Here is a 144,179-nt window from a genome sequence, read left to right as displayed (position 1 = left end):
GACTGGGAGACTGTGACAGAGAAAAACACACACACCAAACATTGGTCACTGCAAATGGACAAACTGTTTCAAAACATCCTGTTCAAAACATCTGGGGCTTTATCTTCCCTGCCCTGTAACTTTAAATCCGTCGGCCTGGCGTACAGCACACATTCACGAAGGAGGTCGTAACGAGTGAAAAAACAAAAAACAACAGTCTGTCGGAGTTTGCTTATTGGTTAACCTGCACAGCTCACATGACTGAACAAGTGTGCAAACAGCTCCGTTTGTGTATTATGGTACACAATACGCGTCTCTATGGGCGACTCAGTCACCTTTACCCCCTATGCTTGTACGCCAGCAGTTCTGTTTTTGCATTTAATGCATACAACAGCACGTCATTGTGCACAGCAATAAGTCTTAAGTACAGTTACACAACCTGATTTAAAAAGCCCTGTAAAAAAATGCAAATGAGACATTGTAAATGCTGAATGTGAAGAAGACATGATTAAGCTGATGGCAGTGGGTCTAAAATTGAGTGTACATGTGCACGAACATTAGCATGACATCAAGGGTTGCAGTAAAATCAAATAAAACAAAAATTACATTAAAAAAAAACATCCTCTTTACTGTGAAATAAATGTTTGCATGATCCCAAGGTTTGCACAGTCCCAAAATAAAGGAACGGCATTTTTCAACAAAACAAAACAAAACAAAACAAAAAAACCAATAGAATGTCCTCTTTATTGTAAAATAATTCACATAAGGTTTGCATGATTCCAAAATACGGGACAAACAAAACAAAGCAACTAAAAATTGGGCTGGGCGATGTCAACAAATTTGGCATCAGACGATGTCTACAGTGAAACATCGCGATGGATGTTGACATCGGTTGGGGGGGGGGTGTAATAGTATTGTAATTGGAGTTAGAAGCGTGAATCCTTATAAGGGAACTAATGATTCCTACAGCGTGACAAAATACTATAGAACCACTGATCTATAATAGAAATTCATTGTAAATTGATAAGTTATCGTCTATCGACCCAACCCTAACTAAAAAATCTAAACAGCCTTTCCTTTTAAAGTAACCCATCTGCCCCTCTCACAATAACATTCTGGTTGTGTATACATATGTGCATGATATTTTGCCCAGTAACTAAACAACTAAACAAACAGTACCCAGGAACTAAACAAACAGTACTATGACATCACTTGGTCACAGAAAAACTGAACGAGTTGATCTAATGAGGCATGCAGGCCAGGTATTGGTATTGGAAGAACAGGTTGCTCCTGACAGCAGCAGATGTTTGGCAAAATAGAAGGGGCAAGTAAAACATGTGTAAAATGTGTATTTTATAAAAAAAAAAAAAAACTGTTTTTGATAAACTGAGTCACAATAGGCTCAATGATTGATGACTGAGATGTCGGTGTAGATGTGTCTTTCTAGTCATACTACTATATTGTGACTTGCTGCATGTTAAAGTGGCACAGTACAGATAGGGTTTCATGCTATCCAGGTCAGTCGTGAGGGCCAAGTGCTCTCATTGTTGCAGTAACGCCTAGTGTTGTCAAAAGACCCGGTTCTTTCGGTACCAAGTCGGTACAAAGTTTTTTTAAATGTCACGGTACCAGGTTTCTTTAGGTACAGAGTACCCAGTCAACCCGGTTCTTGACGCAAACAGTGCTATGATTTCCGTGAAGCAGAAAACGAGGACGGAATCTCAAAATCCAGACATGAAAATTAAACGTACATTTTAATACTCTAATTAATTTGTCAAAGTTGGCATAAATTAATCAAATCTCCATATGGACCAGTATCTGTAAATGTTAAGCCGCAAAAGTTGGTTGAAATATGAATCCTGCATGTTCTGCGCGTCTCTGTGTGAATGAATGAATGAATGAATGGCAGAGAGGTGCGGGTTTGTTAACTACCTAGACTGAAGCGTGGGACGCTTGCAGTAATGAGGACATAAATACATAAACAACATCACTTCACTTCACAAGCAATTTACCGTTTCATTTGAGTAAAACCAGTGTCAATTTAAAGGTATTCACAGCAACCCGTCAAAATAAGTTCATTTTTACATAAAGGCTTTGTGCTAGAAATATCACTATTATTTAGTAGAATGTATGTGATACTGCTACTACAGCTAAAAAAATCAATAAAACTTAATTTTTTAAAGAAATAAATCACAAAATATTTCTTCCATGTTTTAATTTTAATAGCAAATCCCCTTTATTTACCAAAAAATAAAATGTCTTTACATTTTATTTATTAAAAGACAAATTAAATTTGGGTGAAACTTGTTTACTGTTTTTCATAATTATATTACTTGTAGAAAAACTTTAAACACAATGTTAAATACTTATAAAGAATGACATTGGTTTTACTTTTAGTGATAAAAAGTGTTTTTTTTTTTTTTAGCATATATTGGTGTTTTGATTGGTACCGAAATTGGTACAGAGGGCTGTGTATTTTCACTGGTATCGGTACCGAATACTGAAATTTTGGTACCATGACAACACTAGTAACGTTTATCGTTACTGCACCTTGAAGTGCTAACAATCAACCAATTATATACACTTTCATTAAATCAAGAACTAGTACAGTGCAGTAAACAAAAAAATAGCAGGAAAACATGGCTTGTGATTTTTAACAAGTTCAGCCTATTATTGTATTTATATAATTATTCAGGTAATCAGATTTTTTTTGTCCATGTATGTTAACTTTGAGGTCTCCTATTGATATGCTTATTGTAAAAGATACAAATATATTTATTGAAATATAAGCATGGATGGTGAAAGAAATTACAATTAAAATAACATCAATAAAATTTCCTTGTACAACACAATCTTCCTGCTTATTTGAATTACATCAACAAGAGAAAAAAAGTACTTATACTCATGCTCTTGTGACCTGAGCCATGTAATAGTTGATGTCAAGACATATTATATAGACGTCCTCCATATTTATCAGATTTTATGATTATAAAATGAGTGTAGGCTAAATTAGTTTACTTGAATGTGTATTTTATCTAATTATGTGAGGTCTAAAACTTTTTGTGCTATTTATTGTCTTGGCCAGGTACAGGTATCTCTGGTCTAAAAGCTTTTAAATCTCAGCACGTCTAACCTCCTTAAATAAAGGTTAAATAAAAATAAAACCTCTGAGCCAAACAGGTCTCAGTCTCATAATGAAAGAAGCATTAGGATAATAGCTTACAGCATCTGTCTGATTACTGCTATTGGAAAACACATAAGGTCATATCAGACCATGAGGAAATACACTTCCTGTGGCCCAGTACAGCTTGATGAGGTAGACAAGAACTCAGTCCAGCCCAAGTACACTGGTCCTTACGATCATCTCAGAACAACCATCTTTGGCTAGTACCATTATTAACCATGTGCATGACTGTATAACAGGTCACTTGCTTCTGTGAGATGTGAGATATTGTTGGGGCTGAACAGGCGACACATTTGAAATTATTGCTGACCCCTTTATTATAAAGGAACAGTCACACGAGGGGTCTACAACAGAATTTAGGAAAAAACTTCATAAATGGAATTAAATTATATTTATAATTTAATTTATAAATTATAATTAAATAATAAAAATGGATGAATAGATTCTATTCTGGTATTTTGTAAAAAAAAAAAAAATAATAAATAAAAAAAAAACATTCACTCAAGGAGAAAGTGTCTATAAACACACTGTGAGATACTTGTGTGAAACTAATTTGAGGGGCGTCTCCAAAGAAAGAGAGACAGGCACTAGACCCTCTGATTTTCTATCTGACTATAATTACCTGTCAGGTGACAAGCTGAGCTCTGAGGCGTAACGAGATGTAAACGAGCCAAACGATCTTCTACACAGAAACATTACAGAGCGTAATTTAAAACATATTTATATAGTATTTTAAAACATAATTGCACTGTTCTCTGACATATTATGAGTAACTAAGTCTACTGAGGATAACACACGGTACGATCCAATCTCTACGTTCACATTCCCAAAACACCGTTCCTGTGTGATCCCCCCTCCTGGGCCTCCATTTTGAGACTGTTAGTATTTTCCCACCTTGATCATCTGCCTTGCACAGCAGTCTAATAATATGCAGGTGAGAAGGACGCTAGAGGGAGGGGGGCAAACAGGAGGTGGGCAGTACAGTATAATGAAGCCTGTGCCCTGTACCAGCCCCCTGAACAACCATCCGTCCAACCAGTGTTGCCAACTTAGCGACTTTTCAGACCCCCATAGCGACTTTTTTCCAAAAAAGCGGCTAGCGACAAATCTAGCGACTTTTTTTGACAGACCTTATTTAGTCTCTGAGACTCTCCGGTACTGCCGCACGAGCTCTCTCTCTCTCTATTTCTCCCAGCGTGCGCACACGCCTCACTCTCTCTGCATCTGCTATGTTCAACGAGCAGAGAGGAGCAGCACTTTCAGTTAAAAAAATATATTCTGTTGCTTCTAACTCTATTTTACATACAAGTATAGCCGAAATCACAGTACAATCATTATCTTAATCTTATGTGTATGTGATTTCATTAGACAATGTCGTGAATAGGATTTTAGTGCAGAGATTAACATCTTTGAGAGCTGGTTATGTATTCTTAATAGGCGCGTTTCAGTCATTATAATATTAATTCCATTGTCGGACAACAGAAACATTCAAATATAATAATAAAAAACTTTTATTGAGAATTTTGGCTGCCTTAAAATGCAGTACATGAGCACAGAAAGGGCAAGATAATATGACGCACTTACGTCATGAATATGCTAATTAGCATATGACGCCATCTATCGACATTTAGCGACTTTTCAGGCAGGGTTTAGCTATTTCCATTGAAAGAAGTTGGCAACACTGCGTCCAACACAAACAGGGATTTGTCCACATGCACACATACAAACATACCCATCTAAAAACATATACTCTGGCTGACCGCAGGAATGTGGCCGGAATCAGTTTGCATGGCGATGCCGTCCCCGCTACAGTGTGAAGAAGAAGTGTTGTGTATTCTATTCAAATTCAACTTCACTCTACAAACTGTGGTTAACAGATGTCTGTATTCATGAATGTCTGACAAAGCAGAGATTAGTGTTGCACGATTAATCAACATAAAACTGAAATCACACTAAGGCTTAGTGTGATTTTCAAATTACAAAACATTCTGTACTAGAATAAAATAATATATTATTTATATATATATATATATATATATATATATATATATATATATATATATATATATATATATATATATATATATATATATATTTGTGTGTGTGTGTGTGTGTGTGTGTGTGTTAATATTTTGTGTGATATTGTTCATTAATAATCATAATCATAAAAAATATTATATGATTATTTTTATTGGCCACAAACATGGAGCATTTTTATTTTACGTTTACAAATAAGTATGCTTTTTTGTGCTTTCTTGTTTCCGAAAGCTGATTTTAAAAACTAAATAAAAGAAAGATTAATTTTATACCTCCTCTACATTGTACAATCTAAGCTGTCTCAGAAAAGCATATTTACCCTAACCCTTTGGTTCTATGTAATATTACTTATTTTATTTTATATTATTTATATAATAATCATTATTTTTATAGTAATTTGGATTTTTAAATCACAAAACGTTTGTCCACTAAAGTGGTGCTTCAACAAAAAAAACAAAAAAACAAATTGGATTAGTTAGATTTTCTTTTTTTTAGTGCAGCCCTAGATTGTGTAGAGACACCAAAGGAGACAGAGTCGGAGAGAAAAACTCAGAATCCTGCAGACAACAAATGACAGAAAACTAAGTCTACAAGGGCCTGACGTTCCAAAGATACTGACGTTTGATTGACAGCTGTCTTTTTGGGAAATCACAGTGCAGAAAACAGAAATGCACAAGGAAAAATCTCAATACACAAAACAAGAGCTGCAAAGACACATTCTAGCAATTCCCCTTTCCCTGTCTGCAGCTTCCAGCTTTGCTAAAATGGAACTTCAACTGAAGCTTTGTTTCCATCTTATGCAGACCATTCCCACAGTCAGCAAGTGAATTAAACCTGATGCAGAGCGGTCACATGGGTGGGCACGGTCTCTTTGCTCTCACAGCCGGAAGAGGAATGCACAGGAAATTCCTTACATTCCTGACAGGAAGAGATAATAACCCTCTGACCCACAGTGTGGAAAAAAACCCATCTGCAAAGAAGCTTTATTACAGGGGACAGAATTAACTGTGGTCTGTGTGTCTGTGAGGGGAGAGTGACAAGAAGGAAATTGGGGAAAAGTTAAAGAAGAGAGGGATACAGAAACAGACAGAGGGAAGGGCCGGGTAAAGCGTCAAACGCCCGCTCAGTTGTTGCTTTAATAATTAAGTTGGTCAGTTCGATGTGAGCAAACAAAGGAACTGAGAGTGATAAACAACAAGTTCACAAATCTGTTTTGCGGTTTTGTTCCGAAGGCTGATTCGAAAGAGGAAAAATGAGAAAGTGGTTTTAACTGTATTCACCCTTTTACACCGTATCATTTTACTCTAACATTCCATGTTGTCGTAGTGAAGCCAATTGCTTAAGTCTTCCTTCCGGCTAGTTCCTTCCCTAATCAGCCAGATGAGAGGTGAAGATCCGTGTCTTACATCATGGGTTTTTAAATGTTTGCATATTCAGTGTTCAGCTCACGTTTCTGTCTCAGGTCTGTTAGTATGATGTAAACCAGAAGACATCGGAGAGCCAAGCCAGTCGACTGATGAAGACATAAATGACTGTTGATTGTCTAGTGAACTATTCCTGTCATCTGTAGAAACACATTTTTCATCTCTGCACCTGCTAATCCATAAAGCAATACTATGCATACTTTAATATAAATATTGTGACGAGTCAGCTGCCACCTAGAAGAAGCGGCTAGAAGAAGCCGCTGCCCCTCGTGCCCCGGACCAGAGAGGGGAGCGTGTGCAGCAGCCGGACTCCACCCCTTACCTGGACCCTTACTCCATGAACACTGCCCGACCCACATGAACCCCACAGCACGACGAGGACACCAGAGCCCCTGTTTGTTTTGGACACCCTCCCCCTTTGGACATATTTGTCCTGTTTACTTTATTTTCTGTTAATAAAAGCCACGCCCACTGTGTCTGTCATTGGCTCCTCCCGCCACACTATAAATATATAAAACTCAGGTCAAACATATTTATTTTACTATGGCTGAATAGAAGTGCAGAAGTCTATCAGTAACAGTCTGTTGTTTTTGATAACGAAACAAATGCCGCCTTTTACTGTGATGTCAAGTAAGCATATGTTTGAAGCCTTACCAATAATTAGGATCAAAGTACTTGTCATTTTGCTTTGGAGATAACTAGCATTTACATTTGATAGCTTTGTGAGGGCAAAGAGAATTGCAGTGTGCAAGCACACACATGATGTACTGACTCGAAGCATCACCTTGAGGCAGGGAGTTCCTTATACTCAATCTCAGAATGGACTAGGTGTGTATGAAAATAAAAAATATATGAAGTAAGCAGAACTACATTTCAGTGTTTCACTCCACTGCCTTAAACAATGTCTTAACAAGAGCACCAAGTGAGAGGACTAAAAGTAGAAGGATCTGTCAGGAAAGTATTCATTACAATGCATTAAGCGAGACAAGGGAAGAGAGAAATGCTAGCGTTTGAAGTCTGACACATTTAAACACTCCAATGGTTTTGTAAGCAATGTGACAATATTTAAAACAAACAAAAAATCTGCTGACAGATAAATGTTTACAATGGAAGTCAATGGCAGTGGTTTTTAAACCTTGGGTTCTGAAACGTAAAAAAATCTAATGTCAAAAATCAAATCTTTGTACCTTAGGGTTCCTTTGGCTCAGTGGTAGAGCATTGTGTTAGCAGTGCAAAGGTTGTAGGTTCAGTTCCCAGGGAACACACACAAAAAAAATGTATATCCTGAATGCACTTTAAGTCCCTTTGGATAAAAATGTCTGCTAAATGCATAAATGTAGTCAATTAAATAAAGGTTATGAACAAATCACATATTCTTGATTTTACTGCATTTCATGAAATGTCCCAACTTTTCTGGATTTGGGGTTTTATATATATAGGGGTCGCATCAATATAAAATAATAATAAAAATAGGGTCGCTCTTAAAAAAGTTTGGAAACTACCGGTCTATGGGAACATTCAGTATCATCTCACAGACTTCCATTGCAAGTGGTTTTGTGTCAACATTTGACCTAATATGGTTTTAAAAACTAATGGAAAAGTCCACAGTTTTCTGTTCTACATTTTTTCAGTCTACATTTTTCTCATCAAAAGCATGTACACAAAGTCAGCTATACATAAAGGTTATGAGAATTAATGCAGACAAAAAGGCAGTCTATAAGATGCAGCTTCTTTTCAGAAGACGATAATCTATCAAACATTGCACATTTACAGTCATCTCAATGTTGGTGATGTGAATTCATCATAACAAACAACAATCACAGCCTTCTGCCTCTTTCAGGTAAGACAACATTCCTTGGTGTGTATTTCACCAATAATACAGTGTTACATAACACGTGTGCAGCAAAAAACAATATCACAGTTTAGTGGTGCAAGCTTCATATAAAGAGCATTAAAAATACACCCCACCAAAGGTACATACTGTACAGCATTGTTCCAACAATATAGTGACTTTTGAAGCCTGTTTAACTTAAAAACAATGCAGTAGTGCTGCAACAACGCGTCGACGTTATCGATTACGTCGACTACAAAAATACATCGACGTGCGTGAAATGCGTCGACGCGTCACACTGTTTGTTTACATCTCGCGTAATGGCATACTGGGAATGGAGAAAGTTGCATTCTATTACAAAAACAGAGACCATTGTTATCAAAAGTATGTGAATACTTTAAACAGAGGACAAATGAAATGGCCCTTTGTTCCCTTTGTAAAACCGATATGGTGAACCACGGCAGCACAACTGCGATGCGCGAGCACCTCCGAGGAAAACATCTTGGCGCTCTCTGGTGTTACGGTTTAACTGGATACCGTGTGATCTGGTGACCAACTTCCTGGTTCAGGTCTGATATTCTTGCGCTTGCGGCATTCTGAAAAGTTGAGATTTTTTTTAACTCGATGCGGTGCGGACGCGCCTGGAAAAAACGAAAAAACGGCCCCTTAAAAGACAGCGCGCCGCGAGACAACAGTCACAGACCACCGAGCTACCCCGAATCAGCTCCAGATCTCTGGAAACCATGCTAAACCATAGCAGAACCACCCTGACTACATTTTATGGTTTGTGATGCTAAAGAACATTTCATGACGTCTCAGACAACTGTAAATATATGGCTACTGTGGTTTAATTATAAATGCTATCATATTTACCATAGTAAAATAATTTTATTTGCCTCATTTATTTTATACTGTAAAAACTTCAACCACATAAGTTGAAAATGAATAAAGGCTGAAATTATAAATGAAGATATTAGAAGTTGTACTTATATTTTTTTTGGTAAAGTTATCCAAAGGATTCATTAGTTAATTTAAAAAAAGAACATTAGATTAATTATTTATTGTAATAAAAATAATCGTTAGATTAGTCGACTAATCGAAAAAATTATCGTTAGATTAGTCGACATAAAAAAATAGTCGTTAGTTGCAGCTCTACAATGCAGCTGTTGTGATGTATAGCAGAATTTAAGAATTATAAAATAAGATCTCATCAATCACAGACACTTAATTATAACTTGATTATTTACACAAAGGCGAAATAAATTAACAGAAAAAAATCCACTTATGCCAATTTAAAATACTAAAGATAAATCAATATTGATTTAAAATGTTGTGATTGACAATTAATAAATAACATTTTATATTAATCAAATAAATTAAAAACTAAATGCTACAAATAAATGTAGATTTTTTTTTGTCAATTTAACAGTTTTATTACATTTTTAGGGTTTTCAAAGCTTTAAATAAGCATTAAATGACGTCACTGGTAATCTAAATGTAAAAATAGCATTAATAAATGAGCTTGCATTATGTTATTCATATTATATGTACAAAATGTTATTCAATGTAAATAGAAACTGATATATGATATTTTAAATAAAAATCTGAAATAAGGTACTTATATATTGTGCATTCCTAGAAATTAGCTTTAAAATCATTTATTGTGCTTATTAAAAATAACCCCTATGTGCACCAGCGTTACTTTATTATATATTTTGAGTTCGATTTTTCTATTTTCATTGTAATTTTAGGTAAAGTTTTAGGCTTTTTTTGTTGTGTGTTCGTCATTTTCATTGTTTTTTGTTTTTAAATGTTTATATAGTTTAGTGTGTTTAGTTTATATTAGTACTTCAACCTAAACTAAACGAGGAATACTGCCTTTGCAAAAAGCTGAAAAACCATTTTAGATTTTATTTCAGTTAACGTTTGTATTATTTAAAATGATGTATTTATATGGTTTTAATTTTAATTGACAATCATAAATGTGCGCTGCATTGACATACTGTAATAAAATAGAAAGTTCACGTTAATGCAGCTGAAGAAACCAAAGATGTGACAGGCCACATGGAATTATCTGCTGAAAATAACAAGAGAGATGTGACTATTCAACCCTGTTACACAACATGTCCCACATTGATTTGCAAAAGCGGAGGCAGAGCAGATGAGGTGGGAGGGAGAAAAAGACTGGAGATAGCAGATGTAGGACTACTGCACACAGTATGTTTCACGCTCTGTCTCTGTGTCATACTGATTCTGACATTAGCATCCGATCCAGGCAAAGTCTCCCGGGACTGTTGCAAAAAGGGCACATTGGTGAAAAATGACAGTCTGACAAAGCGACGTGTGCCTGTAAGCTGATTTTTATGCAAATAAAAGTGCCTGGATTGACAGGTGGATTCCCCATGACTGGAATACAGAATGCCGTTTCTAAGTTTGGCTGGGGCATCCCTGTTATTGAAGTCGGAGAAAATCAGTGGTCATATGCAGGTTAGTGGTGTGGTTCCCATCTGCTGAAAGCAGGCAATCATGCCATTTCCATACGCAAACATTCCCCTACAGCACTACTGCTCCACTTCATACATCTCTCAGGAGACAAGCTCACTGTTAAACGCAGTTCACCCTTCACTTTGAAGACTCAACAGACACTCTCTCAGATTTCATTCATGCTCTGGCATTATTTTACTGAACTAGGCTTGAAATATTCTATTCAGAAGTGACTTTTCACAAAGAAAATGGGAATTTCCTTTGTGAAAATGAAATTAAGGAGCATGATAATTATGACATTATATTTAGGTAAAACATTTTAAAAATGGGTATATTAGTGAGAGATGTGGCTAAGCAGGTAATGCACATGTTGGTATTTAACAGCAGGTGATCTGGATTTTAAATGTTCAATCCCACCCACCCATCATGTTGTTTTCATGTTTCAAAGTTGCTGTCAATGAAAACCTCCCAAATCCTCGATTTTACGAAAATATGAGTGGGCTTGACCGTACAAAACCTGCTGCCGCATTGTTAGAGTGTTATGGATGGTTGCCAGGGTTTTGCTATGCAGTTGCTAAGGCATTGCTGAGATTTCTAGGGTGCTCTGGGAAGTTTACAGGCCCAAATCAAAGCAAAACCTGTTGCCATGTTGCTAGTCTATAATAAATGGTTGTCAGGGCATTGCTACTGTATGCATTTTCTAAGACATTCTGGGCTGTTTAAAGAGTTGCTAATGGGTTGCCAGGGTGTTCTGAAAGGTTGGTTACTGGCCCAGATAAAAAGAAGAAAATGTGAGTAGGACTGACCATACAAACCCTCCCACCACGTTTCTAAGCTGTTGTGGATGGTTGTCAGGGTGTTGCTCTGCCGTTACTAAGGTATTCTGAGTGTTTTAGGGTGTTCTGGGTGGTTACTTAGAGGTCTAGATCAAAAAATGGGAATTTGAGTTGGATTGACCAAACAAAGCCTACCTACTTGTATCTAGAGAGTTGTCAATGGTTGCCAGGCCATTCTTATGTGGTCGTCAAGTTATTTTGAGGGTTTTTAGCATGCTTTCATGTGGTCACTCTCTAGTCTGGATCAAAAGAAGAAAATGTGATTGGGATTGACTATACATAAGAAACTGGCATGTTGTTACTGGGTTCTGGATTGCTGCGAAGGCATTGCTATGCAGCTGCTAGGGTAAAAACAAGTGTTTTATGTTTGTTGCTATGTGGTGCTAGGGTGCTTGCTTACTGGTTAAGATTAAAAGAATAAAACGTAAGTAGATTTGACCTTAGAAAACATGTTACTAGTGGTGTGGATGGTTGCCAGGGCATGGCTATGCAGTTGCTAAGGTGTTTTGAGTGGGTTTTAACAAGTCGTTATGTGGTAGTTAATGGGTTTTTGGTAGCAGGTTAATAGACCAAATAAAAAGAGCCTACTCCCAACTCCCAAGTCTGTATGATATTTTGGTTTTAAATATGAATTGACTCTCTTCTGCAATGTATGTTTATATAATTTTCTAGGCCAATTCTTCAAGCAAGGAAAATCATCTGAGGTATTATTCACATCTGTAGCACAAATGTGTGGGAAGGATCATGCTGCAAAGTTCAAAGCTCAAACTTTTAGAAATATGAGCTATAACAATATTGATGCTTGCCTTAGCAAGTCGATTGGAGTGTAGGAGCCTCTGTGTCTGTGAGTACAATATCCATTCACCACAGACCCACCAGCTTAAAGTGATCGGATTCAAAAGGCAGCAGTGCCTGAAACTGTTTCAGCATTATCACAGCATTTTTGGTCATGTCTCAGCCTGCTTCAATGTTGTTCGCGTTTGACAATCTTCCGTTCCAAGCCACTATTAACTCTCAGCGAATGGAGTGAGCTTGAGCCATTATACCCAGTTTAAGAGACATTCACAGAGAGAAGCACTCTGAGCCCAGGGGACTTCTGACTGCCCACAGAGCAAATGTCGGTAAAGTCTGATACTGAGACTCTCTCAGCTGGAGGAAACGGCTGTCACGTATAGTGTAATGTAATTATAATGGAAGTTCAAACTGTTATAATGGGCTTGAATGCATCAACAAATACTTGTACATAAAAGAAAACTTGAGACCCTATTTTCTTTTCTGTTTTATTTTTCCCTTAATTAATATCTTTTTTTCCGAAAAGCATGTCAATTTAATTGAAATCATAAAATACATAAAATTTTATTTAAAAAATGTTTTTTGTTTTGTTTTTGGGACCATTGAAATCTTTTATTTGTATTTTTTCTGGATCCATATTAAATTCATTCTTTTTTTATCTGTGAAAATTTAAAAATTATTTAAATTGTTAATGTTTTATTTTATTAACTTTATTAATATTTAAAAAATTTAATCAAATGAAAACTGCAGCACAACAGAAATTACTGGAAAAAATTGCAAGAAAAAGGTCAGAAATTACTTTTTTTTATATACTTTTATTCTATGGCTTCCACAGACCGCTACTTTAAAACTCCGCCTCCAGATAGACTCCGCCCACAAAAACGGCTTCACTGTTTGCAAAAACCAAATTAAACCATCAATAAAAAATAACAGGATTAAAAAATCAAAATTTTAAGTAAACACATTTTTTTTACGTATGTATGTATGTTTTAATTAAAACATTAATTAAATTATTAATAAATAGTTTTGTGACAGAAAAATAAATGTTAAAGAAAATACAGTATTATTTCTGGCACTGAATGCCTTCTCTGCACTATTGCTGGAATGTGGATGAACATTCAGTCCAAAACAAACCAGAAGCAAAGCTCTAACAACACACAAGAGATCTGCTGCTTAAATAACACAGCGAGCACAAACATACACATTTATTACTGCTACTCTCAAAGTCTAATGAGGTGCTAAATACTGAAAGACTGAGGGAGACATAGTATTTCACACATTCACACTAACATAACATACACCAACACATAAACACACACTCAGGAGGGTGCCAGTGGGTATCATTACACAAGCGGAAGAGAAGCCCACCCACTCTATCTGACCCTGATTGGCTTCTGGCTGGCCAGGCCACCAAGAGTATTCATGCTCTTTCCAGAAGCCTCAAATTCACTGAGCATTCAGTGAGGAAGTCTTCTGAGATGATCTTACCAATTACAGAGAGAAAGAGTGTCTTTAAAAGAGAACTAAAGACCCTTGAGGCCTTTGACAGAGGGCCTGATCTTTAATAAGGACTGTTTCTTACAAGTGCCTCAAGCTCCCGATTTTCACCAGTCTCAACCTTCTCCAAGCCACCAAGATCTTCCAGTTACAGTATAGAGTCCTTTTTTTTAATAACACTGAGAACTAATTGAGCCAATTTCTAAACTGTCACTTTAGGAAGTGAAGCAAAAAAAAAAATATCTGTATGTTCTTTTACTATTGAGCAAGGTGACAATTCCCCATTGCATATGGAGCACAGTGTTGGTGGCTCTTCTTTTTTAGGATTTTAGGAGGTGCCAGGCTGCTTTTATTGACAGGTGGTGTGAGCTGTGTGGGGATAAACATCCATGCTCAGACGCTTCCTAATCTGATTAAGGAAAACGGCTTATCCAATGATACCTTACAAAGTAAAGACTTATTAGAGCAAAGCTGGCCAGTCCGGGTGCAATGCAACACCAAAGCATCAAGTACTGCAGTGCATTTGATTCAATTCGATCCCATCCTATGAGGGCATGCCGGAGCCTCAGGATAGCCTTCAAGTGGCGGAGAAAAATCTTCCCTCTGAACTCTAGTAGCACATCGTGTACCAAAAGGCTATTTATAGATAGCAGAGCATGATGGGAGAACCCAGAGATGTCCTTATAGAATGTCTCCTCAATGAAGTGAGCACCTTACTGTTAAATATGTCACTCACCTAAATTAATCATAGAGATCCGTATGAATGTCTAAGACTTAGCACTGTTGCTTTATAGAAGAGGAATTAAAGACGCAACATTTCTGAGAGAGTGTATATAACATATAATTAAATACAATTATTCCATTTATATAACTTTATATATAAGTTGTTTTACTTTTATTCACAAATGATTGATTAAATCAATTAAAAGTGAGAGTAAAAGAGTTCATAAAAGAGTTCATAAAAAAATGTTCATAAAAAAATGCTGTTCTTTTATATTTTCTATTTATCAAAATATTCTGAAATTAAAAAAAAGTTTCGCGGTTTACACCAACAGAACAATTTTTTTTAACATTGATAAGAAGAAGAAATGTTTCTTGAGCTCCAAATAAGCATAATAATAATAATATTTCACAATATTAGCGTTTTTACTGTAGCATAAGAGATTTATAAGAGTAGGGATGTGCAATTGTGATCATGGGCCAATATTAGAGTTTTATTTCATTTGTTAGTATCGTTTGATGTGTTATAATTTCCCATATTTTTAGATTTCACTTATATTCGCCGTCATCTAAAGTTCACTTAAAGTTAATCTTTAAACACAATAAATTTAACAATACGCTAAATGTAAACTATTTAGTTTTTCATACTGTACATTATCATTTGTAAAATTCTATACTTTTTTTGTATTACCAAAATAGTACAGAACTTTGATATTGGCACTGTGGCATATCCCTATATGGTAGGAAAAAAATCTAAATAAACAATGAAAAATTTGCTAATAAACCATAACAATGATCCAGTAAAAGACTTGATGCCAAGCAGAGATGGATGATACAGGGACTTCCTGACTTTAGCTGGCCAATTCAATAACGCTTATGCTACATTAATTTTTTGTGGACAGACAAAACAAAGCCTGTTTGTAATGTGTACTCTAATCAACTGGAATTTTGAGCACATATTTGTAATTTGCTGTTCACTCAGAGACCAAAAAAGGCCTGCAGACTGTACACCTGAGCGCATTCGTTGTGCAAGGCTAAGACTGCACCAAGAATGCAAAATGAGAGAGTATTCCCAAATAAAGTGGCAAGGAGACGACTTAACCTTGACTGGCCATTTTTTCTTAGAGACTTAAGGGTAAAAAGCTTTTAACAAGCCCTAAAAGTCTCAATGACCTCATCCATCATCTGTGTCTCCAACCAGATTCACTTTATCACCTGTGACGGCATTTGTCCTGAAACCCTCAGCAATGAGATTCCAATGCCAACTTCATTAAACTCTATCCATTATGCATAAAGGTGCAATCTATAAGCACCAGCACCAACACCGTACTCCAAACACGACATGCATTTGTCAGACGCTTCTGTGCTTACAATGAAACCAATAGGTTTCTGTAAAAAGCCCCATCTGGCTTTAAAATATTCAGCAAGTGTGGCCAACATCCAAGGCCACTGGGTTAGGGAAGATTTGCATCATATGAGTGGACGGGTGTGCAAAGATTCATTTTTGAAAGGGGAGGTTGCGCTTCTGCATGACAAACCTCAAAAGCTACGCTTCATTATCCCTTTGAGTCATAGCTAGGAGACAGAGGCGTCTGTTCATGAGATTCTTTAAGTGTTATCCCACAGAAAGCTCTAAATATCAAAAGCCGCAAAGGCGATGGGAATTCTTAGCCATGTTCTTGTTGCATCAAGCAAAGTTGTTTTAAGTGTCATTAAATGTATCTTTATTATATGAAAGGTCACAGTGCGTAAACCATCTAGACTTCTCATTTAAAAAACATCTTTTCAAGTTGAAGGAAACTTCCAGATAGTGAAGTGAAGTTTCGTGGACAGCATTTGTGGTGCAATTTTGATTATCTCAAAAAAAATTTTTTTAATTCCTCCTTGTTTGAAAAGTACAAAAAGTCTCAATTAAATGCTTTTAATTTTATAAATAAATGCACTTATATTAGTTCTTCAGTTAAAACTTGTGGATTATTTGAGTTGTGAAGATGTTTTTAAATCATCCATTTCTGTAGTTTGTTTTAGGGTTTTAAGTGCAATTTTGGTCACAATTTGGCTTTCCGAAAATTTTTTAGCAAATCCTAAAAGATTCTGATCCTAGGCCAAAATCTGTAGTCTTTGATCTCTAGTTTGACATGTTCACCAACAGTCAGATAATGACCACTGCAATCAAATTTTACCCCAAATAAAAGTTTTAAAGCACAGTCCATATTTGCGACAATAACAAACCACCACTTTTTCCACACACGTTATCATCTTTTTTCTGTCACGGATCGATGATGTAAAACTCTGGACAAGTCTTCTTGCGTATGTTTGTTTAGAACAATTCTTAATGACAATGACAACTTAGATTCCTTCTTATAGCTTGGATCATGTTCAAACAGACAAGCAACTAGGGCTGTCAAAATGGCTGAAAACTCAAATAAATAAATAAATATTATCAAAATTCGAATTATATTAAAATTGAATATGCATAATTTCAGTTAGCATTTATCTTCTCTCCTATTTATTAGTGTTCCTGTAGCTCAATTGGTAGAGGATTGCGATATCAAGCGCAAGATTGGAGGTTCGAGTCCCTGGGAATACATGATAGGTAAAAATTGATTATAGAAATCTATTTGTGGTGGTCAGTTTTGATATTGTAGCAGATTGGAAAAAAAACCTCCATTAAGTCTCTGAAGATATGTTTTTTTCAGAGTTTACTTGCATTCATTTTGCATAGCTTTTGTATTGTGCGAGACGCGAGTGCAACGGTGATAGATGTCCCTCTAGAAAATGTACGAAAAATGCGAAACAGCTTGGTTTCAGTTTTGACGTGAACAAGATCTTCTCCGCGATGATGTTCTCCTTTCCCACAATATTTGAAATTAACAGTGCAGCAGCGGCGCATCTAGTGGCTTCAACTGGATGGACTAACAAAAATATTAAAATGCAATGACGCTTACATCATCATCGCATCTCATGCGCTACTGATAAGGCTGCCTCCTGAACGCACATTTAAAACGTTGCATTCGAATTTGGATTTTTATTTAAAATTTGATGAATATTTTTGACAGCCCTACAAGCAACAATTGTAAAGGATTATTATAAGTTGTACCATTTGCACCCAGATTTAGGCAATGTAAGGCCTGGTTCACACGGGACGATTTTAAAATTGTCGGCCGATTTTCCAAACCTGAGAGACCCCACACACGGCGATAAAAAATCACTGGTCTAACAGTTTTGGTCGTTCAGTGTGTGGTGTGCAGCCACACGGCAATATCAACACCTCACACACAAACCGATTTGACTCCCGAGCATTCCCAGGTCAGACGGGAAATCTCGCAAAATCCCTCGAGATCAAACGTGACTTCAGAGTAAACAATCATGGCGGACGAAGAGGATGCAGTGGCATATAGTTTGTGATTTGTTTGTAACGGAAAAAAACAAGAAAAGGCGATGGTCAAAGAGGTGGAGACAACGCGAGCATGGACTATACTTGCTACATCATGATATGGAGTTAGTTGTTGTTTTATCTCATAGAAATGTTAATACGTACTACACAGATTAATATCCGTTGAAATAAATGTTCATATATTCGTTTCCATGTACTCTGGTGGACTGCAGTTGTGGATGTAGTTATGCCCATCAACTTTATTTGTATTTATTATATTTGTTATATTATATACGCCGGCTGTTTTGATTTTGTTTCCCGGTACTTCCTCACCGCCTCGTCACCTCGCTTTCTGATTGGCTACAGGCCACATTCCACAGTCTGCGTGATTGTTTGTCCTCGGGGGACACCACACACGAGAAGAAATCGGGCCAAATAAATCCAACATGTTGGATATCCCCGATTTGAGATCGGAGCGGTCCCGACATTCTTCCGAGCAGAGGAGAGCAGTCTTAACACACCACACACGGCAGGAATATTTGATCAGATTATTTTACGATAATCCGAGCATCCTAAAATTGTCGGAAGGGGTGAATCGGGGCTAAAATCGGCCTAATTATCCTGCCGTGTGAACCAGCCTTAAGGTTGTATAACTTAGATAAAACTGTACACAGGAAATGTTTTAACATTCTTTATTTTCAATCATCAATCACCTTAAATCTCTTCATATAATCCCAAATCAAGCTACGGCTTGATTTGCGAGTGTGTGCTTTCCTGCTCTTGAAACATGGACGTGCATAAATTAAGATTAATTTAAGACCCCTGCTTTACAACTTCATTACAAAAACAAAATACGCCTGGCTGACCAACAGAGCAATGCACTTAATCTCTTGAGCCAAGCATAGAAAAACTATATTTTACTGCAAGATACATCATCTCTGAATATGATGTGCATCTTGCCTCATCTTAAATCAAAGAGTATGCTAATGTCTCGTGAAGATACTGATATCAAGACATGAGGGATTCCTTGTGTGTGTGTGTGGATCCTTTCTGGCAGACCTCTCATAGAGGAGGCATCTTCAGCCAACTGATCCAACTCCATTGCAGGGAAGCAGTGAGAGATTGCTTTATGTCCCAAAACCTGACACTGTCCTTCTGCTCCTCTCTCTTCTAGTTAGACCCCCAACATGTGGATTAACATCTGTTTGTGCACTAAGTAACTGTAAAATGTTTATATTGTGTCGTTATCCTCAGAAAAGCAGCGGAAAGCCACATGAAAATAATTTGCAAGATTTATTTCCTCACATTAATTTTTTTGGGGGGGGCTAATCTCATAACTTCATCTCACATTAGTGTGTGTTGTGTTGACTTAAGCAGGCACAAGACCTCAATGGGGCTAAACGCTCTCTTGAGAACAAGTTAAACGGAGAAGCAATTATAAAAAGCCACTGATAACTGAAGAAGGAAGGAGTTTGTTTTCCGCGTGATCCTTGGAAGTGGTCTGGAATTTAATTAGAATTTAATACCACATTGTTTTCAATCAACCAACACAACAGAAAAATCAGGGATTTAACAGCATTAGGTTTCAGATGGTGACCACAACAACTCGAAACGTGACAAGAGCACTTGGGAAAAGTGCCAGCTCTGCAAATCTAAAGGGAAAATCAACTGAGACAAATAACACAAAAAAGGAACATAAAAAGGAACATGCAGCACTGGTAATCTGAGTTTGATCTGAGTTTTATCTGAACAGATTTGGAGAAATTTTGCATTACATCAGTTGCTAACCACTGGATTCTCTGCAGTGAATAGTTGCTGCCAGAATGCATTAAGACAGCTGCTAAAAATATCACAAATAATACACAAGTATTCATGACTCCAGTCCATCAATTAACATCTTGTGAAGTTAAAGATTTGTCAAGAAGATGTTTATAACTTCAAACTGTTGTTTCAGGCTAAAATGTGTTGTCTATTCATAATGTTGCTTTCTCCAGTGAAAACACTGTCTTGTCTGAATCAGGAGCGAAATATGCCCAGATCAGTTTACAAGCGGAAACAGTCCAAAACAGAATATGTCAGTTTTGGACTGTTTCTAAACACATTCTAAAATACATATTAAACGAATATTTCAGTGGATTTTGATTTGAGAGGACAACAGGGGATGGTTTTTTAACTGGAGGAAGCAGACTGGTATTTAGGCCAGAAGAGATGGTTTAAAATGAAAATGCTTTGATGATGGATTACAGTAAAACACGCCATCAACACTTCTGACCAGTACAATAATGCTTGGATTTGTCATGCAGAAATTGATACACAAACCATACATTTATTTTTATAAAAACCTTTAAAAAAAAAACTTCATTACTACACAGTATGTATCTGGACAGAAAACATGTCGGATACCAAACCACCACAACACCAAGAATGGCAAAGCCAGTGCCCAATGTTTTGATTTCAGGTTCAGTGGACTTAAATTATTTGATCCGCTTAACGGGGCTCTAGCACAGGCATTAAGATTGTTTGCTCTGATGCTTAGGAAAATAACTGTGATCAAGTACAGTGCATTCATGTCAAACACGTTGTTGCTTAAAACCGTGAACAGAAGGCAGCAGGCTGGAAACACTTGTTTTGAGATTCAGTCAGAAGCTGGCAAACATCTTTTTCAATATTTTTGTGTTGATTTCCAATAAAAACATGAAGAAAAATTGTACACACAACAACAACAAAAACAAGAACAACGATTCAATTAATACTTCAACAACAAAACATTAGCAATAGTAAGAAGAAGACGAAATTATTGTTGTCAAATTCACGTCTTTAATATTATAGAAAAGTCTTTGAAATCGTATAGATTAATAAAGTCTTACGAGATCAGCAGCAAAGCCGCAGTGATTCCGCTGTCAGAACAAAAACATCCAACATTAAGTCAAAAAACCCCTGCAAAACAGCCGTCACTCGCCTTACCTTTTTCTTGAGACGAAGAAATGATCTCTTCCTCCTTTGGATTTGCTACCTGGGTAATGATGGACGTGTTGTCCATGGAAACGGGATTTTATTCCTCCTCAGTCACTTATGTTTTGATAATTTTCAGCTAGCCTGATGCTAGCGAGCTAGCGGTGTGTGTCCAGATGGCAGACGCACCATACAGCGCAGTCGATCTTTCACCAGCGCATCCGAGTAAACATGCAACACACACTTCACGATCACACAGCGAGCGGTGCGAGGCGAGGCACTTCTGTCAAAAGGCGGGGGTCGGCGCCATCTCAGCTCTAGTGTGATTTGAGGTCTGTGGAGACTGGAGATCAGTGCGTAAAATAACAAAGAGTCTGATCTGCATCTGCATCTGCAGCCGCGCTTTCTCTCCCCTTGCGCGCGTGTCTGTGTGTGCACCATAGACTGACCATAGACGCGCACACACATATACACACACTCGATATGACCGTGTGAAACTACCCTTTACAAAAATAAACCATGCTAACCACAGGTACAACAGTTACTTTTACTTGATATCAGTCACACTGCATTAAAAAGTGAAATGAAAATTGAAAAAAGTATTAATTCATATGAATTTATTTATTTATTATGGTAATTTGGCAAAAATGTAGCGTAGCCTAGGTACTTTACAGAAATGTAGCGTTATATATATATTTTAAATAAATAAATTCATTATTTAATACAATTTTATTTGAACGATTCATTTATTATTCCTTAATTATATATATATATATATATATATATATATATATATATATATATATATATATATATATATATATATATATATTATTTTTTAAACGTAATATATGCAATGTGCCCTACAGAAAAAATCTTTTAAATATATGTATTTTTTGTTTTAAAAAAAAACGCTAATTAAATTATTTCTAGCAAAAATATACAGTAAAAATACATAAGCTATAAAGACTTAAGACTTGTTGTACATTTGAAACAAGAAAAAGACAACGAATCTAATGTTTGTTGAATCTAAAATTTTACTTTGTTGTTTTCCGACTTGTTTTTGTTAAAGTTCAAATAACAGATTGAATATAGTTTGAATATACGTACCTGTTAGCTCTCACTTAGAACAGCATAACTCACATAAAGTAATTTCAAACCTGTTTCAAATCTAATTACCAGAAAAACTATAACACCCCCCCCCCCCCCCCAAAAAAAAGACAAAAAACAAACAAACATCAGATTTATAGAATCTAGAAATGTGGACTGATGCTTAAAATGATAAAAATCAATGGCACATCAAAAATAGGCATATGGTTTAAAAGGGAAATGATTTTGCTAAGATACTAGGAGAAACTGCAGTGATTTCAGAAATGTTTGACACAGAGAGGTGGGAGGGTTACTAAATATTTTATGAAGGTGGGTGTTTGATCTTAACGTTTAATAAGTCAGCCTGTGTAATGCAACTACAGCAATACTTTATAACATTTTCGTACTTTCTCTACTCACTTTTTAAAATGATAATACATATTAAAAGTATAAATTATGTAAATATAAATACTGGCAACAGATATAGCTAATATCTTGTTCTTGTCCTCGTTGCTGTTGAATTTTTTAATTAATTACTAGATTTAAAAAAAAACTTTTATTCTATTTTAAGTCAAAAGATAACATTAAAAAAATTATGAATTTTATTCTGACTACATATGGAATAGAAATAGGTTATTAATGGTATATAACTAATAGATTACGTTTATGTAAATATATTTAATGAAAAGAAATGTTAGCGTTTGTGGCGAATGGCTTTAGAATAAATAAATTGATAGATTCACTGTTTATTGTTATTCCACAGTTGATCAATTTGAGGCACTATTTAAATGTAAGCTTATAGTGACATCTTGTGGTCGAACCGTAAATTGAGTAATTATTTATACGTTTACACGATGGACAAAAGCACCATTTAGCAGATGTTTTTAACAGAGCTTCGAAATTAAGCAAATGAAGAATGCTACAAAGCGAAAACAATGTGCTTTTCTTCACCTCACAGTACAAACTGAAAACAAAAGTAAATTATAATCACATATTTGTTCTAATTTTAACAACTGCCTTTGATCCAGTATACCTTTACTTTGTTTTAGTCTTGGGCAGGGTACATCATCAATAATTATTTCATTATTACAATTTGTCTGCTTGTCCATTGAAGCTTTAACAGCTAGTGTCCCACATATATAATGACTTTGATTGATATCTAGATTCATAACCCTATTAATAGTAATATCCTGAACTACTCATGTCTCTAAAGTGTTCACTACTGTGTGTGTGCACTTTGGATGGGTTAAATGCAGAGCATGAATTCTGAGTATAGGTCACCATTTTTGGCTGAATGTCATGTCACTTTAATGTTTTAGAAGTAGAAAAATGTTATATTATAATGTATACTATGTTTTTTTTAGTGTGTTATATTTATTGTAATGTATGATGTATTATACAGTGTTAATTCTTTTTTTTCTTTCTTATTATTAATTGTTGCCTTTAAAAGCATTAGTACTTATTTTTTTTATTTATCATTCATTCATTCATTAATGTGGTGTGGAATTCAGTCATTATAAAAATTCTTATTGGGGTTTTACAAAAATAATACAATAGGCAAGGCAAGGCAAGGCAAGGCAAGTTTATTTATACAACACATTTCGTACACAATGGTAATTCAAAGTGCTTTAAATAAAAGAAAGTAAAATAATCATGAAGAAAAATAATAACAAAAATAAAACAAGCAATTAAAAAACTTTGAAAATGATTAAAACATTTACTTAAATAAAATGAATTTAAAAACAGTTAGAAAATGATTTTACATTAAAAAAAAAACAGTGAAAATATAGTTAAATCAGTTCGGACATTGCACAGTGCTCATTCAATAAATGCACAGCTAAACAGATGAGTTTTAAGTCTAGATTTAAATGTGACTAGTGTTTTAGCACATCTGATCTCTTCTGGAAGCTGATTCCAACTGCGGGCAGCATAGTAACTAAAGGCGGGCTCCCCTTGTTTTGTGTGAACACTTGGTATTTCTAACTGACTCAATCCTAATGATCTGAGTGCTCTGTTAGGTTTTTATTCAGTGAGCACATCTGCAATATATTTCAGTTCTAGGTCATTTTATTGACTTATATACGAGTAAAAGTACTTTAAAATCAATCCTAAATGTAACTGAAAGCCAGTATAAGGACCTGAGGACTGGTGTGGTATGCTGCAGCTGTCTAATGGTCTTTTTGTGAAGGCCGGTAAGGAGCCCATTACAATAGTCCACCCTGCTGGTGATAAAGGCATGAACAAGTTTCTCCAAGTCTTGGCTGGAAACAAAACATCTAATTCTTGCGATGTTTTTGAGATGATAGTATGCTGATTTAGTTACTGATTTGACATGACTGCTGAAACTATGGTCTGTCTCCAGAATCACACCAAGATTCCTGACTTGATTTTTAGTTGTTTGACCCCTAGAGTCAAGGTATGCATTCATCTTGAAAACTTCATCTTTGTTTCCAAATGCAATGACTTCAGTTTTTCCTTGTTTAACTGAAGAAAGTTCTGGCACATCCAACTATTAATATCACTAAGCACAATATTTATTTTTCTTCGTTCTTTTATTATTATTTTGTACCTTTAATTTCGACTATATCTATATCTAGTAATGACAATCGTGGTAAACAGATACATTATGACGAATATGCAGTTTAAAAAAAAAAAAAAAAAAATGGCGAAAGTACTGAACTGAATCCCCGTCGACACTTACTCATTCCTGGGGATTTCATCATTCAGTTCCGCTGTGTGGTTGCTCCTCCTCTCGGTCCATGCTGTCTCTGCGGGGCGCAACATCAGCACTCCTCAGGACCGGTACACAGATCGTCACCGTCCGCGCGGTTCCGAGGGTCGGATCCGGTCTCATTCACCTGTGTGCTTCCCCTCCGATCAGAGCGCTCTCGCTGTCGGCTTGTTTGTGGAAGAAGAGGAAAAGAAGCGCGTGGCTGGAGATGACGGGAGGACAGAATATGGACAGCAGTATTGAAGAGGTTCTGGCTCCTTTGAGGCTGGCAGTGAAGGAGCAGGTAACACGATTATGAAAGACAATAACAAGCGTATGTAATGTGCTGCGTTATTAATTCACATTAGTTGCACATTGCATTAAACACCTAATGTTATTTGCTTTTTATTCGAGGTAGAGTCATGATTAAGGAATCAAATGAGTCCCTTTAAAGTATGCAAAATGGTTCTTTTGTAATTTTTATTATTAAAAAAAAATTTAAGTGATGGTTTTAGGAAATATGAAAAGATGGTGGCTTTATTTTGGGTTTATACTGCTGGATGTTTCAGTCTGTCAGTGCCACGTCTGTTATGAGCAGTTCTGATATACAGCACAGAAACCAATGGAGGGACTGAGGGTGGAGGAAATCACACAGTTAATACGAAACTTGAAGAGGTTGATGGATGCATTCTTATTCTAATGTATAGCAGGCTTAGTAATTAACGTTGCGTTTTCTGTTTATTTATTTTCCTCATAGGGTGATCTTGTGCGCAATCTGAAGGCAGAAAACGCTCCTGAAGTAGATGTCAATAAGGCCGTGGCCGAACTGAAAGCTCGCAAGAGAATCCTGGAGGCCAAGGTGAGAAATCTTAGGATGTCCCTTAAGATTACGTGGAGATGCCTTTCTAGACGAGGTGTGTCTTTTATATGTTAAATACTTTCTATTATCTCAGTTTAATGAACAACCATAGAATGCAACAGAGCCCACCGTTTCCAGCAGTGTTGGAGTATTTCCGTTTGTATTCCTTCTAGGGGTTTTTAGTTTTTGTTAAAGCTTCAATCTGCTAAGAGAGAAATCACAACATTACAAACTTTGACAATCAGGCAAAATGAAAATCAATCTTTAAAGTTGTGGATCATATAGAAACAATATATATGACATTTATTGTATGAATATATTTATATAGAGTATATAAACAGAATAAACGTTTTATTTTTATTTATTTGTTTATTTTATCATTTAGTTTGGTTGGTGTATAAGAAAAAATGGAGAAAAAACATTTTTGAAAAAAAAAAAAATTATTCATATTTTATTCTGTCTTTTGTAGAGGATGCCAGGACTAATCTAAACAATTAAGACACTAATTTGTATTTATGTTATTTAACTAATGACAATAAGAGTTTAAATGAATGTCATTACTTATGTTGACTCATTCCTTTTCTCCAAACTTGTTTTAAGGCTAAAATGTGAAGTTTTATCATTTATAAAACCTTTTTTTTTTTTTTTTGTGAAAACCTGTAATTGTAAATCATGCATTTTACAGCCATTTTACGGTTTAATATGTCACCATAGACATTGCCCTACCTCGTTGGTTTTGTGCAGGACTTAAAAAGTATAAACTTTGATTGAAAAAATCCTCCAGACACACATGGTACCATTTGGAATTATTATTTTTGAATACGCACTTTTTGACTGTCTCTTAGGTTGTGTTGAGAATGTTATGTAGACTACTTATCAAACATAGTGCATTTGTTTATTGCAAATTTACAGAACAATTTACAGAGATGTTTACACATCCCTGTTAGGGAAATATTGCTTGTTAACTGACTGACAAAGTTTCCCATTTGAAATCGCAAGACTGCACAAGTTTTATAGTTAATAAAATCTTAAGAAGCAAATGAATTATACTCTGATTTTCTTCAAAAAAAATTAAAAAGAGTACGATGGTGTATACAGTGTGCATTAGTAATCCGGCCCCCTTTTTTTTATTTTGTAGGAGCTATCCTTACAGCCCAAAGATGACATTGTGGACCGAACCAAGATGGAAGACACTCTAAAAAGACGTTTCTTTTATGATCAGGCATTTGCTATCTATGGCGGTGTGTGTTTTAAGTTTTAGTTTTTCCTCATATAAATATTTGAATAGCTTTGCTTTACCTTTATTCAGACTTTGAAAGGGTAATTTTCACAAAATTGCATTGAGGAATTACTAGTGAAAGTAGTTAAGATCGCTTGTTATTGTCAGCTAATAGTTTGCTTCTGTTTGTGTGTGTGAAAGGTGTGAGTGGGCTGTACGACTTTGGGCCCGTCGGCTGTGCTCTGAAGAACAACATTCTCCAGGTCTGGAGGCAGCACTTCATCCAGGAGGAGCAGATTCTGGAGATTGACTGCACCATGCTTACACCAGAACCTGTTCTCAAGTGAGCATTCATCTGGCTGTTCTCTAATAATCTCTGAAACTCTCACTCAGTGCTTTTGCTGTGTTTCAGGACATCAGGGCATGTCGATAAGTTTGCCGACTACATGGTCAAGGATGTCAAGAACGGAGAGTGTTTCCGGGCTGACCACCTCCTTAAAGGTTTGTCATTGTATCTCATAATAACAGCAGCTCCAGTAATGCTGTATCTGACTGCTTTGAGACCTCCCCGTCCTCTGACTCCACGGATGCTTTAGATGTTCAGGAGGAAAAGAAAACAATGGGATCTGTAAGAATCACAGAGGCTTTATTAGGCCTCCAACCAGCCTCCGTGATTTGTAGACCACCAACCTGATTGAAATGAATAAGTGATTTATTTAACCTGAATCTGGACTCCTTAAAGTTGCCAAATTGCCCTTTTCCCTTTCTCATTTTGAACGTTTTAATGACTGTATTTTTCTGTTTGCTTGGAATTTATTTTATGTTCATCTAACTCTTGTAACTAATGCAAGTCAGTTTTTGCCATGAAGATAGCCTTAGATGCTGACATAGCAATAAAAATAAATAATAACTAATTCTACTTTTTTGTTTTTAAACTGACTGAAAATATTCTCATCTTGCACTTGGAGGCTTTAAAAAAAAATCCAATAAATACCCTTCCTTCAAATATCATCCAGTTCAGGGTGGTTTAAATAAAATCTATAAGCTCAAGAAGAAATTTTAATGGATTTTAATTGAATTAAATTTTAATACAGTATAAGCAGTATATAACCAATATATAGTACTCGTAGTACTTCTTTTTCTTATATTTTATATGTAAAATGTACTTTTTATATTTTCATTATTAAAATTCAATGAAATAAAAAATACTACTACTAATAAAAATGTTTTCAATGTCATTTGTTTATTTAGCTCATCTTCAGAAATTAATGAGTGACAAAAAATGTACTGCGGAAAAGAAAACTGAGATGGAGGGTGTCATCACTCAGGTATGGCTCACTGATGAAATGTTACATTTATAACTAGCTGTTATAAACTAAACTTGATGTGCAAAAGGAGTTATTAATGCTGTAAGGACCATACACACCAAGAACGATATCCATAAAACGAAATGTTTTTATATTCATTGTAATTCTATGCGGATAGTGAAGTCCACGTTCATTGATCTGGACACTAAAATAATTCTAGTTCTAGTTCTTGGTGGGAATGGGCATTTACTGTTTAGTAAAATTACTGATTAGTAAAAGGAATATGCTTTTTTTTTCTTTTTCAGATGGATAACTACACTCAGCAGGAGTTGGCAGATTTCTTTGTGCAATACAATGTCAAGTCTCCCAGTACAGGAAATGACCTCACACCTCCCATCTCATTCAACCTGATGTTCCAGACCTCCATTGGGCCTGGGGGCAACATGCAAGGGTAAGTAAAGCATCTGCTAAATCACCAAATGTAAATGTAATCTGGAGACCAGCAGACTACATGCTATCATTTGAAAACGGATGCATTAGACTTGGGGCTACATTATTTCCATAGTTATTTGAGGCCAGAAACTGCTCAGGGAATCTTCCTCAACTTCAAACGTCTTTTGGAGTTCAACCAGGGAAAGCTGCCATTTGCTGCTGCCCAGATCGGAAACTCCTTCAGGAACGAAATCTCTCCTCGCTCCGGCTTGATTCGTGTCAGGTGCGGAATATGATTTGGTTATTTGGGTGTCATATATACAATGGTTTCCACGGTACTGAAGTGAACATTTCTTTCCATAGAGAGTTTACAATGGCTGAGATCGAGCACTTTGTAGATCCGAATGAGAAGGTTCATTCCAAGTTCTCCAATGTTGCTGATCTGGAGATCATGCTTTACTCGTCCAAAGCACAGACTAGTGGGCAGTCTGCCCAGATAATGAAGCTGGGTGATGCAGTGGAGCAGGTCAGTGAAGATCTCATTCATGATTTATTGATTATAATTAACACTTTGGTTATAGTAACAAACTTTTGTTTTGTGTAGGGCATCATCAACAACTCCGTCTTGGGCTACTTCATTGGAAGGATCTACCTTTATCTGACCAAAGTGGGTGTGGCGAAAGACAAGCTTCGTTTCCGTCAGCACATGGACAATGAGATGGCCCACTACGCCTGTGACTGCTGGGACGCTGAGACCAAAACCTCTTATGTATGTTTAGTTTTTGCTTGAGGACTTTCAGACTTTACCTGCTTGATAAAATTGCTATTTATTTGTGTGTATCTACATCCTTTTGTTAGGGGTGGATTGAGATCGTGGGGTGTGCTGATCGCTCATGTTATGATCTTTTGTGCCATGCACGGGCCACCAAAGTCCCTCTGGTTGCTGAGAAACCTTTAAAGGAACCCATATCCTTCAACTTCCTGCAGATCTTAATAACTACAATAATCAAAGCTTTTGAGTGGGATCTGAATTCCCTCATTAGAGGGTTGGTTCTGTTTGTCCTCAGTTACCTTCCTTAACTAATTCACACAAAGTTGTAAATGTTGTCCAGTTCGAGCCAAACAAGGGAGCCATTGGCAAAGCATACAAGAAGGATGCCAAGTTCGCCATGGAATACCTGGCCATCTGTGATGAATGCTTCATCACAGATCAAGAGAAACTCCTTAACGAGAATGGGTGAGTATCATCGATGATGAGAGCATTTTATATTTTTAATTCCAATGACCCCCAAATATGAAGATTCACAATATATTCAGAAACACTATCGTTTAGAAGTTTGAGGTTTGGGGTAAGGACAGTGAAAACAGCCGGTCAGCATAGTGATGTTCATTTTAACTGGTTAACCATAAGCATTAAGAATTTTGACTGTTTATAGGTATGCACCGGTTGACCAGCCATAAATTGGAACCGGCCGGTTTTTGCTTAAAATATGCGATCGGTTTTTGGCCAATTTTCCCGGAAGTGCGCTCGCGTGCACAGACTACATTGTAATCATTCGCTATCATGTCATTTGCATGGAAGTGTTTTGAAATCTGTGCGCAGGACACTGGAAGCCATTCAGCACTGCAAGTGCAGAGCTACATGTCTGAGGCACAGATAGCAGGAAGCGATCAGCCGACTGCACAAAATAAGAGTCCCTTTCCTGCTCTCAATGAAGCTGCACCAGCGTACTATTGGATGAGAAATGAAATGGATTAAACTGTGACAAAACTGAAATGTTTTTTTTTTTGTAAAGTAGAACTTGCATACACATTTGAAAAGACAGAAGTAAACGTCAGTTCTGTATAGGATGATCATTTTTATTTTACCTTAAAATTACATTGACTTAATTTGATTTTAAAATCACCTGCTGTAGCACAGTGGAAAAAAAAAGTTTCATTCATCCAATTAAAAAAATTGAGGCTAATGATTCACATCTATATTTTTTTTACTTGAGACCATTGATGTGAACCATTACCCTATTTTTAATTTTTAATTGGATGAATGAAACATTTTGCATCTTTGTTTTATTCGCACCAACATGAATTGTTTTTAACATTTTGGAATAATGTATTTATACAGCATACTTTTATTTAGTCTCAATGGTAAAGAACTTTTTTTAGGTATCCAAATCGGCCAGTTTGCTTGTAAAATAATTGGTATCGGAATCAGCAATGAAAAATCATGATCATGCATCCCTACTGATTTATACAATCAGTCAAATGGTTTAAAAGTCATTTATTTATTTGTTTTCAGTAATTTATCAAAATATTTGAAAAGTTTTGCTGCATGGTTAACGCTACGCATATAAACGCGTGTTTTTTAGAGTGAGGAAAAAAATACATTAGTTGCGTAGAATTTTTTATTTATTTTTTTTAATCAGAAATGGGTCTAATGCCGACACAAAATGTTTACAAACATTACAATAAACGCCTTAAACATAGCTAGGCCATTTTAGTTCACCTCACTCCACAACAAATCTTTTCACTTCATAGTATTTAGAAAAGAACAAGAATTTAAAATATAAGAAGCTATAAACCACAAGCCAAAACAAATTAATTTAGGCTAAAACAAAACTGAAACAATGTTCTCTCATTTGACACAAAATCTAATGTTCCTGTATTCGTGATGTATTTGAATGCTAAATTATTATTTATTATAGCCTACTTCACTCGCGATACAATATCCAGGTAAAACAAAATGTTTTGCTTAACATCATGGTGGTACGAACACTTAACAGCACAGATTTTATTACATCTTTAAACTGAGCAGTGTGTTTTTTTTTCCCCCACCTATGTTTGACTGACTGTATTTTATTATGTCTGTTTCCTTTCGGCAGGACAAAAATAAACCGAAGCACTGTGATTTTTGTTCATTTTTGTAATTTATAATCCAAGTAAAAATATATTTCTTGTATAGGCCTATTTATATATATAGCTTAGCTTTATTCAGTTTTTCTCCGCTCGCAGAAATGCTGCAGGTGCGTGATGTTATATGAAGACGATGTGAATCCTCATGTTCTGTTGTGTGCTGCTTTTTGCACATGTAAAATTAATCCCTGGGAAACAAATGTTAGTATGTTTAACGGGTCACAGACACTTTCTAATTTAATTCAATTTTAATTTCAAATTATCTTGTCGGTTAATGGTTAATAATCGATTAACAAGCATCGGTTGTCAATTTGGAAAAATAATCGAAATGAACATCCCTAATTCAGCATCATTGCTCCAGTCTTCAGTGTTACACGATCCCTCAGAGATCATTTTAATATATTGATATCTTTTTATAAAAGTTAAAAACATTTGCTTAAAGGGGGGGTGAAATGCTCGTTTTCACTCAATATCCTGTTAATCTTGAGTACCTATAGAGTAGTACTGCATCCTTCATAACTCCAAAAAGTCTTTAGTTTTATTATATTTATAAGAGAAAGATAGTCTGTACCGATTTTTCCCGGAAAAACACTACCGGCTGGAGGCGTGACGTGTGGGCGGAGCTAAAGAATCACGAGCACCAGTAGGCTTTTGCGTTGAAAGCATTGGAAGCTGTGACATTACCGTGAGGGAAAATCCATCATCCAAAACAAACCATGGCTTACAGTCAGATTCAGCCGTTTATTTATGATCCAGAATCAGATCCCGAGGCTGAAACTGAAAGAGAGCAGCAGCAGCAACGACTCGCTCTGAGCGGGGCTCGAACCCGGGTCTCCGGCATGGGAGGGGACGCACTAACAAGGAGGCAGAGATATTTTAAGCAGTCTTACTCACCGCCTGCGGTTCCAACACACGATCGTGACCCTTTTTCGTTGGGATTGCATCATCCTTAAGAAATCAACGATACTCAAATCCGGCGTCAAACTGGGCCTTGTTTGTAAAACAAGCATCTTCGAAATGCAGGGAACAAACAAAAACACTTGCACAACTCCGTTGATGCTCTGTAAAAATAAACTCCATCCACTGGTCCCTTAATGCTGTTTTTTTAATCTGTGCAGGGTTGTCTTGCCCTGGCAACCAAAAACACATTTCTTTTGTGACTTTTCGCGACGCTCTCGCTCTGATCAGTGAAATGTCTGTGCTGCTCAGCCTCGCTATACAGGAGCGCGCGCTCTTCCGGCAGAAGTGCCTTAGGACCCATATAAGGAAATTCCGCTCCATCTAACGTCACACAGAGCCATACTTGAAAAAAAACTTTCAGAAACTTTGTTCCCAAAATACTCCTTCAAATGTACAACTTAATTTTTGAAACTTTGTCCATGTTTAGCATGGGAATCCAACTCTTTAACAGTGTAAAAAACTCAGTATGCATGAAATAGCATTTCACCCCCCCTTTAATATTTTGCAGAAGGATCTATTCAAGCAGCAATGTCATAGGGTTAGACAATAGTCAGAACTAAAATAGTCTGTAGTGCTCACCGATGTTATTCTGTTTATTCAGTGGTTTCTTCTGTCATTTCAGTGAGTTCACCATTGAGACTGAGGGCAAGACTTTCAAACTCACCAAGGACATGGTTAACATCAAGAGGTTCCAGAAGACCCTGCACGGTAAGAGGCAGAAGCTACTTCAATAATGTCAGCACAAGAATATGTCAGATTATAACTGAGTTCTCTTGCTCCACAGTTGAGGAGGTTGTTCCTAATGTGATCGAACCCTCCTTCGGCATCGGGAGAATCATGTACTCCATCTTTGAGCACACATTCCGTATCAGGGAGGGGGATGAGCAAAGGACGGTAAATGCAGTAGCTTTAATATTCCATAATTAATAATTGCATATGTTTGTCTTGCTTTACATATGAACTTTGCAACTGTCTCTTCAGTATTTCAGCTTCCCTGCCACTGTTGCACCATACAAATGCTCCGTCCTTCCATTGAGCCAAAATCAGGAATTTATGCCGTTTGTTCGAGAATTATGTGCGTAATAACATCTCTACTCCCATTTACAAAAGCGTATCTAAATGCTAATTCTGTAATAAACAATGTTTTGCTTCACTCTACAGCTGAAGCCCTGACCAGGAATGGCGTCTCCCACAAGGTGGATGATTCTTCAGGATCTATTGGCAGACGCTATGCCAGAACAGATGAGATTGGCGTGGCATTCGGCATCACCATCGATTTTGACACGGTTAATAAGACGCCCCACACTGCCACTCTGAGAGACCGTGACTCCATGAGGCAGATCAGGGCTGAGGTAAAGCAGTCGGTCACGTTTATGTGTCTGCATTTCATTCACTGAGGCAGCGCGTGTTGACTGTTTTACTTAGTTACATATGTTTATTTACAGGTTAGCGAATTGCCCGAAATGGTTCGTGACCTGGCCAATGGTGCCATCACATGGACAGAGGTGGAAAGCAAGTACCCAATCTTTGAAGGCCAGGAGACCAGCAAAAAGGAAGCGGTGGAAGAGTAGACTGTCTATACATCAATATAATCTGCTTTTTCGCTGGAGGCAGTCACAGACATTTTTACTTTTGCATTCATAGGATCAAATGTATGGCAAATATAATATACAACCGATTAATGTGCACCAGATGTTCACACAACTGGAACCACTATAATCAAGTATTCCTTTAAAACTCAAGAAAGCTTGTGTAAGGACCTAAAGATGACTGTGATTAGGTTACTGTACCTGTAAAAGGAAGGCATGAATCACATGTATGGTCAAATAAATCAAACCAGCACTTTCTGGACCTACAACGATGTGTTCAGTCAATTTGTTTGATCAAGTGTGTGTTCAGTGAAACATGCACTGAGTATTTTGGATGTTACATCTGCTAGTTTTTATGTAGGACATTCAGAATATGCAAACGATGGCGGTCCAAGTCTGTTTCTATTGATACAACATGGCACAATGGATCCGCCCCCTATGGGCAGCTTCAGATGAATATAAATACATCTCTCATTCACCTTTAACTGTCCGCAACTGCCCGACAGGCAGTTTGTGCACCCAACCGACACTTTGTAGAAACGGGATGCATTATATTATTATTTAGCTGGTCTTTTCTTCACATTATTGCGATCAATTTAAGTTCAGGTGGATTTCTCAGTATTTGGGTTACGGTGGCATTGCTGTGCTCAAGGTTAGTACAACAGGTGTTTCTAAAAATCTGCTTGGCACCTCTGTCCAGCGCATGACCTGCTAACATTTATGTCAAATATCAGAGAAAAGAGTTGAACTAATAAGCCTCTAACTTACCTGCATGGTTCCTCTCACAGTAACAAACGTCACAATGAAGCAGACTAGGATGGTGTTTGATGTCATACCCTCAAATTAGCTGAGAAGGTGGTTAAAAAAGATAAAAAGATTTGGCTGTAATGTAAAAATGAGATTTCAGTGTGATGCTTCAGTCAATACAATGAGAGCAGAAAATAGCCCAGCTAAAAATAGCAAGAGCTCAGATAGTGTAGATGCTTCCTGCTCACACAATTCAGATCACTGGAAACTTCTGCCCTGCTCACAAAGATCAAATTGGTTTCAGTTTTATTCATTTTTTATTTTCTTTTTTGTTGATCAATTTAACTTTATCTAAAGATATGTTCACAGAATACATCTTGTCAGTTAATTTGCTCCTTGGGAAGTGAACCTATGACCTTGTTGCTCGCGTCATGTTCTACAAGTTGAGCTACAGTAACACTACAATAATGCTTTCATCCCATAGTAGTTTACCAATTAACAAGTTGTATTTTTAGCAGGATCCTAATCGCTCATTGGCTGTCTTGATTGGGAAATATTGCAATGACCGAATTTGACACCAGATTTGTTTTTACATGTGCAAATACTCTTAGGTTGTCCTGCACACAATGGGGGTCAAAGCAGCTCTTCCGAGGTACGAGCTCTACTTTTATAATGTGGTGCTGTGTATGGCAATGCTCTGGGCTGCCAGATGGATATTTGATGTATCCAGCTGTAAGTATAAATGACCACATGCACACTGTGCTGATGTGACCCTAAAATGATGTCACACTACAAATAAAGATTGTGGAGTGGTTTCTGTGTGGCTCTTGCCATTTTACTGTAACATGCACTTGGGATCTTTTTCTCACTCATAAACACAGACATGGCCATTAGAGCACAAGAATAGTACTACTGTATATTGCATGAGGAAAAAGACAGCGAAGTGATCCGCTAACCTCAGAAAGCTATGCAAAGTACGCAGCAGGGATCGTATGTCAGTATTTATATACCAAAGAATGAGAGACTAAAACAGAGTGGCAGAGAAGAGAAAGAGGTATTATTATTATTATGGGTTTGTGACAAATGCTGCCAAATTTGCATTGAATATACAGGTTTTTTTTTGTATATATATTTTTCCCCCCATATATTATGCATATCTATTAATTAACATATTTACTTGAAAGATCCTCTGAGAGTTTAAGTTTAAATAATTTAACAACACGTTGGAATGTTCACAGGTCTCTGTTTTCGAATATTAGTTACATGACATGCAGGTAAACAAATCAAATATTGAATCTTTTTTTAATGTATTTTTAGTAAATGCTTTATTTTGGTTTTACATTTTTATGATTTAATTATTCGTTTTCAATCAACTCATTTCCTCATGAACCCCAGTTTGGGAAACCCTGCTTTAAATTCATATTTGAATATTTAGAAATGAATAGGGCATTAATTGTCTCATGATTATCTATATCCAGCAAATTCCAACAGAAAAACCTTCAAGACCAGCGTTCAGTCAGGATGGCATTACTCCGGTAGAAAAATGGTGAGATTTTGTTTTTATTTCACATTATGGGTCTATATAAAATTGTAGTAATTGATTCTGATTTATCCATGTCACACTGTAGGACACAGCTGATGTTGAGTGGATGATGTGGTTCTCTACGTTTCGAGAACATATCATCTTTGCACTCTCAGGTCATGTGATCTTTGCCAAGATCTGCACCTTGCTGGCTCCACAGGTGCCTCTTGAAAGTCCAAACAAATCTATGTTATATGAATAGACGTGACTCCATAAAGTCTTCCTGAGATGTTCATTGTCTCATCTTCTCTCATCCCACAGCTCAGATCTCTGGTGTTCATGGTGTATGGTCTGCTGGCGGTTTTCACCAGTATGGGCTGGGCCTACGTCACGCTCATCCTCTCTCACTGTGTGCTGCTCTACAGCATCTCTCTGGTCAAGCTCAGGTGGCTCTGCTTTGTAGCTGGACTCACTACACTGGCTACTTTCAAAATGGAGCCCTTCATTTCCTGGCAGGTACATCACAGATTTTCCGGAAAAAAAAAACAATGATATATATATATATATATATATATATATATATATATATATATATATATATATATATAATTTAAAATAAAATAAGTGATGAAGACGATCATGATCATTTTGAAAATACAACACTGAAATAAAATGAAAACAAGCATTATTTTTATGAATTATAATAATAATAATGTATTTTATTTATTCATTCTATATCAAAAATTATGTTAATAAGATGCCTTATTTATCAAATATATAATCATTATTATTATTAAAATGACAATAAATGAAATTCTGACAATAACATAATACATATTATTAATAAAAGTGAAATAAAACTATAAAATACAATTATTATTATTATTATTATTATTATTATAAAAAATGAAATGACATATTAATAAGTATTGATAAAGTAAATCATAAATTATGATGATGATTATTAGAAATGAAATGATCATAATAATAATTGTTCAAATAAAATAAAATCTTATCAAAATTTTACTTCTACGTCTATGATTATGTTCATTTGAGATGGCTTGTTTTTCAGGCAGGGTTTGTGACTGGCAGTTTTGAGCTGCGTCCTCTTCTGTTCTACAGCGGCTGTGGGTTCACTATCCTGCGCTGTTTGAGTTTTGCTCTTGAGAACTGTGAGAGGAAAGACGGAAACTACAGCATCCTGGAGCTACTCAAGTACAACTTCTACCTTCCTTTCTTTTACTTTGGACCCATCATGACCTTCGACAAGTTTTACACTCAGGTCTGTAACTAAATGAACCGAATGAAAAAAAAAATCATGGTTTGGTTATGTTCCAAAGAATTAATTAGAATGTGATTTTATTGCATTGGCCTTTGACCCCTTCAACCCCAGCAGGCCAACAATCCATCCCTCACAAGAAAGGATGGAGAGATGTGGAACATTTCCATTCAGGCCCTGCTAAACCTGGGGGTTATTATAATAGTGGCAGTCATCCTTCACTTCATGTACATTCTGACCATACCTAGTGACATGAAGCTCCTTAAACACATCTCTGACTGGGCCCTTGGTGAGTGAGTATGTGTGTGTGCTTGTTTTCACATGCTTTATAGTTCATCAGTGTCCAAAAGACCACAACAGTCTTTCTTTTCTTTTACTACGCAGTTGGATTGGCTTATTTAAATCTGGTGTATGACTGGGTGAAAGCAGCGGTGATGTTCGGAGTGATAAACACCGTATCAAGACTGGATCACCTGGACCCTCCCAAACCACCGAAATGCATTACAATGCTTTATGTGTTCTCTGAGACGTGAGTGAGCTAATTTGTCATTAATTAAATAGCATTAATAATTCTAAAAAAAATCATGTTTTTTTGTTGTTGTTTTTTTTACAGACACTTTGATCGAGGAATAAATGACTTTCTCTGCAAGTATGACTCACTTTTTTTTTTTTATTACTCAATGCTGTTTCAAGTATTCCAGTATTTTACTAAAGCATGCTGTCATCTTTACAGTTATGTTTATAACTATCTCGGTGGGAAGCATGACAATGTTTTAGATGAGCTGATAGCCTCTCTGTGCACGTTTGGCATCACAGCCCTCTGGCTGGGACCAAGCTGGGTGGTTTTCATCTGGGCTTTCTTAAACTGCTTTGGCCTTAATTTTGAATTGTGGACCACCAAGTTCTTTACCATGGAACCTTTTATTTCTATCGAGGTAAGATGACCAGTATTAATTTGCTTGATTTTCTAGTCGTGTACTGTAACATGGGTGCTCCAGTGCTCTCTCTAGTGGTTGGATGTTAAATTACTTCTGCTAAAAATGTACTCTAGAGCTCTTTCTATTGGTTAAATGTTAAATTGCTGGTAATATAAGCAATGATCTAATCTAGAAATCTTTTCTATCCACCCACAGATGGCGATATCAGAATCTATGTCACGCAGGATCAGGGCTGTGTTCAATGCCTTCAACTTCTGGACAATTGTCCTTTGCAATGTCCTGGCCCTGAACAGTCTTGAATTTGCCAATTTGGTTGCCAAGAGATTGTTTCTGAAAGGTGAAGTACTAGTGGTATTTGAGCAATTCACATGCATTTCAAATATAACTTATAGTAATGTTGTAAGAAGTTCATTTGTATATTGTATTTTTACTTTATATTTTATTATTTTATTTTACAATTTATATTTACTTTTTATTTTATGGATTTTTTTTTTCATTTGTATCTTTTGCCATTTTCAATAAAACCCTTTTGGAGCAAGTAAAAAAATAAATAAATGTTTTTTGCTTTTGTTTTTTATTGATTGGTCTGTTTCCTGTTATTTCAAATGTACATTATCTTTAAATCAAACTGTATATTATTTGTTAGGCTTCCCTTTCACCACCATCACGGTGATGTTCGTTACCTACTGCTTGATTCAGCTGATTAAAGAAAGGGAAAGAAGACAGGCTTTGATTGATGATCCAGACCCAATCCCCCCTCCACCCCCTCCCACAGATCCCAGCTCCGCCCGGACAGACCCCCAGCCTGTGGACCCAAACAAGCAGAAGGCAGAGTAGAGGTTACATTTAGATGAATCCTCAACAGTTTACTTCTGGTGAATTCTGCAGAAAATGATAATCTTAAAATATGGAGAAAATTGTTTTAATGACAGCACTGTAAGAAAAGATTTGAAAGAGATATTTAAGTTTTTACAGATTATTTTCAACATTAAAGACTTTAGTCTCATTTGCTGCTTTTTAAATTAGTGACAGTTTTACAAGTTTATGGAGTTTCATTATGTGATTTGTAGGATGGATTTTATTACTACAAATTTTATTACATAGTTTTAACTAAAAAGAAATACAAATATTCAGTGTTCATCACAAGTGATTACTAATATAATGCATAATAAATATTACTAACATGTACTTAAAAACTTAAACTAACAATCAAAAAGACTGTTTTACAAATTTGTGATATGCATTAAAGTCATCTTCATTAGTGACTATGTGTCTTTTTATTAGTTTTTATGTTTTAAATTTCTACAAATAAGGAAATGGCAAAGTTGTAACTGACAGAGATCGATCATCTGGGACACTCATCCTGCATGACAACACGGTCGCTTAAATTAAACCGTGACTCTTAACAAAAGCATAAATGTCACTGAGAACATTCAGGATCTTTGATGTCATTAAACATTTTCAGTCTAGGATATTTATATGAACTGGCATAAGCTTTCTTCTGTTTGTTCAACAATTAAGGCAATCCGTGACCGTGAATTAACTATTGATATTATCAGTGACTTAATAATAACTTCAATAACTGAATAACTTAATATTGTTTTAGGAATAAAACAGAAAAACAGATGTTGGCCCTAGATTTTGATGTCACTTTTTATATATATATAATTTGCTATGCTAAAAAATAGGTAAAAAAGGTTAACCTGAATGCACTGTAAGTTGCTTTGGATAAAAGCGTTTTCCAAATGCATAAACAAACTTAGAAAAATGCAGTTCAGCCAATATATTAAAATATAAGCTTAACTTATAATACAAGAACTAGCACACAAGAGTTTATTTAAAGGTGATATTGTTGTAGTGTTATTACATAAAGATGAACTAAGTAATATCAATTATCTACAATACACGCACTTACTACAGGGTTACGGTTAGGGTTTGTTTTAGGCTTAGTTGCTTGTAAGTATGCATAATTTACTGCTGTTTTGTTTTGTATAACTTCGGGCCATTTTCAGAATGTATGGAATTAAGTATTTTAAGCTATTACTAGATGAGAATCTCTGTAATGAAATGCCTCTTTAATAATATAGTCTATAAAAATAATAAATCAAGAGGGTGATTCATAGTCCTATAATGGTACCATGTAGTGGCCTGTGATCTCACCCAGAAGGCCAGCGTTTCCTCCGACTGCTGTCTTGCACGAGGAAGTGTGTCAGCTGTTGCACAGGGCAGGGGGTTGTGTTTCACATGTACAAGTATGGATTCCACATCTTTGTGAAGGATCTATAAATAGCCCCCAGTTGGAGTTTGGTTGAAGTATTGGGACAGCTGATGAAGCCTGAAGTCCCGACAGCCATGCAGAACTGATTCGGCCCCTTCCTCTTCTTTTCAGACAGTAAGAGGAGTGTGGCAGAGAGACCACTGGACTAGCCATTGACTTCACTGTGACCGACAGGGATACAACACGATCAGTATGGCTCTACCCATCGATCCCATGGAGGAGCCGCGCATGTACCAGCAAACCCTACTGCAGGATGGTCTATACGATCTTCTAGAGAGCGATATGATGGTTGACTGTGTGTTGAAGATCAAAGACAAGGAGTTTCCCTGTCACCGGCTGGTCCTGGCCGCTTGCAGCTCGTACTTCAGAAGTTTCTTTAAGTCAGGTGTGGAGGAGAGTAAACAGAAGGAGATTGTGTTGGAGGATGTGGAGCCTGGCGTCATGGGGATGATCTTGAAGTACCTCTACACCTCGAACATCAATGTAACAGAACAAAACGTACAAGACATCTTCGCTCTGGCCAACATGCTTCAGATCCCCTCGATTTTCACTGTGTGTGTGTCCTTCCTGCAAAAGAGACTGAGTTTGAGCAACTGTTTGGCAATTTTTCGACTAGGCCTGATGCTGGATTGTCCTCGTCTGGCCATATCGGCGAGAAACTTCGCGTGTGAACGCTTCCAGTTGATTGCCCGGGATGAAGAATTCCTGCAACTGACTCCAAGTGAATTGGCAGCCATTATCGCATCGGACTCTTTGAATGTAGAAACGGAGCAAGACGTTTTCGAAGCTTTGCTCAAGTGGGTTGGACATGACCAAGAGAAGAGATTGGAGGAACTACCAGGTCTGCTGGATTGCGTCAGATTACGTCTGGTTCCTGAGGAATACTTCACCAAAAGCGTGGAGAAACATGAATGGTTGAGCTCAAACCCAGAGATCACCAAGAAACTGCAACTGGTCAAAGACGCCCATGCTGGGAAGCTTCCTGAAGTCAAGAAGACCAAAAGCAAAAAGAGCGTTGGTGAGGAAGGAGAGAAGGAGGGAGAAGAAGAGGAGGAGGAAGAGCAGGGGGAGCTGCTTCCAGGAATCTTGAATGACAATCTGCGGTTCGGGATGTTCCTGAGAGACTTGATCTTCTTGATCAATAGCACTGCATCAGTGGCGTATGACCCAACGGGAAATGATTGTTATGTGGCGTCAATCTCCAACCAAATTCCTAAAAACCACTGCAGTCTGGTCACAAAAGAAAATCAGATATTTGTGGCAGGTGGACTCTTTTTTGACGAGCAGAGCAAAGACGAACAGATCTATTTATACTTTTTGCAGGTAAAGGACTACTTTCCTTCATTTACTGCTTTCATTCATTTATTTCTCAGATTCATGAATTCTACACATTGTGCAGTTTATGTAGTGACTGCTGCTTATTAGGCTCGTAATGATGATTGACAGAACCAAATAAATCATAGACAACATTAGTAAAGATATCTTTTTTACTTTTTTTGGTCTATTCCCAGCTATATTTACCTATATATTTAGATATTAGTGAAAGTAAAAACGCCATGGAATCATTGGTATTCTATGAAACTAGACGGGCTCATCTAGATGCTTAGCTAGGTTTTAACAGTGTTTCTATAATGTATGTAATTGGAATTAGGGGAAGGGATGTTCTTATTCTAGATAGCTTTTTTGATTGAGCAAAAATGTGTGTTGTTCGGAATGGGTCATCCATATTTTTACAATTTGTTTTCCCATTATTCATAGAGTTTTTTATTTATTTTTTAATGTAATGCTTCATTTTAAGTATTTTTAAAAGGTAATGTAGTTAAATGCTAATGTAGATGTTGGAAGAATTGTTGCTGGGATGGCGCAATGGCTGCTGCTTATTAGACTCGTAATGATGATTGACGGAACCGAATGATTAGGTTCCTCTCTAACCTGTTTGAACTTCATATAATATATAGACAATAACATCTCAGACTATTCTAGGAAGGTTAATTTATGGTTCTAAAATAATAAAACTTAAAAGTAACATTGTCTATAAGTTCTTAGCTGCACCAGAAAACCTCCCTCCTTGCAATGTTTCTTGAATGTTAGTAATTGGTTCCTCAGGTTTAATCAGGAACCATACCCTAACGTTACAGGAATGTTTTCTAATACTACTACAGGCACAAAACTCCCGTTTTGATATCACAAGGTCTGTGAATGATCAGTAAATGCTCATGTAGACTGTCCCGTATAACACAGTGGATGATATATTGCCATTACATCTGACAGTTTGACCCTGCAGCATCAGACTGGATGGGCATGCCTCCCATCCCCTCCCCCCGCTTCCTATTTGGCATGGGAGAGGCAGAAAACTTCATCTTTGTTATTGGAGGGAAAGAAATGAAGGAAGGAGAATGCATTCTGGACACAGTTATGGCTTATGACAGACAGTGAGTATGTTTACTGATTCCACATGCATTACTTGCTATTTCTTCTGTTATTATTTGTGAAATCTAGGTGTTGACTACAGAAAAATGTTTCCACACCATTTTTTTCAGTGTAGGCTACTGCAAATAATCCTTTTTTTTTTTTTTTAAGGTATCTTAAATGGGCAGAGTCAGATCCTCTTCCCTACCCAGTATATGGCCATGGAGTAGTATCTCATAACGAAATGATCTATGTAATTGGAGGAAAGGGAGAGAACAAGTAAGCTAATTCTACACTTTGTGTTGGAATACACATCTAATATTATAGCTAGTAGTAAGGTGAACTCTGTATCCCACATTTATAAACAAAGTTGTCTTATTTTCTAGAGGGTGTTTGAACAAAGTGTGTGCATACGACACTAAAAAGCATCAGTGGAAGGATTTGGCTCCATTAAATTCTGCACGTTCACTCTTTGGGGTCACAATTCACAAAAACAAGATCTACGTGGTAGCTGGTGTGACTGACACTGGCCTCACCGGCAGCGCTGAAGTCTATGACATCAAAACCAACAAGTAAGTGTGTCCACATACAATGCTAAACAACCTGCAGTATAATCTGAGGTTTATGGTATTGACTAGTTGTGGGACAAACCCATCATAATTAGCTTGCAATAAATATTTAACCACAGCACTCTCTAACCTCTAGGTGGTCAGAGTTTGTCGAGTTTCCCCAGGAACGTAGTTCACTTAGCCTGGTCACTGTGGGTGGTGTCCTCTATGCTGTGGGTGGATTTGCCATGTTCCCCAAAGAGGACAGCGATGATCTCTTGCCACAGGAGATGAATGACATCTGGAGGTGAGAAGGCCATTCACTACACCAATCAGCCTTTAAGTTGAACTATGCAAATGGCAGCATCCACTTATGATAGTTCACCCAAAGATGTTTATTTTCAGAAAATTTACTTACCCTCAGGCCATCCGAGATGTAGTTTGTTTATTCTTTGGAACAGATTTGGACAAATTTAGACAAATTTAGCATCACATCACTTACATCATCCTCTGCAGTGAATAGGTGCCGTCAGAATGAGAGCCCAAAAGCTGATCTTCTAGTCATAATATTAAGATTTCAGTCTGGTCTTCATTAGAAGAGAAATATGTACAGATCAAGCACCCTTAACAAGCAAAAACAGTCTGAAACAGGTATACAAAAATGTCTGTGGATTTTTGATGTAAGATGGATTTTTTGGCCAGAAGTGACATTGTGTGGATCATTGTGATGTTTTTATCATATGTTTGAAGACCCATTCTCTACAAAGTATCCTTTGGTGATCAAAATAAATAAATAAATAAATGCTATATTTCAGATGGCATGAGGGTGAGTAAATCAGTAAATAGACATATTGTGATTCTGACCACATATACATGATTACAACAATCGAAATGTTCAAATAAAAAGTTTTGTGATTGTTCACAGGTATGATGAGGGTGAGAGGAAATGGATTGGCATACTGAGAGAGATTCAATATGCATCTGGTGCAACGGTTCTGGGAGTTCGTCTTAACACTCTTCGGCTCACTAAAATGCGAGACTAATGCGATCCAATGATTCAGTGTACCAAAATGAAAAAAAAGTAGGTACAAACTCTCTGTGCTGATATTAAATCAGTTATTATAGGGTGGGACAAAGTGAAACAAGCATGAAATATTAGAGGACAGAACTGTTCTCAAACTCATTCCATTAAGTGATCAATTTGATATTCAATATTCAAACATGCTTTATCATTTGAAACAGAGAACAAGCAGAGAAATTTGGAAAAAGGGTGTGGAAATTTTGTTTTTGAACAGTTTTAACATGGACAGAGCTTCTTGTGTCATGTTATGTCGTTTTTTTAAGCTTTATTGTTAATGTGACATTTCTGTTGTGTTCTGAATGAGAAAAACTCCCAAAGTAAAATAAAAACAAACACAAAAATTGCTTGGTATGATGTTGCATTTGGTTCACTACTGAAATAAGCATTTTATTTAGTTTTATTACAGACAATAAATACTACCCCATACAATAAATGACATAAAAGACAGCCTCATTTTAATAGCACCGCTAGACTCTAGTCTTTGCATTGTTTAGTATTCTGTTGGCAGAACCAGCGTGACTACCAACAGCATGTACACAAAGTTAACCAAGACATACTAGTGAATAGAATTAAAACTTAGGAACAGTTATACTCATGATTGGTTTAATACATCGAAAGCATGGGTAAGTTTGAGTATTACATGTTTGGTACTAGTTTAGGTGGAAAAAATGATTGAATTTGGTTTCAAAATGTCTTTCCAAGATAAATGCACGGTGGGTGGTTTCTTTAAAAATTAAACAGGCAAAAAGAAAAAACCCATTTCTGAAGTGCAAATCATCATTTGCTATCACTTATTATTTATTACAAAGGATAGCATACACCAGGACAAACTAAAATAGCAGACAAATCTTTCTTAATATAAATCTTTCTTTCTTTCCAGGATACCTTAAATATTTAAAAAATACGAAGGCCACAAACATCCAAAATCTTTCTCAATAAGCAGCAAACCAGGAAAACACAGTAGTGAAGTAGGCAAAATATAAAAATGATGTAACCTGTAAACAACGTGTAATAGAATTGTGTTCTTTCAGATGCACTAAATCAAATCATTGAGATCTTCAATGGCCTTTTACCTATTACAATATCTTCAGAGATGGAGGTGTATTTCCCTCCGTGCAATTTCACTTCAAATAAAATATATTAAGACTTTAGTTTAACAGAGAGAGAAAGAGAAATCAAATAAAATCAAAGATGGGCATAATGAAAACCTTCAGCAGTTTCTTTTTTAACAAAACTTGTATTATCCAAAACTTGTACCGCAATTCGAATATTCAAATAAAGTGCACAAAAAATCAAGTGAAAAGGGAATTTGATGGTAATTCAAAGTGTGATAAGACCATAATGCTAGTGATATGTGCATCTTTCTGGGGAAAACTTTCTGGGGATGTTTTTAATATTTGAATAAATGTCGTAAAGAAAATGAGATTAAATATGTTTAAATATGTTAACACGGGTTTAAAAAAACCAAGCATCCGCAATGCTTTGAGGACACTGTTGTGTATTAATGAGAAATATGTAAAACATGTAAAGAACACCAACAACGCGGTTCAGTCCCAGGCAAAACCATAAAAAGGCTCGAACAATCGTCCTCTGGCATAACATTATTGCAGGATTTCTATCAAAAAAAAAAAAGAAGTAATTTTTAAAGTCCTCCTGGTGATGGTCTCTGCTCAGATTATCATTAACTTTAACCACGCTACCGTAATTTCAATCTACACATTCATGATCATGGCATTTCATACTTAACGCAGGTTTGTTGTAGTGCCTCCACAATGAGCTGGTCATGATCCCAAACTGACTTTTAGTTACAGAGATATATATACTGAACAATGCAGATTATTGACAGTTATTTCACTCTAATTGTTTAAATCAGCATAATTTTTTTAAATCGATTCTAGAACATCTAAAACTACATTTTAACTTTAAAGGGATGTTCTAGCCAAAAATTAAAATGCTGTCATTATTTACTCATGCAGCAGCTTGAGCTTTCTGCTATTAAGGAAGCCCATTTCTGCCACATGATTAAAGAAAAGAAAAGAAAAGAAAAGGTTATTGCACATCTTGCAGTTGCATTTATTTTTTCTGTCACTGAATACAATTTAAAAGGTAATTATGACATTTTTTAATTCCATAATTCCATAATTAATAGCACCAGTAAATCTTTCTTTATTTTGACTAAGTAAATAAACAGAATCTAAAATAAACAGGTGTGTAAACAATAACAGAATCTACATTTTGGTGAACTATCCCTTTAACTGACCATCCTGCCAGGACTTTCAAAAACGTATTAAAGAAACACATAGGCTACCATTTAAATACACTTGCCAATACCTGCATTAAGCTGGGTTTTCTTAACCCAGGAACATGACTGATATTAAACATGTAAGACTAAAGTAAATGCAAGATCCAATTTAGAGCTAATTAGTAAGATTTAGAGCTCAATCCTCACATTTAAGATCATTTCCATCTTGCAAGTTCTTTCATGAGAGCTGATCTCCACATCTCCTCACATTTAATTGACTCTATAAAGACTGTAAACAAATAAACTGATTTAACAAAAACTAACAGGAAACACACAATTTATTCACAGCCTATGTATATAATTTGTCTGGGTATGACATATATATAAATGCATTTAGCAGATATATATAGGATAATATATATAATAGTAACTACATTTTACTAGTCAAAGAGTTTTTAGAATGTTTTCTTGAACTACATTTTGCATATATAAATCCTCTCTGACACTGGGTAAGGATTTTTTTTTTTTCTATAAACTCTTTTCAGATTCTATGTGGCCTCTTAACAGGACCATCTTACAGTGTACATGAGTCCCAGAAGTCTAATAGTTTGCTACATAAGTACATTTTCAGGGCACAAAACATGATTTCCATCATTTGGCTAATCAACCCTTTCCACTTTCCACAGGTTATTCAAAACCATCAAGAAATAGTGGAAAGTGGGGAAAAAAGGTGAAAGAAAAAAAAGCTGATAAACCTGCTTGATGTACCATAAAGCATTTCAAACATTCCACACAAAAATATTTTTGAACCAAACACATACTGGTGTTCATCCAGGTTTGATATTGCTTCTGTGCAAATAAAACACACTCCTTTTCACACTCATTTCTTCACAAGTGGTTTAGGCATTTAAGATTGTGCCATTACACATATGGCCAACACTGAGAGTAAAGTGCTCTGGAAGTTTTCAAATAATGTAGACAGAACATAGCAAAAACATCCTTCTTTGGGATTCCTTAAAGGAATAAAAAAATAAAATAAAGAAAAAGAAAATGCTGAAAATTTATTCACATTTAGGACATCCAGGATGTTGATGAGTTTGTCTCTTCATCGAAACAGAGAAGTTTACATTACATCACTTGCACACTAATGGATCCTCTGCAGTGAATGGGTGCCGTCAGAATGAGAGTCCAAACAGCTGATAAAAACATCACAATAATCCACAAGTGATCAACACAAATCAAGACCATCAGTTCACATCTTGTAAAGTGAACAGCTGCATGTTTCTAAGAAACAGATTTATCAAGAGATTTTAATAATCAAATCATTATTTCTGGCTAAAATATAAGTCGTCTATCAATAATATTATTTTCTCCAGTGAAAAAAGTAATCGTCTGAATCAGGAGAGAAATATGCAAAGATCAAGTGAAAACGTGTTTTCTTTTTTTCCCCACGTAAGCTTATTTTATGAGACGGCACCCATTCACTGCAGAGGATCCACTGGTGAGCAAGTGAGGTAATGCTACATCTGTTGAGAAGAAGAAACAAACTTGTCTAAATCTTGTATGAACTTTTTTTTTTTTTGCAAATTTTTATTTTTGGGTGAATCATTCATCTAAGTGACAAATATCAATTATTCTCAAGTGCCTCTGCTACATATAACCTTTAACACAATCCACCGGTCGCACCTGTGGCCTGCACAGACGCCTCTAAAAACAAACCTCTGCAAATACGCAGAGAAGCCCATTGTGACAAAACTTGAAACTTTCAGGATACAAAGACAGTACAATATAAATCTACAATTAAAAATAAGGTGCTGGAGTGATTATACATTTCATATTCAGTAATAACATATAAGCCAACAGAATTTGGTTACTGGAATACATCTGGATTTGGTTATGGCAGTGGGACTACTACATGTTTATTGGCTGAAGAGCTGTTCCAAAACTTTGCAATGCTCATGTCCCACAGCAAGTTCAGTCTGTGTCTATATCTCGTATGGCAGCTTATGGGAATCTCAACTGGTTTGACTGAACCAACAAAGTGTTAAAGTCCATGGCAAGAGTGTGTGAAATGCAGAAATGCGATGCTAAATGCTAATCCTGCAGCTCGCAAAAATGCAGTAAACAAAAATAATGAGAACATTTGTTTTCTTTCTTAAATTCGAGAAGCTTATTTGAACAGTATATAAAATATCTCTATGAGAACAGGATAAGTGAAAATGTGCACAGTTTTAAAGAATTAATCAGTGTCACACACTGTTCAAACACCCGCTGGAAGTCTTAGACCTCACTCGGCATGTTTGGAAACCCCCATGAGAGGGATTCACATTGGATGTGAATCAAAAAGCTCGTGAGGAGCTAATGCAAGCTTTTGGGTTCCAGACAATAAACAATCAAAGGAACTTCAACCTTGTATTCAAAACTAGTTGTTACCAGAGTTAACCCTTTCAGTGGAAAACAGATCCGGGGGAGATGGAAGACCTACGATGGAGTGAACGAAGGGTAGTGCGAGCGATTTGACCTGGTGGAGACCGGACGCCTCACTGGGAGGGGTATTGGGGTGGCTGGGGAACTGGTTTGCTGGTGTGTCCATATCAGTTGACTTGGGCTCCAGGGCCACAAGGTTGGTGGCATCAGATACCACGGGGTTGCTGACCTGGAAGCACTTCTCCTTGTGGGCTTTGAGCATGTTGGAGAAGCGGAAACGCTGTCCGCAGATGTCACAGGGATACGGTTTCTCACCAGTGTGAGTGCGGCGGTGCCGTTTCATATTGGGCCGGCTCGTGAAGCTCTTTCCACAGATTTCACAGATATATGGTTTCTCTCCTGGAGCAGACAAACAGATTGAAGAACTTGAAACGTGTTGGATGAGAAACGAACTGGACTAAAAAGTAAAGTGTAAAGTAAAACTTGCATACACATTTGAAAAGACAGAAGAAAACATCAGTTCTGTATTACCTTAAAATTACATCTACTTAATTTGATTTAAAAATCACCTTCTGTAGCACACTGAAAAAAAAAGTGTTTCATTCATAAAATGTAAATATTTTAGGAAAAGGATTCACATCTATATATATATCATTTTTTTTAATTGGACGAATAAAACACTTTGCATCTTTGTTTTATTCGCACCAACATTATTTGATTTTAACATTTTGGAATAATTTATTTATATAGCATACTTTTATTTAGTCTCACTGGTAACAACCTTTTTTTTAAATTAAAACCAAATTTAAAAACTAAAACAAATACTGAATGCTGATTAAGAAACATCTTATTGAATGTGTGTTGATTGTGTTGTTTGTACTGTAGAACTATGCAGTTATTGCCTTTAATTTCACATGGTTACAGTTAATCTTTTAATTTAAGGCCAGTTCTATATAGTTTCAACCCAATTCAAAAACAACAGCTAAATGCTGATATCTGTCCCATTTACTTACTGTGCAGTTACTGCCATTAATTTCAGATTGGTAGTGGTTATTGTTTTCAATAGCCAAAAGACAGTTTGGCCTATTAAATACCAAATAAACATCTTGTTTATGCATACTTTCCTTCTTTCTTGTTTTGAATCGGTATCGGAATCGGAATCGGCCATGAAAAATCTGGATCCCTAATGAGAATATATTCATTCTTTTTCTTTTTTTAACCATTTAAATTTTTTTAATGATACAAGATTAGCAAAAACCAAAATCACCAAAGTGGTGGTTCTCACCAGTGTGTGTCTTCATGTGTTCATCGAAGTACTGCTTCATGTTGAAGTCTTTCCCACACCACTGACACATGAACTGCTTATGTCCGATATGGATGCTCATATGCGACCTCAGCTGGTATTTGTACTGGAATCTTTCACTGCAGTTCTACAACATGAGCAGCAGCATCAGATACAGTAGATTATACTTTACATCTGTGCTCCTCTGCTTATAGTATTTGGACTAAATCTAAATGGATTTGGAATAACAACAACATTTCACAAAGTTAGAAATGATCAAATATTGGACACTGGTTAAAAGACTGGTTCTAATCTATTCATCAAAAAAAAATAGTGACAAATAAATGTTTCCTGTCTTCCATTAAAAACAAATGTAATCAGTACAACTGTTATCAACATTAATAATAAGTAATGTTTCTTGAGAAACAAATCAGCATATGGGAATGATTTCTGGAGGATCATGTGACATTGAAAACTGGAATAATGATACAGAAAATTCAGTTTTGCCATCACAAGAATGAATTACATTTTTATGGATATAAATTGTTTACCGTATTTTTCGGACTATAAGTCACACCTGAGTATAAGTCACATCAGTCCAAAAATACGTCATGATGAGGAAAAAAACATATATAAGTGGCACTGGACTATAAGTCGTATTTATTTAGAACCAAGAACCAAGAGAAAACATTACCGTCTCCAGCCGCGAGAGGGCGCTCTATGTTTTCAATGTAGACTACAGGAGCACTGAGCAGCATAGAGCGCCCTCTCGTGGCTGGAGACGGCAATGTTTTCTCTTGGTTCATGTCAAATTACTTTTGATAAATAAGTCGCAGGACCAGCCAAACTATGAAAAAAGTGTAACTTATAGTCCGGAAAATACGGTAAATGGGATTTGAGAATATTAGATTTTTGATCAAATAAATGCAGCCTTTGAAAACATATAACCTATAAGTAGCATGCATGTATGTGCACATGATTACTCTAATAAGATTTTAATGTGAACTGAAAGGAAACGTGACTTTTTCTGAGAAAAAGACACAAAATGCAACACCTGAATCTCTCGGGTCTACGACTGATAATCCGCATGACTGAACTCACCTCACACTTGAAGGGCTTTTCTCCAGAATGCTGCAGAGAGTGCACTTTAAGAGACATGCTGCGTTTGAAGGACTTCCCACACGTTTCGCAAGTGAATGGCATGTCCTTTGTGTGAGCTGCAACAACAACAAAAAAAACAGACAAAATTCATATATTACAAATGACGTCTGCCTCTTGTTTGCCTCAGAATGCTCATAGTAACAATTAACTGATAATGTATTAAAATCTTAAATTAACATCTTAATCACATGCCTCATTGCTCATTTTAAGGATAACAAGAGCGTTAGCTAGTGACATGGTTTAGTGTATAATAAGAAACTGCATTATAACTGCACATACTCGGCTGTCAGTGTGAGATGAGCTAGTGTAACTTGTTGCCCTAAAGACAACTGAGTGGTTCTGGTCAAAGGAAGCACTTCTAGATAAGATATTTCCTCTTTGCTCTTAGGGCAGATTAAACAATACAGCCTCTGTCCTCGGCTTAGTCTGTTCTGCATGGTAAAGCAAGGTCACAGCGGTTCTTTTCCCCTGCTCAAAACAGAGCTGGGTATTCCACGATTTTTCTGGGAAGAAAAGCTCTGGGAAGATCAAACTTCAGGAAATTAAAGTACCATACGTTATGAAGGCCCTGGGTGTGCTTATTACATCTGCCTGAAGGTAAATTGATAAATTGATTCATTGTAAAGATCCGATTCAAATGAGTGTTTCATTCACAAATCAGACACTAATAAATCTTTCTGAAGTGCATGTGGAACGATTTTCTGTGAACAATTAATTAAATTTCATTCTGTTGCTTGCACAAATCTAGCATATGATCTTGTGGTCTTATTGTAGTCAAAAGCCATTTATTTTCAATTTGGAATCTTAAATGAATAGTTCACCCAAAAATAAAAAATAAACCCTGAAGCCATCCAAGATGTCAATGAGTTTATTTAATCACACAGATTTGGAGAAATTTAGCATTGCATCACTAGCTCATTAATGGATCTTCTGTAGTGAATGGGTGCCGTCAGAATGAGAGTCCAAACCACTGATAAAAACATCATAATAATCCAAAGTACATTTTCAGATTTAGGTGAACTTTCCTTCAACAGCTTCAGTCCTTAATTGCTAACATGACACAGAATATTCTTTTATAAAACAACTTTTTGTGTTACTGCGAGAACTAAGAATTCATACGGGTTTGGAATAACATAAAATTGAGTAAATGATGACAGAATAACCCAGTACTCACCAACCATGTGCTTCCGGACATGTGCCATGGTGTAGAACTTCTTTTCGCAGATTTCACAAGAGAACTTTTTCTCAGCATATCCGTGGACAATCTTGTTGTGTTCGTGTAAAGACCACAGCTTTTTAAAAGCTTTTCCACAAGTCACGCACTACAAAGATCAGAGAAGCTGAATGAATGGCATTAGACTAAACAGCTCTCCCTTAGGGGTCCATGGAAAACACAACAGTATTTTATCATTCTGAGAGAGTACAAAGAACTGCAGAAGACTGAATAATTGCAAAGGGCACCTCTAACTTAAAATGCATTTATATCAAATGAAGCACAACAGCACAATTTCCTTAATTACACCGAATTCCCCATACGTGCTCCATAGAGCAGAGACAAATGAGTGCTGGGTGGTTTGGAGTTGGAGGTGGAAATGGCCTGGCAGACCTGCTTTTGTGGCAGAAAACAGCTGTTCTCCACACCATAATACAGTCTGAAACTATATATCATCCCAAATCTCTGTTCTCCAGTATCATTCTGCTCTGAAATATGCATTCATAGTAGATTACTAGAAGAGAATACACATAATCCACCTTTGAAAAGGGGAAATGTGCTATAAGAAGACTATATAAGATTACATAAGACTATTAAAGACTACTAAAACTAGTGCACTGACAAGTTAATAATTGTTTTCATGTTCTGACCACTAAGTGAAAATATACTATTTTGTCTAAATATAATAAAAATAAACAAAACTACATCATTTTAAACACTATTAAAAATGTTAAACACACACACACACACACACACACACACATATATATATATATATATATATATATATATATATATATATATATATATATATATATATATAGAATTAAAAGTGTTTTTAAATATTATTTTGAAGCAAGTGTACTGTTAAGTAAATAAGAATAAAACAAAAAAGATTCAATAATAACCAATACTGTAATGCAATGCAATTAAAATTTTGGGATCGGAGAGATTTTTTTATGTTTTTAAAAGTCTCTTATTCTCACTAAAGTTGACTTTATTTGATAAGAAATACAATAAAACAGTTAAATATTGTTACAATTTAACATTTATTTTCTATTGGAATATATAAAAAAATTTAATTTTTTTTTGAGAAAGCAAAGCTATCAGTTAACCTTTATTTTAAGTAACAACATTTTATTTATTTGTTTTTTTATATATAAATAGTTTTTATAGTAGCTCCGGTTAGTTTTTTTTTAAATCTAATAACCCTGACGGACATCCAAGTTCCAATTTATAGTTAAATTAACCAATTTGATTATATATATATATATATATATATATATGAAACTATAATATTACACTATAACTATGAAATTAGAACTTTGTAAAGAATGTCCCAGTTTTGTGGGCACAAATTTTGTGTGGGTCTACTCATGGGTTTTGTGTCTAAATGATTGTGTTTTTTAGTTTTTGTGTTTTGATGGCTGGGTCCAGCTTAACTGTTGTTCCCTTCTGCTATTCCTGCATGTCTCTCTTTTTATTGTATTATTTGGAAACAATCACTAAACTCTGACTTTGCACCAAATGCTTGTGTAAAATCAGCCATATAGTTTGACCTTATTAACATGTACAGACAAGTGTGTGTACCTGTATGTTTTTCTCACAGTTTGTCTGATGGTGTAGCAGCAACTCGCTCTCAAGTAAAAAGCGCTTGCCGCATTTATTGCAGATCTGCATGCGGTTGTGGGTGACGTTCATGTGCTTCTCCAAGTACCAGCGGTTGTTGAAAACACGAGGGCACTTCTTGCAGGAAAAGTGCTGCTTTTCTTCGAGCTTCACCTTCTGTCCCAGACTCTCCTGGTCTTTACTCCTCTTCCCCCCCTCCCGTAGTGCCGTGTCATTTAGCGTCTGTCTGGCGATGGTGTCCACGGCATTCCGTCTTTCCACGCTGGTGCATCCTGTTTCTGGAATGTCATGATTATTCTCTTCTTCATCCTCATCGTCTTCGTCATCGCTGCAATTTTCAATCCCTTGCTTTCTGTGTTCATACTCTTCTTCTTCGTGCTCACCAACAACTTCATTATCATCCTGTTCCTTACCCTCCACCACACTGGCGAGGAGGGATGAGGTACTTGAGATGACGCCCTTGGCGTCAGACCCTTTAGAAACATTCAAAGTCTGGTTATTGAGATTGACCTCCACGATAATCTGCTGTCTGTTAAAGGAGACTGAACTATCCTGGGAGCACGCTTCATTTAGACCAGCTCCTCCCTCTATTGGGCATAAGCTCCGCCCTCCTCCACTAGCCACTCCCCCTCCACTGTCATCTTTTTTGTAGAAGTGTTTGGTTTGTGGGCTGGTGTAGACGCTAGATGAGTGTGTTTGCGTAACTTCCCTACTGACCCCACTGCCCTCTACAAGCAATGAGAATGTTCCATTTCCTTGTTGTGTGTACATCTTCTCAAGCTCCTTCATCTTGTACATCTGACTGGAGGCATTGCCTCGCCTGTCTGTGTCTGCCATCTCATTGGACCCAAGCAGCTCGTGGCAGGAACTCATTTGGAGCACAATGGCCACCTGTAGGATTTCAAAGATGGAAATATAGATGAAGTTAAGGATTTGGATACTCAGCACCTGGAAGACCAGGTTTATGCGGTGCGGTGGTTGACTCTGGAAGAGGAGGGCCTGGATGTAGGGGGTATGGTCACCCAGCACGTCCTTCTGGGAGGAAAAGGTACGGTGGGACACCAGCACGAGGTCCACGGCGTTCAGGCTGGTAGAGATGCCTGTCCATTAAACAAGTGAAGTGCAGCGCTGCATCCTCCAGCAGAAAGAACTCAGCAGCAGTCCTCTCCTCTATGAGATAAGACAGGAGAAAAGATATATTAAACTTACAATTCATTGGCAAATATAACAGAACAATTACATATAGCCACATGGAAAACAGAACAAGAATATATATTTAGCTAGCAACTAGATTTGCATTTCTTGAATGAAATGTTTGCAGGGCGGTTTTAATGTGTTTTTATTTTTGGCTATTAACAATCTGATTTATAACATTCAATTCATATCTCTGATTCAATGATAAATTTGTGTCACCATTGCAAAACATTTATATACCGTTTTAATCTTTAATAATATTTTGAAATAGTTTTATTTTTATATTTTCAGTTTTCATTTCAAAATTTAGTTTTAGTAATTTTGTTATGTGCTTTTGCCATTTTTTTGTTTAATTTTCATTTTTAGCAATTTTAGTACTTGAGCTTTTCATTTCTGAGTTTGTCAATATTTAGATTTTGTTTCAGTTTTATTTCAATTAACATTTATTCAAACTTTTCATGGAAATAACAGCACTGGCTAATGTTCAATAAATCTTTAGAAATCTCCATGTAAGTAAAAAATAAAGGAAAATATTGCTGTTTATTTTATATTGGTAAATATAAGTACAAATTATTAAATTCCTTTTCTTCATTATTCCAAAACTGTGGATAATATGATTGATTATTGTTAACTCACAAACATTTTGTTTGTACTTGGTTTAGTATTTGGTATCTACTTGTCAAAAAAGGTGGTCTGGTTAAAATTGTTTCCTCCAATTTGAAATGATTTTTTAAAGCCATTTCAGAGCAAAATATTACTGTATATATAAAGTTTATAGTTTAAAAACAGAGGGAAAAAATATTTTAATCATAACCCCACCCCTAGAAATATCTAATATTAAAGTAACACTCTATAAAGTTTGATAAAAACCATCACAACACATAATAATACATTTCTGCACAGAAGTTTATTTCATTCACAGCAGCCTTGAAGAAAATATCAAACAATGCGCATCTAAAAGTGAGAAAGGAGGAAGCTAGTGGAGCATGCCGCTATGCCCTCCCCTTCTGCAACCAAGGTTGGCTTATTTTAGATCAGGAAGGACGAGGTTTCAATCTGTACAGCATCTCTTTAAAAACTCCACGGTGGAAAAGGAAAGTAGGAGGGAGAGGCATCAAGTGAAAAGAGAAAAAGACAAACCAAGTGAGAGGACTGAAAAAGAATCATGCAAAAAGCACATTGATATTCAGAGCCGTGCGCTAACCATTAGCTTCCTCGTCCTGCGTCCTGTCTCTCTGAGTTATCATTATGCACGAGACAAAACACTGGCCAGTAAACAATTAAAGAGAGCAAGGACCGTAAATATCAGACTCTCCAAACAATTATACGGATTGGTTATGCCGACTTTTATGTGACTAACAACAAGCAGAATTAACAGTCTTACTTTTTATCTCTGTAAACAAGTTTGTTTTCAGAAGCCATTATAAGTCCAACTGATCTGTTGAAATGTCACCCAAAATTAAACAGAATCGACAGAATAAACTATTATTTAAAATACAGTCAAATCCATCCACATATGTACTCACTGTGACCAAACCAATACACGAAAAGATGGATGCACCAAAATGACAAACTGAGGTATGACTGACTGACTAAAGAGTGCAAATGTAATTCAATATGCACTTAATTTGTGACATTTTGTCTATTTGGAGGTGGATTATTATTGGGGTAGGGTAAAACCCTGCAGCTAAACACAAAATAAAAGTCGCCAAACCTAGTTCAGAAGCTTTCGTGCAGCTCATTTGGATAAATAAAATCCCTTAGTGCCGTTAGGAATAATTGAAAAGAGATAAGGGGTTGTTTTTCCAAAACAATACCTAGTCAGCTGTATCAAATTCAAAACTGGCATCATAAAATATTTCTGAAAGACAATAAACTGGTTTGAGCTGTCGTGAGTGTGCGCTTATTGCATGCCGTCCTCGCACTCCTCAAGAATTTCTTGTCACTCTCTACTACACTACATCTGTGGAATAAAAAGAGACTAAAACTGACATGAATGTATATAAATGACTGCAATGTTGTATTCAGTAGTTTCCAAGCAATTTGGGCAAACTTGCAAATTGGGAAGCATATTCACTTGCTCTTTCTGTTCGAAAATTGAGACTAAATGTCAGAATGAAATCATGTTCACTGGCATCATTAAAATTAAACAAAAGAGTGCAAACAAATCTCTTGACTGAGGTAAGTATTAAAATCAATCATTGCATTTGTTTGATCAAATGCAATAGAAAATGCAATATTGTGAAACATTCTATTGTTTTCTATTTTAATGTATTTTAAAATGCAATTTATTCCTTTTATGCAAAGCTGATGGATATTCATTTTGAAATTTGCCATTAATTTATCAGTATTATAACATTTTTATTTAAAGATGAACTTTGTTAGCGTTAGATGATGGCATTTGTATTCTAAATGCAAATATTGGGGAAAGGAGCATAGACATTAAATCTCCAATATTGATAGCTAGTGATAAATATGGCACAGTTATATAAAGTGTGTCCGAACTTACTACTGAACAAAGACCATCCCCTTATCACACTCACAAATCTGAACTTTGGGTCAACTATGTTACTCACCCCACACAGTAGTTTGCTGCTCACTAACACTCCTACACCAAGACCTTTGCCAAACCTTGTTAAACATACTTGTTGTTACCAGCAACATGGGTAGTGTAATGCTCCTCATTCTGATTCATAAAGCTGAACTCAATGCACAGAGACCCATACTGCTTTCATGTAATAAGAGGTGACTCAGGGCTGCTGGCCAGGCCCGCTGGTATGCACTTGGCTGAGGACGTTCACCACAGTGCCAGGCAGCAGAGAGCAGAGCAGTGGGGGAAAGAGATCTATCCTCAGTTGGCTTTGACTTCAGCAGTCTCCGCACCTCCCAAATCGACCCACTGTTTCTGCTGATATGTCTTCAGAGAGATTTGAAATGCCCACATTTCAGATTAGTTACTTTTTCTCTTTCTTTTTCTGAAAGACATTAATACATTTATTCAGTAAGGATGTGTTAAGTTTATCAAAATTATCAGTGATTAGTAATGTTACAAAGATTAATATTTCAAATTAACGCTGTTCCTTTCTATTCTTCATAGAATCTTGAGAAGAAAAAAAAGTGTCACGGTTTCCACAAAAATATTAATCACCACAAGGTTTTTATTTTTTATGGATGCTGAAAAGTCAGCTTTGCTATCAAAGGAATAAATTACATTTTAAAGTATATTAAAATAGAAAATGGTTATTTTCAATTGCCGTAATTTTTCACAATAGTGCTGTTTTTACTGTATTTTTTTTATTCAAATCAATGTAGCTGTTGAGAGCATAATATATTACTTTCAAAAACATTTTCAAATCGTACTGAACTCAAACTTTTGAACAGTATTCCATAATTTAGTTAACCTTCTAGTTTCTGAACTGCCGTGATTCAAACAACAACCAATTAGTATAAGTCAGAATCACATCCAACTGTTTTAATAAAATTGAACACAATTTTAGTGCCACACAAAGAAAATTTTACTTTGAAAGTTCTACGAAAAATTCAGAAATGTCACCACAAAAACATTTTTCCAATGAGCCTGGATTGAATAAAAACTACAGAAACTATATTTTAAAACATCTCATCTCAATAAGTTAAGGTGATTTTGGATGTCTTCGGTGAGAATCATGGGAGCAGACAGTGATCTCACACTGAGTTCTGAAACAATGCAGTAACTGTGAAGAACACTGACCAACCTCTCAACAACTTCTGATGAACTGCTCACATTTTCAGCAACCCACCAAGATGTCAATCCACAATACAAACTCAACAAACCACAGTAACAAGCCACGGGAATTTCATCAACTTTTGAATGATACAGAATCAACTGGCATTATTATTATTAATAATACAGAATAATTGGTATAAAGGGATGTGAATTTGGGATCCTATCTGAAATAGGTGGAATTTGATTTACTTACTGATTTAAGGGTGATTTACTCACCCTTATATACAGAACACAACAAAAAAAATCAACATAAAAGTGGTTGATATATGACTTAGTTACGCAGTCTCCTGAAATCATACCATAACCTAATGTGAGGAACAGACCTACATTTAAGTCATTAAATTATTCACTGATAACAAATTTCATTCATACTTCCGCATATTCAAACTTAGCACATTGTGATAAATTATAAGGCACTTACCTTAATGTGCCAGATTTATATATGTGCAAATTTGAATGAGAATAGTGCAACCTTCCGGAGCCTTTGGTAACTTTGTTTTATTGAAAAGCGCAATGCCAAAATCTTTCAAAACATCTCCTTTTGTAAAATACACAATAATAACTGACAACATAATTTTATTTTTCAGATCACATCTTTAGCAACAGTACATCCATGGCACAGAATAGTGACACTTTTGACCTTCAACTAAACTGTTGGGCACTCTGTATTGATGAAAAACAAGCATTATCATGGGAATCTAATCAGGCCGCTATTAAAGAGACGAGAGACTAATCGCGGTCCTCCTGCACTCTGGATTCTTCCACTTCCTGTGCTGCCAGCTTGAAGGGAAGTTTCATAGCACTGTAAAATGCAGAGGCGCTGCTGTCTGGCGCCGTTTCCTCATCAATCATACACAGATGCCAAGCAATGACTCGGCATCTGGTGTCCCTCGACCCAAGACAAGATGCACAATTAGAAATGACCTGCAATTCAACAGAGCACTAAAGAAAGCCTGGACCTGGTATTGGAAAGAAGGTAACAAAAAATGAATAACAGAAGATCCTTAAGCTTAAAACAACATAATTTTTAAATATTTCAAAGATTTTCAATATGGATGTTATTGCTGCCATCAAGATTGAATAGAAAAAGATGAAATAAACACTGACTAAAATTATCACCTTTTTAAAATCCATTATGGTTTTAGTTATTGTTTTGCTTATATATATATATATATATACAAACACACTTAGATTATGCATACAAAAAGACTTTAAATTATAAAATATTATTTTATATGATATTAGATATGTCTTTATATAGAATATATATAGAGCAAAATTTAGAGCATATTTTATAGAGAATTTATTATTCCAACTTTTTTACTATTATTTTTTTACTGTACAAATATTTTTTACACACACATATATATATATATATATATATATATATATATATATATATATATATATATATATATATATTGTAGACAGAGAGATGGATTAAGATTCTTTATGAAAAGATATATAATTTAACTTTCATTAAGCTGAGGACAAAGAAACTTTGGGTATGAGGTGGAAAAGCCATAAAAGATTCAGTTTTTCCTTTCCGCTCATGAGCAGATTTTTTTTTACTTTTGAACCCCTGTGTACCAGTCAACCTCTCAGAAGTGCCACTTTCCAAGGTGACGGAACTGTCCTCAGAGGACCAAAAAAATGAGACGGAGAAACAGAAGCCCTGGGTGTCTGTGGATGTGTGTGGTATTGCTCGATGCCTATGCCCTTCCCGATCCAATCAGGACACACGTTCAGTCCTGACCTTGAGCTAGACAGACAAACACTTACAGCCCTCACGGAGAAACCCAAATGACTTACGGCCTCTGTATGTGTAGTAAATTAGCAAGACATTTTCAGTCATGAGCAGGTCTGTGTGTGAGAAATTAGAAAGACAGAGAAAGAGTTTTTCATCATGATAAAAGGCTACAACAGTGATTCTTCATTGTCGGTACTAAAGTAAAAATTTCGCCCAAATAAGAAATAAATAAAATACATTTACTTATTTACCTGTATAATTTGCTTTTGTCTGTGAAACACAAAAGGCATGGATGTCCGAGCTGCTCTTTTCCATAAAGACGAAAGTGAAAGCAAGACAATAGCACAAGTCTGGAACAACATGTGGCTGAACGATCTCTTTAAGGTCTCTTAGATGAAGATACAGTCTTCTTACCAATTCAGACTCGCCAGCGCGGTTGATAATTACACACTGTCAGAGAGCTGTCACAAACCACAGCATCACGTTCACTGAGAAAACCTCCTGAACCATAACACCTGCCAGTTCACAGAACAGGGCGGTTTGGATCAGCTGTCTGACTTGTGCTGAATAATGTGAGCTTTAAATACAGGCAAAGCACTGGCAGAACAGAGGGTGCAGTACGACTCCATAAGAGAAACATATAATTCACTTCTGTTTGCATTTGTCACACTGGTCTTTAGGGTTTCCTCCTGAATTCACAAATGCCAGGCATTTCAAATCAAAACGTGAGATGTATTCAAAACTAAACTTAACTGTAGAAATATGCTACAGAAAATATTTTTTGTCTAGGCTTTACTAAATTATACGTTTTATTGCATAGACAATTCTGTTTAAATGTTTGAGGCCAAAAATGTTCAAAACTGTTGCATTAAGTGGAAAACTTACTCTAACACAAATTATTTAGACAAAGATAAACATTTCCCATAGGTAAGAAAATATTGTGGATAGAGGGTGTCATCCATCCCTTCATCTAATTACCAAGTTCAATCAGAATAAGTGATTAGGGATGGAGCTCCCCTGTCAGTTGTTCTTCAGGTTCAGGAGCTAATTAACAGCAGAATGGAACAGAAGCCAGTGAAAGCTCTTTTCTGAGGAGGAAAGGAAGCCAGAATCACTTACCTTTCCTATGATTTTAGTAAAACAAAGGAGGATGGCAGGTGTTTATGTCCAGCAAATGCTGCTCAGGGAAGTCATCATTGGCATTGACTGAGACTAAAAAATTCACAAGAAATCCATCGAAAAATCTGAAAACTGGAAGTCTGCGCTGAGACCGTGTTATCATTTTTACGGCAACATTAATGCATTAAGTATCTCTCATAACCTTTGAATACTGCAAGCGTCTTACAACATTTATTTTATTACAAACCACATGAGAATGTCTACGACTCACTGCACTTTTCCCGTGCCGACTGAGGCAGATATATTTCGAAGACTTCCCATTTCCGTCTATATGTTAATGCAACCAAGAGCAACAGGATCGCAGTTTGAAAAATGATGTGCCAAGCAGGGCATGAAATTGAGCTAGACAAACAAACAAAAGGATTTTACCTCTAATGTGTCTGCTGCGTCTAATAATAAAGGATGTGCTTGACAAGGTGAGAGAAATCAGGTTCTCATAATAGAGACCGTATATCCACAGCCAGAACCATTTGGCGCCATAAACAAAGCCGTGTGAGATCACTGTGACAGCGCTGGGAGAGAACCGAACATTTATATTCGCAATGAAAAGGAACAGCAAACAACTTTGCAAAATACTAAAATCTCAGGGGCCGAATCTTTCTCGAAAGAGAGCAAGAGAGAGAGAGAGAGAGAGAGAGAGAGAGAAATCTACTTGCAAAAGTAATAACTGTACAAAAGTCATATTTTACCCTGAATATATATTTATAAAAACAATATATATTTTCTAATTACAAACATAAATGAATATAAAAATAGTAAAGTATCTATACACCGTGGTAATATTTGTTGCACTGCCTTTAATTTGACTTCATTTTAGATTTTTATAAAATGATACACTATCATTCAAAAGTTTGGGATCAGTCTGATTAAAAATAAATAAATAAATAATAATAATAATAAAATAATAATAATAAAATAATAATAATAATAAAATAATATATATATATATATATATATATATATATATATATATATATATATATATATATATATATATATATATTTTTTTTTTTTTTTTTTTTTTTTTTTTTGTGAGGAGGATGGACATTAAAAAATATATATATATTTTAAAAAAGAATGCTGTTTTATTTTATTCATTAATTTACTGCAATCTTCTTTTCATTAAAGAAGCCTGATAATAAGAATTGTTTCATACCATATCAGCATATTAAAATGATTTCTGAAGGGTCATGTGACACTGAGTCTGTAATTATTTTAAATTGTAATACTTTCACAGTATTACTGTTTTTGCTGTATTTTTTATTTGAGACTACAATAAAGGTTCCAATCCAATTTTTTTGAAAAAGTATTTTACAGCAATTAACTATTTTGTAGTACAAAAACACTGTATTTCAATAATGAGAGTTAAAAAAGAGAACAATATGAATGAAAAAGAAAAAATGATTAAATGTCTTAAAGATAAGAATTTTAGGGGAAGAAATATGGTTTTATCCAAATATTTTATACTCTTCCTTTCGATGTAGCTCTGAGGTATGATAATGACAAGTTCTTGACAGATTTCCTGAGATACGCCCATTTCTCTCATAAAGCTAAGCAAGAACAAAATGTGGCTGGAACAGAACTTAAGCTTATCCAATGCATGAACTGAATTATCAAGGTTGTAGACTGTGATCTGCTATGTCACCATGTCCAGAGCAGGACTGCCAGGAGAATTCAGTCTGAGCTATGTGAAAAGCAGCTGAGTCAGGACTTCTGGCCAAGAGAAGAGCCTGTGGAGTTGGCATGTCTCTGCCACATAAAGCACAAACACAAACTGCCACAGATCTGCAACTCCTCTCCATGTACAGACTCTGGACTTAGCATGCAGCAATGTGAGGAACTGAACCTGACAACACAGAGACTGAGTAAGACAACTGTGAAATAGGCAAATAAATGTCTTCTCTTTCCCATAACCAGAAAGGAGAAGGAAATTATGTGTGTTGATAATGAGTGAAATTCTAAAGATTCAGCAAAAATAAATAAAATGACACCGAACAGTTGCTGATAGCCTTTTACTTCCATTATATATTTTTTCCCATACTATGGAAGTCAATGGCTACTGTCAACAGTTTGGAACAACTTAAAGGTGAGTAAATGATTACAGAATTGTAATGTTTGGGTGAACTGTCTGCCTCTTTAAGAAGCACAACTATTTAGTATTTTCAATGTTGGTTATAATAAGATCATAGCTTGAGTTGAATGCTGGGAGCCTTTTGAGGAGCACTTGTCACATGAATTAAAGTGACTCCAACAGCAGAGTACTGAGAGACAACGAAGCCTCAAAGTCAAGGGTGGCCAGGAATGTCCAGAATTACATAAGAACCCTCTGCTTTTTTTCCAGGCCACAGCACTAAAGGACAAGACTGCAGAGTTTAGCAGGAGTCGTTCTATTTCAGTTCTTCCTAAAGTACACATTTTCACAATGCTTTCATGAGGAACAGTTAACAAAGGTCAGATTCATGCGCATTCACATTAGGAAATCATCATGCAACAATTCATTCTAGAGTGCATTCGATGCATTTATTCATTTATCTTAGGCTTTTTCAGTAATCAGTATGCATCTAAAAACCCATGTTGACCTTGGTGCCTTTACCACCAATGCTTAACTGTCAATAGTCACCAAGTGCAATAGATGCAGCTTAAAAAGTACTGCTCCTTTTCTGTTATTACAGAGTGTTTGGGAAATTAAACATTAAAGGTCAATGTTATCATCAAGTGATATTCTGGTGGTGATTGTCTAAAATTTATTATATTCTCATAAAAGATGCATTAAGGCATTAAAGGGGTTCTTAGGGTTCAGACTCCTTTCACATGCCAACCATCAATAGACAATGCATATTAAACTTAAGGTTTTGTCTACTACAGTCAAAGAGTCAAACGAGCTACTGGAAGTCAAAAAGACTGTGTGGTGGCACTAAAGTACTGACCTGACCCAAATATCAACCCAACTTCCAGATGTGACGAGGCCTCTGGATTACAGCACCACTGTACTACAATAAACATGCTGTATTTTTAACTAGTATTCCTAAAATCAACAGTGCTTTCTTCCCCGCAACCGCTCTGATGCTTTTCATCGGTTTACTAAGAATAAAAAATATTAAAATACCAAATTCTACTAAAATACTCAAAAAAATAAATAAATAAATAATTAAAATATATGGCATTTATCATTCTTTTCTTATTGTACCATTTTAGTCCTTTATGTATGATTGTTATGTTTTAATGAGTTTAGTCTGTGAGTTTAAATTAAAATAAAGATTAATAAAATAAAAAAATTTAACTTTAATGAGTTTAATCTGTTTTACAGATGTTACAAAAAGTGCAATTGGTAGTCAAGGAAATACTAAAGAAAAATTATGCATTATTATTCATAAATTATTATTCATAAATCAGCTTTGACAATATTTAATCATTACACTTCAACATTAGTAACAATTATTATTAAATATTATTACTAATAATTATTGGCTAACTTATGTTTGTTCTGGGCAATGTCTAATTGTATTTAGGAGTAGCAACATTCGGATTTTTAAACTAATTTAAATGGTATTTAAAGTATATTGTTTCTGCTTCTCTTAAAAAAAGTGTAGCGCCTTCAGCATTTATTTGGAGACTCACAGTTATTGCACAACTGAAATATGAACTCTATGGATGGGGGATCCACAATTTTTTGAGGTCATGTAAAGTTAACATAGCTGTGAAATGAATCCGGTCTCATCTCATGCAACGAAGTATCTAATTTCAAAAGTACATTTGGAATAAAAACAATAAATACATTTGATTTTATATACATCAATGTCCACAAAATGCACCAGTCACGTCGTGATCCTCCACACTGATATGAGAGAATTTAACTCTTTAAATGCAACAATGTAGCTATTGTGGCCGTTGCATTCTTGTAAATCTTCCAATTTCAGTGGCTGTCGGCGTTCTGTGCAAGTTGCAAACTTCATTTCGCGGTTAAATTTATTGGCGATATTACATTATCTAACACATTCAAAACTCAGACACATCCCGGGACAAACTAATGCAAGTTTTAAATCGTTTAAAATGACAAGAAATAAAATATGGATCTAAAATGATCAAAATGTCGTTGTCTACTGTACCATTTTGATCCGGGGTCTCTAGCATAGCACTCCGTGATTAACTCCATTTGCGCAGGACTTCCGCTCTCCATGTAACAGTACATTGGATTTTCACATTTCTTCAGTTTTCCTTCCCCTCACTGTTTTTTCCGCCGTGCTAGCAGCATTCAGACAGACAAAAATGCAGAGGCTGCTTTTGCAGTAGGAATTTGGTGATTGGAGCTCGGGGATCATATGGGCTTTTGTCAGAAGTTTTAAAGGGCCATTGCACTGTATAATTTTTTCATGCCTGAGCTGTAGTCTACATCTACTGCTAAAAATGTGTAAATCAATAGGAGCTGCCCTTATGGGGACATGGAGAATTTGTCTCCCAGGTTCTCATGACCTTGCATGTTTGACATCATCTCACTGTGTGCATGAGATCATGCTGAATTCTGAAACAGCAGGCAACTAGAGTAATAATATCCCTTTGAATATGCATACTTTTTTTTTAAAAAAAGTAGGATGTCTGAATATACAGTATTTGTGAAACATATGCAAACTAAACCATGATGACACTGCACCTGCTGAGACTGTGAGCAAGCAGTAACCACTATTCCATGAGGCACAGGAATGAAGGAACTGTTAGGTGTGAAATGTTAAATAAAAAAATAAAAAAAAAAACTTCTAGTTAAAATAAATGGAGAAATGTGATCCGAGCACTTATGTTTCAGTACGTTAGGTACAAATAAAATTGCTCTTTGTGGTTAAACTGTACTTTTATGATTGTCAGTATGTGTGTACCTCTATAAAAAATGTATACAGTTATACATTTACTAAAGAACAATTTAAAACAACAGCCAAAAGTGAATTCTTCATCAGAAAATTCAGTTCATACTTTAGATGCAGGCAGTGCAGTGGTTGTCAATTTTGATCCTGCTGTACATCCAGCAATTTTGGATGGACGGTATCCCCACTTATAGCACAGGGCCAAATAAAAAAGCAGACATTCTTGTAGTGGACAAACATGCTTGAGATTGTCCTACAAAACTTTTATACACATTTTAATGCATCTCACTCAACTGCACATTTGGATGAGTCACTGAAACGTGAATTAGGTGTTGCTACAAGAACACATTTCACAGAATACACATTATACAGAACACTTATAGGATTTCACAAACAAATGTACATTTATTTACAGTTGGCGAGATCTTTTTAGTTATATTTAAATGGTGTATCAATAAGCATAAAAAGCACTGAGGGCAACCTTTTAAACACATTCATTTGAACAAAACTAAACATTTCCCATCCATGTCTACTATTGATTTGTTTAATACAACTGAAATCTTCAAAAGACTGAGGTAAATGGCTGTTGATATATAACCTGGGCTTTACAGTTGGAGGGTTTCTATGCTCTTTTTCTTAGGAATACTACAAATAAAAGTGTATTAGCACTTGTGACACAGTGACTAATTTAGTTTCAAATGTACATTCATACATAGACATTTTGAAAAATACAGTAGAATGTATGTGAATTACAAATGAAATGATTATACAGTGTACATCAAAGAACATACTTCACCAAACTTAGAACGAGCCATTATTTAAAAAAACAAAAACAAATGAAGAGTCTCCTGCTACGACTCCGGCTGCGGCTAGAATAACTATCATAAGAGTCAGACCTGTATTTCCAGGATTAAAAGACATAATTAAAAATAATAAAGCGACACTAGTTTGCAACCAAAATGCATGAATAATTTTGGCTCCATGCTCACCTTGTTCTGTGGCGACCTCTATACCGACTTCTAGAACGACTTCTACTGGTTGTGTGGCTAAAACAAGATCACCATGTAATTTTACTTAAAAACATTTTATTCCCCATTGCGCACATATCAAAGATAAATCTCTTTCAACACTTACCTACGGTAACTTCGGTACTACTTCGAGAACAGGAGTGTCCTCTGCTGTAACTATTCCTGCTTCTGCTGTAGCTCCTGTGTGAACAATTTAAACATACCAAAATTAACTTGACATTAAATATTGGACATAGGAAGACATAAAACATTGTCTGTTGTAACCAACCTGGAAGAGTAGGTGTAGCTCCTTAACCTGCTCCTGGAACGGCTATATGAATGGGACTTACTTCTGTGGCGTCTCCTGTGGCTGGACACAGACCTTGACTTATTCCGAGAGTGATTATGGGATCCAGCCCTTTCTCCTGGAAGAGAGTCTTCTTCACTTGAGCTGTCTTGATTTCTGGGTCTCTGATTTAACCGAGCTGTCTTTTGTACCTCATCAAATAAGGATCCTGGACAGACTCTGCTCTTGATCTCAATCTTGAGACCCTGGGGGTTTCCCTTCAGTTGATCTTGCTGTTTTACTTATTTTTATATTGAAAGGTTTTGTATTAATGGCCTGCGCAACAGTCATGCCTGCCAAAGGTTTCCATTTATTTTCTACTGCTGAGAAAGAACGGTCACCAGGTACAGATTCCTCTGGCTGACTGCCTTGAGGTAAAACAGATTCAGTAGTTATGGAGTTTCCTTCTATTTGAGGTTGAACAAGTGCCCTACCATTATTCCGAATACTTTTTAGAGGGGAAAAGCCTATAGTTTTTGGACCTTGTTGCTTAGCTTCTGGAATGCGGTCTGGAGGACGTACATCAACTTTATTTTGGTCCATTGGTTTGTTACGTTCCTAGTTAATGTCTAAAAGATTGGTATGGATCTCTAGATGGCTTTGAGCTGGACATCTCTCGGTATTGCCATTTAGCTTTGATTTTTGGCTTTCAGTCACCTTCCCATTCTTATCAATACCTATAGAAGACTATTGAAAACGTATTTTGTGATGATTCAAGAAATCCTTGATCGCCTCCTTATTTTCTGAGACTTGGTGCTTGATCTTTTCAGCTTTTATATGCCTTTTTGCTCCATCATTTACAGCATCCGAATTTTCTATGTGAAATTGTTTTGCTTGTGTGACCTAATCATTCTCCTCACCTTCATCACCAAACTCCAGTGGAGGCTGCCAGTGAAACGTCTCTTTCAGCTTTTGGTGCTTTTTTGATTTCTTAGCTTTGGATCCGCGAGATCCTGATCTGGAAGAGTTCCTCCTCTTATGCTTGTGCTTCCTCTTGGCTTTCTTCTTCTTGTGCTTTGAGGTTATGTCTGCAGACAGTTCCTCATTGGAAATACCACCCTCTGTAGGGTTTGACTTTCGAGAGGATCTCAACTTATTTCTTTTCCTGGAACGTGGTGGGGTTTCTGAAATATACCTAGAGTTTGATCTGGTTCTTGACCTTATCCTGTATCTGTATTGAGAACGAGACCTAGAATGTGTAACAGACCGGCCTGATCAACTATGACTTGACCTCATGGATGATCGAACCCGCTTATCAGACCTTGAGCGACTTCTGGAATAAGACCTGCTCCTGGACCTCGAATAAGATTCTCGAGAAGGATCTGGAGAAGAACTTAATAAGTACTGTGTCCTTTCTGATTCCGATCGATACAATCTGTGTGAGTGATGCGAAGATGAGCGAGTGAAAGAACGAGAGCGTGATTGAGAATGTCTCATTTCAGCACGGATTGAGTGTTTCGACCTCTTGCCTGAGTACCCAGACATCTCATCCTCAGAATGGGAGATCTCCTTGGTCTTGTTCTTTTTATGCTTCTTTGAATGTTTTCGTTTCTTAGTTTTCTTCTTGCGTTTGGTTTTCTTTTCTTTTCTAGATCGATGATGGCTGGAATATACAGAAGCCTCTGAACGTGTTCTGATCTTGACCTAGACCTTGGGGTGTCACTTCTGTCATCCCATCTATTGAACAATATTTGAAACCACAAAATCAAACTCTATGTCCCAACAATGTTTTTTTTTTTTTTTTTACAACTTTAAACAATTTCTGAAAGCAAATCAAAATAACATAAACTTAAATATAAACCTTTTAATATAAACCAAGACTAAACTACAAATATTGGTTTGGCAATATTGATAGGCTTAAATGTTTCCCGGCTTGACTGTTAAAAGCAGATGATTGGCTTCCCAGCGGGAGGGGCGGGACATGTGCACACAACCGCCATCTTTGCCGTTACGGGTTTTCCTTATATAGTTGTATTGAGGATTGAGGAAGTGACATGTCTCTTATAAACTGTCTCTGGTTTTAAGACTTTAACTCTTTTTGGTTTACAATACACTATCAATGCTGAGCCATGGATTTCAGGGATCAATTGTTAAGCAAGGACAAATGTTACTAAAATATAAATAGCTTTGGTTCTATAGTAACACTTTACATTTTGACCCTAGAAAATGTCAGTTTATCTAATAACTGGCGATGCAGAGGAAAGACTCTTGTGATGTTTAAGTAAAAAAGGAGCATCTATTTGTTGAATTGTACAAAAGATACAAACGTTTTTAATGTCTCCTCCTGGGGGCATGTCTCTGCGGAGCAGGAAACAGTTCTCTGGCACGGGTGGTATCTCTTCTGGTCGAACCACAGGCTTCTCTCTTTTCACATACTGCTCAGCCTCACCATAATTTTCCTCTGCCATCTCTTTCACAGCATGACTATGAATCAGGCAAAGTGGAGGCAGTATATTTTTATTATACAGCTAAAAACAAAACTAATTCATAATTTCTAAACTATTCCTTGGTGACTCCTACGGATTTGAAAAGGTTATCAGTATACTATTTTTACTGTGACTGTGATAGAACTTGTACAGGCTAATAGCAAAATTGTTATTGCTTTAGATCATTGGCTGAATAACACAAATGCAAATAGATGCTTTCACTCTGTATAATAGGAAATGGATCTGGCTACAATCATTTACCATTCATGTCCTGCTGTTTTAACTCTCTCTCTGTCCTTCTTTGGCTCTCTTCTTTTTCTCTGAGTTTCTTTTCCTCTTTCGAGATGGATAATTTTTTTTCAGACTCCCGATTAGAGGAGTACTGAGATGAAGAGTAAAAGACATCCTCAGAATGAAAAGCTTTCCTCTTTTTTCCTTGAAGAACTATATATATGCATCAAACTTCAATCAGTGTGAAAATGCTCTGAACATAACCACATAATGTAATTTACTAATTTTCTTTATTTCTGACTACATTATCAATGAGCAGACCATGTACATTTATTTTCAACTGGATCTTTCTGTACACTGCCCAAAATAAACAACATATAGTGAACAAAACTAGTTGTCTCAAATTAATAAGTTGCACTATATACAGGTGCATCTTAATAAATAAGAATGTCGTAGAAAAGTATATTTATTTCAGTAATTCAACTCAAATTGTGAAACATGTGTATTAAATAAATTCAATGCAAACAGACTGAAGTAGTTTAGGTCTTTGGTTATTTTAATCATCATGATTTAGGCTCACATTTAACAAAAACCCACCAATTCACTATCTCAGCAAATTAGAACATGGTGACATGCCAATCAGCTAATCAACTCAAAACACCTGCAAAAGTTTCCTGAGCATTCAAAAGGGTCTTTCAGTTTGTTTCACTAGACTACACAATCATGGGGAAGACTGCTTATCTGACAGTGGTCCAGAAGACAATCATTGATACCCTTCACAAGGAGCGTAAGCCACAAACATTCATTGCCAAAGCATTTGGCTGTTCACAGAGTGCTGTATCCAAGCATGTTAACAGAAGGTTGAGTGGAAGGAAAAAGTGTGGAGGAAAAAGATGCACCTGTATTATCTAGTGTAATTATATAAACTCAGTCTGCCATTATAGTGCATGAAGTATCCAACATTCCAAACATAATTATTTTTTTTTGATTAAGTGCATTATCCTGGCATTTGAAGTGCACTTTTTGTCTTTGCAATTTTCAGTGTGAACACACTTATCACACTATTTATACTAAAAACGCAAGTTTTACAAGTACGCAAACTGGGATGCACATACTCCAAACCAATCATATTGCAAGTAAAAAGTGAAAAGTACATTGTAACATATTTGAGATACATCTATAAGAATCAGGATTTTGAACCAGCTTAATTTTACTTTGGGCAGCACTGCCCAGAATGACATGATAAAAATACAAATCAAGTGTCAGGCAAAATGTCTTTTTGCACATAACTTGTTGTGGGTGCATAGGACAAAAACTCAATGTGGAGGAGAAGTGACTGTTACTTGATGCTTCGTAGCATCATGCCTTGTTAGGACACAGTGCAAGTGTGCATATTAAAATTGGAGTCTGCAGTATTTCAAAGCACTTGCCATTTTATTTTATGATGTTTCACAGATCAATTCTTAAACATAACTTTTCACTCCATAATGTAGTTAATGTGGAGATTTAAAAAAATATTCTTCATTAGGTAAAGACAAGTTCAAATAGCATAGTGACAGGCCGAAAGTGTGCTACCAAAATTCCTAATTTATCTCATGCACTCAGGAACAAGCTTACCATCGTTAGCAGACTTTGTAATCAGCTGTCCACAGTCAATCACTCTGACATCAGCATAGGGTCTGCTGGCTGAGTCAGTCTTCAGCCCTTCAATTTTCTTTATAACCTCAAAGCCAGAGATGACCAGCCCGAAGACCACATGCACTCTATATTAAACAAAAAATCCTAACGGTTACAAGAAATTGTGGGTTTGAAGGATACAGCTTGCATCCAAATTATCCAATAATAAATAAACTTTTTTTTTCAAAATGATTTGCTCCTGTGGTATGGTCTGATGAGGCGCTGTCTTAGTTCTATTGTCAGGTAAATTACATAAATGGAGTCCAGGTCAACCAACAGGGACATGTAGGGGGGAAAGATAAAGGGAAATACATTCAGTCAAAAAAAAAAAAAAAAAAAAACCCATTCAGGGTGTCTTCAAGATTAAATTTGTATGCATCAGTTTAAACACGGAGGAATTTAAAACCAGCAGTGCTTGCACAATAACATTGGCTGGATGAATAAATTATAATGAGCAGGGAACAGGTCCAACATCTGTCAGCATTACAAAACCAATTCAACCTGTTTGAAAATATTATAGGGATAACTTCAATTATAAATCAGTGTGTCAATTGCAGGAAAATACATCCTGCAATTCTAAACTTGAAATACATCAATAAATGAAAGACTTAAAGTTTCTCTGTGATGGGAGAACTGATTTCTTTAAGAGGTGAAAATTAATTAAAGATAAATAAGAAGCCAGCGCTAGCTAAAGGCAACCAGAAATACACAGCCAGGAGAGAGAAGCATAGCCTTGGAGAGACACTTTAACTTGGTAGAGCAGGATGCTAGATTTTCTGCAAATTTTACACAAAAACGACAAGAGAAAAATTGTTATACATTTGTAGGCAAAAAGGAATTCTTTTGGATTATAAAATATTTCTAAATGCACATAAACAAGGGAAAAGGAGAATGAAAATGCACCTACATCCCACACGAACATGTAGACTATGTAGAGTCTCCAAAATAAATACAAATGTGTTTTTTTGGTCACATTTACTTATTTACTTTCACATTATTTTGAACTTCCTTTTTTTGTTCTACTAAAGTAAGTAAGGCATGTATGTTTGGAATGACATGAGAGATGAAAAAAATACCTTTTTGGTTGAACTAAACCTTTTAAAGGTTGAATGATGTTCAAGAGACTGACAACCCATCATGGAAAAAATAATAAAAGAATCAAATTAAAAAATCAAACATCAGAGATGTCAGTTAACCAAATCAATTTCATAGTCCACATATCCATGAGCACACTGTTTTTGTCATTGTTCACAAGGGTTTGGGGAATGTTTAGCCTGCATTGTGTTACTGCACTGTGTACATCTCTTAACTTCTCATTTTGCAATAGACCACAATCTCTATAAATAAAAGAATGTTGAAAATTTAAGGCAAGACTACTGGACCTTTAAATAAATAAATAGCCCTTAAGATAAGATCACAGGAATAAAACAGAATCAAGATTCGCAGCTAAGGCGTGATAAAAAAAAAATTACTAGTAATTCATGCACAGAACTGAGATGCCCATTCAAAAGTCATGCAAAAGTTGTTTAAACGCTCAAATTAAAGTTACTGAGTGCTTGATAAAGAACAAAATGTATCCAAGATGGCTTACCTTAAAAAAAAACACCATATATAGACTCACCTCCTCTTCCATTGCCTAACCAAACAAAAGCACATTCACTCACCAGAACAGGCAACTGAAGATAACCAGTAAAGGCACCAAAGATATTTCCATCTCCATATATCTGGATCAATGAGTATAACTGCACATACCCTCAGTGAAATCACCCCCCTTTACCACTCGATGGAAAGTTGAGCCTTTATAACATAATTTTTTTTCCTGTAGTTCTGCCAATGCCTTTCCCGCCTGCACGCAAACCAAAGAAACACACCGTTTTTGATTACTTGAATATAATGGATCTAGTATGTAACTAACAACCCCCCCCCCCCCCCAAAAATGAATTGAACTACTTGGCTACAGTTACACAGACAGCAAAAGGTTAATCATATCTGATCAGCATGGAAGAGATGCCAATACAACTGAAATGAATATGGGTGGGTGAGGCTGTGGGTGACATTGGGGATTGGTATATAAATGTGATATAACAGTCAGCTGAAGGCATGTGTATCTCATTTCAATCTCAGCAGGTGAGAAAAAAAACATCCCTGTATTGACCACAAGCCTTACTAACTGTAATTTAGGACCAAACCTTCTCAATGCATACTATGACAGCTTCTGTCTTCTAGGAACAGGCTGTAAATACAGCTTTGGCTCATTCTTCAGTGCTGTCAGCAAAACACCTGAACTTGTCGTTACACAGCCAGGATTTAGTCACCTTCAGATTGTGCTATTGCCCTATAAGCTTATGCTTGTATAAGAGGCCACAAATGGATATTATATAAAGGTTAGTTGGTTGGTGTTTTAACACCATGCCAGCTTCCTTGGCTATTTTCCTTGTGATTAACCAGTTGAAATATTATAAAAGATCCATTTATAACCAACATTAGGTTTTTATTGTTTATTTTAGATAAAACCTCTAAAATTGGTTAAAGGTCGATCCTGTAAAAAATTTCTGATTGTGTTTGTGAAGTACCTAATTTAATTTCCTAAGAGAATATTGGTTAAATAAGTTCTTTACAGGTTTAAGTCAAAGTCTAGCATGAGAAAATATACATACCAGTGCACAGGCAAATACAGTTTTTGCTTGTCTTGGGACAAACATCGGAGAACAATTGAAAAACAATTCATCCAACTGGAAGAAAGCAAGATAAATCATTATACTCTGAACCCCTTTAAGAGGCTTCTTTTGACACACTGGTGTTGAGAACTAAACATGATTTCTGTAGTTGGAAAAGTGATTTTAAAAACCATAGAATGCCAAACATACACTGACCTAAAGGATTATTAGGAACACCATAATAATACTGTGATTGACCCCCTTTCGCCTTCAGAACTGCCTTAATTCTACGTGGCATTGATTCAACAAGGTGCTGAAAGCATTCTTTAGAAATGTTGGCCCATATTGATAGGATAGCATCTTGCAGTTGATGGAGATTTGTGGGATGCACATCCAGGGCACAAAGCTCCCCTTCCACCACATCCCAAAGATGCTCTATTGGGTTGAGATCTGGTGACTGTGGGGGCCATTTTAGTACAGTGAACTCATTGTCATGTTCAAGAAACCAATTTGAAATGATTCGGGCTTTGTGACATGGTGCTTTATCCTGCTGGATGTAGCCATCAGAGGATGGGTACATGGTGTCATAAAGGGATGGACATGGTCAAAAACAATGCTCAGGTAGGCCGTGGCATTTAAACGATGCCCAATTGGCACTAAGGGGCCTAAAGTATCCCCCACACCATTACACCACCCCCAGCAGCCTACACATTGGTAACAAAGCATGATGGATCCATGTTCTTATTCGGTTTACGTCAAATTCTGACTCTACCATCTGAATATCGAAACTCATCAGACCAGGCAACATTTTCCCAGTCTGTATCTGTACAATTTTGGTGAGCTCGGCAAATTGTAGCCTCTTTTTCCTATTTGTAGTGGAGATTAGTGGTACCCGGTGAGGTCTTCTGCTGTTGTAAGCCATCCGCCTCAAGGTTGTGCGTGTTGTGGCTTCACAAATGCTTTGCTGCATACCTCGGTTGTAACGAGTGGTTATTTCAGTCAAAGTTGCTTTTCTATCAGCTTGAATCAGTCGGCCCATTCTCCTCTGACCTCTAGCATCAACAACGCATTTTCACACCATTCTTTGTAAAATCCTAGAAATGGTTGTGCGTGAAAATCCCAGTAACTGAGCAGATTGTGAAATACTCAGAATGGCCCGTCTGGCACCAACAACCATGCCACGCTCAAAATTGCTTAAATCACCTTTCTTTCCCATTCTGACATTCAGTTTGGAGTTCAGGAGATTGTCTTGACCAGGACCACACCCCTAAATGCATTGAAGCAACTGCCATGTGATTGGTTGATTAGATAATTGCATTAATAAGAAATTGAAAAGGTGTTCCTAATCCTTTAGGTGAGTGTATATAAATGGTAATCTAAAAGCAAACATTTTAAGCATTTCTCTATGAAAACATACTTTTAACTGTTTGACCTTCATACAAGACTATTACAGAACAATCTTATAAAAATTACTGTCACATCCTACCTGGTTCTCTGTTGATTTCCACATTAAAATAGCACTGAGGGCGATCTTTCACCCCCATTTTGTAAAGAGTGGGTTTCCTGTAGTGTAAAATCACAGAAAAACACTATTAAATCTTGTATTCCCAAATCACCTACACCAGAAAGAAATACACTCCATTTCAGATATCTTCCAAGATACTGTTTCTCTCCAGGTGACATGAACAGAAAGTCAGAAGCAGACATTGGAGAAGTGTATCTTTTAAGGACATCTCCATGCATGCCCCTCCAACCTCAACTTCCACCCCCTTTTTTCGAGCACTGCCTTGTCTGTCAGCGGTTCTGCTGTTAGACATCACTCATATGTGATGAATGAGACATTGTTGCTTTGATGTGTGCTGTCATTCCAAACTAGGAACCCTGGTTAAACCAGATGTGGGCTATCTTTGGTCTGTGTTTAGAGACAGTCGTGCTTTTGATTGGCGGAGGAGCTCCAAACATAGTTTAGTATGGGCCCAAATAAACTAAACAAGAACTAAGTATGTACGTTAAAAATATGAAAACAGTAACATTGGTAGCACTTTATTTTACAGTCCTGTTCCCCATGTACATACTATGTACTTATTATAGTAATTACATTAACTATGTAATAACTAGGTACTAATCCTGAACTTACCCCTAAACCTAACCCTATCCCATGTAGTTACCTTGTGTTACCAGAACTTTCTTAGATAAATACACTGTAAGTACACTATAAGTACATGTCAGTACACGTACTGTCCAATAAAGTGCAACCGTAACATCTTTAATGTTGTGCCAAAACAGAAGTAGCGACAATATATTCTATATTCGCATCATATTCACATCAGACTTTAATGGATCACTGTGGGAAAAAAAAATTAGATGGGACTTGGTTCTATGCATCAGTTGTTGATTGGATTTTGAGATGTAGGCGTTCAAACATGGCACTCAAACATGGAGGCAGATGTACACGACTAAATGAGTGGAGAAGTCCTGTATATGTCACAAGAGAGAAATCTGTAGGAAGATCCAGCTATGATATTTTCATATGCATTTGACAAATCATATATGCAAAAATTAATCATTCATAATAAAACCAATAACATGCATTTAAAAAGGCATGTTTTTATTTAATTTCATTTCAACTTCAGCCAACTTCAGCCAAAAACGTATTCATCCTCAGGCCATCTAAGATGTTGATGAGTTTGTCTCTTCATCAGAACAGATTTGGATAAATTTAGCATTACATGACTTGCTCACCAATGGATCCTCTGAAGTGAATGGGTGCCATCAAAATGAGATACCATACAGCTTATAAAATTTTTGCAATAATCCACAAGCAATTAATCAGAAAAACTGCATTTCTATTAAACAATAATCCATCATGAAGGTGTTTTCACTTTAAAATGTCACTTCCTGCCAACATAATAATAATAATAATTCCTTACATTTATATAGCACTTTTCTAAGCACTCAAAGCGCTTTACATGAAAGCGGGTATCTCCTAATCCAACATACCAGTCCGTAATCCATAATTGTGCATCCTCCAGTGAAAATCAATCCCCTGTTGTTCTCTTACATTGAAACTCACAGATATATTTGATTAGAACTGTTTTTCACTTTCTGACAGCACCCCGTAAATACAGAGGATCCATTGGTGAGCAAGTGAAATATGGCCAAATTTCACCAAATTTGCTCCGATGAGGACACAAACTCATCTATATCTTGGATGGCCTGAGGTTGAGAAAATTTTCACACCATGTCAAACAGCTAAAAATCTTTAAATTGAGGAGAGGAATGACTGCCATCAGATTAACACATCTCAAAAGTAGTGCACATATTGTGTTACAACTACGGAAAATGTTGTGCCAGCTGCGTTCCCATATCAAAATAACTTTGTTTATCAGTCCACTGATTGCTAATACAGCTGTCTACTTTGGGAAATGGCAAATATTAGAGTGAATCTCACAGGAGAAGAAAGACGAACAATTTTTAAATATAAAAGTTCCACCTGTATGATATCATTACCAAAAATAAAAATAAAAAAATAAATACTTGATCACTTTGAAATAAATTTAGACTGACCTAGAATAGCTTCCTTTACTATTCCATGTTATATGTTCAGAAAAAAGCATCTGCTAATCCATTCATGGATATTAAAAAGCATTTAATTATGCGACTGCAGATTTAAATCCATGGGTTGCATTATTATTGTCAATAAGCATGGACTTACAAAAGGGTTAGAGCACTCATTACAACACCTGCAGACAATATCTGCAGTTATAATTAATTCCAAGACAGTTTACACAATGTAACGTGGATCAGGCAAACTGCCATCTCTGATTGTACTACATAACACAAACATAATAACACATTCATGTACTACAATATGACGGCAGTAGTCATGTAACGTTAGGGGTATAAATAAATGTGCTGAGCATAGAATCAAAAACACGCCTGATAATAAATAAATAAATAAAATATCACATTAAGTATGGATGTGATTTCAATTAATGAACTTAAATTGAGCTTTAAAAAGTAACTATAAAGTTAAATGACTATTATCCAGACAGAAAAAAATCTAGTTAAAATGATTATATATATATATATATATATATATATATATATATATATATATATATATATATTATATATATGTATTGAATATAAAACAGATTCAGATATAGTCATATTGGTCTACTGCATAACAGTGTAGTAATGTGTAGATAAAGGGCAATACGTATTTAACTAACAAAACCTGCTCTGTCTGCTGTCCTATGTAGCGCCTACTGTGTTGTTGCCAGATCTCTCATGAGAATAGAGCATTCAATTTGTGTTTGGGGGATGATTACATTTGAATTATAGAAAACGGATTAATTTTCATAACTACCACCACCTATCTTCCCTCTCTAACGTGACTGTATTATGTAAATAATCCCAAAAATCACAACATACGAAATTTGATTTTAATTTTATAAGAGGTTTATAAAAGGAGTACTTGGCAACGCTGTTTCCGGACTTTTAATTTGCCTAACCTTAAGCTGTACCGCTGCTGTCGGAAACCCGAGAATAACGAAAATGATTTACATAAATAAATATTATCCATTCTATATTTTATTAAACATAAACAAAAATTGTACAATTTCTTTGAAATGATTTAATAATTATTATTCATTTTTATTTATATACTGTCTGTAAATAGAACAAATAAGAATAAATCGGCATTTGACATTTTGAAACTGATCTTCAAGGATCTTTTATTTTGAAGTAACCCTTGTCTCTCTTGTTTCCCATAATTCCCAAATAAAAGAGGCAAACAAAAAGCCTCTGATTGCGTCTTAATATCATTAAGTCATAAATAACTCTGCAATAATTATTTTGAGAGACTTTTGAAACATAACGTTAGTTGTTATATTCCTGCGCATTTCAAATTCACTGTTTCACACGCTAACCGTAAATGTATTGAGCTGTTGTAAGGTAAGGGATGGTAAAGCGCATCTGCACCTGCTAGCAGAAAGACTGTATTTGAACTACTGAAATAACAGGCAAATAAAATCCAGTCCACATTTAATGATACATTATAGCCAATCTTTGCAAATGTGATCAGTACCAAACAAGTGGTACTTTTCCTCTTATAAAACTCTTTAAAATGAATGTAACTTAGTTTTTGTAAATAGTTTGTCATCGTCAACATTTGATTTGCTAATCAAATAGATTTTCAATGAAAACCGCATTGTAATATGTTGTATATATTTGTAATATGCATATATTGTAAAAATGGAAGGTAGTAATGTCGGTCTTTAGATTGCATAAATCTATTTTTTTTTTTAGACATAAACAATTTGCCCATTTTTAAATGTATTTAATAGAGCAGATCTTCCCTTTGCTTTTTGTTCAGGATGTGTTCTCCTAGAGAGCCACGAGGAGGATGTCACTGATCCTGTTTGCCTTCGTTGTCCGGGTCAGGGATGGACTCCCTCTCTCCGCCTCCACTGATTTCCTGCATAATAAGGAACTTCAGGAGAGAAAGCAACAGCTGAAAGTGATCTCAAAATCCCTAAGTTCATTACCAGAGAGAGGGACAGTCAAGGGCCATGAGCTCAACATTCAGTGAGTGCACTATTGTGGACAATAATGTCATAGTCCATAAATATTTTTTTCCTGGCCTTGAAACTGCAAAAACGGGCAGTTGTTTCTTCTGCAACAAGTAAACATATTTAATAAACAAAAATTATCTGTAGCCATTTTAAATGAAAGTCACGTGGCACTTGATAAGGTGGGATCTATAGATCTGTCAAGGTCTAGAAAAGTATGAAAAGCATCAGCAGAATACTTCATCTGCCATCAGTGGTTCAACCGTAATGTTATGAAGCGACGAGAATACTGTTTGTACACGTAGAAAACAAAATAACGACTTCATTCAACAGTTCCTTCCCTCTGTGTCTCTCCAAATCAGTGTCGCTATTTTTGTTTTCTTGTGTACAAAAACTATTATCTTCACTTCATAACTTTAAGTGGAATCACTGATGGCAGATTAACTATTCTGATGATGCTTTTCATACTTTTCTAGACCTTGACAGTGTAATTTACTTGGCAGTCTATGGAACAGTCACAAGCCTCCCGGATTTCATCCAAAATATCTTAAATTGTGTTCCAAAGACAATCAAACCTTTTATGGGTTTGGAACGACATGGGGTAAGTGATTTAATAAAAATGGAACCGTCATCCACTCTTAGTTCACAACTTTTGAAATCATGAGATGCATGAAAATAAAGGGGGATATACGTGGATCAAGTGTTCCCATGTCCGATACAGGAATGATAAGAATCCTGTTTACCTGCATTCCAGAGTCCAAGATAAGCCAAGGAAATTAGTGGCCGCTCTGTGAAATGACTTGTTAGCTAATTGGTCTCTGTGTTGTAGCTTCCTCTCATCTGAGGGTGTGTCCTACATGACCGTATGTGCATGCGGTCTCCCTGCTGCCACGGCCTTCTGCTTCTTGGAAGACTTGCGCTGGGAATTCACAGCATGCTTTGACGACTCTGCAGTGGCCCTGGCAAGCAGGCCATACCCATTTCTGGAGTTTGGTAGGATGACAAATAAAAGTGATTGGATTAGGCATTAGATGAGTTATGGATTTCATTGATGCTGCATTTAAATATGCAAATTAAGATGAGTCATAAGCTAATCATGAGTTTGTCTGATGGTTTCATTTCAGATAGTGCCATTCAAAAACTTCAGCAGCATTATAACCAGAAAGGGGGTCCATCTCTGGAGGTCACCCTGGCTGAGGTACAGGAAGACCTCAGAACCAGCCCCCCTCAGGTTCTCACCATAGAGCACATGACACTCACCAATGGAGCAGCCAATGGGCATGTAGAACAAACAGCTGCATCAGGTTAGCTGTAGTGATGAGTGAGATGAATCCGTAAGGGGTGCGTCTTATGCTGGACGTATATTTTGACTGATTATTTATCTTTTTTTATTTAAAAGGTCAAAGTCAGAGATTGGAACCAGTTTCTGCACCAGGGATCCTGTCACTGGTTCTTAACATCATGTGTGCTGCCCTCAACCTTATACGTGGTTTCCATCTTATTGAATACACCTTCCAGGTAACACTGTGGTTCAAGATGTTCATTTGGGGCAGAACTATCTTAAATAGAGACCAAAAAGTAAATAAAAACTAAAATCAACTTGTTAAATGCTGCAAGTGAATTTAGCTACATGTATCACAACGTAATGTACATTATGAATTTATTTCCTTTTTTTCCCAAAGATTATGTTAAACAGTCCTTAAAATATAACTGATTTTAAAGATCAGCTTAAGTGAGCGTTAGATGACAAAGGTTAACTAAATGCAAAATGATGGCATGCATGATTAAATATCCAATATCGACCGAAATATACTTACATGTGTGTGTATGTATTTTTCTGGATATGCAAATATTTAGTTTTTTAATGATCACTTATTTGATTAATTTATCACCGTCTGCATGTGTCTGCATGACTGAAAAGATTTTGTGATTGAGGACATTCATATCTTGAAGGGCTTCAGAATCACCACAAAATGTTCCATTTCTTCACCTGCAAAACTTTGTTGTTTTTGCTAACTGAAGTCACTTTCTTTAAGTGAAAAATAGATTAAATTATTACTAATTGAACTAACTGAAATAAAGTAATCTGAAGTTGAAGTACTAAAATAAAAAAAATTAAAGCTAAACAGACATATTTAAACATTTAAAATATAAAACATTATACATATGATAAAAGCAAATAACTAACTTGCCGAAGCTTCAACTAAAATTAAATGAAATCCAAAATGTAAAATAAAAATATTATTATTATATTATAATAGTATATCAATAATAATAAAAAAACTGCTGCAAAATCCCAATAATAACTCCTGAGACAGATTTGTATATAGGGATAATTAAGTTTATTATAATTAAGTAATTTTTTTAATGATAATTACAAGTATTTTACAGAATGATTATGATAGTTTGTGGAATGTGGTGTAATTAATTTTATTGTAATTAATTCATTGATTAAATGTCTTATTTATGATACAATTCTTTTTTACAGGATGATTATGATGGTTTGTGGAATGTGGTGGCATTTCTTTTGGCATTTCTTTGCTGTGTTTGCCAGGTAAATTGTATTATTACTCTGCATGCAAGTTGATGCACTTGTGATATTTAGTGTTTCCATTTCTAACACCATCAAATGCATATCATGTCCATTTAAGCCATCTAACTCCACTCTTTATCTCCTTCCCACACAGTGTCATCTGTACTTGTTCCATACCTGCCAGAAGAAGCTGAAGTCCTTTACTCTCCTGACTCTCATCATCTTATGCAATGCTTTTCTCTTTGGCCTGAGGAACATCTGGCAGCTGGGCTTCCACATGTCCGTGGCCTGCCTCTCCACGCTGCTCACCCTCCACCGCAAACCGCTGGACAGGAACATGGACTGTGGGGTCTGAGGAGGATTTCAGCTGGCCGTGGATAGCAGTAGGGTGAGAGACCAAAAGAATGGACGGGACTTTACATGTGATCTGGTGACTGGTCGCTTTGGTTTCAATCTAATGTTATGATCAAATGTTGATTTTGTTTCACATGGCTTTTCTACAGGGGTCTTCAATTCCATTGATGCATATCAGAAATCAAGTTTTTAATGACATATAAATGTAAAATGGTGAAGTTGATGAGCATACATAAAGTAAGCGTTTTGTTGGTTATGAAAGTTAATTTAATTTTATTTATTTGCTGCAAAATAAGAAAACTTATTGTTTAAGCTCATGTGAGAGATTAATCTTTGTTTGCTTTTATGTATGAAGGATTTTTTTGTTGTCCGTTTAATTGTTATAAAGCTATAGATGCAGGTATATTGCATATAAATAACTATAATAAGGCATGATGGTGACCTCGGGTGATTTGGGGTTTTGTTTCAATTTCAGGCATTTTAGGTTATGAAGTATATTAAGTCAATAACTATTTCAAGTCCTTTGGAACATGATTTTGTGTTTTTATTTTGCACCGTGTCAATTAGTAATGGGTTACTCCACAATACCTTAATTTTTTTGTATTATATTAGTACTGTTAATTGTATACAAAGCACATTCAGGTTGTTCAGCTAGTCTTATGCCATTTTTTACCTCAAACAAGATATTTTTTTCTAGCCTACCTTTCTAGGATATTCATCCCGAAGACTATAAATCAGATATTATTTCAACAAATTATCATAATGCAGCATTCATTCATCAAGTCAGCAAGATGTAGAGGTGCTTAAGAATTGTTGGAAGTGTCCACATCTGTTTTCTTAACCAAAAAAAGAAACGATTTAAGAATGATGATTTACAGAGCCTCGTTTACATATTAATATGTAATTTATTTGCACTAGTATTCTTCATGAAATAGACATTTTGACAAATAGACAAACTTTTGTTTGTTTTGCAGCAGACAGTATTATAATTCAATAAGTTTGAGGAAAATTAAGTTCAGTTGGTTTACATTAATCTTCCATCCATTAAATATGTTTAAAATAATAAGTATGCATCATGTTATACTGACACAGAATAGGAAGATTGTACATTGCATTTCTGTTTATTGCAAATGTTGTGCACTTCAAGCAATTAGCATGGAATAATGCATTTAATTTAATCTGAAATATTTTTACGCAAGTAATAATCATAAATCATGTAAATATCACGAAATTCCTGAATTTTTATAAGCAAGCTGTGCTTCTAAATGGTTCGTGCAGAGTTGGGGCAAAAATGTGATTTTGCTGTGTTGTAGCAGCAGCTTGCATCTAAAGGTTCTGGCCTGGATAACATTTAGTTCTGTGGTAAAGCTACGGTTTGTTCATGGCAATGCCTTACGATTACAGATAGCTAAACAGAGGAGTGAGAATCTGTGTATTATCATTTAAAAATGTGAAAGATGTGTAATAAATCTCATTCTAATTGTAATGATAATGTAAGGGCTCTGTTTCTATCGACTGATTTTTTGGTTTTCTTCACAGTATAGCATAATACAAATTTAAAACAACATGTTCTGATCTGTAATCATGCTTTCTTATACAGTTTTAAAGAGGGTTGCTGGGGTCACAGTGGGGCCCTGAGCCATTGAAACTGATACATATTTACTCACTCCTCATATAATACATGGAGTACTGTGTTTGTTGAATCTATGAGATATGTATTTTTATAAAAAATAATTTTTCATGTAGTAGATCAGATTGAGTGTTTAGTCACACAACTGAGAGAATCTGTATTTAGATCGATTGTATCTCATGGATTTGTGACCCATTGGTTTTTAAAGCCTGTGTCAGTGAACTGTAATTGATGCTGGAGGTTATTACTTATGCACTTTTATGCTTAGTAATAATGAAAGCTTGAGACCAATATTGTCGTGCATCAACCAACATTTGATGATGCATGCATTTAAAACCTTTTTTATTTTTTAAATGCCAGATTTTCTCAATGGACACACTCACTTTTTTTCTTTTTTCAAATGGACATTTGAATTGGTTTCGTTACCTGTAAACTGCTCTTTTAACTTCGACCAACATGAACCTCCAGCAGCCAAGTAAAAGTCTTTTAAATAGTGAGCCGTTATGTGAGAATTATTCTGTGGAAGATTCCGCCATCAAAAAAAAAAGAAAAGAAAAAGGTTAAATGCGCCTGAATGAAACCAGAATTTAAATAAAATTAACAGGATTGTGAGAAAATTGAGTTTTTTTTCTGTCATGGAAAATTAACTTTCTATGTCACAATTAACTTTTTTTTCGCAGTTCTGAGTTAGCAATTTTGGGAAATATGACAAAATATGAAAAAAAACAGAATTCTAAGAAAAGGTCAGTAAACTCAAATATTTTTTATTTGATCAATCTATCCCGTGGTGGAAACGAGCTTCAATATTATTCCCTTTTTGCAACTTGTTTGTTGCTAAAACAGATTCAGACATTTAATAAAACAACAGCTGAACATAAAAACTGTGTTTGTTTTATTTGACTGTTGGGCCAAAAGATTTTCTTATACATTTTCATAGTTTAAAGCTGTGTATACATTTATATTTTAGACAGAATAGAATAAGACAACGTAGAATAGAATAAAACAACTCAAAAATGATTTTTGATAAATATCCTGAGAGGTTTCAAAGTCATGTTGACAGTAAAGTTGTTCTAAATGGCTCAAAGCTTTTAAATTCAAGCCTTTCAGATTTCTGTACTGTAGTTTTCTTGCAATTTTATCCACTTTCTAATTCAAATCTAAGTGCTGTTTCTCTTCATTAAAAATGACACACTTCTCAGTAAATTAAACCGATTTTACGCATAGTTATAGCTTTAGTGGATTGAAATAACTGCATTAGGAAGACCACATTAACTGATGTGTTTTCTAAAGCAACAGTTCTACAATTAGATCATATGTTTCAGTATAGATAGATAGATAGATAGATAATGACTCCTGTGTCTACAAACATTCATATCAGATTATGCTTGTAGGTTGTACTATATGTGCCAGAACATTGGGTGGCAGTATATAACTATGGTTACTATTGGCTGAAGGAGCTGTGTACATTTTATGACTGTCAACAGTATGAAGTTACATACATATTAAATACATAGATTAAATGCATAGATTACTTTTCAATATTTTGTATACTTTTTAATTAATAGTTCAAATTCGTTCTTTAAGTTTACCTTGCAATGCTATGCTGATTTGAGATATACTTTTTTTGCATCTTTAACTGAACATATAGCCTGGTGTGCATAAAAAAAGAATGTTATTGACTAAATATGATTATGTTTCATGTTCAAATTCTTCAGCTCTTACTGTTAAGATGAGATCTGGGACTTGTCTAATATTAACTTTATGACCTATAATCATCTCTGTTGGTCTATTCTCCAGGTGTATGGTTTAAAGTTAGATTTTTGTGAATACAGTTTATGAAGGACTTCTGAGTAATGCTGCCTTTCAGACAGCAATGCTGATCCAGGAAAGTGGTGTATAATGTAAAAGCTGGCAGGGGGTCAGAATTGGGCACAACACAGGCATTACGCACCCAGTGTTGCTGTCTCCTGCTTGGCAGTACTGCACCGAGAGCTTGGCAGTATATAGTCACCTTCGGTCCAACAGATTAAAGCAGAGGTTTGACCCAGATCAACCTCTGCTGCACTGATCCATTTCATTTCAATGTTAAACAAGCATCAGTCACAGTCTTCTTCTTCTCCTGTTGGCATAGCCATAGAGAAAGTAACAAATCTTTTATTTTCTGAAGAAGTGTAAGATGTAATAAGTGTAAGTGTATAAGAGCATAAGAGCACAACTGCAATATTTCTAAAGTTAATATCGAATAATGTACATTTTGGATGCAACATTGCAAACACATTTATCTTTTTGCTCCATTAAATAATTATAATTCAAAACAATAAATAGATTGTTCCTGAAGAAATCAGTGTTTTTGAATGGGTTGCTTGAGTAAATGATTAAATTACTCACTTGTTTTGTTCCTGAATTAATAAATTGTTTGAGTGTAGACCTATTATTCAGTTGCTTACTTGTTCAAATCCTGAATGAATCTGTGTTTTTGAATGAATCATTTGAGCAAATGAGTCAATGGCTGCATCCAAAATCACATACACTCCAAAGAAAGTACTTCTTTTTGTAAGTACGCACTTTGCGATGCTTATTTGGATGCAGCCATTTGTCGCCACCTACTGGCATAATGATGTAATGAAAGATCCACACCACTAATGCACAGTTCAGTATATAATAAGCAGGCGCTGCAGTTTTGTCTTCTGCTGCTTTAAATGCTTTTTCATTTTAAAGCCGGGTTGATTCTAACTGTCAATGGTTTTAGCATTCATCAAATGGATTAAAAAATTTCTAAAAGTTATTCCACCAATATTGTTCCTGTTTCGTTATCAATATACTTCCCTGTTCCCATAGAGTTAGAATGATTATTCAAACTTATAGTCCTCTGTGTGAACAGCCCTTAACTGCTGTATAATAAGAAACAAAGTCTTCCTAGTTTTTCTCAGAAATTCTGAAGGAATTCAAGCTTTGTAGTCTTTCTGTAGTCATGCCTTGCTTTTTATTCTTAAAGTTATGTGTTTACTTAGAGCTTTTGCATTGTATGAATAAATTTGTGATTAACAGCATCTGTTAACATTCTTTTTGAATGTTATGCATGATGTCGAAAGAGGCATATCTTTATTTTCAGTCATGAAGCATTAATCAGAAGATCAAAGGATTAAAGGTACAATTTGTAATATATTTGCAGTAAAATATCCAAAAACAACTAGGCTAGTCCAGCTGATTGCTATAATATCACAACAATATCTCTAATGTTTTCAACTACTTGTAAATCATGAGAAAATGCCCATTCTAAACATAGGGCAGTGCAGTCGCCTGTCAGTGACGTTAGTTACCCTTTTAAACTGCCTTTACTGATGTAGAAACCACATGACAACAGTGTCGTGGACAAATGCGGAAGTAGCTTCGCGACAAACTTCAACTAGAAAGAGATGCAGATCTCACTTGTGTTTTACTCGACAGGTGAGTTCTTTTGATTCGTATCTTTACAGAAAACGTATGCTATTATAACGATCAAAAAGATTAGTATTATGGGGCATACACGCCAAATGCGGGGTATCGCGTTTCTAGACCCGTGCGAGAACGCGCCTGAACCATAGTCTGATCGCGTCTTTGCATTGACTTTGTATGTAATCTACTCGCGCAAATTGTTGAACTTGCGTTAAATCCACGATTTATCTTTCCGTCTGATTGATGACCGTCAGTGGTTGGGTAGAAGACAACAAATCCCATCATTTCACGCTCCTTCTTAGCGTCATCAAACCACGCGATTGTTATTGTTTTGGTAGTGCGCCCTCTAGTGGCAGGTCTCAGAATTTATCTCAGATTTTCTTGCTTGCATTGCTCTATAAATTGCTTTGTGCTTCACCCATACTACAGCAGTTCATTCAATATGAGAAAACAACTTTGTTAGAAGAACTTTGACTATGTTATACATAGGGTTGGGAATTGTTAGAAATTTTCCGTTTCCGGTTCCGGTTCCGGTTCCACCTAACGGTTCCGGTTTGATTCCGGTTCCATTAAAATCATTAAACAATTATTAAGAAATAGTGGTAAGGAAAAATGCACAATACACAACTACTCAATGCTCGATACTGTTTATTACTCACTGTCAACTTAATTTAAAGGTTGGCAATGTCAAAATGCAACATATATTACAGTGTACAGATCTTCATAAGTAGGGTGGGGTATTTTTTAGAAATTTTCTGGTTCGGCTTCTGGTTTCATTTAAAGCTGTGGTAGGTAATTTTTTTACGCTCTAGCGGTTAATAAACAGAACTGCTTGCATCTTGCGGAAGAACATCGTAGCCGGAACTACTTCTCTCTGTTTATGTCTATGAAGAATCACAAAGGTACTGGGTTACTCCGCCGCGGTATCCCCGAAGGAATCTAAAATAGTCCGAATATAAACACTTATTATAGGTGCACCCTATTCAGGAGAAGCTAAAAACAAGGTTTGGAAAATGGATTCATGGTGTACTCGCTTATTATATACATTTTTCTACATTTTGAACACAAACAAAGTTACGGACCGGAGCTCTGATTGGTTGTTTCTTACCGGGAGCGGATGAATTTCTGCAAATGGCAATAGGAGCACTGGGAGGAGCCAGAGGAGCTTGATTTTTTCACAGATTATCTGTCTCATATTCTACTGTCAGGACATAATGACAGGTTTAACAAATATGTAAAAAAAAAAAAAAATTTTTTTTACAAAAGTTACCTACTGCAGCTTTAAATGAACTGTGTTTTTAACTTTTTTACCTTCACTGAATTTAGCGTTGCTGGAAGGTAGTAAGTAATGTTGAGTAATGCTAGCCCATCAATCAGCATGTGTTTCAAAGTTGATGTTTTTTACACTATCAATAACATTTTTCTTTTCAAGCAGGAATAAGCTTGTTGTCCAAATAGTCCCTTGAGGGCTGAGACACTTGTAAATTTCCCTTAATTAATGAAAAATAAACGGTTAAACTTAAATATGTATACACGCCCTCCATAAAGTCCCTATTTTACAAATAATATTGCATTTAGGAGATGGTGTGATGCAATGAGTGGTTTCCACATTTTTAAACATTTAAAATGCATTAAAATAAATATTTTCTATCACTTTGTTTATCACTCTTGAAATGACCTGTACACTAAATAATCTAACCCTCATACTTGCATAACAATAGCAGTCTATTTATTAAGTGGTCCAAATTGAAGCCAGTATGTATATATTAAATTTGGAATTTGAGGATAGTGTCTGTGACCTTTTTTTATGTCATTCCCCCTGTGATACAAAGCGTATGCATTACAATCAAACTCTTGAACAAAGTTCATTCAGGCACATATGCACCAATTTACAAAAAGGAAATGGATTTTTCATAGATCAAATAGTGTTCCTGTATAATGCATTTGTGAAAATCTGAGTTGGACTCTGGACTATTGTTGAATTGAGCAGGTTCATAACCAAATATGCATAATAATCACTTTCCAATAATGCTTAGTATGTCCATTTTAGTTACACAGTCCTCATGATTCAGATTGGAGCCACAGGAACCGTGTCTGGTACTGTACCACCTCCTTTTTTTCTTTCTTTTTTTAATGATCATCTTTGTCCTGATAAATCACTGTACTCTCAGTGAAAATGAGACACTCCAGAGACCATTTGCTCTGTTTCACACATGCGATTGAAACACTGTTAATTGAGGAAGATCCTTGGCAGCATTATGAATATCTGATTAAACAAAACCATGTAATCCAGTAAGCTGTTATTATATGTGTTTTTGCATATATATTATGTGTGGGCAGACTTTTAACAAAGCTGAAAATGACCAGACCTGTTTTTGTGTTGAATTTTGTACAAAAGATTTTTCAGTAACTATTCATTTCATTGTATCTTTTTGTCCATAAAATTAAAGCAAATGTTTATGCTAATTCTGCCAAACATGTCATTTAGACGATAAGAAAGGCATTCAGGTTTGAACAAAATGAGGGGGATGTTTTAATAATTCTTATTTATTTGTTTGTTTTTTTAAGTGTGTGTTTTGAAAATAATGCTCTACAAACAACAGTGTGACCCTAACATGCCATAAATATTTTATACCTCATATTACCAATAAAATTCATCAGGGACATTGTATTTGCTCTAGAGGTTGCTTTGACCCCGAAAGACCCTGTTTCAATCAGTTTTAACTGGCTTTCCCCCCCCCCCCAACCATATACAGTCTCAGACCATACTGAACATCTGAGATTATCCTGAAGAATTTCCTGAAAAAAAGTAATACTTTTTTTTTTACAAGAATATGAAGCAGCACTGTATTCAACATTGATAATAATAAGAAATGTTTCTCAAATCAGCATATTAGATTGATGTGTGACACTTAAGAGAGTAATGGTTGCTGAAAGGTTAGCTTTGCATCACAGAAAAAATTGCATATTAAAATAGATGAGTTATTTTAATTGTAATAATGTTTCACAATATTAAAATTTTTACTGTATTTTGATAAGTTAAATGTAGCCTAAATGTAAATGTAGAGGCTTTCAAAATTGGATGTTGAAATGTAAAACAAAGAGATAAAAAATGAATAATCTGCATTCTTTCTAGGTTTTTCTAGGTCACTATTCAAATAAGAAAATTGTGATCCTAAAAAGGTCAAATGTTCTTGCTTTCTAAGCTAAAAAAAATGCAAAAGTGACGCAGGTCCTCAATCTATTTGGCATTGACATCTTTGTAAATGAGTCTTATAATTTGAAATTCATTCAAAAAATTCCATATCCTTAGAAATCCTGATTTTACAGCATACATTATGGTGGTTTCATTTTCAGAGATGAAAAATCAATCACGAACTCTTCTATTTTATGATCAACTTTTTTTTTTTTTTTGGACACTAAATGAGTTTCTTAAATATAAGTCATACACCCACAGATAAAAGCTTTAAAGACTAATTTATAGACACTACTAACTAATTTATCTGGTGAATATTATAGAAGCCTTAATCCTCCTCAGATAAGAATGTATAAGGCTTTTGGGAAATGCATATTAAAATATAGATAATACTAGGAATATAATATATTAAAATGATAATATAATTTTAATATTAGAAGCTATGAATGACTATTGAATGACTATATTTACCCCATTACCATTTTGGCACATCCAACTATTAATTTCATCAATACATTGGCAGAGGGAGTCAATGGGGCTTTAGTCATTTGGAGATAAGGCTAGGCAAATCAGGATATCATCAGCATAGCTGTGATAGGCAATTTGGTTCTTTCTCATTATTTGACTTAGTGGGAGCATATACAGGCTAAACAAGAGCGGTGCAAGAATTGAGCCTTGTGGGACTCCACATGTCATGGACGTCCACTTAGACTTATGCTCTCCTAGACTCACATAATAACCTCTCCCTTCTAAGTATGACCTGAACCATTTGAGTACCATTCCAGAAAGTCCGACCCAGTTTTCCAGTCTCTCTAGTAGTATGTTATGATTGACAGGGTCAAATGCAGCACTGAGATCTAGCAATACCAGCATCAATATTTTGCCAGAATTTAAGCAAATATCATTTATTATCTTAATGAGTGCTGTCTCTGTGCTGTGATGCGGTCGGAAACCAGATGGAAAATTGTACAGGTATCCATTTGAGTTCAATTTAAAGTTATTGAAAAAGTTATTGGCTATTATTAGATTGATGAATCTTCAGTTTAATCTGAATCTTCAGTTTAATCATGGGCGATTTCTTGCTGTTCATTTCTTAGTGATAGTACCATTTACATTTGCATATAGCCAGGCTCATAGTACTGAACAGCCACGTTTTACTCCTAATTCAGAAAGTGTTGCGAATAAACCTATATGTTTTGCTTCCTAGTCTCCCTCAGAGCATGGTAAGAAAGTCAACAGTCGATAAGAACAGTCTGTTTGATGTTAGAGGTCTGCTCCATTCATGTGTGAAATCCTCCACCTCTGGAAAAATCAAACACATAAACCCATTAAAACTTGTGCGAGTTGCCACAGGGTGAGTCCACCCCACTGAGAGCATGTCTTCTCTCCTTCGGACTTTTGGAAGAAAGGTCAAGCCCCCCTTAAAGTGGGGGAAAACTGTTGGGAAAACATGAATTATTTCATACATCTGGCACTTGATTCTGTTAATCTCAAAACGGGTCGCATTTGGATTTGATTTGGCTTGAATCAGATCTAAATTGGCTCAGTTTGTGTTCAAAGCATTTTTAGATGTTGCACCGGGCTGCCATAAGTAAAAGTATTAAAATTATTCTCACAGTGGTATTGCACCCTCCCGAGCCCTTAGTTTGAAAGCTTATGAAAGTATAGAATATACTAAATGTTGATTGTATAGAACGGCATGATTTTCTACATAATTAGTCATTAGTGCAGAAAATCTCATGGTACCACAGCCATCCAATCTGGCTTCACTAAGAAAAGCTTTAAAATTAATTTTGGCACCAAAATCAATAGTAGTGAGGATAATTGCATGCATTGTTATACGTGGGTTTATGTGTTGGACACCTAGGGAAGAGCTGGCAAGCATCTGAAAATGACAATCAAAGCCTCACACACAATTACAATGACATTTACCCATCTGCCAACATGAACAAATACCTATTTACCGAGTTATGAATAGAGAGTTTCATTCAGTCAACCGCATATAGTAAATTCATTTTGAACTGGAAAATATGTCCAGGGCAAACATGCATATCTGTATGACTCATCTTTCTATTCACCCACACCATGAATTCTCTTCAATTAAATTTCACTTTCAAATGTGTGTGGATTGGAACCACAACCTTGGCTTTGAATCGCAAAACATTGATGTGAAATCCCAAAAAGCCTTTGTTTGAATGAATGTCTGAGGGACAGTGCCAGAATAACATTTTCTTGACTCATACAAATTCCTACACTGTGCAATGTTTCTTGGCTATGAAAGAATACTTTGAAGCTTATAATCGGTCCAGCACACAATTTACAACCAGGACAAATAATATAGCCCATGTTGACATGTTAAATATAAGCAGACTCGAACATATGAGGAGAATATTACAGGACTTAGAACCTGCAAGCTATACTGTACAGTCACACAGAATGCAGAATGGAAAAAAACACACGGCCTCTTGATTTCTTTTTAAAGGTTTAACAACCCGATGTGCATGCCGAGATGAACGAAAAGTGCAGTTTCAGGTGTGTGTGGGACTCAAATGCATCTTATCAACACCACGGAGCCTGAGGCAAGTCAGGCTTTCTCTGATTGGATACTGTCTGACAGCTCGAGCTCCAGTCACGGTTCCCAATCACATCTGTGAGTGTGAACTCACAGGCTCAAGCTAATTACCAGATCATCTCCCATTTCTGCTGGAATCACACATTTTTTTCTTATACTATGCCATGCTTTTACTCCATGGAAGCCACTGAACACAATGTAATACTTCTTTGATTTCACACGGAGAGCACCCAATTGGGGCCATTTCTTACAATATCAGGTCAAGTCAAGCCAACAATACAATGGCACAGATTTGGCATTCTTAAAGTAGGTTTGGTCCAGCTCAAAGCTTTGAAACTTGTTGAAAGGTGGTGCTGAACCTCCATGGGTACTTTGGCTCATGAATATTTAACAATGGGCATGAATATTGAAATGTAGCTTGCAGCTAGGCACCTGTTAACAGCCCTGATGTGGAAAGCAGCAAAAAAGAGCATCCAAAAGAACGACAAAATACTTTCTGTTTTATTATAAAACACTTCTGTTAACACATTTTCAATTTAGGCTGGGCTCATTGTCATAGAATAAGGTATATGTCACTGGCATCATTCATTAGCTTATTTGCATATGTTCCATTGATCGTGTAAAACAAAGCTGCAATAAATCGCTGAATCCTTCGGAGCAACAAAACAACATTTCTGTCAGGATGACTATCGTCAGAATGATTGACACTTAGCATACAGTTTGGTTTGGTGGAATGGTTCTTATTCAAATATCAGAAAGATAGGAAAAGATGCTGACTGTGGTGAAAGGAGGAGTTGGGGATGGAGGAGGGTAATTTGCTCCCGAGCAAGCGATAAAGCTGCTGAATAATACTGAATAGCATTACTGTAGGAATGTCATGATAGGCGTCATGTTCCTATAGGTAGATGTGGATCAGCTAAGAGTCAGTCGATGCATCCTTGACTCACGTGACCTGCCTGAACTAACGCTATACACTTCATTTAATGGTTCGATCAGGCAGAAATAGCAAAATTAAAGTTTAACACTTTTCAAGGTTTATTTCTGAGAAACTTACATTGTATGGGTGAAGGGAGGCTTGGACAGATTCAATTTATTTTCTTTATCTTGAGCATTCTGACAGCTTTATTTTTCATGTGTTTTGTTATCAGTACAATCAGACCTCAGTAGATGGATGATCCCTGACTGAAGCGGTGAACCATTCAAAACAGAAACACAGATAAGAGGACTTGACCGCTGTGGTAGAAAAGAAAAACACATTAGAAATTAAAATACACGCACAAATTCAGTGAAGTAGGTACCAGGTCTGAGAGTGATTTATTACAATTCTAAATGAATGAGTAAAATATATATCCAAGGAACATCAACAACATAGAATTTTTTTTTTTTTTTTTTTTTTTTTTTTTTTTTTGCAGAAAATGTACTTATCATCCTAGATAAGTTTATGTACATACAACACAAGACATTAATTGGGTTGACTGGAGTCGTGTGGATTACTTGTGATGTTTTTGTCAGCTGTTTGGACTCATACTGACGGCACCCATTCACTGCAGAGGATCCACTGGTGATCAAGTGATGTATTGCCAAATTTCTGTAAATCTGTTCAGATGGAAAAATTTATGCCTAAACAGAAACAGGCCTTTGAGAGTGGCTTGTAAAAGAGATATTAGACAAATGACTATATATATATATATATATATATATATATATATATATATATATATATATATATATATATATATATATATATATATATATATATAAAGAAAACAGGACCAGCTGACAATGAGGGAAATCCACACAGAGACAAATAATTTCCCACCATTACTGACATGAGTATGTGTTTTTGAGTGTTTTACTTTGGCAATTCATAATGTTTTCATAATGGTGTCTGATGTTTGTGTGACTGGAAATGGTTCTCTCATGTCAGGCATTTGCACATGTATATGTGTCATAATGTAGCCACGTTGGTGTGACTTAAATTGGATTCACAGAAAAGATAGTCCAAACATGATTAAATGACGTTTTAAGGAACTGAAATGTATGATGATAGCTAATTTCAGTGAATGCAAAAAACAATTTAAAACAAGTTATATATTTTTTATGAATATTTCTTCCCCCCTGTGGTCCACCTATAATGTTTACCCAAAAAATAAGCTTTGTGTATTTTACTACCGAGTAACATGAATTTGTGACGAATAATATATAATATATAGTTGGAGAGGATGCTCTGCCTTTGACATTAATAACAAAAGATATTGGAATCGTCTTTTAAAAATTGAAGCCTGTGTAAATTTGCTTTTAGCATTGTTTTTCCAGACCTGTGGTCTCCAGATTTGATGTTTTTAAGTTTAAAGAATTTTAAAGGGCATGCCATAATCCACATTAACTTGTTTATATTGGTTGATTCCTCATGTTTTGCTGAATGGCAAGGATAATAATAATAATAATAATAAAAAAAACCTTAGATAAGGAAAAAGTCCAGTTCCTTGCAGGATGGACATTGAGTTGGCAATGGATTGCCGCAATTATCCAGACAACTAAACAAAAGCCTCTAAAAGTAGAAAAATGTGTTTTAGTGTTAGCATTTGCTTCTCTGCCCTTAATTTCATTTAGTGCTTACCAGAAGGCAAAGGCAGAACGCTTCTTCAAAGGATGTCTGGGATTTGACAGGCTCGGAGAGGAGGCTGTGTATTTTAGTAGAGTGAAATTTACACAGCTAATAATTTATTTAGCTGAATCTCTCTGGGGGGAAAGGACTGTGACACAGGGCTTTTTCTTGGTTTTCTTGAAGGCAGATGGAAAATAGAAAGGATTTTATATGAGAGTGTCTGTTGTAACCCAATGGACCAGCAGTTCTTCTGTTATTAGTATTCAAGTGTGTAATTTCTGAGCAATGTAAATATACAGCTCAAGTTGTTTATTTAAAATGAAACATTTCAACAACAGTGTAAAATGGTTCCAAATGGTACAAAAATACATATAGCATGTATCAAGCTTATTAAATGTGGATACAAAAATATTCACGTGTACACATGACTGTAAAGAATTTGGGTCATGCTTTTTGTAAATTTATTACTTGAAATGCACCATATGTGTTGCATGCGGTATATGGACAAAGATTACTCACTTTCACAGCACAGATACACAGTTAATAAACACGACATCCAGTTTTTCTGCTCTGCACTTACATATTACACTTCACCTTAATTAATATTCAATAAACAGCATATCTACACATTATTCCGAAACCAGACACAGCCTATACAGTGCAAATTATTAAAATAGGCACCTTTTCCTATATGCATTTATATAAAGTTCACCAGGTACACCGCTTGCTAGCTTAAAGTGATATTTGTTCTTTTATATATTGAAAATTAAAACATTTTATTTAACATTTTTATAAGGATATACATTCTTTATTGTGGTAGATTAGAGGTAATATGGCTAATCACACATTTAAAGTAAAAAATATGTCATCGGACAATATTGGTCTTTAAATTCTTTTCATTAAATATATTACTATAACCTTTGCAAGAAGTCCTATTTGGTTATAAATTCCCTTTATATATTCTATCAGATGTGACTGTACATGGTTTTTTTACACTCCACTGGAAACAGAAACCACAATCCAGAACTATCTTTATGTTCGCTGACCCAGTTCGAGTCGCTTTCCGGGACTTCACAGGCCGTGATCTGGCTGCAAGTCCATCTCGATGAGAAAAACTGTGAGACAAGAACATTGGTATGACAGGGCGGCCTGCTTTTTCATTTCCCTTTAGCTTGTACATAAACACAAAAACCCTTCTGGTTGAACAAGCACTGCAAGTTACCACTGAAACCAAAGAACGTAAAAAGAAAATGTTGTGTCACAGTGCAAAGGAAATGGAAGTTTACAGGATGACTGCAAAGACTTACAATGCACATAAATACTAATTCCATTGTTAAGAATAAACTGGTCGAAGTGTATTATTCCTTTAGGTTAATAATAATCATTGTCAAAGCCTATGACAGTTCTATCAAACTCCAACAGTGCCATCCTTGTCATCGTTGATCTCACAATTTATAGTTTGTTCTTTGCACAAAAGGATTTGACATTAGACCATAAAACCGTCCAGTCATGGTGATACATGGCACAATGACACTCAAACAAGCATGCAAAATGAGTGTTGACACCGCTGGAATGACTGATCTGGAATGATAGTGCAGAGAAGGGCATTCGGCTTCCAAATGGGCCTAAACACACACACACACACACACAGATCTCAAAACATTAAAAAAATATATGAACAACATGTTTTGAAGACACATCACATTTGGTCTCTACAGTATATCTCCATGTATTGGATATTCAACAATCCACTTTTGGTTGCCTTTTTGTTTGTTTTTTTGTTTTTTAACTTGCCTCATAAGCCAAATATATAAGGGCAGTCCAGGTAAAGAATCCCTAACCTCTTTTTCCTACAGAGTATCATCAGTCATTATTGATGTTGCTGTTGCTTCAGTGTCTCTGAAGATCTGAGTCTCAAAGTGATGGCAAAACTGCAATCTCGCCGCTCTCCAGAAGATCACTTTCGCCTTATTTACATCTCTAATATGTTGCAGACGATGATCATTGCCTGTCCAATATTGGGTTTTTCATCCAAGAACCTCATTAAAGACTCCTATGGCATCAAATTGTGCTATGTTCTGCAAAAATTATAATACAGTCTGAAATTCACTGAATTTCATTAGGACACTTCCCGAACGTCTTCATGTCCTTTCACAGTCTCATTCTGGTGACCATAACCCATAGTTGTAGATCCTAAGACTGTGATGGATGTCTCATCTTGACATGCGGACGCACGGCGAGTCTTGGGGCTGCAGCGAGTCAGCATGGAGATCTGCGTGCTGAAGTTGTTACCATTGCTGCCCATAGATGGGTGTTGGTATTTGGTGTCAGGACCAAGAAACCTTTCAAGATGCCATCGCCTCCATTTCCTCTTGATCTCAGCTTGGACCTGAGAGTCAGACAAGTTCCAATATAATCAAATGATGGTGGATAAAATGTATTCATACTTTACAGTTTTGGACAAAAACTCTACAAGTTACATTACGTTACATTACTCTGTAAATAAGGAACATTACGGAAGTAGAAAAATAGCTTGCAACTGTTCCAATCTGGCTGTATTTCTGCAAAACTTGAAGTACACATTGCTTGTAGCACACCAGTTTTAAAGTGAAATCTCTCGTGACTGGTAAATTGTGTGTTCAGTTTTTCAGTTTTTGGGATTCTGGCTTCCAATGTTTTTACCATGGATCAGTCACAGTGCAAAGATGCTTTAAAAGTGATTCAAACGATATCATTCTTCTGTGCAGTAATCGTTCTGGAATCTCTTTGGACAGATTCTTGAAACTGACTGATATTCGGACTGATTTTTGAAAAGTGTGTATGCTGCTATCGAAACCATATTTTTTAGCTTGCATCTTTTTCATTTTAGCTTGCATCTATTATTCTTTAGTCTACTATTATTACTTAGTACTGGCTCCACATAGAAAGTGTAATGATGTATCAGGTGAGTTATTGAGTTAAGTTTACTTCATCAGAAAAGCCATACATATGGAGCTGGTTATGCGATGCAAACATCAAACTCTATTAGTTTACAAATCATGTAGTCACCAGTGAGCCTGGGTTGATTTTATGGTAAAACAGGATAATTTCACACATAGAAATCAGTTTAAGTTTGTTCACTAGTTGTTAAATGTCATCTATGGGGTACAAACATGTCAAACAATTTAAATGCACCTGGAATAAAGTCTGCACCTGTGGCCCTTTTATTTAATCTGTACAAGCAAAAAGGCCCAAGATGCTGTGAACATCAATGCATATATCAAAGTAATAGGCCTCCTTTGCCAGTTTGTCTAGAGCTATTTGCAGCCTGTGTGAGCTCGCTGAATCTAAGACAATTACAGGCTTCCAGGGCTTTAACTTTTAGTTAGAGAAATCGAATGAAACTTCAATATAGGAAGAGGCTTCTGATCAGCTGTGAGTGAGTGCACCTAAAGATTCTGTCTGTTTATCCATTCATTCGTGCCTCACCTCTCCATTCAGGAAACAGTAGAGTACAGCAACCACAAAACCCTGTTAAAACAAGTGAAAGCAACTTACTCATATGTCATTATAGGTAAAATGAAAGTATTACAAGGTCATTCATTCAAAGTCTTACACACAGAAATTAGTATTGCTAGACGTCTAGAAATTCCTACCGGACAGTCTAGTATGACTGTGGTCTAAAAAATGTGGGTTGGTGTGTCCTGTAGCAGATATAAGTATATTTAACTAATGAGGACAGATCCTTCCTGAATTCATGCCAGTCATTCTGTTGGCTCTGCTTATGAAAGTTAGAATTGGGGCACTTTTTTGTCCTAAGGGATTTTTATTTATGTATTATTATTCAAACTAACAGACTTTTTTCTCCATTTTCTTTTAAAAATGAAGGCCACATTTTGAAACTGTCTTGAAAACATTTTACCAAGCCTTCATATACCCCCCTCCCCCAACCTTTTTTTTTTTTTTTTTGCCATTTTTGTCATATTTATAAAAATAGATTTATTGTTTTACTCTTTTCCCAGACCCAGATTGTTAATATTCAGATCATAGGGAATTTGTCATAAATCATTTAAATATTAAACAATTTAAATATTTATTGTACGGAAATGGTTTCAATACATATTCAAACTTATGTCTGACTACACTGGTAGCAATTGGGTTTTTACTCTGATGAGGAGACATCAAAATGTTCATAAAACAAATTTGGTAACATTTTACAGTAAGGTTCCATTTGTTAACATTAGTTAACGACATTATTTTTATTAACTAAAATTAACAAAGATGAATAAATACTGCAACAAATGTTTTTGTCCTTTGTTATTCATTGGTAGCTAATTAAGTGTATTTTCTAATCAAGATCCATTCATGCAAAAAAACGTGAAAATACTGTGTTATTGTTCGTATTTAGGATACAAAAATGCGCTAGCTTAAAATGCCTTAACAAGACAAAGGAACAAACATTTTAATAAAAAAATTTAAAAAAACAATGCAAAATTTGAACAAAATAAAACATTTGCAAAGTGGTGGAAATGTCCATGACTTTAAAAATGACATTTAATAAACTAGTGAGAATGTGAATAGTGTTTATAAGAGAGTTTTATAAACATCCACAGGGCAAAAGTGGCCACAGTTGAGGAAAGCCCCAACTATGCCATTAAAAAACAATGGCCAATAGCTAAAGTGTGTGAGACAGAGATTCTCTGTGGAGGAGCCCTGAGCAATTCTACCAGACATCATTAAACTATTCTGCTATCTGAACAACACTGCTACGATTAGCCGGAGAGCTTTTCCTGTCACTGGCAACTATTGATATTTGAGCTCTACTTTTTTTTTTAGTGACTAGTTTGAGTGATTATCCTCAGACGATTATTCTCAGTGAATCCTCAGACGTACCTGAAATGACCCAAGAATGAGGTCAAACACAAGCCTTAGCTCAGTCTTTATGTTCTCAGGAATGAAAGCGAATATGATGAAGTTTATCCCAAAGAGTGGAATCAACAAAAGTGTGGATTTTGCCAGCCTCCTATAGAAAAGAAGAAGGAGACAAATAGCTTTATGGGATACTTTCCTGTCATTCATAACCTGCACACAGTGCGGGGCTGCAAATTATATTATTACCAGGTGATATCAAAAAGCATTTTACTGGAAAAACAACATTAGTGGTGCTGGGTAGAAAATAGCAGGTGCTTAAGAATTGAGTCTTGTTTTGTGCGAACTGAACAGTGGAGAGCTACTTAAGGACAAAGGACATTAAATCATCCGAACAGGGGCGGAGAGAGCCAGTGACATTTTAGATGATGAGATTGCAGTGCAGTGGGTTCTCGCTTACTGCTGGAGAGGCCAGCTAAAATATCCCCATATTTTATGCCCATGTTAAAATTACATAAGCTAAAATGTTTCTCATGTACCTCCAGTCCTCATCCTTCTGAACAGACCAGAATAAAGCAGAAGTTGTGCTTTAGATGCTCGTGTCCCAGTCAGACTTCATAACTATCTTAACCAGCAAGAATATTTTGGCCAACCAGATTTTGTTTTCTTCTGGTTTCGCTGGATAGCTGCAGGCTTTCACCAGTTAGGACCAGCAATTAAATGGATAGTTTACCCAAAAATTCCATTATTTTCCATGCAATTACACATGATAAAACTTCTAGCTTCAAAAAGAATGCAAAAAATTAATCATAAGAAAAAGTAGTTTTTCATTTTTCACATTCACACAGAATTTTCATTTTTGTGTGAACTATCTCTTTAAATTTGATGTTGGTCTTCTCAGCACTGTGTGGAGATTAAATAGAACAAATTACAGAATTAATCTTATATGAATGCAAAAATTCTGAATACTTACGAATATTGGTTTGATTCATTTCTCCCAATGTCAGGACAGTTGATCTTCTGCCGCAGTATCCGAATGATACAAATGAAGAGGATAAAGTTCATCTGATGTATGTGACAAACAACAAAATAAATAAAAAAATGTAGTTGGTGTTATTTTGTAGTGCTTCATGATTAAGTAAAAATTACTGAAATCACTGAGGGGTCAAAAAGCCAGTGGTTCCAAAGCACAGTGTTTATATGTCTCAGAGGAAGCAGGGACTGGCGACTATTAGCAGAAGTACAAAATAAAGCTAGCTCCTTGGGACGGCAGCGAGACAACATTAACTCTAAGTAGACGAGATGGACTGTAGTAAAAAACACGCAATGACTGAGGAATAAGTATGTCTGAGTGGAGGGAGATGAGAAGAGCCTCAGTTTTCCAGCCTAACATAGCAAATCCCAGACACCATGAATAAATCTAGAGTGGCATATTTTCTCTCTCTGTCATTCTTTCTCTCATGACCTTCTTTCTTTCCCTTAAATCTCTCAAAAGAAAAGCCAATTGATATTTCATCTACAGTGGCACATATGTCAACAGGTTTGAGTGTTCCTGACATCTTGACACTCAGCACTAAGCAAATCATTATATTGTAAGGGTATAAACAAACAGCCAAAACACAAAGGGAGACGCATGAGAGATTGATAGTTAAGATTTCACAATAATTACTACAAGAGTTTAGAATTATTGGATGGTAATTATATTGTTTATGTGGAGTAGATCTAATAAATATCATGAAAATTGGCATTTCTTTTAGGGGAAAGCAAAAGTGTACATATATATATATATATATATATATATATATATATATATATATATATATATATATATATATATATATACATATACTAACAATATATAACATCTTAATTGATATATATTAACAATCAAATAATAACTATTATATATATTTTATAATAACATTTTACCACTATAAATAAAACAAACATACTAAAGAAAGAACTAAAATATATATAATTTTAAAAAAAATTAATATAGTAGTGTATGAGAAAAATAATGTAGAAAAATAAAACATATTATATATCAAATAATTAATATAATTTTTATTTTGTTAAAATATATTCATATATAAATACACACTTATATATATATATATATATATACAAACAACTTATATTTATATACAAATATAATAATAAATTAAAAAATTTGCTATATAAAAAGGAAAAAGCACTAAAATATATAAGAATAAAATTTATATTATAAAGTACTTAAATATATACAATATGCACTAACAATATATAACATCTTAACTGATATATAATAACAATCTAATAATAACTATTATTTTATTTTAAAATACAATTTTGCCACAATAAATAAAACAAACATTCTAAAGAAAGCACTAAAATATATATCATTTTAAAAATTAAAATATATATAAAAAATATTATATATAAAATAATTTATATTACCGTATTTTTATTTTGTTAAAATATATTATTTATATCTATATATACACACTTTTTTGACAAGAAATTACACACATTTTTCACAGGTAAGACAGGGGAACCTGGTCAGGCATAACAATTATAAGCTTATCTCCATGGCGAGAATGAATGACAGCAATAATAATGTACAATAACAACTTTCTCTAATCATAGTAACAACAACATATCATACTTAAGGAGTGAAAATGCATCTCACCAGAATTGAAGCTAATATCGGGGTTTTGATAATCCACCAGAATAGGTCGGAATTTTCAATTATATCCCAGCATCTGGGAAAATGGCAAATAAATGTCATGTATACATTATTGCTTGCAATGACTATTTGTCTTGATTTATTTTGTAAATTTTACCCGACGTCATTGAAGTAAGCCTTGGCAAAGCTCCAAGCCATGATGAAAATCGTTGGGCCTCCTGTAGTAAGGTGAAAAGAGAGTGTATTTCAGTCAATACATCAGCGGATGCCTCTGTATATGGCTTAATAACTTAATCATTATGTCAAAGGTTAACAAAAGAAGGTTAATAAAGAAACAGATGCACATAAATACTATGACGCCTACCCCAACCAATCAGAATGTACCACCAGAAGTACTTCCTCTCTGAGAAGAAGGAGACGGCCAACAGAGCATGAAGATACAGACCTTCCACTAGCAGCCAGAAGAAGCTTGCCATAATGCAATACTGGAAAAAGACAATCACAGCTTTGCAGCCAACCTGAAAATCAGAGAAAGAAGATATGAAAATGCCTTTGAGAAGGCTTTCCCACCCTTGAGTTTTCTGCAGAAATTCTAACACCAAGAACAATATTCTAATATAAATATATTAGATATATAATAATGTATCTTGATAAAACTTATTTATTTATTTTTTAACTGTTAGGAATCAACATAAATATATATCAGTCTGTGTGTAATGAATGAATATCATATACAAGTTTCACTTTTTGAATGGAATTAGTGAAATAAATCAACTTTTTGATGATATTCTAATTATATGACCAGCACCTGTACATTGAATAGTTTTAATGTAGAATTTTAATTCTCACATTACAAACCACTGTAGGTAATTTCGCATATGTCATGTATTGCCTAGCTAGTGCTTGCCTTGTTTGACTTCCAACATAGCAATTTAAGCACTGGTAATAAACTTTCATGAAAGCAGCTGTTTTATTTGGATAGAACCTGTGGGAGGTAGAGAGGAGTTTGTTGAGTGTGGACAGTGAGACATGGCAGGCAGAGAACTATAGACAAATAACTGAGACGAACACACAGCAATGAAATCAGACAGGAGGGTGTAAGTGGCTGAAGGTGAAAAAGAAAAACAGAGCCATGAAAATGCCATGTCCTCCTGCTCAAAAGCAGAATAAATGAATGACTACTAAACTGTATCTTCAATACAAACAAAACCATCATGCTGAGGCCTGTAGATGTGGTGCTGCACAACAGTTTGAACACAATTAAAGATCTGTGATGTTCATATTAATAAAGCTTCAATATAGGGATGGATGATCACTAGTTTGAAACTAGGGATACAAAGAAGGTGAGAAGGATTTTTTTTTTTTTTAAAGCAAATAAAAACAAATATTCAGTTACTCATAAGAAAGCTAAAATGTTAATTTCTCATTCATTGCAATGTAAATACACTATTGTTCACAAGTTTCAGGGTCAGAAAGACTTTTTTAATTAAGCATCACCAATTTTGCAATCACAAGAATAAATTACATCTTAATTTAAGTACATCTTACAATAATAAACAAGCAAATAAAATATTGACATTTTGTAAATCGGACATCTTTTTTACCACAGCTTATAAATTAGTCTGTGCACATAAATATAGTCACATCCTGTGCGGTGAACGGTACTTAAAATCAGCTGTTGAAAGTTTGGTGGAGCCTAATTGTACAGAACTTGCTAAAGATGAATAAATCGAGAAGTTGTTTTGACACCCACTTTGAATTTGGAAGTATGTAGTTTTGCACATAAGAATAAAACTCTGTTTTTCTAAAAATACTTCTTCGAGCTCCATGATCTGAGGATCAAAGATTCTCAAGATTTACACATCTAAAACTTCATTCCTCTGTGCAACATGAGAGTGCATGCCTTACAGGCAGGAGGAAAGAATTGGGTGGATGAAGCAATCGACAGTTTAGACAGAAGAAGGCTCTGAATGATGCTTTCTGCTTTCGGCGTGTAAAATAAGGCAGTGCAGGATGAATGGATCTGGCTCATAGTTCTAATACGCACAAATCATCCCAAATTACTCTGAGAGCCGCAGCCTCTAGCTCAGGGCACGAAATCCCTGATATAGACAGAAAGCTTTTGCTGCAGGCTCGGCCACACAAATGGCTAACAAACACCTTCTGCAGGCGTACCTCTCAACAGCCTTTTATCATGCATTTATTATATATCATAAAACCACGGCAACTAATTCTTTTTATAAAGCTGTTTTCTGGCAATCAGTCATTCTGTCTTTTCCCATGAGCCTACTGTTATTTAAAGGTGAGAGTAACGTTAATAAGGCAGCTTGACACATAACTTAGCTGTGAATATAACCTGATTCCACAGGAGATTACTAATATTTCACATGCAAATTAAGTCTTTAAAAGAGAATGATGTAAAACTTTTAAGGGGCACTTTTTAACAACGTAGTTCTTCATAAGAATGTAAGGATTTTAATTTAATGGCTCTGTAAGGAGTGAAAGGAGACCTGGGTTCAAATCTAAAACAAACTGAACTGTCAGCTTTATATCTTCCAATTGTGATTTAATAGCTCGCAATGTGACTTAACATCTCTTAATCTACTTTATTTCAGCAACAACAAAATTATATCTCATTATTTTAAAATTATTTGTATGAAAGCCTGCTTCATCTTCAGAATAATAATAATAAAAAATAATAAAAAATCAACGTAATTGTGGCTTTCTATCTTTCATTTGTGACTTTACATAACACAATGTGATGTATGTCGTAATAACAACTATATTAGACTTTATATCCCTCAGACATGACTTTTAAATCTCACAATGTGACTTTCTATCTTCCAACTGTGACTTTTTATATCTCGTAATCACAACTTTATTTCACATTACTGTGGTTTTATTAATCTCAATGTGACATTATCTTGTAAGAACAACTTTATTTCACATAATTGTGACTTTAAATCTCACAATGTGCCTTTATGTCTTCCAACTGAGACTTTATCCTCCAGTTTCATAGGCAAGGCTTAAGCCTAGTCCCAGACTAAAATGGATGTCTGGGCTGTTTTAACTGACTGATCTTAAAATATATCAGATTCATTGTTTTGTCTCAAGATGTACACCAGTAATGTTTTTACCTAGGGCATACTTTTAAAAACGTAAAAACGAAGATTGAAGATTTTCTCTGAAATAAATAAATAAATGAATACAAATCACAGACCTAAAAAATGTTGTGGGAGCCGTTAAAAAGAATCAAGAAGATCATATAATGGAACCATATCAATAAGACAAGGCTTCCCTTTTCAACTGAACTTGTGTTCTGCAGGAGAAACCTGTTGCTTGCCTATTACAGTATCTAGCTCGCCTGGTTTACAATTCTTGAACGCTTGCTTGTAATTTTTGCAAGAGAAATAAAGCCACAATATGTACTTCAAACATATATTTCACATTGTCGCTTCATACCTCACAATGCTGACATCATGTCTATGAATTATTCTCATAGTTGCATTACGGTTTATCACAATGTGACTCTTCTTTATTGGTAACTTAATTTTCTACTCCAAGGTGGAAAAAGCTTTCATATACATTTTCATTTGACATTTTGTCAAATGGAATAGATAGACAGATAGTTCTATGAGTCTGGAGCAACAAATTTTCAGCAAATGACCCTAATAGGAGTTTTACATTCAGACATGTGCATCATTTGTGCCACAGTGTTTCAGACCTTTTTATACCAACAAAAATCACTGTAAAAAGTCAATTTTAAAGATTTACATAATCTTTTCAAAAGTTGCATTTAAAATCCATCTTGTTTAAAATTCGAAAGAGTCAAAACCTCAGACTGAAAGAACATTACACACTTCTGAAGATCCCACAGACGGCCTTGATCTATTGAAAATTCCTGCTCAAAGTGCAGACATTGAGAGACGCCAGATCTGAACACTGGACACGTGTTATAGCACACTCACTCCATACTCTGTGATAAGAAGCCATGTTTTCATCTTTGTCAAGTTCAATCAGTCGTCATCTTAACAGCTGGGTCATCTCAGAAAATTACCGGCAGTCAGACGATGCTTTCTAAATACTGTGAAACTGACAGTGTTGTGCCTGAACGATAGTTCATGAACTCGTTCATATTTTGGGCGAACGTGAACTGAACGTGCTTTTTACTGCCTGATGAATGTTACTGTCAACTCATTCATTCTGGTGTCTGTGAACGGCACTCTCTCTCAGGTTAACTTCGTTCAATAGGGTGCCAGATTTCTATAGAGTCTTCCAGGCGAAAACCCGGCTAAAACACACCATAAACGGGTCTTAAAATATAGCGGAAAAACACCCAATCTGGCAACACCACCAGTGTCGCACTGCCGTCCGCTGCATGCGTGACAGCAGCATGTAGCAAGAAGGCGTATGATCATTTAAAAGAATTTTATGATGTTTATGACAAGGTCGGTGAGAATGGGAGACAAAGCATTAAAGCAACAATGGGGAAATGCTGTCCCCCCAATGCTAATGTAAACCCTGCTTGGATAAGGATTCAAAATTGGATATGAAGATGAAATCTGACGCATAGCTTCATTGTTAAAACTGATAAAATAATTGCTGTCTCTTATTCTATATGGGCTGTGGCAATAATTTTGAAAAATAATAGCTCGCAGCAACGTATGGAAAAAAAGAACTATGAACTAGTTCATTTTTGGAACTTGGTGAACTTAGTTCAAAATTTTGTAGTTTGAACTATGAACTGAACTAGTTGATTTTAAAATTTGTGTATTGAACTTTGAACTAGTTCATGTAAAAAGTGAACTTTCCCAACACTGGAAACTGATTCCTTTTATTTTAATAGAGACACTAGTAAGCCAGACACAAGTGTCAAAAAATGACCCGAAGTTCACATCATTTTGTAATGTTGTGAAATAAAATTCTGTGAAGTTGAGCTAGCTTAAAGGGCTACAACAATAACAGTGGGAGTACATGCCATCCAGAAACAGAAGCAGTGGTTCAAACAGAGGTCACTCACAGCAGCAAGTGTGAAGTTATGCTCATGGATGTTTAGTAGCAGACATAACAGTCTAGAGGCCCAAGACCCGTGAGTAAGAAAAAATGTAAACGTGATCAGCTGGGATAGACTTTATTTACTAACATTGCTAGATAATGACTTGGTTCGCTGCGTGTGGATGTCACATGGTTTGCTAATTTAAACTATTACAGACTCCTGGGGGACTTATTAGAAAATAAATAAACAGATTGCACAATAATGAACTTACAGAGGCAGTGGAGCAGTTGTCAGACTCTTGAATAACATCGTAGAGCACCGCATCTTTGACGAAGACGGCGATGGCTTTCAGAATGAAGGACACAAACAGATGCATGTGGATGTAGTTCCGCGTGCAGTGGAGTTTCCTGAGGGGATACAAGGAATACAATCAGTCACGCTCACAGACTGAATATTAAATATGTTAAGCCTGATTGAGAAGTCCCTTCCCTCTAATTACACCCTGTCCTTGGAACTAATAATAGAAAAAAATGACAGCTAATTACACTACAAATGAAATCCTAATTGAGCTTTCTGGTCCGTGTAAGGGGTTCGTTCAACAGATAATTTGTTGCATTATGTTGTAGTCCATTTCACACACACAAACATGGGAATTCATAAAATCTGATTTAAAATTCAAGGTCCTGTTTGTTTAATGTCCAACATACTCATTTAATATTTTCAAGCTGAGCACATTGCATCTACCATGTGGAAAAAAGAAAGTCATGCAGGATTGGGAGCAACGTGAGAGTAAGTGCATAATGGCATCATTTTCATTTTATGGGTGAACTGTTCTTTTGAGAACACATCCAGAGCCGCTTTAACCAAAACAGGCGTTTTTTTTAAACAGAGAGAGAGACTCGGATATCCCAGAACACCCTGAACATTATGTCTTTTGTTTATAATGTCCATAACTCACGCTAGTAAATCAGCAGACACTTTGTTTAAACACTGGTTTCACTTTGCGCTCTGGGGATGTTTTACAGTAATACTCTCAAATACATCTACAAAGTTGTTATGCTGTAGGAATTGTGAGTTACAGCAAGACAATACAAAATGATCACAAAAAATGTGTTGTTGGGACTACATTTTTGCAGAACTTTGTGCAGATAAGGCTTGTTGCCTTTCGGAAATAATTTAAATAAATAAAGCCACTATTAGTCTAAAAGAAATACAGTTATGACTAAAACTTACATTTGCATTCAAAAGTTTGGGGTCTTTAATGTTTAAAAAAAAATCATTACAATTTAGAAGAACTGTTTTCTACTTTAATATATTTTATGTTATTTAATAATATAATTTATTCCTGTAATGGCAAAGCTGAATTTTCAGCATCATTACTTCTGTCTTCAGTGTCACATTATCCTTCAGAAATCATTCTAATATGCTGATTTGGTGCTGGTTGTAAACAGTTGTTCAGCACTTGTGGAAACTTTTCTTCAGAATTCTTTGATAAGTCTAACAGAACAGCCTTTATTTTAATTATCTGAATTATTGATACAAATTTTTAAAAAATACTAATAATTTTAATGACCCCAATATTTTGTATAAAATAAAAAGTGTCAAGTTAAATACATGATGGTTTTGCATTTTGTCTTTACATACAAGATTATATAAGCCAGTTCCTCTTTATGAAAATCATGTTAATATAATTTACATGAATGCATGTAATGAAGACCTGTTATCAATAAAGAGTTTTTCAATAGCTCATTATGAAGTCTTTCTTTTGTCTACCAATTGCATCACTACAGACACTAGAAGAGAGCCATACTGGATGATGACATCACTGAATCATCAATGAACTAACTTTAACTTGAAAAATGACTATTTGTTATTATATATCAGCTTTGTTATAGTTATGTGGTCAGTAAGACGAATTCTAAACCATGTGTGGAAAAGTTACTTCATTACTTCAGAAATCAATGTTTTGTTTAGATACTGTGGCAAAAGCCGGCTGAAATGGGCCAAAAACATTATACAATACAGCAGGCAAAATCTAACGTGATTGAATCAGTGTTGTTACTAAAACTATAAAGAAAACAAATAAATCTAAATTTTGATGTAAAATGTTTTAAAAAAGTATTACAATTATTAACTGAAATAAAACTAATAAAACTAAAATGCTAAACTAATTTAAAACTATTCAGAATAGAAAAAAACCAAACCCAAGTAAAAATGTCAAAAGAACATTTATTCATAAAACAATATTCATAAAAACTCAAATTAAAATAACCCTAACCCTAAAATCTAAAAATAACATCTAATTAAAACTATGAATACAAACAATAATAGTATATAAATAACACTAAAAATGTTGGATTGATGGCATTACCAGTGTTTATATCCAGCATTGTTTTGAGCATACAGTTTATTTCATATAAAAAATTTTTTTTAAAAAAAACATAAAAAGAAATACTATCATTGTTTGTTTAAACAAATGTTCTGAATTCAAAACAAATCACCAAACCGATCTTGTTTGTAAGTGCATTACTGTAGATTTTTGCTTGCCAGGTCTTAATTATTCAACAGCATGTCAAGGATATATGTTACGTCCCCAAAATGCCTAAGGGCATAAGGGAACACAACATAACATAATATAGATAATTCCCGGATTAGTTAACCCTGTTAACGTGTTTAAAGTGCTGGTGCAAAAGGACACAAGAGCAAAAACAGGGTTTAAATCATGAAAATACATATATTTATTCATAGCACCAACATGCAAAAAGGAGAGATAAAACCGTGCCCAGGGAGTAGGAACCTGAGCGGGGCTAAATTATAGAAATAAACAAAACAAAACCCACTATCTAACTACATCCCCACTAAACTACTACAACAAGAAAATAAAACAAAAACAAAGTCGAAGGCACTCAGCACGCCCTGCCTAACCTACATTACGTGAAAACCTAAACATACAATAGTAGCACTCGCTCCTTACCTGATGTATTAACACGGGTTTCCCTATGTGTTGGATAAATGGAAATCATGTGACATACTTTCCTACTCACTACTTCCTGGCCAGTTATAAAGCAATGTACAAAAAAAAAAAAACGTAAGAACTCAAGTTCAACGTAAACCAAAAGTAACAACCACTAATAGAAACAAACGGAACTCAGAACATAACAGTAAATAACCAAACAAACAGAAAAACAAAGAAGGCACGCCAACGTGTGACCCCAAAATGAAAACCAACAAAGCTCCTTCTCTCTCTCTATTGCTTCCGGTCTACATCCGTCTTTTATAGTAAGGATCCCCATTCAGGTGTATGTCGTAATGATGATGGGTAGCCAGCAGCACCGCACTGAAAGGTGATAGCGGAGAGAGTGACATCAAAAACAACAACAAAACACCATATCCTCGGAGCATGTAACAACTAGTAAAAAAAAATAATAATAATAAAATTATAGCCTGAATGCTCTGTAAGTCACTTTTGCTAAAAGTGTCTGCTAAATGCATAAATGTAATTTAAAAGGATGCTTTATATAAAGCTAACATTTGATTGGACCCATTTACAAATAGGTTTTATTCAAGCTTTTGGAGTTTTATGTAAATATTACATTTTAGTTTTTACTAACGGACTATAATTTAAAAATTAGTTAAAGTGTGTTTCCTTTAACCTAGCACTCATGCAAAAGTATGCTGCCTCGGTTTTTTTATTTCACATGCTGTGATCTGACACTATCAGCATGGTCTTACAGGCCAATGTTGCATCGCTAGTGCATGGCCATTTGGACAGATTTGAACACTACAAAAATTTGACCAAGACTGGTACAATTTAATTAGACCACATTAATTTGACTGTTTTCACCAAGCAAAGACAACTGGTGACCCAGGTCATTCAGCAGAGTGGGAGCAAGTGTTCAAACCGGCAATAATAACAGCCTGAGGTGTGATCAGGTCTTCAGTCCCTGTCAGTCAAATCTCACATCAGACTGATATCCTATCGGTTAAGACTGCTTAAGCCTGCAGCTCGAGTGCAGATAGTGTTAACAGACAGGATTAGGACTGATTACATTGCTGGAGAGCTGAACATGAGCAGCTTTATCGAGGAATAGTGCTGCACTGCCATACTGGTGACACACATGAACCTTATTACTGATGGAAATGACAGCACTGAGGTGGGATGGGATTGAGCTTAGAGTAGTAATCATAAGTATCACATTTGTGCCCTTGAGCAAAGCACTTAACCCTAGAATGCTCCAGGGAGGATTTACGCTGTGAAAGTTTACAGCAAAACTTATGCACTTTTATAGGTCATCCTCTTAAACATTTGGTAAATAAGTTAAATACTGCAGTGTAAGATGAGGAAAGATGACAATGTGGATGATGATGCATCAGCCAATTGCTGTTATAGGGAAAAAACTGAAACATTTGCTAATTTATTTGTCATGGAATAAAATGTAAAATTATTCTGTGCTGTTTATGGATGACCAACTCACCACAAGGATCTAATTTTATCTTTTTACTTCAAAATAAAAAACTATTATTTTCACTCCACAAAAAGGCATACTGATGTGTCCACTAATTCCTCTCTATCACACACACAAACAAACTCATATTATACAATACACTGTAATACACTGTCAGATTTAACAGAGATTAAAAAAATAGATCAGTTAGCAATTGTTCTGCATTCAAATAAATAAATAAATCCACAGATTTTGTTTGTAAGTGAATTACTGTAGTTTTTTACTTGCTGAGTCTTAATTATTCAACAGCATGTCAAGGATGATTTCTATAAAGCTCCAACTTGATTGAACACATTTACATTAAAATACAGCTTTTGAAGTTTTATATAAAGTGCAATACTCACTGCATAACATTGGAGTTTTCCTTAACTGACTTATTTTTTTTTTTGTTTGTTTAAAGGTCAAATCCTTACCATGAATGTTCATAGCCAGATGAAAATTATAAAATAAAAAATAGCAGCCATCCATCAAAAGTCATGAGATTAGATATTTTAAGAAAAAAAATAAAAATAAGGTGAGGGGTCATTTTGGCCCGGGGGCATCTTACCTAATTTTACCCTATTAATATTGCATTTATTATGGGTGATTATGAGTAAGCTACATCCATAGCAGTTATTATAATGAACATCTCACAGGAATGTGCCATGTCAAAACCAGAACTACCAGAAGAGCACCATAAGTCTGTTGCACAAATGTATGCAGTGTGTGTATGCATAAATCATATTGCCCAAACCATCTGAATGCAAACTTAATCTGAGCCATTTTAGCCACTTAAGGGGGTTTTAAACCATGTTTATGGTTCAAAATATCACTACTGGGTTTATATGTGAGCACTAATGCACGTTGGAATGATTCTCTGATGGTGGGGAGTCTTGTTTGGCCAGGATGAAATGTGTGAGTTGGAATATATATGTAAGAAAGAACATTTTCTCTGTCATTAGCAGACAGTTTTGCCCCTGGTGAGCTAGATCAGTTACTGTGGTGTCAAAACGCATGCATGTTGTTTGCTCTTTAATCTTCTACAACTTTAGTGATTCAGTGACTCGCTCCACGACTCCTCATGGTGAAACTGGGGTTGGCTACAATCACGCATGAAGCACTGTGTTCTGTGTTTAAAGCCTGTTAACCGTTAGCTTAATCAATATGAAATTCTTCAATGTGAAACATTAGTAGGACTCCAACTGAGCCCAGTATTTGAGAGCAAAAAAAATAAAATAATAATAATTAGTAAAATATATATATATATATTGTCTAGAAAGATTCAAATGAATTCTTGTAAAAAAATTAATTAGTATTTGAAATATATATTTAAAATATTAATATTGTAAAAGTATACATTTTAATAGCTACAACTGTGTTCCAAGCTACATTTAAATCTCACTATTAAAAAATAGAATAATAAAAAGAGAGAGAGAGAAAGAGAACCTTGTACCTTGTTTTTGTACCCGGTTCTTCGACCTCATTCATTTGATTTGTATAAAAATAAGCAGATGTAATTACTTCACCCTCAGCTTATTTTAAAGAACTGTCAGTTAGGCAGGAAGTAATTTTCCTTAGAAATAATTGCTTTGGAGAGGGCTTTAAAACTAGTTAAAGCAAGTACGACAGCATAAACATGACACATCTAGAGAAATGCAAAACTATTTTTGCAAAAGAACTTAATTCACCCCTGCACCAGTAAATACATGTTAGCATTCAGTTTTTAAGATTTCTTACCTGGACATACAAAGTATTACAATGGCAGTGGTGAGAGAAATGAGAGAAACACTGTGCCCGATGGTGTAGCCGATCTTCACCGACCTAAAGAAACTATCCTGCGGAAGAAAAGAAAGAATACAGTCTTGAATCTACTGTTGGTTTGTTTGTTTGAAAGAAGAAATTAATACTTTTATTGAGCAAGGGCACATTACATTGAAAAAATATTTACCATGTTACAAAAGACTAAATATTTAAAATAAATCCTGTTCTTTTAAGCTTTCTATTCGTAATGTTTCTCTAGCAGCAAATCAGCATATTTGAATAAGTACTGAATGATTATATATTTTTGATCTAATAAATGCAGCCTAGGTGAGTAAAGAAGACTTTTTATTAAAACATAAACAATTTTGGTAGCACTTTATTTTACAGTACGTGTACTTACATGTACTTATAGTGTACTTACAGTGTATTTATCTAAGAAAGTTCTGGTAGTACAAGGTAACTACATGGGGTAGGGTTAGGTTTAGGGGTAGGTTCAGGGTTAGTACCTAGTTATTACTGAGTTATTGTAATTACTATAATAAGTACATAGTTTGTACATGGGGAACAGGACTGTAAAATAAAGTCCTACCAAAATTTTTTACAGACTCCAAACTTTTATACAGTGTAATTGGTTATGGTATCATGTTTTTTAAACATCATTAAACATGGATTATAGCAAACCATTCTATTAAAAGCAAGAAATCTAAATTATTTTGCTTTATGTGTAAATCTACATGATTTTAACACCATACTGCTCTCAGTATGTATGATGACAGTGGGGTCAAGCATCAGACACGAATCAACAAAAACATAAAATTCCTTTTAAGTCCCATGCCCACATATTCCTAGTGGTTCAGAAGACCGTGCGTGCTGATTACCCATCCTGTTGATGTGAACACATGCTGGGAAAGCTTTCATTAAAGGGCAAAGGTCATTTGTTCTTCACTTAACTACACTCTGCTCAAAAGATCAAGGTGTTTCAATGTTATATAATACTGCTTCAGTGATGGATTATTAGTATGTTTACAAATGCATCCAAAGCCTGACATGATGTGCAACGCTAAATAAAGGAACTGTTATGTTTGGACTTGTTAGTTTGCACTAGGCAATAAAAGGCTGGCTGGAAAAGGAGGCTGAAAGGTTGACTGAAAAAGGGTAAATATTAAAGCTTGGGTTTTTTGGGTGAGGAACACTCAATATAACATGAGAATGATCGCTTTCTGTGGGCTAAAAGTTCAATACGTCAAGAGTTAAGAGCATTTCAGTGTTGTATAATGCCAGTGGAGTAGAAAACACTAGTTTTACATAACTTTAAGATATTTTGCATGCATGACGCTCTCTCAACCACCTTAGAGATGGTAAAGTACACTGAAGAAACTGCTATTTTATATGTGAAGGGACACATAAAGTATTCTGGGAATGTCAATTCATGGATTTCACCATAAATTAACAGTATAAAATGTCCAATTAGATTCATTACTCTATAGTGAAGGAACTCTTAACCAAATAACAGGTTGTCACAATAGCATTTTACAGTCTTTTGCCATTAAAATTACAAGTACGCTCATTTTAATAGTGTAATTTGTACTTACATCGTCAACAGTGCCATTCAGATTGTAGCCACAATACACTGCGATTTCCATTGGGTCCATCTCGGTCCAGCCATCAGCAGTGCAGGTCTTTGAGAGGTTACCTGTGGGAGAAATTTAAAGGTCATTAACCTCCAAATACACATGCTGGCTGCTCTGTTTAGAAGCTGCATCTGTTTATTACACTCTTGACTTTGACCGCAGTGAGCCCCGATAGCTGGTGTCCTGGAGAGTGTCCAAACTATTAAAGTCAAACAGCTTTCTGAACTAAAGTAGAGAAATATGGTCCATGTCATCCCTCTCACTGAGGTGTTTCTTGGCCCTTCTCAATGCACAATGTCCCACTGAATGCAAAACTCCGATCAATACACAAAGAGGCCCAACAGAGGACTGTGGCTTACTGAGCGTATTGCTTTTATCAATGCTGTATACAAATATGAACAATTAATTATTGAGATGCTTGAAGGAGAAAAACTAAATTTTTCGGGTCATAGGATTTGTGTTGAGGAAGCTAAAAAAGTAGTGTTGAAACAATTTTCACTCAGAAATTGCTTGCAAAAGTACAGTTAAAAAGGCATTATTAACAATTTATTCCTATTAAAAACTTTTATGCAAATAACACATTGAATTAAACATTAACGTTTGAACTAGAAAAACTGAAATAATATTTTCTTGTAAACATACTCCAAGTATCTTCAAAAATATATTTTGAAGTGTACTTTGAAACTGTAATTACTATTTGAATGAGTTAAAATACAGTATAATACTGGCTGAAAAGGTTAGCAACACTGCAAGAGATGAACAAAATTAATTAGGTACATTCAAGGTTTACTTTGGGCATAGTTTTTATAAAAACAAAAGCAAATTATAAATGTTTTGTAATTAAATGTTTTGCTGTCACAAAAAAGCTTTGCAATAGAACAAAACATAATTTATGTAATCAAATCTAAATCAGTACATATCGGTATTTAAATTAGTGAATCCCCGATCTACATAAATGTGTCTATGTTCGCACAAATCATTCGTGAGCCAACTTCATTTAAAGAAGAAGTGAGTGTATTTTTATGAATCTTTGCATACTGCCTTTCCTAATAATTGTGGTAATTAGCAAGTTTCACGATGAATGCGACTAAAGTAAACATTCCCTCAAAGAGCAGCTCTTAATAGAGGGGCGGGGTCAGCAGAGCTCATTAACATTTAAAGAAAAATGCTACAAAACTTTTTTACAGGGTAAAAAAAAGAAGGTGTTTTTCTAAAATACCACTGAGAAATTTTAACCAAACTATGTTACAGACTATTCATTAATGCCCTAAAACATCATATCAACTTGTGGGAAATGGGAATCCTATGACCCGTTTAAACCTTATCAAAAATACCTGAGCATGCTAATCAGTGTCTTCAGGATCATTAGAAAATCACAAGTAGGTGAGTTTGATCAGAGTTGGAGCTGAAGCTAGCTTGTTACTGGAAAAGCTATAGTACGTATTACTGTTACACTAATGAAAATGAAGTTGAGACTTTAGAATTATACCACAATCTGACTTCTCCACAAACCTTTTGTATAAGGGGGACATTCAAGGACTAGGTGTAGGTATCCCAAAAGGATGATTCATTAAGAGACAGCATTGTCTTACTGTCCACATAGTTTGAAAAATAAGATGTATACTTCAGAAGAAGGACATTTAGTTCCTCTTCAGTGCATTCATAGTGGGTCCCATCTTACAATGCCTTGTATTGATCCGAAACTAACCAATCAATTTCACTCAGGCTTGAATTATAGGTGAATGAGTTCTTGTGTGGTTTCTCTTCAGTGTGCTTGTTATGTGACACTGAAAGAAGCTGTTTCATAACATTACAAATTAACACTGAATAGAGTTATGCAACAGTGTTTTCAAAAGGAAACACAGAACACACTTTCAAAACACAAACAAAAAAATTTACTTTCCAAAGGAACAAATGCCACCAGAAACAACTTAAATGCTACATATCTACGCACAAAGACCACCTGTGCCTGCCCTGACAGGAAGTGACCTCCACCTATATAACATTAATGTCTGCTGCTGAATGACTCGTAATGCAGGTACCCATTTTCCAAAAGTTTTTTGGCCAATAACAGGAATTTTTTTATTTTTTCCATACTAATATCTTAATGCAAGTACTAAATCACACTTTAAATGTTAATAAGGTCTGCTTTACTATCTACTTGTTAAAAATTTATTGCCATTGTTTTGTCTAGTTTTGGCCTAAGACTCTCCCTGGGAAGAACAGAATGTTTCAGAATTGGGAAAAAACTCAAATAAAATAAAAATAAATAAATAAAAAGCTGGTTTCATACTTGGAAAACATATGCAAAACTTAAAAAATAAAAAATAAAAAGTTTTATTTAAAAAAATAAAATAAAAAAAAATATTATCTCCCCTATAATAATACATTAAAACTGCAGTCATTGTCCCTTTTTTGACAAGAAATGCATTTAAGACACTGAACTGCCATATCTCTTTATAACCACATCAAACAGGAGACTTTTCAGACATGTACTTCAATATCTTCTCAGCACCAGGCACAAGTCAAACAAGCACAGAAGTGAAGGACCATGCGCCAAATGAGCTTCAGTAGAACAACAGTGAACTGCGGTCTGGTTAGAAGTTGTTCGGCTATATACAAACAAAGCTTTTAAGGGTTTGGCACAACAAAGGGGTAAGTGATTAATGACAAAATTGTAATTTTGGGGTGGAGTATCCCTTTAATAAAGATATTGAGAGTTTTATTGTTCATTTAATGTGTATTGATCTGTTCATTCATTATTTGGAAGATGCGTCATAAAAGTCAATAATGGTATGCATTAACCATCTGCAGTACAAAAGCAGCACTTGAAGTACGTGAAGGTTTCTGTGTCTTCAAGTTCACTGGCTGAATGGCTCATTAAGAAAATAGACCAAAATAAATTAACTGACTGAAAGCACAAATAAAAAATTAATCAACAGATTAATCATCTAATGCATAGATTAATTAAATGATTAATACGTTTTAACATTAACTTGTGATGAACATCAATTAAAGTGTTTCTGTTACTGACAAATATACGGTTCATTTAGCGGGCAATAAAAAGAGAATAAAACATGCAGCAGCCTGACAAATTATAGATCAGTAAAATTGAAGCTATTGTAAGATACATTATATAAATTAAAGGGGTCATTTAAGTGTTGTCACGGTTCCAAAATTTCAGTATTCGGTACCGATAACAGTGAAAATCCACGGTTCTCGGTACCAGTTTGTCCGATGACTGAAGCCTTTAAGTCTGAGGCATGACGCCTTTTCATTTAATGACTGAGGTCTGAGGATGTCCTGAAATGAACACTGTTCTCGTGTCATGGGTTTAATTGGTTTTGTCTTATCGTGCTGGGAGACGGCATCACAGTATAGTAATGGGCATAGCATTTCTGTCACACGCTTGAGGTATTCAGCCGATCACAATGCACTGGATAGCTGGCCAATCAGCATGCACCTCGCTTTTCAGAATGATGAACTTTTGTAAAAACCGATGCGTTTCAGAAAGACGGGGCATTGAGGAGCAACAATAATGTACATTATGTGGAAAATAATGTGTTTTTTTTTTTTATCTTAAACTGAATAAACACATTGCATTACACCAAATACACAACCTAATGTTCTTTCCAGCAACATCATATAATGACCCCTTTAAGGGCAATTTTAGATTACTAAAAATGGAGATAACTGCAATTGTTTTGAGATAGCTGGTGGTTCTAGCAAATTTGAGATGTTTTGTGGTCTGTAGATTATATTTTACTCTTGAAATGAAACTCAAGAGTAATAATATATTATTATAATTATTGTAATATAATATAATATAACATCATTATGTTTAACCGGAAATCGTTTTGAATAAAAGAAATAATACAAGCATAAACAGCATGCAATTAATAAATAATTTTTCTCTTTAAGAATCTTGCATGCAAAATAAAAATAATCTCAAGACAAGCTGACAGAACATTATCAGAAGACACAAGACAAAAAAAAACTAGATTTGAAGAAATTATAACATGAATATTGATAGGTATTGATATAGATATTGATTTTTGTATGATTGATTGTCTGTGAGGTATATCAAGCTTATGATATAGGATTAAGATTCTTTTTCAGTTGCTATAAAACTATCCATCCATCTAATACCTGATTCTACTCCCTGCTTGATCTGATATATTGTTGTGAAAAATACATGGATTAAAATCAGCTAAATTTAATACATTGCATTTATACAAGCATGTTAATTAAAAACCAGCACCTGAAAGCTTGTGTAAATTTATTGAAGGGGATGTTTACTCTCTGCTTTTAGTGTAAGCTTTGTTTGTCATGTAAGGTTGACGCCAACCCTCTCACATTTATCTACTGGTGCAAACACCCACATGCAATATATCCATCCTCGCGCATTATTCCTGTGGACCTCCAGCTTTGTCGTAGGCCACAGAGATCCCATGAAGCAAATCCAGAATGCCACATTAATCCTTGGTATTAAACTATGGATAGATTTGTATCATTCAGAGAGAGCATTGTATGGTGCTTGTAGGTTTTAACTGAAAATCCATCAGAAATCTGTGGGATTTAAGTAAAAGGAATTTCTCCTGAATAGTATTTAGAATATAGAAATGTATCATTTGCGACAATGCCTTCTTAAATAAACTTAACAGGATGTTCGACTATATTAAGCTTCCCAATCATAGGGAAGATTCATTTAAATAGACACTGCATAGGAATAGGAAATAAGGGCATAGGAAATAATTTATCACCTCACAGGAAGTGGAGATTAAGTCACTGGTCACTGCATATATAATATAATATAGATATAGTAAATATGATAAAAAGGACCTCTATTGACTTTACTTGCATTTACATTCACTTTAGCCTCAATAAACTCACAGTTTGCCTGTTTTTAATGGTTTGTAAGGTAGGTCTTAAGAAGGTATGGGGAAGGATTATGCAAACAAAAATATTGTCACGCAAAATAATGCATTAATATGTGCTTTATCAGTGCTGATAAGCAGCTAATATTCTAGTATTATGGATAGTATTAAATCAGTAATACTGGGGAAGTCGTGGCCTAATGGTGGCCAACAAATGTAGCCAACTGCAAATGAAACAAGCAACTTTGCTAGATGATTGAATAAGCTTACAATTTAGGTACAAAAAAAAAGAAAATAAAACAAAAAAAAACTGACACACTGTGCCCCACTAATCAAACATGTATTAATTAAGCAGACTATGAAAGTACTTTTTTATTCTTGAGAGAGAAACGCAGGTGATCAGGTGATTAAAAGTACTTATTGAAACTGAAATGTTCTATGATTAAATTGTTGTTTGAATCCCTTGTGTTTTAAGAAAGTGCTTTTTATGATGCATTTTTCATATTTTAAGATTAATTGTCTGGATCTGGGAAAAGGGCAAAATAATAAAATGTAATAAATATCAATTTATGTTTGTGTCATCAGCACTCTTTATCACTCTTTATCACTCTTTACAGACTCTTTATCTTCACAACAACTTCAAACTCATTTCTCCAATGTTCCTTTAGCCTAGAAATGTCACAAGTTTGAAAACTCTCACACAGCAGCGATTGTAAACCTCTTTGTTAAAGGAAAGACTGCATAGTCTATCCAGACTGTTAGCTAGGAACCACTATAACCACATAGTGGTCCACTTTTAACAGTTCCATGTAACTAGCTGCTGCAAGAAATGAGCAGTTGAAAAAAAAAAAAAGGAAAAAGGGCATTTCAAAGAAAAATTACAAAATCTTACATTCTCACAGCTGGTCACTCCTAAGGTGTTCAGTGTGTTCAAAAATAATTGCCTGAAATCCAGATCTCCTCAAAGCAAATGTTCTCTCTTTTTCAAACTTCACTGCAGAAACGCTTTTTATCCTCACGCACAGACAGTATTTCTATTATATGGAATACACTTTGGTTTCTATTAGATTGGACCTGATGCACATTCTGCATTATTACACATGGACATTTCTGCAAATCTACACATATCTACAACATAGAGTTGCGGTTTAAATTTACATTGGAATTCAATTCAAGTTTAAAAAAAAATGTTTATATTTATTTTGTTAAAATCCTACAGCTTTTGTTTCATGTCCATCAATTTTTAAATCCAGATTTTTACTAAAGGGAACTCAGACACGAATATGCCAAATAACGTATACAGTAGTGTAAGAAAAAGTGATGAGGACGTTGAAGATCTTTGATGAAGAATAACTTTTATTACTGAGTAGCAGTGACAAAATACATGCAGTACATTGGGTTCAACTGAGTCAGAATGAACCCAGAACATCCTAAGTTCAAAGCTTTTATACATTTTCAGTTTACTACCTTTCATGTAAATGAAGTTGCTCCTGTTGTAACAGCTGTAGTCTCTATGTTAATGAAGTTCTGAGTGACACCCCTTTGTCTGAGGTGGTTCTCAGTGTCCCAAAAAGTGACAAATAAGGGTTTATTTTAATAAACATTTTAGCATTTCCCCAAGCTAATTAATTTGCCTTGAGAAGTCTGATATCAATGAAACTACTCCAATGAGTATGTGTGAGTTTCAGATTAGCTTCTGAAAAACTTCAGACATTGAAGTGCCTCATAGCATTTGCTTTTGCATTGATGTTACAGCCCATGGCGGAGGCTGACAAAATGACAAAAGACACTCTGAAAATTTCTTCAAGAGTTACAGCTTTTTCTTAATGCCTTGGAGTTCATTAAATGTTTTTGATGATGATTTCAACTTACCCTCATGATGATCAGAGAAGTGTCTGAAGTAATTTGGACAGGGAATAACCACATGTTCCCCAACTTTGGCTGATGGCCAGCAAGCAATAATATCCCACATCCCTTTGCAGCCTGGCAAAAGAATAAAGAACAATACTTAGCATTAACTCAATATCATAATACTCAATATAATTTTTTTTACAAATTCATTACTTTATAACACTGTCTAAATATAACCGAGGTTTATTTAAAAGTAACATGAGGGTTCTAAAACTCCCTCTGTTGAACACCTGTAAGCACAATAAACTGAGATACGTGAATGTGGAAAAAGGACATATATTATGTTATTCATCCTCTCCAAGCTACAGAGGAATATTCCAGAAGCAAGTGGCGTGTTTAAAAATCCGTCTCATTCAGGCACTAGGTAAATGGATGTGAGGATGGGTCAGCACATCTAAATTTAATCGTCACAGGATTGTGGTTTAAATTGAAATCAGTTTGAAAAGTTCAGCTGTTGAAAGCTATTTATGTTTAAAAACACTGACTAGGGAACCCTGAAGGGAAAATGTACTGTAGAATGTACTGTCCTGGCTACTAATCCTGAACTAAATCCACAGTCAATGGTTGGATAAAAAAAAAATAAAAATGATACCGGTTAGCTCTACAGGTTTAGTTCAAATGTTGTTGTCAAATAGAACTGGTGTAAAAATGAAGGAAAATCCATTTTCCAAAACGGAAAACCACATTGTTTTAGAAGGCTTTAGGAAATGGTAATCTGTGTCTCAATGTTTAGATTGAGTAACTGAAGCTCATGGAAGACATGTGATTGCATCCTGATGCTCATGAAACCAGTCTTGAATGAGTTATTCAGCATTTTCACCTAAAATATAGGAGGAGAGAACTCAATAGATCTTGCACCAGTTTACAGTACACTGTATATGTTTGCATTGAAAATAACTGGTTAGTGAATGGCACCTAAACTGTAAACCAGAAATTCTGCTTTTTCAGAGTTCACATCGTATAAATTATGATGCAATTCATGTTAATTTTTAAGTCTGGATTTTTCTGCCGTGTTCAACATTAAGCCAAATAAATTCATCTTATTGATACTTTCATGTTATGTCAAGACAGAATCACACTCATTCACACATATTTATGAATCGGAATATCAGATTGTTGATGAAATGTTATGCAAGTTTGTGAATATTCTAAATAAAAAAAGGAAAACCGAAATAAAAGCGATTCATCTGCCATACTGTGTTATTATAGATGCGGTGTGTCACGTGACAAGCCTGATGCGTCACCATGGAAACTAAAATAACGGTCGTCTTAAAAAAAAATTAATCTGGGGAGACCGCTAGAATATTTTTAACTCACCACTGAAAAGGTTTAACGTATCAAAAGTTACAGTGAAAACATGTATTTATTTATTTTTTGGACATCAAAGAATCCTGAAAGAAGTCACAGCAGCACAACTGTTTTCAACATTGATAAATGGATCTTGAGCAAATCAGCATATAAGAAAGATTTTTGAAGGATCATGTGACACCAAAGACAGGAGTAATGGCTGCTGAAAATTCAGTATCAGAAAAAAAATTACATTTGAAAATATATGAAAATTAAAAACATATTTCACAGCATTATTATTATTATTATTTACTGTAGTCTTGATCAAATAAAAAAGAGATTTTTTACTAACTTTTGAACTGCTGTAAATTTCCCAAAATTCTTGCTAGTGTCTCTTCTTGCTAGTGTCTCTTCTCTAGTGTCTCTAGTGGTTGGCAGGGTGTTTATAAGTGGTGGCTAAGCTATTCTGGGTGGTTGCTGCGGAGTCTTGAAGGGTTCTTATGGAATTAAGTTGTTTTGGGTGGGTGCTAGAGAGCTGTTCTTAACTTGTAGTTTACTGATACAGTATATCTGATATAGGTTTCTGGCCTGGTCTCAATGGTCTGACCCAACCCAAACAAACAGCTGAGATACAAAAAGCCTAGTTATATCACAACAAAAGACACTGGAAAATGCAAGTAAAAATATATATATATATATATATATTTTAAATCTCAAGTCTATCCTAGAACAATACACATGGACACTACAGTACTTTCACTTCAAACAGTTGAATGAAATGCTTGTGGCCACAACAGATTCTTTCATTCATCCCACTCCTTGTCCATGATTGGGGGTCTGACTTTTACAGCTGCCTTCCACTTAAAAAAAATTGCCTTTCATGCCTGTTTGCCAGTTCACCACGTCAACCTGAAGAATGAGTCAGTGGAAGATAACCTACTTCATACCTCAAAGGAGCTTCCAGATAATTCTAGATATCTGTACAGTGCAGTGGTCTCTAAACCCTTTGCCGAAAATCCAAAATAATCAGCTAGGCTGATGAATCAGTATTTTGTCAGAACGCTTACAGTCTCATCAGCATGTCCATCTCATTAAACGAGGATGATGGTAATCAGCCTTTGAAAACAGTGCATTTTTTGTGATTTAATTGTATTGTTTATATTATAATAATATGAGTATTCAAATACCTTCTAATACATAAATATTTAAAAATATGTATAAAACCTAGCTTCCCCCATAGCGACTGAGGGATTTTACTAATCTTTATTTATTTTAAAAGATTTTTCTACAAAGTAAATATGTGTGTATGCATATGTAACAAACTTAACGTCTCTCACAAGCTCATTTGCATACGAAATTGTCAGGTGACGAATATGCATTTTGCTGGATAATAGACTATAGTATAATGCTTGCCTGTGGCATAAAATTATATTCAGCGTTTTTAACAATGTACACGATCTGCAGAGAAATCCAGAGAAAACAGAAAATCTCAGAGGATGTCAGTGACTTGCTAGATGACTAAAATGTGTTTTAAATTAACTTAAACATATTCTAGATATGAACGAAAATGTTTTTTGTTTTTGGCACTGTTTTAGCACCAACTATTAGCTCTCTGTGATCTACAGTTACATCAATGCAAAATGGTTTATTGACTGTGAAAATGGCACAGAGCAACGATATTTTGTGAATATCACCTGATGTGACGTTTCCTGCTGTTTTATTCTCGCACCTCGCTCTTGCCAGCTCAATCTCATTTACCACGTCACACATGTGAACAGCACCAACCTGCAAAAGAGACAGAGAGAGAAAGAGAACATTTCAGTTGTTCAAACACAGCAAAACCTTCAAAGCTTCAATCTCTTTCGGCTCAGTGATTCACCACAATATTATTCTTAGGATAGTACTTGAAGATGTCAGCTTTCATCTTGTAAGGCTTTCATTTCATATGCATATTTTTTGGATTGCAGCGTAAAGGGAGCTTATTTTGGCTAAATATTTACAGTGAAGGCCTACTGGGAATTAAATCATCCACTGCTTGAAAAATCTACAAACTGAACTACTTATCAGAATTTTAGCTTGCCATACACCATTCCTATTGACAATCTGACAGTCCAATGTACAACTATACGCTAGCGGCACAAAGATAAAAGACCACCATTGCACTGTGGAAATGATATCATGCCTGTAGGGGAGAAAAGGTGCGTGGGGCCAGTGAGTAATCACTGATGTCCGCTGCTGATGACAAATTCATGCTGACAGTCAGTGGCAGAGAGCCTGCGGGTCAATAAGAATGTGAAAATCCAACGAACAGCTTGAGAAGGTCAATGAAGACATGGTGCCAGGGAAGAGGGGAGTAATGGACAGGGCCGACTGAATCCCTATACCCTTACCAAAAAGTACTGTAGTATACTAGAAGTTTATTTTAAATAAGTATACTTAAGTAAAGTTAAAGTATATTTTAAGTATACTTTATGTTGTAAGGATACAGATATCAGTGTACAAGTATACTTGTTAGTTCACTATTTACATACTTCTTGGGACTAAATTGGCCCACTTTTACCGTAATTCCTCAAATAAAAGCCGGGGCCTTTATTTACCTGAACTGCAGAAGGTAACAGGCTTTATTTGAACCAGAATTTTATTAGAGGCAGTCCTTTATTTCAAATTCCATCTGTTTGATAAGTAATTGTTTTAAATAACCTGTTTTAAATTAAAAGTGATAGCGTTCCAGTGGACAGAGATCATAACATTAGCACAGAATCAGTTCAGAATCAATCACCTAAATAGGGAAAGAAAAAAATATCACTTGTGTTTTTGGGGAAATTCTGTACAAGACATTTAAAACAAAAACAAAAAAAGTCAATGTTGATTTCAGAGCTCTTTCAAATCTAGATGAATTCAACTGACCATATCACAAACAGTTTAAGTGAAAACCCACAAAAAGAACCCCACTGTTTCAAAAGATCTTGAAGAGTATCCCTGGAATGAAGTCTGCCTGCTCTGTGACACTGTCAATATCATCTAAATGATGGAGCTGCATTTTATGATAAATATTTAGAAAAAGAGCAGAAGAAATGATGCTGAAAATATAGGCACTATTTTTACTCAGTTTCAGCTGTCACTCTCCGGCACACTGGTGCATGGATAATAGGGTCAGCTCAGTGAGAGGCTGCTTCACTGCCATCATCAGTCATGCGTGCACCTATAATCCCCACCAGCACAAGATTCCATCACACTTTTCATTGCATCATCTGACCTTGTGTGACTGAAAACACTGTAAAAATAGGAGTGGAAGGGAAAAGTACACACACACATACACAAAAACCTTGGAACAACACTGTAAATGTAGTTACCTTTGGTTAATAATCGCCTTCCTAGTCTTAAATGTGCTATAGTCAAGGTTGGTAACATCATTTGTTTCCTGGAAACAAATAATAAAATGCTTGTATACATTAGAGAAGTTTCTGTGGAGCTTCTCCATCTGAGGACAAAGAAGCCCTTTAGAGGTTGCTTACAATGATTTGCCTAAATTACAATAACAGTGTGCTATTCGTCTGATTATAAATCTGCCAGATTTCTGCAAATATTTCCTCTCAGAGTTACATCAGATAATGGAGGTGAATTCCTCCTTACTCTGCATTGCCATACTCATCAGGTGCAGAAAGAGTCCACTGCGTGTTAAAATGACCCAATAAAGCCGTGGGTCAGGCATGGTGGTGATCCCTGATGCATTCCTGGCCAAGCGCAAACACTCAGCTTCACATATTTGTGTTTATGCTCAAATTATTTGCGAGAGTTCAACTATGTAAGTGGATTTGCCGCGGCAAAAACCAGCTTAGGCTGGATTTCTGTGTTTTGGAATATGATAGTGAGTCTAAGCTGGTCATTAGTTGGTCCAAGCCTTGTTTTTTTACACATTTTTTCTCAAACAGCTCATTTCCAAAAATATCAGTGCATAATCCGCCTATCATCGGATATGTCTAGCCTACACTGCTTTAAGATGATCTAGCTAGTCACCCAGCCTGGCCAAACAAGAGTTTTACTAGTTTAGTAGGTTGGCCAGTAGGTCTCAAAGCTCAAAAACCATTAAACAAAACCAACTTTGGAGGCCAGAAAACCACTTGTTTCAGTACTGTATTTTAAAATGTTTTTTTTAGCAATGGAGACAGACCTTTTTAACACTAAAGAAATCCAACTATGAAAGTGTCTATGAAGTCAACACTTCTCTTTTAGCTTTCATAAAAGAGTATATCCTTTCTAAGGATCTTAAAACAGTCTTTGTGGGTGATATTGATCTATTTATTTAATGTCAGCCGTGCTTTTCAGTGGCATTTGAGAGAAAGAGACAGAAGGGTGAGGGCTTGCTCCTTGAACAATGACCACGCGGTGACTCAGACCTAGACCTTGGAGACAGACCATTAACCACACAGCTTCTCATTTGCACACCAAATGAGAAGCACACCAGGAAAAAAGTATCGCAATATAAGAAATCAAATTAAATTAAATTAATAACTACAAAAAAATGTCTCTGGACTTTTTATAAGCATTAAAATCTCTCCAAACAAAACATTTTATTTGATTCACAAGGTTGCTTGCTGTTTTTAGTATTGATAATTTGGTCCATATTTGTGTTACTATTAGACAATCACTAATCAGTCATTAATAAATTAGTTAAAGCAGTTAAAAATGCTTATTCCTCTCTTCTATGGACTCCTTGATTCTGATTGGTCAAACATGACATTGCGCATTTTTATATAATGGTGACTAAAAAGCATAACGGACCAATTTCCTACATAATTTTGCTAGTTTCATTCCTCTCATATCATTCTGTAGTTTCTTATCAAGTAATAAAATAATTCAACTGAAATTAAAATGTTATGCCCCACTTTTTCATTTATTCAAAAAGTCAGTGTAAAATTAGCAAGATAAAATCTAGTCAGCAGGTCATTATTGGAAATTAAACCCCTTCAGGTTGGTACAAGACCTGATCAGTTTATTTTTAGACAATGGCCAGCTAGATGAACTTTAGCCCTCATATATTAACTGTTTAGTTTGTCAGTATCAAAATAATAAGACAGTAGGCCTGTGCATGCTTTGATCCAGCTCAAATCCTCAACTAATATCACTAAACACAGCATGCAGGGCTGATACACACACAGCTGAGCTGAATAATGAAGTCCTGTGCCTCAGATGATTTATCGGAACATCTGCTGACCTCAGGGATGAACCTGCTACGCTCGTTCCTGAGCCAGATAACAGCGCCGCTCTGCTCAAGCCTGTTAGTGTAAGTGCAGACAGCAGCAGCAGCAGATTCTGCACAGAGTGAGAAAGTAACAAAGGGCAAATTGGCAAGCAGATGTTCCCTAAAATTGTCTAGTGTAGTGTTACAGAGCTGGCTGAGGAACACAGATTCATTTACAACTTAAAGGTGATGTGACTATTTCATGACTATTTGCGAATGCTTAACAGCACTTTGGTAGCATTAATGTGCTGCCAGTGAACAATTTCTTCGCATTATTATGACTGCAGTTAAAGAGAACAGAAGTATCAAGTAACATTGGGACTTTTGTTTCATTGCCTTTCAAGTTGTCATGTTATGTAGAGGTTATGGGAGGTGTTGCGCAGTGGATGAGACACATGCCTTTGGTTTGAGAAACCCGGGTTCGAATCCACTGTGAGACACCAATGTGTCCCTGAGCTGAGCAAGACACTTAACCCCTAGTTGCTCCAGAGGTGTGCGACCTCTGACATATATAGCAATTGTAAGGCGCTTTGGATAAAAGCGTCAGGTAAATGTAATTTTACTCTTCAAAGAAAAAGGACAATCTTTTCTTTTATATTTTCAACATTTAGATGGACACTGATTTTGCCAGCAGCATATAATTATCTGGTCAAATTGTATCTTCATTTCTGAGCCAATATCAAGTAAAGATGGAAATGGTCTTTATATCGGCCATCGGCCACCCTGATTTCCATGATATCGGCTGTAAAAAAAAAACATATCTGTCGACCACTATTTCGAAATAATTTAGACTTTTTTGGGGGTGGGGGGGCTGAATTTATGTGATCAAAAATACAGTAAAAGTAATAATAGGAAATATAAAGTATCACTACTTAAGCCTCTTATTAAGAAACCCCAACTAAATCCTAGAGAACTGGCATAAAATAGGCCCATTTCAAATCTTCCATTTATGTCTACAATTTTAGAAAAAGTTGTGTCTGCTCAGTTAAGCTCCTTCCTGCAAAAAAATCTGTATGAAGAATTTCAGATCAGGTTTCAGGCCCCACCATAGCACAAAAACTGCACTTGTTAAAATTACAAATGACTTGCTTCTTGCATCAGATCAAGGCTGCATCTCATTGCTAGATTTACTTAGTGCTGTGTTCGACACCATAGATCATGACATACTCATAGATTGATTACAAAACTATACAGATATTCAAGGGGAGGCTCTAAGATGGTTTAGATCCTTCCTGCCCGATCGCTACCATTTTGTTTATTTAAATGGGGAGACATCTCATTTATCACCAGTAAAATATAGAGTGCCACAAGGATCTTACCAGGTCAAGAAAATATGATCTTACTACCCCAATTTTACAGTCTCTGCACTGGCTACCTATTAAGTTCCATGTCAGTTACAAATTATTACTGCTTACCTATAAGGCCCTAAATGGTTAAGCTCCTGCGTACCTTACTAGCCTTATACAATCCATCACACTCCCTAAGGTCACAAAACGCTGGACTTTTGGTTGTTCCTAGGATAGCAAAGTCCACTTAAGGAGGTAGAGCTTTTTCGCATTTGGCTCCCAAACTCTGGAATAGCCTTCCTGATAACGTTTGGGGTTCAGACACACTCTCTCTGTTTAACAAGCATTCGAATAATGCATCTCATAATTTGTCACTGCAGTTGTATCTGATCAAATGCACATTCTTATTCTTTAGCTTGGGTTAAACTAATTAATTTTACTTTGTTGGAACAGCAGCTACACTAATGATGTCTCTATTTGTTTCTCTGTTTTACCATGGTAACTAGGATTTACACAAGCTCTAGTTTGGATCCAGAACACCTGAGAAGGGTAGAACTTTATTTTACAGTCCTGTTCCTCATGTACATACTATGTACTTATAGTAATTACAATAACTATGTAATAACTAGGTACTAACCCTGAACCTACCCCTAAACCTAACCCTACCCCATGTAGTTACCTTGTATTACCAGAACTTTCTTAGATAAATACACTGTAAGTACACTATAAGTACAGTACATGTAAGTACACGTACTGTAAAATAAAGTGCAACCCTGAGAAGAGATAATACTGACCCCCTCAGAGGACCTCAGATGATGCTAACTCTGAAACAACATACAGAACTAACAAATTTTGGTACTTACTATGCAATCACATAATAATTGATGTTAATAATGTTCATCATCTGGTTGACTACATCTTGTATTAATTTTTCTGAAAATTCCTGCCATATGCACATAAACTGACAGTCACCACTTAAAGCTGCGGTAGGGAACTTTTGACGCTCTAGCGGTTAATAAACAGAACTGCTTGCGTCTTGGGGAAGAACATTGTAGCCGGAACTACTTCTCTCTGTTTATGTCTATGAAGAATCACAAAGGTACTGAGTTACTCCGCCGCGGTACCCCCGAAGCAATCTAAAATAGTCCGAATATAAACACTTATTATAGGTGCACCCTAGTGATTCAGGACAAGCCAAAAACACTGTTTGGAAAATGGATTCATGGTGTATACTTGCTTATTATATAAATTTTTCTACATTTTGAACACAAACAAAGTTACGGACCGCAGCTCTGATTGGTTATTTTTTACCGGGAGCGATGGAGTTTCTGCAAATGACAATAGGACCACTGGGAGGAGCCAGAGGAGCTTGAATTTTTTCACAGATTATCTGTCTCATATTCTACTGTCAGGACATAATGACAGGTTTAATCAATATGTAAAACATATTTTTTTACAAAAGTTCCCTACAGCACCTTTAAAAGCTACTACTAAATATTGTAAACTTAATTTTCTGTAAATTTGCTTTGCAATGATTTGTATAATAAAAAGCGCTATACACATAAACTTGAATTGAATTGAATTCAGTGTCACGTGGATCTTCATAAATTATTCTAATATGCTGTTTTGTTGCTTTATAATTATCAGTTATTATTTGTTATCAATTATTACTAATGGTTATTGTCAATAATGAAAAACTGTTTAAAAAAAGAATAATAAAGTTTTAATAAAGTTTTTATTTGAAATATAAATAATTTGTAAAAAGTTTAAATATCTTTACTGACGCTTTAATCAATTTAATGCAACCTTGTTAAATCAAAGTATTAATTTATATATTTATTAATATTACCCTAGACTGAATGGTAATGTATCAATATAATATAAATGTATAATATCAATTTAATATAAACCAACACAACTGTTTTCTACATTGATAATAATCAGAAATGTTTCTTGAGCAGCAAATCAGAATGATTTCTAAAGGACCAAAAGAAAGGAACCATAAAAATAGTTCACATTCTGCACTACATTCCAAGTCTTCTAGAGCAGAGCAGAGCAGAGCATTGTGTTAAATGGACTGATATTATGGTAGGCATTTACATTTTGTGATATTAAACTGTCCCTCTAAAAGAGATGTGTAAAAATTATTCTAAATTATTTACTATTTGTCATATGCACGAGGAAAGACAAATAATGTAAAGTATGTCAGTCATTCATTAATGATAATGATGAGAATGTCAATAAAAAAAAAATAGATAGCATTTTATTTCTGTACTGTGTTATATTTTTATGTTAGTAAGTGGTGTTAAAAATTGCTCTGTGCATAATGAGCTGGTGGGTTTATGGTGTGGTGTGTTATGGTGGGCCATTTTTTAGCCCCAGTCCACCCCTGCTGTCAATTCCAAGGCATCGAGACATTTTTTCATATGCTGCCACTTACCCCGATTCTAGAACCCATTCTTGGAAAGTTGGTGAACCCTCCCATAAAATTGTTTTCCTATCATAATACTTATTTGAATCCATTCAGTCATCTCAACATCAGCACTTAATAAAAGCGGGTCTCCCAAGACATAAATACCTACACAAAATGAAAAGCAGCATCCTGACACATCTTGAATATAGTTATGAATCTTAAACCAAAGTTCCTGTATTTCAAATCACCAGCATTCAGTAGAGATGTTTAGACAAAGCCTGAAAAGCCTGCTAGGGGTCCAATAAAAATGACTTAATATTTTAAATTGTATAAGTTGTACTCCTACATTTCTTGACACTACTTTATAATTTTAACCCATTTTAATCCAACGTTCATCACTAAATGTACAATTCAAATCTTTACTCCAAACTGTTTTAAGTGCAGAATGGAAAATCTACAGTACCTTGTCTATTAACCACCAGTAGTAAACTAAAACCTCATGTCCTCTACCATTTGCTATTAGAATTATAGACAAAATATAATCCTCTTCAGCAGCCTGATTACCACCAGTCTTAAAGGTCCCATTTAATAGATGTCTAAGCAATAAATATCTCCAAAATTGCATTAGTGGTGGAAGGGGAAGTAGAATGGCATGTTCAAAACTAAACCAAGATGGGGACTTCTTGGGTACCAATAAGCCATATGTCTCAGGCTTAGGGCATAATAATAAAACAAATGTTCGGTAAACCACAATCCTCCTTTGTCAACCAGGTGTTGCAACTTAATCATATGCAACCATGGGGACTTATTATTCCAAAGTAATGACTCGTTTAACTTCTCAAACTGTTTAAAATATTGCAAAGGAATCTCTACTGGGATTGACTGAAGTAGATAATTAATTCTTGGAAGGCAGTTAATTTTGAGATCATTCACCTTACCCCAAAGAGACTAATTTAGTGATTAATTTTTTTTGTAGTAATGGTAATGAAATCACTCTTACTAAATATTTAAGTTTATGTGAGAAGAGAATACCAGGGTATCTTATACCTTGTTTGGGCCAATGAAAGGGAGCCAGCTGGAAAAATGACACAACGAAAAGACAAAAGAAGAACTTTATAGCTTAGAGAATGAATTGAATGAATCTCCATCAAACATATTACTGATTTTTGAGAATCTGAGACAAACGTCACCAACATAAAGGATAAATTAATGAACTCTTTGCCCCACAGAAACCCCAACAAAGTTTGTAATTGCTCTTATAGCCAGATGTTCTAAAGCCAAGCTAAACAGCAGGGGAAATAATGGAGATCCTTGACGGGTCCCTATCGCTAGTGAGAAATAAGAAAGAAATCTGTCTATAAGTCTGTACTACAGCTTGGGGTCGCATATACATTTAATCATATCCATTTTAGAAAAACATTCCCAGACACAAACATTTTTAATGTCTCAAATAAATACTCCCATTCCACACAGTCAAAAGCTTTTTCTGCATCCAGTGAGATTGCTGCCACTGAGCATTTGCGTCAGCCACTGACCACAAAATATTAATAAGTGTCCTAATGTTATCTGGCCTATTTCTACCATGTATAAACCCCCCTGATCCCCAAGCTCTAAAGAAATAATAACCCTGTCCAACCTGTTCACCAGAATTTTACAAAGTATTTTAATATCCACAGGAATTTAAAAAAATTGGATGATAACCCTTACAATCAGATGGGTTCCTGTCTTTTTCAAGGATTTGGAGATGATTCCATTTTGAATCATGAGTATTAATTCATTCAATTTCATCCTCAAGGAAAGTCTTCGCTTGCCCATCGTGCATCAAGACCACCCCATTAGTTAAGCTAATGTTTTTTCCTCTAATTTCTTTGATGATCTGCCTATTATACATTTTGAGGGAGAGCAATCCCTACACAGAAAAAAATATATTTTATCCATGATCTTGCTTACTTTTATTTTTTCTATTTTGTCTTTTTTTCATTTATTATTTCTAAAAGAAAGTGTTTTTTTTTTTTTTTTTCATTTTCTGCAAGGTTCCATTTAGCATTTTTCAAGCAATTACTGTATAATTATAATTATTATAAGACATGGGTCCAAAAATTCTGAGAGAAGAAAAGAACAGTTTTATTTAAACCTGGAAATAAACAAAGATTTTGAGCTTCCAAAAAAGCCATTGATTCGTGTTTGCTGCAAAATTATGATTTATGATGATAGCATCGTGAGAGTATGAGATAGATAGATAGATAGATAGATAGATAGATAGATAGATAGATAGATAGATAGATAGATAGATAGATAGATAGATAGATAGATAGATAGATAGATAGATAGATATTTCCTTTGGAGAATATGTCTGAAACTGCACTTGATTTTTGCTGGATATTTAACTGGAATGATTCTGATAAATGTCACGTCTCCATAAGTCACAGGGGAAGCTAGCAAGGTCAGTGACATTGAAAGTAACAACAGAAACACTGGTCATCAGTGGATGTAATGCACGTCTCGTAAGTGGTCACAGTACAATTAAAAGCCAACCCCAACTACAGCCATTTTCCTAATTCTGCACACTCGCCGCTTGCTAAGATTTCCTTTGTTAAAGTCTCCATGATTTTACACTCACGCAAGGACTGCTGGTCTATAACGTGCAGGTTTGTTTACAAATATTCAGATTGACTGTGGACTTGTTATATTCTGCTGACCACAAAATATTGTTGCCGGTAAGAAGGTTAGAACTGTACCCTTTATGAGCAAAGAAGAGAAGGGAAATAGCATAGAAAACTTGAATAAACAGGAAATATATCTGCTGCACACTCACACTACTGCTGTAAGTGAAACTGCCAAGTTAATCAGTCAGCAGACTATGCAGAGCAGAGTCATAAATGACCACCCCAGAGAAAACCATAAACTTCCTCCATGCACATCTGCTCTCTGTCACACCAAGAATTTAGATAAGAAAAGATTTTGGGGATATTTCTGCTGCTCCATAACACTGAGGACCTTCTTTTTTTTTTTAAGATTAATGTCTGTGTCCAAAATCACCCCCTATACACTTAAATAGGGCAGTATTTGAAGGGACAGCCATTTCAGTGGTGTATAAAACCGTTAATTTAATACCATAATGCATTCCAATAACAAGTGTACAACCAATCTAGAGAATACCCAAAATGCACTTTGAGCATCGTGCTGAATGAATTCCCACATCTCAGTAATTGGGGCCTACAGCTGAATCATCTATTCATCAATTTTCCAAACCGTAATATCGTACATGTACATTTCTTTTAATTGACTATTAAATAATTTGATGGAGGTTTATACATGCTAGTTTCCATGACATGTCTTTTCATTGCAAGTTTGCTAAGTTTTCTAACATTTAATTGAAAACCAAGCACAAATTATTCACAGCAATTGCCTTGCACATATGGGTGTCCAGATAGATAGAACAACATGACAATCTGAGAAACACAAAACTCTAAGTGAGTGAAAGACTGATATATATACTGTATATGCCTACGTCATAATGGATAGTCACCGCATGTATCAGAATTAGACTATCTATTTGCTCGAGCAGCTCTGTTTCATCTCAGAGACACGTTCTGTCTTTGCGCTTGCCAAATTCCGCCGTGTAAATAGCAAATCCGTCAAGGCACGAGTGCAACTGGCTCTTAAAGGGAATGGAAGATGGGACTCTGATTGGTTTATTCCACGTAACGCCCAAAAATCACCCATTACTCATTAAGAGAATAGGGACAACACGTTTAGACCATGCGCCCAGGCACGCCAACCAATTTTCTCCTGCGCCATGCGCTTTACACTTTGCGTTTAGATCGTTAAAATAGGGCCCGTAGTCTGCTGCCTTAAAGGTGATGTATATAGGATTGACACCAAGTGGATGAACTAGGTATTGCAGTCCAAATAAAACAAAAATCCAAGTGGGTATAACTGCAGGCAGGAGAACTCCAAAATGGGGTGTGAACTCCAAAAGTGGGCAGGATCTCCAAAATGGGGTGGGGTCTCCTTTCACAAAGACTTTCACCATTGGCTGTGGCTTCAGCCTTTTCTTACTGACTTACAGTTCAAAATAAAACTTTATAAATTAAACATTGTTTCTAGTTGATCTAAAATAAAATATGCTATATAAATGAATATTCTCCATTACAGCAGAGCCCAAAGCTTGTGGCCAGTGGTGTTTGGACCCAAGTCTGAACCTCTGCTTCATGATGTAAACAGGAATCACTCAGGAGCCGATTTTACTCTATCGTTTTATTCCAAGCAATGGGGCCTTCCCGAGGCACCAAATTTGCAGGCTAGGAGAGGGTAGTGATGCTGGGTGTAACTAAAAAGGTGCCATTGTCCGGTGAGTCGCATATCGCATAATATTATTAACTGTTTATCTCCTGAACTGCAACTTTCTTTCCCACGCTATTCAGCGCCAATCCTGCCATTCAGTCAATTTCACTGGTTAAGGTAAGGTGTGGGGTAGGTTTAGGGGTTAGCATTTTTTGTTGCATAGTGTAGGAAACACTTTAACTGACACAACCAATAAAAACTTCAAAATTAGCCGTGGGGCGGAGTTTGCACTAAAGTGGATTGGGGAAAGATGTTGCATGCGTGTCATGTGCTTGTCTGTCAATGAGAGGAATCCACGCCCTATTTTGGAGCCCCCACCCCGTTTTGGAGTTCCCACCCCTATTTGGAGATCTCCAGGCAGTTATACCCTTCTCAAATACTGGAGAGGATTTTTTCACCCGGCCCCTCCTCCACTGGTTCCCAGATTGAAGGCACCAACAAGAACGAGCACACTTGACGATGAATGAAATTAAATATTCCGAAATACAATTGGTTAAACTGGCAGTGGGCGGGTTTCACAAACCAAAACAGAGGCTGACATTCTGGCCCGGAACACACATTTTAAAAGGAGAAACATTTATTTTTACTACACTACATTTCCTAATTAAAATGTATACTTTTACTCCAATACATTTCCCTGAAGCTTATTCATTACTACAAATAGCCAGAAATCAGAAGAACACGGACTACAGGAAAGCAGGTTTGACCAATCAGTGATCTGGCAACTGCAAGTTAGACTCCTAAATACACCTTTGCTCATGTGTGAACAAGTGTGCACACAACAGCAAATTATTAATTTCCTACTCAAGTCGAGGAAGGGGTGTGCGATACATCGTCTGCAATAATATTGTAAGTTTTGTTCTAATGATGTGCGATCTGACATTATCAAGCATATCTCCAAATCAGACAGATTGCACACGTGATTTATTGGTCTATTAAAACTCAAAATTCCAGGCATACTAAATTGTAGACGGCAAAAAATGTATGCTTTTATATTTTTATATAATTTAATATAGACATAATATTTCTTGTTTTTGCTCAATTTTGCCAATGAAAATAGTTCCAAACAAAGATCACACCAATGCTTCAGGTACACTCGGCTATCATAACTCATATACAACTCTGCTGTGAAACTCCTCAATAGTTTCCTAATGGCCATTTTCTTGACAAAGATGATAAGCAAATGCAATTAAAAGCACTAATATATATATATATATATATATATATATATATATATATATATATATATGTTCTTAAAAGTAATTGTGTTGTAGTGTTAGAGCTTTTACAGATATCTGCTGATAACTTTGCAGGGAAAGTATTTAAAAAGACCCAATTTTAGACCCAATTTTACACACCAATATTACCAAAAATTTGTAATTACACACCTCTAATTGTATTGCATCTGCTAGTTTCTTTTTAAACACAAGCTTTTCTATATTTTAAACACATGCCTAGTTTGAAAATTGTCTGACGCATATTGATTGATTTATTGTCTTTAAAATTTTGCCTCCAGGACCATTAGAATTCAGAGGAAGTGTGAAGCACACATTAATTTATCTTCAGTAAAACTGAGTGTCAAGATTCTATCAGTTAGAAAACAAGCTCTGGTAAAAGCGTGTTGACCTTAGAATAAAGTAAATAAGTGAAGAAGGCGGTGGCAGACATCATCCATGAAGCTGTGGAGATGCCAACTATCTATCCAGGATAAAAACAATGACACAAGCTTTATCAAACACTACAGTCCTCCAAAGGTTAACAGTAGTCTACATAACTCAAAACAGCAAAGCCACAGCTTCTTATATCACACAGCTCAATTACATGCTGATCATGTGTCTAAACTGAAACAAATACATTTAAAACATACACTTTGACGAGTCTTCTGCACTGCTCTCCATCAAGTGTGCTGCTTTTCGCCATTGTGAAACATCCTCTAATATGGTAGTCAACATCAATTCCCATTTTTGCTGAATGAAATAGCAGCAGGAATGTCTCCTAAAGGATGCTTTTAGGTGATGTTTGGTACATTTAATTCTTGAGTCAGTACCATAATGTATTTTCATTTAGCTTGTGGCATCTAGTGATGGTGAGAGTGGCAGACCACTGCAGCCTTTATCAGTGATTCAAGAGGGTGAAGTGTGCTAAAAGTGCAGATAAGAGGCTTTTGTGAACACTGATGTGTGTATGATTTACACTGTCAGCGAATGCTTCAGGTCATAATTGTCATGTGTGTAATAACTGAGCCAGAACTGTATGACATTATGGTTTTGCAGTTTTTCTGGTTTTGCAAAATGCCTAATTTTTCTGTTAATAAGAACATTAGTAAATCTCATGACAGTATAGAGATCTAGATCTAGATCTGAATCTGTTTAGATGGATATGAGATAAATAAAATTAATTAAGCAATCAAGTTAAGCCCATGGAATAAACTATTTGATATTCAAAAAGTATTAAATTACAAAAAATACTAATTTATGAAACACTTTAAAATGAAATTAGTATTAGATAGATAGATAGCAACAACCATAATAATAATAATAATAATAATCAGATTTAATAAAGTTACTTTGTGAAAACCCATATGAATACATTTTATACAGTTTGCAAATAATAAGCATTGAAAACTGTTTAAAACTGTTATTGAAGCCTAAATTATTTTTTATTTAATTTAACTCAAGTAAATGCCTAGCTACGTGCAGATGACTCCTCATTTCTGGACAGGTGCTCTCATACATTCTAGGAGGTTAAAAAGTAACCTATTTTAAAAAATGTCACACAAAAAATAATCACGGATATCTTACATTAAAAACATTATGAATAACGTGATATGAATAACTTGATAAAGTCCATATTATCGTGCCTTTATAAAGTAAAAGACATTGCTCCTCCACTCGTGCCGTTCGCGCGCACTCCTGCATTGATTCAGCATCCAACTTCCAACATCCAACTTCTAGTCCTTCTAGTCCTATTTATGTGTTTTACTAAATATGCTAAGTTTAAAATTGTATAGTCCTCCACATATTAAATATACTTAACACCAAACAGATTTAATATCAATTAAATCACGTAAACACGTCAACAATATCTCATACTGAATGCAATTAAGCAATAACCTAATCATTGTAAAATACCAAGACAAAAACAAACACTTACCGGAATAAAGGAGCTCAATGTTGAAACCAATAAAAACCATTTTGGGGCGCCCATAGCAGCTGCTTTTTCTTCAGTAAATGTTCGTTTACCATGAAAAAAAAAGTTTCTCCTGCTTTTCTTACAAGCGCGTAAAAGCAAACTCAGTCAAAGTGTCTCATCGGACACGGTGCTGGCAGAGGAGCGAAACCTAAGTTCAGATGAGGGAACATCTTAATAGCCGTGAATGAGCAGTTCTCCGGGTGAGTGAGTGCCTCGTATCGTTGCTCGAGCTGCTGACAGTTCAGCGACCAATGAGCGAATCACAGTCAGACCACGAGAGGAGCTTTACAGCTTCACCGAGATATTCTTGCGAGATATTGACAGTACACTCAAGAATGCAGCACTCTTGTTCGTCATCGGCTTACGAGTGTCACCGTTGCGTTGGTGCGAAAGCAACAGACATTTCAAGGTCTCTGCTCTTTGTGAACACCTGATTGCAGAAAATGACTCTTATGCGAGCTTGTATTGTTAGCATAATTTAACATTTAAAGCATAAGTTTCCTGTGGGAACCCATTTGAGGACATTTTATATAGAGTGAGCAATTAATAAGCATTCACTGAGATTAATGTGGGAGTGCTAGTTAATCAATAAAAATGCGCAAAAATCATTGAAATCGAGGAAACAAGATGCATTAAGAGCTGGGGGGTGAAAACTTTTGGAATTTGAAGATCAGGGTAAATTGTACTTAATTTGTGTTCCGGGAAACATATAAGTATTTTCTGTTGCTTACGAAGGGCAGAACTAAATGGAAAAATATATATATTTCAACAAAATAAGAATCTTCATCGTGTCCAAATCTTAATGCATCTTGTTTTCTTCTGGAGCATCATTGAATGTTTGAATATTTTTAAATAGTTGTGTTTGAGTGCCTCAATTGTCCTCAGTGTGAAAAGATGTATCTCAAAATCATGCAGTCACTGCTGGAAAGGGTTCAAAGATGCTGGAAAACTGAAGAATCTGCAGGACCTGAAGGATTTTTCTGAAGAACAGTTCTCAGTTACTGATCAGAACAAACAATGGACTCAAGCACAACCATCACAAAACAGAAAGACAGTAGTGGATCAATCACAGCACACAGTATTAAGAACTAAGAATTCCCAAACTTTTGAATGGGGTTATTTTAATAATTTCAGCCATTTTTTGGGGTTGTTGACTAAATGTAAACATCTTTTATGTACAATATCTTGTTCAGGACAGTAAAATAACATGCATTTAGTATGATCTCTCTTATTTAAGATTATTCACATTTTCACAGATTCTGCAAGAGGTTCCCAAAATTTCGCATGCCACTGTAACTATGAATTC

The 144,179-nt window shown here is 35.5% G+C and overlaps 7 protein-coding genes and 1 pseudogene across 11 annotated transcripts in view; 4 read left to right on the top strand and 4 right to left on the bottom strand.

Annotated features, from left to right (window-relative positions):
- LOC113066296 (CTD small phosphatase-like protein) overlaps window positions 1-21,558 on the bottom strand; it is a 31,244-nt gene extending 9,686 nt beyond the window's left edge. The window contains exons 1-2 of the mRNA XM_026238165.1: window positions 21,125-21,558; window positions 1-10 (exon numbers count right to left, since the gene is read on the bottom strand). The exon at window positions 1-10 is cut by the window's left edge and continues 148 nt beyond it. Coding sequence (XP_026093950.1) covers window positions 1-10; window positions 21,125-21,200 — 86 coding nt within the window. The 5' untranslated portion in view covers window positions 21,201-21,558. The remainder of the gene's footprint in view (window positions 11-21,124) is intronic.
- Window positions 21,559-24,919: 3,361 nt separating this feature from the next.
- Window positions 24,920-34,456, top strand: LOC113066293 (glycine--tRNA ligase-like). Its single transcript, XM_026238161.1, has 17 exons — window positions 24,920-25,215; window positions 25,669-25,770; window positions 26,909-27,011; window positions 27,191-27,332; window positions 27,402-27,490; window positions 28,241-28,317; window positions 28,602-28,747; window positions 28,862-29,011; window positions 29,092-29,254; window positions 29,333-29,497; window positions 29,587-29,694; window positions 29,820-29,965; window positions 33,221-33,306; window positions 33,383-33,492; window positions 33,580-33,673; window positions 33,760-33,950; window positions 34,044-34,456. The coding sequence occupies exons 1-17, from the start codon at window positions 24,961-24,963 to the stop codon at window positions 34,167-34,169; spliced, it is 2,253 nt and encodes a 750-aa protein (XP_026093946.1). The 5' UTR covers window positions 24,920-24,960; the 3' UTR covers window positions 34,170-34,456.
- A 110-nt stretch (window positions 34,457-34,566) lies between these two features.
- On the top strand, window positions 34,567-40,298 carry LOC113066294 (protein-cysteine N-palmitoyltransferase HHAT-like protein). Of its 2 annotated transcripts, none has more exons than XM_026238162.1 (12): window positions 34,567-34,839; window positions 35,546-35,666; window positions 36,413-36,480; window positions 36,563-36,676; window positions 36,778-36,972; window positions 37,529-37,738; window positions 37,853-38,024; window positions 38,120-38,264; window positions 38,349-38,384; window positions 38,469-38,670; window positions 38,869-39,010; window positions 39,320-39,510. In XM_026238162.1, the coding sequence occupies exons 2-12, from the start codon at window positions 35,561-35,563 to the stop codon at window positions 39,508-39,510; spliced, it is 1,581 nt and encodes a 526-aa protein (XP_026093947.1). In that variant the 5' UTR covers window positions 34,567-34,839; window positions 35,546-35,560. The 2 variants fall into 2 exon arrangements, with proteins under 2 accessions (XP_026093947.1, XP_026093948.1); XM_026238163.1 differs by having other exon boundaries at window positions 34,807-34,839; window positions 37,850-38,024; window positions 39,320-40,298.
- Window positions 40,299-40,966: 668 nt separating this feature from the next.
- klhl40b (kelch-like family member 40b) lies at window positions 40,967-45,330 on the top strand. The gene is made up of 6 exons (XM_026238159.1): window positions 40,967-42,274; window positions 43,223-43,383; window positions 43,532-43,639; window positions 43,747-43,932; window positions 44,066-44,215; window positions 44,834-45,330. Exons 1-6 carry the CDS (start codon window positions 41,144-41,146, stop codon window positions 44,949-44,951), a joined length of 1,854 nt encoding a protein of 617 aa, XP_026093944.1. The 5' UTR covers window positions 40,967-41,143; the 3' UTR covers window positions 44,952-45,330.
- Window positions 45,331-48,753: 3,423 nt separating this feature from the next.
- Window positions 48,754-67,314, bottom strand: zbtb47b (zinc finger and BTB domain containing 47b). The gene is made up of 6 exons (XM_026238158.1): window positions 66,939-67,314; window positions 54,905-56,113; window positions 53,276-53,423; window positions 52,042-52,157; window positions 50,944-51,088; window positions 48,754-50,057 (listed from the first exon to the last, which is right to left on the bottom strand). The coding sequence occupies exons 2-6, from the start codon at window positions 55,814-55,816 to the stop codon at window positions 49,654-49,656; spliced, it is 1,725 nt and encodes a 574-aa protein (XP_026093943.1). The 5' UTR covers window positions 55,817-56,113; window positions 66,939-67,314; the 3' UTR covers window positions 48,754-49,653.
- An 895-nt stretch (window positions 67,315-68,209) lies between these two features.
- Window positions 68,210-77,843, bottom strand: LOC113065918 (NK-tumor recognition protein-like; annotated as a pseudogene).
- Window positions 77,844-80,815: 2,972 nt separating this feature from the next.
- On the top strand, window positions 80,816-86,613 carry LOC113066290 (vesicle-trafficking protein SEC22c). 4 transcript variants are annotated; one of them, XM_026238155.1, is made up of 7 exons: window positions 80,816-80,988; window positions 81,410-81,621; window positions 82,435-82,598; window positions 82,730-82,909; window positions 83,005-83,123; window positions 84,094-84,159; window positions 84,293-86,613. In XM_026238155.1, exons 2-7 carry the CDS (start codon window positions 81,440-81,442, stop codon window positions 84,491-84,493), a joined length of 912 nt encoding a protein of 303 aa, XP_026093940.1. In that variant the 5' UTR covers window positions 80,816-80,988; window positions 81,410-81,439; the 3' UTR covers window positions 84,494-86,613. The 4 variants fall into 4 exon arrangements, with proteins under 4 accessions (XP_026093940.1, XP_026093942.1, XP_026093941.1 ...); XM_026238157.1 differs by having other exon boundaries at window positions 82,435-82,616; window positions 84,391-86,613; XM_026238156.1 differs by having other exon boundaries at window positions 82,435-82,616; window positions 84,323-86,613.
- An 11,624-nt stretch (window positions 86,614-98,237) lies between these two features.
- LOC113066289 (vasoactive intestinal polypeptide receptor-like) lies at window positions 98,238-143,201 on the bottom strand. The gene is made up of 13 exons (XM_026238153.1): window positions 142,835-143,201; window positions 128,088-128,178; window positions 125,068-125,178; window positions 118,280-118,380; window positions 116,664-116,761; window positions 110,714-110,849; window positions 105,811-105,964; window positions 105,604-105,664; window positions 105,450-105,522; window positions 103,755-103,846; window positions 102,806-102,935; window positions 101,402-101,443; window positions 98,238-100,322 (listed from the first exon to the last, which is right to left on the bottom strand). The coding sequence occupies exons 1-13, from the start codon at window positions 142,886-142,888 to the stop codon at window positions 100,053-100,055; spliced, it is 1,413 nt and encodes a 470-aa protein (XP_026093938.1). The 5' UTR covers window positions 142,889-143,201; the 3' UTR covers window positions 98,238-100,052.
- Window positions 143,202-144,179: the final 978 nt, after the last annotated feature.

The sequence above is a fragment of the Carassius auratus genome, chromosome 49 (genome assembly GCF_003368295.1).
Source record: "Carassius auratus strain Wakin chromosome 49, ASM336829v1, whole genome shotgun sequence".
Classification (NCBI taxonomy): Eukaryota; Metazoa; Chordata; class Actinopteri; order Cypriniformes; family Cyprinidae; genus Carassius; species Carassius auratus.
This window is presented reverse-complemented; position numbering and strand designations above follow the sequence as displayed.

Excerpts from the sequence above, each read along its gene's own strand:
- LOC113066293 (XM_026238161.1), top strand. The coding sequence starts at position 24,961 with ATGCTGTCTCTGCGGGGCGCAACATCAGCACTCCTCAGGACCGGTACA. Across the intron at positions 27,012-27,190 it reads GGCATTTGCTATCTATGGCG|GTGTGAGTGGGCTGTACGAC; the intron begins GTGTGTGTTTTA and ends TGTGTGTGAAAG. Across the intron at positions 29,966-33,220 it reads AAACTCCTTAACGAGAATGG|TGAGTTCACCATTGAGACTG; the intron begins GTGAGTATCATC and ends CTGTCATTTCAG.
- LOC113066294 (XM_026238163.1), top strand. The coding sequence starts at position 35,561 with ATGGGGGTCAAAGCAGCTCTTCCGAGGTACGAGCTCTACTTTTATAAT. Across the intron at positions 36,481-36,562 it reads ATTACTCCGGTAGAAAAATG|GACACAGCTGATGTTGAGTG; the intron begins GTGAGATTTTGT and ends GTCACACTGTAG. Across the intron at positions 38,265-38,348 it reads CTTTATGTGTTCTCTGAGAC|ACACTTTGATCGAGGAATAA; the intron begins GTGAGTGAGCTA and ends TTTTTTTTACAG.
- klhl40b (XM_026238159.1), top strand. The coding sequence starts at position 41,144 with ATGGCTCTACCCATCGATCCCATGGAGGAGCCGCGCATGTACCAGCAA. Across the intron at positions 43,640-43,746 it reads GGAGGAAAGGGAGAGAACAA|AGGGTGTTTGAACAAAGTGT; the intron begins GTAAGCTAATTC and ends CTTATTTTCTAG. Across the intron at positions 44,216-44,833 it reads GAGATGAATGACATCTGGAG|GTATGATGAGGGTGAGAGGA; the intron begins GTGAGAAGGCCA and ends GATTGTTCACAG.
- zbtb47b (XM_026238158.1), bottom strand. The coding sequence starts at position 55,816 with ATGAGTTCCTGCCACGAGCTGCTTGGGTCCAATGAGATGGCAGACACA. Across the intron at positions 53,424-54,904 it reads ACTGTGAGAAAAACATACAG|TGCGTGACTTGTGGAAAAGC; the intron begins GTACACACACTT and ends TGATCTTTGTAG. Across the intron at positions 50,058-50,943 it reads ACACATGAAGACACACACTG|GAGAGAAACCATATATCTGT; the intron begins GTGAGAACCACC and ends TGTCTGCTCCAG.
- LOC113066290 (XM_026238154.1), top strand. The coding sequence starts at position 81,440 with ATGTCACTGATCCTGTTTGCCTTCGTTGTCCGGGTCAGGGATGGACTC. Across the intron at positions 81,622-82,434 it reads GGCCATGAGCTCAACATTCA|CTTCCTCTCATCTGAGGGTG; the intron begins GTGAGTGCACTA and ends TCTGTGTTGTAG. Across the intron at positions 82,910-83,004 it reads AGAACAAACAGCTGCATCAG|GTCAAAGTCAGAGATTGGAA; the intron begins GTTAGCTGTAGT and ends TTTATTTAAAAG.
- LOC113066289 (XM_026238153.1), bottom strand. The coding sequence starts at position 142,888 with ATGGGCGCCCCAAAATGGTTTTTATTGGTTTCAACATTGAGCTCCTTT. Across the intron at positions 105,965-110,713 it reads ACAACTGCTCCACTGCCTCT|GTTGGCTGCAAAGCTGTGAT; the intron begins GTAAGTTCATTA and ends TCTGATTTTCAG. Across the intron at positions 103,847-105,449 it reads CGATATTAGCTTCAATTCTG|ATGAACTTTATCCTCTTCAT; the intron begins GTGAGATGCATT and ends CACATACATCAG.